Here is a 144,179-nt window from a genome sequence, read left to right as displayed (position 1 = left end):
CTCAGAGGAGGGATGGGTGAGGGAGGGCTATTTATTCCAGGGATGTAAGGATGGTTTAATGTCTAGAAATCAATTATCATGATATACCACATTAACAAAAGGAAAAAATAAAAATCACATGATCATCTCAATAAGTGAGAAAAACAGTTGATAAATTTCAATATCCATTCATGATTAAAAAGTCTCATCAAAGAGGAGACAGAGAGAATATATCTCAACATAATAAAACATATATGTCAACACGTATGACCAACCCACAGCTAATGTCATATACCATGGTGAAAAGCTGAAGGATTTTCTGCTAAAATCAGGAACGTGACAAGAATGTCTATCTTGGGAAGTACCTGCTGTGGTGCAGCAGAAACGACTCCAACTAGGAACCATGAGGTTGTGGGTTTGATCCCTCGCCTCACTCAGTGGGTTAAGGATCTGGTGATGCTGTGAACTGTGGTATATTTCAGCAGCATAGCTCTGATGGGACCCCTAGCCTGGGAACCTCCATATGCCGTGAGTGCAAAAAAAAAAAAAAAAAAAAAAAGCACGTCTATCTCTACTTCTATTTAACATACTATTGGAATATATTCTCTAGCAGCATGAATATCTCTGCCCTCACTTTTTTCATTTATCCAAAATCTATAATCACAAGACACATTTTTGTACTATTGTTACAGGTAAACTATCCTGTTAGATGAATTAAGAATAATAAAAATTATTTTAATCCATCTTCCATTATTTCCTCTGTAATGCTCTTTCTTTTTTTATATGAATTAGAGTTTATTACTTGTATTATTTTTCATCTCCCTGAAGAAAACTTAATTTGATATTTCTGCCAGTCAAGTATTGGAAACAAATCCTCTCAATTTGGTTTGTCTGAGAGTCCTTCTTTCTTGTTTTTTTCTTTCTGTCATTTTTAGAGCCGCATCTGCGGCATATGGAGGTTGCCAGGCTAGGTGTGGAATCCAAGCTGTAGCTGCCAGCTGCTGGGTGCCACAAAGTGGCAAAGAAGAATAATCCTGTGTGAAGCCTATCTGTAAGCAAAGCTACAGCAGAGGCTGAAGAAACTGAAGCTTCAAAGCAGTTTCGAAGAATCCCCCAGCTGATCCTACTTAGTAAAAATTTCTGAAATATGATTTCCTCTTCTATTCTTGCGCTTCTTTTCTGTCTGACGCTTATGTGTGTTATGAGTCATTCTTGGCTCATAATATTGGGAACTTTCTCAAATTCCTGAGCTTCCACCCAAGTATGGGCCATTACCTACTTATAAACCTAAGCCCTTGTCAAATAGGTTGAAAACAATTGAACCATACATAAAGAACTTTCCTAAGAATGGGAAGTTTCCCTTCAGAGGAGTAATAGTAAATATTATTCAGAACTGCCATGTAGGCCTGGAGATCTTTGTTGGACTCTGGTCCGTCCCCATGGAGACAGATTAGGGGGTGGTTTGGGTGTTGCCCATGGCCCAACAATTGTGGATATTATAAGACAAGACATATTTTTTTTTTATAATAAACACTACCTGTTGGGACCCAGTAGGTGGAAATTATTATTATAATTGGCAAGATTTTTTTGATATATATAAATTTTATAATTAGTAAAGCTTTTTATAATAGATAAGGTTTATTTAAGACAGTTTATGTTCGCACAACCTGCTATTGGTTTGAGGTCAGCCTGACCTCGAAAGCAAGCCACGTGTGAATACCCCACTCCCCGTCAATGGCTATTCATGCCTGCTAGAGGAGCACAATAGATAGCTTAGGCAAGAATATTTATCACCTTATGCCAAATCATTGTTAGAGTAAAAATTAGATACCTATTATTCTGCTTGCTATTTACTTAGTTTTTAAGAATAAAAGTACAGTTTGTAAGTAATCTTCATTTAAAATCTAAAACTAAAAGAATAGTTTGGAATAATAAATTAACATATATTGTTGTTTGTATGATCATGCATAAAAGTAAAATGTATAAGAGCTGATGCTCTCCTTTCAATAAACGGGTCATCTGCAGCACTTGCTGAGGGAGTTGGCTCCAATTCTTTCCGTGCCTGTTTGTAGCCTCTCCTCCTGTTCTGCGTCTCCTGGATGCTGGGGCTGGACCCCGGCAGTCAGCCTACACCACAGCCACAGCAATGCTAGATCTGAGCCTCGTCTGCAACCTATACCACAGCTCAGGGTAATGCTGGATATTGAACCCAGTGAGTGCGACCAGGGATTGAACCTGCATCCTCATGGATACTAGTCAGATTCATTTCCACTGAGCCACAATGGGAACTCCAAGAGTCCTTATTGCTCTTCACTTTTGTAGCCACTCCCATGGCCTGAAGAAGTTCCCAGGCCAGGGATCGAACCCAAGCCACAACTGTGACAAGGCTGAGTCTTTAATAACTGCTAGCTCAGCAGGGAACTCCTCTCCTTCACTTTTTTCTTTTTCTGCTTTTTAGGGCCTCACAGGCATAAAGAAATTCCCAGGCTAGGGGTCAAATTGGAACTGCAGCTGCTGGCCTACATCACAGCCAGAGCAACTCGGGATTCAAGCCACATCTGCGACCTACACCACAGCTGTAGCAAGGCCACATCTTTAACCCACTGAGCGAGGCCTGGGATGGAACCCGCATCCTCATGGATACTAGTTGGGTCCATCACTGCTAAGCCATGATGGGAACTCCCTCTCCTTCATCATTACAGATAATTTCACTGGATACATAAATAAAAGTGGGTGGGAGCTTTTTCCTTTAGATACTTCAAATATTTTACTCCACTCTCTTTCTGCTTGCATTTTGAGATAATTCCAATGTAATTTTTATTCTGTTCCCCTGTAGGTAAGATGTTCTCTTCCTCTGGCTGCTTTCACTTCCTTTGTCTGTGTATTCTGCATTTGACTATGATGTGCCTACATGTAGACTTTGGGATATTTTTCCTACTTGATGTTCTCTGAGTTTCCTGAATCTGTGGCATAGTGTCTGACATTAATTGTGGGAAACTCTCTGAAATTACTGCTCAAATATTTCTTCTGGAGATTTCTCTGTCTTTAAATAAGCTTCTCCATTGAAGCATTATACACAGAGAGAACAATACACATGTTCTAAATGTGCAGGTTAATGCACTAACACCAAGGGAATATATCTGTATAACCAAGATACAGGTCATGAAAAAGAATTCCATGATTTTTTTTCATTGTACTGTTGTGGACATTTCATTTTCTTCCTGTGTGGTGATCATTTGATTGGTCTGTTACATACCTTCCGATACATGTTTTCTTCATATCCCAATGTATTGCATTTTTGTTAAGTACATACTTAGAAGTAGAACTGCTGGACACACATGCATTTACTTCCAGTAAAGAATGCCAAAGAATTGTCCAAATGGTAGAACCCATTTACAGTTTTACTCAAGAAGGCCAGGTGCTTTGCTTTCTTGCCTACATTTTGTATAATTTTTTTTTCATTTTAACCATTCTGATGGCTCATAAGAATATCTCATTAAAATTTTAACTTGCATTTCCATGACGCTTAATGTTGCTGAGCACTTCTCAGATGTCCACTGGCAATACTGAGTCTTCATATGGGAACAACTAACTTATTTTGGATATGAGCCAATAGTTAACCGTTTTTAAACAAATATAAGCGTCACAAAGAAAACTTGGTAGTATGTAGAAAGAATTACTTTACTCTGAACCATTTGAAGGTAAATTGCTGACCTGATACCAAAGACCTGAATTATTTTAGTAGATGTTTTCTTAAAAGAAGGAAAATCTCCTATATAACTGTAATAAAACCTTCCAAATCAAGAAAATAACACCCACACAATAGGAATTTCTAATTCTCATTTCTATTGGTGTTTCAGGGATAAATCCCAAACATACCCTTTATCTCCCAGTTCTCTACACTTCAGAGATGTCATGAGACTAAAGCCTTCAGGATCCCAAAATATCATAACTGCCAACACACCGATGTTAAGAAGAAAGCAAGGTGATGGGATGTAGAAAGAAAAATAGAATCTGCTAACATCTTCCCAGGATTTGGTTCTTGTTTAGAGAGAAAAGAATGACACTTAGAACACATGATTGTAAGTACGAAAGTACATATTAAGATTTGCCTGTAAGCTTGAAATAGAAAGTAATGAGAATATTTCATGTCTTCAGTGTTGACAGAAACCAGAAGAATGAATTCTAATTCTTTCTCTTCATTCCTTCCTAATGCTGATCCTCTCACTATTTCTTTACAGGTTAGGACCATTCTTAGACACATTTTCTCTCATTTTCCAAGCCAAACCTCAAGTAACTCTAGATGACACTCAGCAAAAAGAGTTTTTCCGCCCTCTTCCCCTTGCTCCTTCTCTGTTCTTATCACTATGAAGACAAGAAAGGCCTCTTCCGACTCTATTTTCTTTCATTTCTTACCTGCATTACATACAAAAGAAGGAAAGTCTGAGACTGGCTCAGCAAAGTGTGATGCTTTTTATTTAGAAATGCAGAGGACAAACAGCTACATACCAGCTTACCTTAATCTCTCTACCATTTCACAGTGATAACACAGTACTAACTCAGAGTTAGGTAATGTTTAACACATGTGATAATCTGAGTGTTACAGAGTATAAAGATAGCACATACATTTGTGCAGTAAAACTTGGGAACCTTTTGATAGAGGTTGGATATTTGCTGGATATTGAGAGAATGTGGAGATACAAGGTGATGGGAGGTCAGAGAGAGCACCCCTGGTAATGAGAAAGAGGGGAATGAAACCCAGAAGAGGACGAGTTACAGAGAACAGCATTTCAGCAACCGCAGGGTCTGCTCTTCATTATACAGGAATGAAGCGGAGCTGGTATGAGGGTGGCACGTGGCTGAACCCACTTAAAATGGGGGTGGTGTCGATGTCCTTTAGGTCAACCACAGGTTCCAGGGTAAATTTCTGTAAAATGCTAGTCAGGAATAAAAATAGCTCCATGCGGGCCAGGCCTTCTCCCACACAAATTCGTTTTCCTGAAAATAACACACATAGGCAATTTGATCCCAGAATATTGTTTACAACTCTCACAGAAAATATGCGATAACTATTTGACAAATAACTGAATAGGAGGAGGGTTGGAAGGAGGGTTGGAAGGATGGTTAGAGAGACAGAGGTTGGATATACTCTTGATCCACCAAATAGCTTAATGGGAACCTTCCATTCAACAAATATTTATTGCATTCAGCTCTATGTCAACCACTTCATTATATATTCCCACATTATAATTGCTCATTTCCATTTCCAGTTTCTATCCGACTTTGCAGAAACACCTCCACTCTGCTTGTGCAGGCGGGTGAGAGGAAAAGTACTGAAAGGAGGGACCTCATGTATCTGTACTTTCCTTTCCACATCTGGCACCAAATTCAGCCAAAGATTTTTCCTTCATGTACTTTCAAAAGCACATGGCTAAATGTGTGACACTCCCACTGTAAAATAGTCAATGTCTCTCTCCCACCTGTTTCATGAGATGAGGTCCAGATGGGTTGAACTGGCCCTCCATACTTTGTTCCCAGTCTAATGTTCCATATCATTCCTTCCATTCTTCAGTGCTATGCTGTTGTACGACCTACTCCCAGGGCTAGCCATATCCAGACATTTAAAAAATTAAGGTACATTTGATTTACAATGTGGTGTTAATACCTTGTATACAGAAAAGCGATTCAGTTTTATATTGATCTATATACATATATACATATATATATACATATATATCTATATACATATTGATCTATATACATATCAATATAAAACTGAATATGTCTAAAATATATATTCTTTTTCAAAGTCCTTTCCATTATGGTTATTATAGGATAGCGAATATAGTTCCCTGTGCTATACAGTAGGACTTCACTATTTATCTATTTTGCAGAGTCATTTGTATCTGCGAATGCCAAACCTCTCACTTATCCCTCCCTCACCCCCTTTTCTCTTTGGTGACCATATGTTTGTATTCTATGTTTATGAGTCTATTTCTGTTTTACAAATAAGGCCATTTGTATCATATTATAGACTACACATTTAAGTGCTATTACGTGGTATCTGTCTTGCTCTTTCTAGCTTACTCACTTAGGATGATAAGTTCTAGGTCCATCCATATTGCTACAAATGGCATGATTTCATTCTGTTTTTATAGCAGGGTAATATTCCTTTGGGTATATATGCTGCCACACCTTCTTTAATCATTGTTAATGGACATTTAGGTTGCTTCCATGTCTTGGCTACTGCAAATTGTCCTGCTATGAACACTGGAGTGCATTTATGTTTTTGAATTAGAGATTTGTCCAGCTACATGCCCAGGAGTGGGACTTCTAGATCAGATGGCAGCTCTGTTTTTAGTTTGTTAAGGAACCTCCATACTGGGGGTAGTGGCTGCTGTTGTTGTCATTACTGAGAAAAGCAAGAAGGCCAAAATGTACTCTGGAAATTTTAACATATTCAAGGAACTTACAGATCAAGCCAGCAGAGATTAACCCCAAAAACATGTGCACAGGAAAAAGATAATGTGCATTCGTTGGAATGTTCACACTGAATATTCGTAAAAATCATCATTCTCTAAATGCTGGCACAGCTCAGGGTCATCTCCAACCCAGCGCCTCCTTTTTGAAAAAATTTCACTGGAGTATAATTGACTCACATGTTGTGTTAGTTTCAGGTGGTATATTGGGTTTCTCTTAAGAGAAGTTCATTTTCTCACAGTTCTGGAGGATAGACATCCACGATGAAGGTGTTGGCTGTTATGATTTCTTCAAAGGCCTCGCTCCTCAACTGGCAGATGGCTATCTTCTCTCCATGCCCTCATGGTGTCCTTCCTCTGTACACTCACCTAGCCATATACACCTTTCATCAATCTCCAGTGCACCATGAGGTTTCTAGCTTTGACTCATGCTTTTCCATTTGGTTAAGGTGCTCATCTCCTAAACTTCCTTCAGGACCCATGTCCCATGTCACTTTCTCTTTATGATCTTTGCAGGCAGTAGAATCTTGCCCTCTCTGGCTTCCTCGAATGATCTTCATGCTTTAGCTGAAGCATGGATCACCCTGAATCATAATTCTCCATTTAATTGTTTTTATGCTCTGCTAAAATGTGCACTTTTGAAGGGAAGGCTCAGTCCTTGACATCTTGGTACATACTGAGCAAGACCCAAAGCAGGCATCAAAAGCCATCAATCCCATGAAGGTTACTCTATTGCCAGAGACACACTGTAGCTGTGGAGAACCAGTTTCCAAGGCCAAGGATCACAAGTGGAGGAAGATCATGGTGCTCTGGGAGCACTGCAGAACATCCGGCCACACTCCCAAGGAATCCTGATACTACAGTTGTGTGGCAAGTCCTGACCCTTTCAATCTAGAGGAAAGGTCTTGCTCCTATAAAAATCACCCTGCCCTGTTTTGTTACTCAGCTCTTGTGAGGCAGCTCAAATTCCCTTTCTGTGATTAGAATGTTACTTATTCTATGTTATGCCTCACTGTAGGGTATGAGTGACCAGAAAGCAGGCAGTTTCCCCTCTGGTCTCATGAGCAGCCTGTGCTTTTCTCTCCCACCACACTACTCTTCCTGGATTATAGTGATATGTTTACTAATCTGCTTCCCTAACTAGGATGTGAGCCGGTTTGTTGCCCCTTCAGTGCTTGTGAAGAGCTGTAACCCCAGAGCTCCGCCTGGGGACTGAGAGACATTACAGCAAATACTCAAAAGTTGTGGACTTTTATGCCTTTCTTATGTCAGGCAAGGAAAACCTAAATGAGCTTTGCTTGCTAAGAGGAGCTCTTGGGCAGCTCAGGGATCTATCAAAGAGGTAGGATTCAATCCGTCTGTTTTCTAGCCTTTTCATTTTGGCAGAACTGGGTCACTTTCCCAGACTTCCGATGCTGGGAGTGTATGATGATGGGGTGGAAAGTGCATGGCGTTGGGACTGGTGCTCAGGATCATGGACAAAAAGCAATTCCACCAGCTCCAGAGTGAGCACCATTGAGTTCCAACCATTCCCTGAAAGATATTGTGTCCCCTAAAGTCCCTAAGGCAATTAATGTTCATTACCTGTTGAGAAAGGCATGAAGCAGTCACTCTTCTTAAAGTTTCCACTCTCATCCAGGAAGTGGCCAGGGTCAAACACCTCTGGGTTGGGGAATTCTTGGTCATCACGTAGCACAGACGTCAGTGATGTTAATACAGTTGTGCCCTGGGATGAAAATAAAGATAAACTTTGTTATAAGGAAGTCATGGAGCTGGAAGAAATGTTGCAAATCATTTAGTCCAATCTTTTGATCTATAGTTGAGGGGTCCCAGGTCTACATAAGGGCAATGGCAATCCCAGGCAGACAAGCCAAGTGCAAAAGAGGGATGAGCTTAACATCAGTGGCAATGAGGTTACTCAAGTGGCCTCCAAAAGCATTCGAAAGACTGAGTATGCAGTCACTTGTGTGCTAGACATCTGAATCCCCTTTATTTATCACAATGTTTGGACACCGTTCTCTGTCCCACCCTTTGCTCTATTTCAGTACTTCAGTTTTACTCACATCTCATGTGCAGATTATGGTTTAAAATGGAAGCCTCTGCTGGCTCTTGAAAAGTCAGATGTGTTTGGAAACTGTTTACAGGGCTTTTGAAAGGAGAGGTCTGATCTGATTAAAAATAACAAAGGGCAAATCCATAGGCACAGAAACAGATCAGAGGTTGTCAGAGGATGGAGGGACGGAGGACTGGGCAATGAGTGCTTACTGCGTGAGGCATTTCCTTTTGGAGGGATGAAAATGCTCTGGTATTAGAGAGTAGCTACGGAGGCACAACATTGTGAAGGCACTATGTTGCAGTGAATTGTCCACTTTAAGACAGCTAAAATGGAGATTTTCATGTTATGTGTATTTTACCACAATAAAAAAGAAAATTTGCCCAAGAGGAAAAATAACTTTGTAGATAATACTATAAATACACTATCAACTACTGAGTATTTATCTTGGGATGGAAATTTGTTTCTCTCCATTTAAAAATGTGGGGGAACACTTCATTAAGGATGAATTCTAGGTTTAAAAATGTGAGATGATCAAATTGGAAAAATTATCATTTATCAACAGTTCAGGTAAAGATCATCAATTAATGCTACACTTGTTGGATGAATGATGTAGGAAACAGTGTACTCACAAGGTCTTTAAAGTACTATGCCATAGATATTTGTTTATTAATTACCTGTGATAACTAGAACCTCAACAAAGGAGCCATATGCACACACATCCTTAATAACATATTACCTTAGCATCACCAATAACGGGATAAATTGTCATTACATGTCTTCAGCCAAACTGTGATGCAGCAGGACATACCCAAAATCACATATGTAATTTTCTTGTGCAATACACAGAACCGGAATCTAATCTCAAGGAAACAATCACACATGGCCAGACTGAGGAACTTTAAACATAATAATTGTCCCAGTTTTTCAAAGCAGTCAATGTACTAAAATGAAATAAAGGAAAAAGAACTCTTCTTAACAACAAGGGACTAAAAGGCACAGACAATCAAATTAAATACCTGTGCCTTGATTGGATACTAGATGTCCCCCCAAAAACAAAAAACAAAAAAAACAAAAAACAAAGAAACAAAAGCTTTACAATATATTTTAGAATAACTAAGAATATTTAATTTTAGCATATATATTAGATAAAATTATCGTATAGATGATAATTCCTTTAATGTGAAGGCTTTATTGCTATGTAGATAAAGTCCTTGTTCAGATACATACTGAAGTACTTAGGTGTTAAGTATAATAGAAGACTCATGGATATGCAGTTAAAGTGTAGATACACATACAAATTTCATTTATATTATATACATCCATTTTATGTATTTAAACATAAATACATAGTTTAAATAGTATTTAAACTATTTGAATTTTAAAATATTTTAAATTCAAAATTGGGGCTAATTCCACCCTTTATCATATTAAAGGTCTATAATTTTATTTTTAAAATTATTGCCTGGTATATTTTAAAACAAATAATACAGACAGTATCCACCAGGGTGCAGTGGGTTAAGAATTCAATTGCAGCAGCTCAGGTGACCATGGAGGTGCAGGTTCAACCCCTGGCCTGGCACAGTGCGTGAAAGGATCTGGCATTGTTGCAGTTGCTGTGTAGGTCTCAGCTGAGGCTTATATTCAGCCCTTTGGCTGGGAAATGCCATATCCCACAGGTGCAGCCATTAAAAAAATACAAATAAAAATTAGGAGGTCCCACCATAGCTCAGCAGTTAACAAACATGATCAGTCCATGAGGATGCAGGTTCAATCACTGGCCTTGCTCAGGGGTTAAGATTGTCAGCTGTGGTGTAGGTAGCAGAGACGGCTTGGATCTGGTGTTTCTGTGCCTGTGGCATAGGCCAGCAGCTATGGTTCCAATTAGACCCCTAGCCTGGGAACTTCCATATGCCACAGGTGTGGCCCTAAAAAGACCAAAAAATTTTAAAAATAAAAATTAAAAAAATAAAACAAATAGGAGTTCCCACCGTGGTTTGGTGGTAATGAACCTGACTAGCATCCATGAGGATGCGGGCTCGATCACTGGCCTTGCTCAGTGGGTTAAGGATCCAGTGTTGCCATGAGCTGTGGTGTAGGTCACAGATGCAGCTCAGGTCCTGCACTGCTGTGGCTGTTGGCAAAGTCCAGCAGCTGTAGGTCTAATTCGACCCCTAGCCTGGCCACTTCCATATGATGTGGGTAAGCCTTTCAAAAAGACAGGAAATACAATACAATAAAAGAATAATAGTAATTACAGGAAACTGTTACTGTAAGATTTTAAAGCTTAGGTTGGCACAAAAACCTGTATGCAATTATTTGTAGCATCTGTATTCAAAGAGCCCAAAACTGGAAATAATCCAAACATTAATCAATTAGTAATTGAATAAACAATTTGCTTTACTCCATATGATGGATTGCCCATCAATAAAAAGGAATAAACTAATGACACATGCAATAACAAAGATAAATCTCAAACATAGTCTGCCACATAAAAAAGAGATAAAGGCATGAGTTAATGACAGGTTATTTCATTTGTGTCACATTCTATTATATTGCACTCGTGAAAAGGCAAAACTGAGGACCAAAAACAGATCAGTGGTTACCACCAGCTAGAATTAGGGGAAATGCATCAGCTGCAAAAGAAGAATAAGAGAACTTTTGGAGGTGAGGACAATGTTTTGTCTTAGTTGTGATGATAGTTCACATACTATTCAAAACTCTTTAGACTCTACACTTAAAAAGGTGAATTTTCTTTGACATAGCTTATATCTCAAGTAAAAAAAATTGAGGAATATATTAAGTCACAAAAAGTATATATGGTGAAAAGGAAATCAAATCTAACTATACAAACCCATTTAGACTTTCCAAACATAACCATTTCCACGAACTAGTTATATGTCCTTCTAGAGATATTAAGCATATCAGGCAGATAATCCTACATACATTTATGCCACTTAGCACTTTCTTCTCTTTTTTAACCCAATGACAAGCATCTACTAGATCATGATTTTTTATTCAATAAAATAATTTGCATATTGTCCCATATCAACAAACATACATCTGCCTTTTTCAAGTGACATAATGTAAATGCACCATTACACTACTGATGAACATTTAGATAAGTCAAGATTTTTTTTTTTTTTTGGTCTGTTGTGTTTTTAGGGCCACATGCATAGATTACGGAGATTCCCAGGCTAGGGGTCCAATCAGAGCTGCAGCTGCTGGCCTATGCCACAGCCATAGCAATGCCAGATCTGAGCCTTGTCTGCCATCTACAGCACAGCTCACCACAGTGCCAGATCCTCAAACCACCGGGCGAGGCCAGGGATCGAATCCACAACCTCATGGTTCCTAGTCGGATTCGTTTCTGCTGCACCACAACAGGATCTCCATCAAGATGTTTTTTTATCACAAGTAATAATGCAAGGATGATTTTTTTGGACATTCCTTCATTAGCATTTGCGGTAGATACTAAGAATTTTAATTATTGCATTACAATATACCATATCTTATTTTGAATAGATACGGCTGAATTATCCTCCAAAAAAGATGTACTTATTTATAATCCTGCCAGTGGCACTTGAAAGTTCTCACATACAAATAGCCTCAACAATACAATGTTTTCTTAGAGTCTGACTTCATCTCTCCGGTAGATGAAAAGAGTATCTTATACTTTTTGCCTTGTATTTTGCATATGTTACCTGATTTAACTCTTGCCATATTTTATTTAAGTAAATAAGGTTAGCATTAAGAAAAGTTCACAAATGTCTTTACCAGGACATGAATATTTGCACAAAGCAGTATCAATAAGGAATTTAAATAGTTCAGGTGAGGTTTTGACCATCAAATGAAACTGCACCAAACTTATATTGCTTTTAGTTTTCTAAGTTTTTTATTTAAATTTTTTTTTTTATTTTTTGTCTTTTGTCCTTTTAGGGCCGCACCCGTGACATATAGAGAATCCTAGGCTAGCGGTCTAATAGGAGCTGTGGTGGCCAGCCTACATCTCAGCCACAGCAATGCCAGATCCGAGCCATGTCTATGACCTACACCACAGCTCATGGCAACACCAGAGCCTTAACCCAATGTGCAAAGCCAGGGATCAAACCTGCAACCTCATGTTTCCTCACTGGATTCATTTCCACTGTGCCAAGATGGGAACAGCAGTTTTCCAAGTTTTTAGTGCTGCATAATTAAGGATGAGGGATTTCTAAACTCATATTATAGGGGAAATAAGTAAAAACCAAAAAACCCTTAGATCAGCTCTAACACAGTAGCCTTGAGTGATCCATGGCTACTTATATTTAAATTAAAGCTAAATATCCTGCTGTATAGCACTGGGAAATAACTCTAGTCACTTGTGATGGAGCATGATGGAGGATAAGAAAAAGAATATATGTATGTGTATATGTGTGTGTTTGTGTGTGTATGACTGGCTCACTTTGCTGTACAGTAGCTAATTAACAGAACACTGTAAACCAACCTCAATGGGAAACATTAAAATCATTTAAAAAGATAAATTACAGCTACATAAAAGGAAATAGCATTTAAAATTCAGTTCCTCAATGCACTAATCACATTTTAAGAACTCACTAGGCAATGTGGTTCGTGGCTATGACATGGGACAACAGAGATACTCAGAATTCCCTCTTCCCAGAAGATAACAGTAGTAGTTTCAATCTTAATAAACTCACAACTCCTTTCCCTTCAAAGTAGGATGTCTATTTATCTTATTTTTATACATAATAAGATAATATATGCAGGCTTCAAATGGGAGTAGCTTGTAGGATACCAACTAGAAAGGCTGAATAAAAACAGAAATCATGCGTTAGAAAGCAGAGGAAAGCTGCTGACAAAAATTAGGTTCAAGACTCCAGACCTGGAATAAACCTGGAAAGGTAAACTGGCATCTATAATCAACGTTTGACTGTGTTAATATCTAGTTCAGAAACAGGAGGTGTTATGTAATTCTGTCTGCCTAGTGGAGGGAGGAAGAACACTTTTGGGAAGAAGACAAACTTCATCTGAGAAAGCATTTTTTTTTCTTATGTAATATCTGAGCTTAGGCAAACTAATTAGGCATGGGAAAGATTGCTAAGTGAACACACAAAAAAAGGGAGAAGGGGGTAATTATATACATATAATTATATATATATATATAGAAAATTACCCACCTAATTTTTGAGGCCAACAGTACCTTGATAGCCAAAGTCTGAGAAAAAATGCAGACCCGTCTCCTCTGACATAAATACAACATTTCTGAATAAAACGTAGCAAACCAAATCCAGCTAGGTGTATGTGACAGAGACAGACAGACAGAGAGAGCAAAGACAAAATATATGTCATATAAAGAGATGCAGAGAATCCATCTGATGAAACTGATACACATTTATGAAAAAATTATAGATTGCCAAGATCAGGGGAGAGGGAGAAATGATGAGTTGCTAACCGGTGGGTTCAAACAAACACCTAGCAATACAAGACGAGTAAGTTCTCGAGATCTGCTATACAACGTTGTGCCTATGTTTAACAACAGTATATTGTACATTTAAAATTTGCTAAGATTTTAGTAAATTTGAGGAAATTTTACATGTAATTTAAAATAATAAAATCTGTATTCTTAAAACAAGAAAACTACATTTTGTTGTTTTTTTTTTTAATTAGGAAAGTACCAAATCACTACAATCTCTGTCAGAAGGGAGAAGTAGGAGTAGTTCCTCACTCATTCGACAAGACCATCATTACCCTAATCCAAAAACCAGACAAAGATGTTGAAAGGAAGGAAGGACCAGGACAATGGCTCTCAGGAACACACATGTAAAAGTCCTCAACAAATAGTAGCCAATCCAATCCAGTAATGTATAAAAAGAACTATATACCACAAGCCAGTGATACTTATCCCATGTATGCAAGGCTAGTTGTACACCTGAAAAGCAATTAATGTAATTCATCACATCAACAAGACACAGAAGAAAAATCAGAAAAGAAGAAGGAAGAAGAAGAAAAATCAAAGATGAAAAATCAGCCCACATGCTGAATATCAACAGAGGCAGAAAAAAGCCTTTAACAAAATATAACACCCATTCATGATAAAAACTCTCAGTGAACTAGGAATAAAGGGCAACTGCCACAACTTGATAAAGAATATGCAAAAAATCCACCTAGAGCTAACATCCAATTTAGCGAGAAACCCAAAGCTTTCCCACTAAGAACAGGAATGAGACAAGAAGGTCCCATCTCACCTGTTTTTCCATGTCATATTAGAAGTCTTAGCTAAAGCAGTAAGACAATAAAAGGAATTAAAAGGTATAGAGACTGGGGAAAATTAATGAAACTGTCTTAGTTTGCAGGTGACATGATCATCTATGCAGAAAATCCAAAAGAAATGAAAACCTTTTTCTGAAACTGATAAGGGAGTATACCATGATTGCAAAATACAAAGTTAATTCATGAAAATCAATTGTTTTCATATATACCATCAATGAACAACTGGGAATTAAAATTCAAAGCATAATGGAACTTACTTACATCAGCAGTGAAAAAATGAAAATAGTTGTAAATCTCACAAAATGAGTATAAGATCTATATGAGGAAGATCACAAAATGCTGACAAATAAAACAAAAGGATCGAATATATGGAAACTTTCCATGTTCATGGACAGAAAGACTTCAGGATGTCAAAATGTTAGCTCTTCTCCACTTATTCTGGGAGTTGCTATTGTGGCTCAGTGGTTATCAAATCCAACTAGGAACCATGAGGTTGTGGGTTCGATCCCTGTCCTGGCTCAGTGGGTCAAGGATCCGGCATTGTTGAGAGCTGTGGTGTAGGTCGCAGACATGGCTTGGATCCCACGTTGCTATGGCTGTGGTGTAGACTGGCAGCTGCAGCTCTGATTAGACTCCTAGCCTGGGAAACTCCATGTGCCATGGGTGTGGCCCTTGAAAAGAAAAAAAAAAAAAGACAAAATGTTAGCTTTTCTCAACTTATTCTCTCAGTTAAATGCAATCTTGACCAAAATCTCAGAAAATTATTATGATGATAATGACAACCTGATCCTAAAGTCTATATGGAGAGGCAGAAGATTCAGAATAACCAATTCAATATTAAAGAACAAAGTTAGAGGACTTACACTACCCAAATTCAAGAGTTAATTTAAAGCTACACCAATCAAGACAAGTGTAGTATTGATAAAAGAATTAACAAGAAGATCAATGGCACAGGATATAGAGTTCAGAAACACACCAACATAAATATAACTGACTGATCTTTAACACAAAGGAGCAGACGGCAATGTAATGTAGTAAGACAGTTTTTCAAAAGTGTTGCTAGAACATCTTAACGCCCACAAGCCAAAAAAAAAAAAAAAGGATATTATACCCTTCACAAAATTAACTAAAAATGAATCACAGATCTACATATAAAATGCAAAATCATATAACTCCCAGAAGAAACACATGAGAAAATCTCAGTGACTTCAGGTTTGGCAGTGACTTTTCAGATGCGACATCAGAGGCACAATTTATGAAAGACGGAATTGATAAACTAGCTTTCATTAAATCAAAATTTTCTGCTCTGTAAAAGACATTTTAAAGAGAATGAAGGACTTCCTGGTGTGGAACCACGAGGTTAGGGTTTGATCCCTGGCCTCATTCAGTGGGTTAAGGATCTGGTGTTGCCATGAGCAGTGGTGTAGGTCACAGATGAGGCTTGGATCTGACATTGCTGAGGCTGTGCCATAGGCTGGCAGCTGTGGCTCCAATTGGACCCCTCGCCTGGGAACCTCCATTTGCTTGGGTGTGGCTCTTTTGAGACAAAAAAAATTAACAGATTAAAAAAAAAAAAACAAAGGCCATAAAGAAAGTCAAAGAAGGACAGTATTTAATGATAAAAGGATCAAGAAGAGGATATTACACTTGTCAATATATATGGCCCTGACATAGGAGCACCCAAATACATATAACAAATACTAACAGACATAAAAGGAGAATCCATGGGAATATAACAATACTAGGAGACTTTAACACTCCATTCACATCAATGGGCGATTGCTCCAGACAGAAAATCAATAAGGCAACAGAGATCCTAAATGACACAATTAATTGATACTTTGGGGACATGATATCCAAAAAACTCAGAATACACATTCTTCTCAAGGGCACATGGAATATTCTCAAGGACAGACTACATGCTGGGGCATGAAACTAACCTCAACAAATTTAAGAGTGTAGAACTTATTTCAACTATCTTCTCTGACCACAATGGCATGAAGCTTCAAGTCAACCATCAGGAAAAGAAGTGAGAAAGACTGACTACATGGACATGAAACAACAGTCTTCTGAAAAACCAATGAGTCTCAGAGAAAATCAGAAGGATCATTTCAAAATGCTCCAAGACAAACGACAAAGAAAACATGACCATTCAAAAATCTATGGATGTCTCTAGACCAAACACTCTCTGACAGAAACCACAGCAATATCATCTCAGATCCACCTCCTAGGGTAATGACAACAAAAACAAAAATCAACACATGGGACTTCCTTAAACTTAAAAGTTTCTGCACAGCAAAGGAAACCCTAAATGAAACAAAAAGGCAACCCACAGAATGGGAGAAAATCTTTGCAAATGAAGCAACTGCCAAGGGATTCATCCCCCAAATTAGAAACACCTCTTGCAGCTCAACACCAAAGAAACAAACAACGCCATCAAAAAATGAGCAGAAGATATACACAGACAATTCTCCAAAGAAGACACGTGGATGGCCAAAAAGACGCATGAAAAGATGTTCAACATCACTCATTATTAGAGAAATGCAAATCAAAACTGCTATGAGGTGCACCTTACACGGGCCAGAATGGCCATCATCAAAAAGTCTGCATACAATAAGTGCTGGAGAGGGTGTGGAGAAAAAGGAACCCTATCACATTGTTGGTGGGAATGTAAATTAGTGCAATCACTGTGGAAACCAGTATGGAGATTCCTCAGAAAACTCAAAATAGAATCACCATTTGATACAGTGATCCCACACCTGGCTATCTATCCAGAGAAAACCATGACTCAAAAAGATACATGTACTCCAATGTTCATTGCAGCACTATTTGCAATAGCCAAGACATGGGAACAACCTAAATGTCCATTGACAGAGGAGTGGCTAAGAAGACTGGATACACATACACAATGGAATATCACACGTGCATTAAAAGGAATGAAATAACGGCATTTGTAGCAACATGGATGCACCTGGAAATCACCATGCTGAGTGAAGCTAGTCAGTAAGACACCAACATCATATGCTATCACTTACATGTGGAATCTAAAAAAGGACACAATGAACTTCTTTGCAGAACAGATACTGGCTCACACACTTTGAAACACTTATGGTTTCAAAAGGAGACAGGTTGGGGGTGGTGGGATGGGCTGGGGGTTTGGGATAGAAATGCTATAAAATCGGGTTGTGATGATTGTTGTACAACTATAAATGTAATACAATCCACAGAGTAATTAAAAAAACAAAAACTATGGATGCCTCAAAAGCAGTTCTTAGAGGGAAGTTCATAGTGATACAGGCCTTCCTCAAAATACCTAAAGTTAGCAGAAGGAAAGAAACCATAAAGACCAAAGAGGAAATCATTGAAAGGGAGATTCAGAAAAGAGAAAAAAAATCAATAAAACCAAGAGCTGGTTCTTTGAAAGGGTAAGCAAAATTGACCAACCTCTGGACAGACTCACCAAGAAGAGGAGAGAAAGATTTCAAACAAACAACATGAGAAATGAAAAAGGAGAAATGTCAACAGTTATGCAGAAATACAAAAAAAAAAAAAAAAATAAGAGAATGAAAAGCCCACAAATTTGACAACCTAGAAGATATGGAAAACTTTCCAGAGACAATAATGAATCAAGGAAGAATAGATCAATTGATCAGATCACCACTAGAAATTAAACTGAATATGTACTAAACATACGCCCTACAAACAAATGTCCAAATGTCCAGATGGCTTCACAGGCGAATTCTTTTTTTTTTTTGTTTGTCATTTTGTTTTTCCTAGGGCCACACCCATGTCACATGGAGGTTCCCGGGCTAGGGGTCTAATCAGAGCTACAGCTGCTAGCCTACACCACAGCCACAACAATGACAGATTCAAACCTTCACAGGCAAATTCTACCAAACGTACAAAAGAGAACTTATACCCTTCCTTCTTAAACTTTGCTGAAAGACTGAAGAAGATGGAACACTCCCAAAGACATCCTATGAAGCCACCATCACCCTAATACCAAAACCAGACAAAGGTACTCCCAAACAAAGAAAGTTATAGGCCAATATCTTTCATGAATATAGATGCAAAACTTCTGAACAAAATTTTAACTAACCAAATCCAAAAATACATAAGAAAGATCACACATCACGACCAAGTGGGATTCATCCCAAGTCCACAAGGATGTTTCAACATATACAAACAATCAATGTCTACACCACAGTAAGAAAACTCAAAAACTGCATGACCATCTTCATAGATGCAGAAAAAGCTTTTGACAAAATCCATCATCCACTCATGATTAAAAACTCTTACCAAAATGGGTATAGAGGGAACATATCTTAACATAATAAAGGCCGCTTGTGACAAACACACTGCCAATATAACCCTCAATGGAGAAAAGCTGAAAGCCTTCCCACTAAAACTGGGAATACGACAAGGATGCCCACTCTCACCACTTTTATTCCACATGGTATTGGAAGTCCTAGCCATAGTAATCAGACAAACAAAATGAATAAAATCTTTCCAAAGTGGAAGAGAACAGGTAAAACTGTCACTCTATGCAGATGATATGATACTATACATTGAAAGGACTCCACACATACACTACTTGAACCGATCAATGATTTCAGTAAGTAGCAGGATATAATATTAAAATTCAGAAATCAGTTGCATTTCTGTATACTAACAGTGAAATAAATACTAGGAAAGGAATATAAAAATACAATACCTCTTAAAAATCGCCACCCAAACAATTAAATGCCTAGGAATATACCTGACCAAGGAAGTGAAAGACTTATGTGCTGATAAGTATAAATCACTACTGAAGGTAATTAAAGAGGATTCATGGAAATGGAAAGATATTCTATGGTCCTGGACTGGAGGAATTAATACTGTTAAAATGGTCATACTACCCAAAGAAATCTACAGATTTAATGCAATCCCTATCAAATTACCCATGACATTTTTCACAGAACTAGAACAAATAATCCAAAAATGTATATGGAACCATAAAAGATCCAGAATTGCCAAAGCAATCCTGAGGAAAAAAGAAACCAAGAAGGACTCTCCCAGACTTCACACAAAATTACAAAGCTACAGTAATCAAGACTGTGTGGTACTGGTACAAAACAGGCATACAGATCAATGGAACAGAAGAGAGAACCTAGAGATAAACCTAGACACCTAGGGTCAACGAATATTTGATAAAGGAGGCAAGAATATAAAACAGGAAAAAAACAGTCTCTTCAGTCAGCGGTGCTGGAAAAACTGGACAGCTGCATGTGAATCAACTGAAACTAGAACACACCCTCACACCATGCACAGAAACAAACTCAGAATGGCTTAAAGACTTAAACATGGAGTTATCATTGTGGCTCGGAAGCAACAAACATGACTAGTATCTATGAGGGTTCAATCCCTGGCTCCTCTCAGTGGGTTAAGGATTTGGCGTTGCCATGAGCTGCAATGTTGGTTGCAGATGTGGCTCAGATCAGGCTTTGCTATGGCTGTGGTGTAGGCTGGTGGCTGCAGCTTCAACTCATCCTGTAGCCTGGGAACTTCCATATGCCACTGGAGTGGCCCTAGAAAGACAACAACAACAAAACAGACAGGCACATAAGACAAAACAGCATAAAATTCCATACAACACCATAAAACTCCCAGAAGAGCCATGAGCTGTGGTGTGCATCGCAAACATGGCTCAGATCCGGCCTGACTATGGCCCTGGTGTAGGCCAGCAACAGTAGCTCCAATTCAACCCCTATCCTGGGAATCTCTATATGTCCCCTATAAAGCAAACAAAACAAAATGTACAAACAAAAACTCTTAGAAGAGAATATAGGGAAAACTTTCTCTGACATCAACTGTACAAATGTTTTCATAGGTCTGTCTCCCAAACAAAGCATTGGAAATAAAAACAAAATAAACCAATAGGACCTAATCAAACTTACAAGCTTTTGAACAGCAAAGTATAGAATTAAAAAAAAAAAACCCAAAAGAAAACCTAAGGAATGGGAGAAAATATCTGCAAATGATGTACCCTACAAAGGCTTAATCTCCAAAACATACAAACAACTCACACAATCAACAGCAAAAAAACCAAACCAAATTGAAAAAGGAGCAGAGGACCTAAACAGACAATTTTCCCAATATGTACAGGAAAAAATGCTCAACATCATTAATTATCAATGAAATGCAAATCAAAACTACAAGGACATACTACCTTACACCATTCAGAATGGCTATCATGAATAAGACTACAAATAAATGCTGAAGAGGCTGTGAAGGAAAGGGAACCCTCTTACATTGTTGGCGGGAGTGTAAATTGGTCCAACCACTATGGAAAACAGTATGGAGGTCCCTCAGAAAACAAAATATAGAACTACCACATAATCCAGCAATCCCACTCTTGGGCATGTATCCCAAAAAAACTTTCCTTGCAAAAGACACATGCACCCATATATTCACTGTAGTACTATTCACAATAGCCAAGACACGGAAACAACCCAAATGTTCATTGGCAGATGAAGGGATCAAGAAGATGTGGTACAGATACACAATGGAATACTACTCAGCCATTAAAAAGAACAAAATAATGCCATTTGCAGCATCATGGATGGAACTCGAGGCTCTCCTACTAAGTGAAGAAAGTCAGAGGGAGAAAGACAATACCATATGATATACTTTAAAAAATGGCACAAATGAACCCATTTACAAAATAGAAACAGACTCATGGACATGGAAAGCATATTTGTGGCTGCCAAGGGAGAGGGTGAAGGAGCAGGACAGACCTGGAGTTTGGGATTATTAGGTGCAAAGTACAATATCTAGATTGGATAAGCATGGGGTCCTGCTGTACAGCACAGGGAACTATATCTAATCACTTCTGATAGGACATGATGGAGGATAATATGAGAAAAGAATGTATGTATGTTATGGCTGGGTCACTTTGCTATACAGCAGAAATTGACAGAATATTGTAAACCAACTATAATAATAAAAAATAAAATTTTAAAAAGAATAAAAAGTAAAAACTCATAGTCACAAATGACAAATACCACAGAACCCATCAACCCACCACACGTATTCTCTCATCTATTGAATTGAAACCATACTGTGAACATGGGAACTTTTAGAGCACTGAGCTCACTGGAACAAATCTTACCTTGGGGATGAGGTAGTTTCTGAATTTAATGTCCCTGGTCACTGCGTGAGGCAGGCTGATGGGGATCAAGTCAATGTATCTCTGGATCTCATGCACCACGGCATCTGTGTAGGGCATGCGGCTTCTGTCCTGCATGCAAGGACTTCGGTGTCTCTCAATCACAGAGTCAATCTCTTTCTGCACTTTGGCTGGTAAGACACAAGTAAGACTGATGGAAAAAGAGCTATATCATATTTGCATACCAATTCAAGGAAACATGGAGCTCTACCAAGGTGTCCCAACATCATTACAAACATCACTCACATGCTCACAAGTACATCTAGACACAGAGACTGAGTTGTCTAATTATAGATACAAATGACTTTCACATAAGGCGGGCTTTGAGATCAATCTATACACACCTACATATCAGCATAAGGATTAATACAAATAGAAATAATAAAATGCTTCAAAGATAAATAGGTATTTGCATTCCCGTGTTCACTGCAACACTACTCACAACAACCAAGATACAGAAACAACCTAAGTGTCTGTCAATGGATAAAGAGATAAGGAAAAGATAATGCATATAGAGCATATTATGCAGCCAATAAAGATGAAAATTCTGCTTTTTGGAACAACACGAATGAACCTGGATGAGATTATGCTAAGCAAAGTAAGCCAGACTCAAACAGACAAAAACTGCATGATCTAACTTATATGTGGAATCTAAATAAGTCAAACTCAGAGTTCCCATCATGACTCAGCAGAAACGAAGCTGCCTAGTACACAAGAGCATGCAGGTTCAATCCTTGGCCTCGCTCAGTGGGTTAAGGATCCGGCGTTGTAGTGAGCTGTGGTTTGGTTGCAGACATGGCTCAGACCTGGCATTGCTGTGGCTGTGGTGTAGGCCCGCAGCTGCTGCTCCGATTCAACTCCTAGCCTGGGAACCTCCATATGCCATGGGTGTGGCCCTAAAAAGACAAAAATAAAATAAAGTCAAACTCATAGAAACAAAGAGGGAAGGGGGCGGTTGTCAGAGGCTGGGGGTGGAGAACATGAGAAAATGTTAGTCAAAGGGTACAAACTTTCAGTTATAAGATGAACAAGTTCTGGGGATGTAATTACGACATGGTGACTATAGTTAACAATACTCTATTACGTCCTTGAAGTTTGCTTAGAGTCATTAATAAGCTTGATTGTGGAAATCATTTCATAATTTGTCCATATATGAAATCATCACTTTGTACACCTTAAATATATAAATTTGTATTTGTTAATTATATTTCAGTAAAACTGGAAAAAAATAAAGTTGCTTAAAAAGGGATAGAACTCCTTTAGTCATATCTTTTGTCTAAATAGTATGTATTTTTTTCTAATTCTAATCTTTTAAAATACCTCCCTGATTTTGGGAATTTTCTCAGTCTTTCTCACCAAATTTCCTGAATTTTTGCTGTACTTCAACAAATATAGTTCTCTACCCTATAGTTTTCTACCCTAGCATTAGAATGCTGCATATTCAGAATATGGAAAGATTTCTGGGAGTTCCCGTTGTGGCTCAGTGGTTAAGGAATCCGACTAGGAACCATGAGGTTATACATTCCATCCCTGGCCTTGCTCAGTGAGTTAAGGATCTGGCATTGCCGTGAGCTGTGATGTAGGTCACAGACACAGCTCGGATCCTGCATTGCTGTGGCTCTGGCATAGGCCAGTAGCTATAGCTCTGATTAGACCCCTAGCCTGGGAGCCTCTGTATGCCACAGGTGTGGACCTAAAAAGACCAAAAAAAAAAAAAAAAAAAAAAAAAAAGACAAGGACAAACAAAGTGGACTCTTCTCAAGAAAACTAATATTCAATCCTAGGCCAATATGCTGACCATGCCTGCTGCAAATCCCTTCTCATGAAGTCCAGACATTTATCCAGAATTTTTTATTTATGAAATCCATACATTTAGAGCCTTTGCTATTGCTCACGCTGAATTCCCTGTTTTCAGTCATCCTCCCCTGTTGCCCAAACTTGTCTCCTTTTTATCCTTTTCTTAATATTTGGACAACTTGTAGTTGGTGGCACAGAAATTTCAAAAATAAAGCATCTCTAATGAAATAATATGGAGGCCTCTCTCCATGTCTTCCCAACCTCTCCTCTGAAATCACCCTGCCCACCCTGTTGGTCATACCTGTGACATCTGGGTGCTTCAGCAGCAGGAGGAGCCCATATCTCAGGGTGGTGCTTGTTGTCTCTGTCCCAGCTCCAAACAAGTCAGATATAGTGGCTATCAAGTTTTCAAAAGTAAATGCCACCTGGTGATTGTGTTTTTCCTAGGAATGATTTCATGTGATTATCTGATACATTGCCAGCATGTCTACTTGCAACCAATCCGAAATAATGCATTGTTATAAAGTTAAGTAAACCTGGACCCTGGAGAGTAGAGTACTAACACAACCACTATGGAGTTTCCCAGTGGATCAGCATGTTAAGGGTCCACTCTTTCCATGGCTGTGGCTCAGGTCACTGCTGTGCTGCTGATTCGATCCCTGGCCTGGGAACTTCTGCAGGCTGTTCGCATGGCCAAGAAATTGAAAAATAAAAATCAGTAAAATAAAAAAAACAAAAAAAGATGACTGTATGGTAGGACAAAGTGTGAGGAGTGACTGATGCAATCCTCATTTCCTATTCCTTATAACTTGCTTGCCTGGAAATACCATTCCAAGCCTCTTTTGCAGCTACAATGGACAAGAAACATACTTCCTACCAAAGGCCTACTGAGGCCAGGTTCTCCCTTCCTGTCTTCTTACTCAAAACACAGATATGAAGGTGCATGTGGTGTGGACATTATCTTGGAACACGAGTCTCTGAGCATGAAGGTGAAGCCTGTATACTTAAGTATGCCAAAGATGAATGGAAAGCACTTGGGTCCAGGATACTTCCAAGCTAGCCCTAGACTGCCCAACATGAGACTCTCTGTATGTGAGATTAGAAAAAGCCCTATTTCCTTAAACCTTTGTCATTTTTCTTATTGGTGGGCAAATACAATCTTAACTGACAGAAATGAGCAAACTAGAGCCATATCTTGAAAAATATTACAAGCCCAACTCAAGAGTTTGCAATTCTCTTCTCCCAACAAACTCTGTGTCTGTCCAAATTTCTTTCTGGTTACATCCAGATAAGGCTTCTCTCCCACCCATCTACTCTCCTTACCACAACACATCTCTGAACCTCTCATTGCACCATTCTACGAAACCAAAATTCCCTCCCCTATGACTTATTGCAAATATTTGAAGCTCTACATCAAACTTCAGGACAGACAGGAAGCCCACCCAGGGTTAACTCTTCCTTCTCATTCTCCCACATGCCCTGTGAAGTGATCACATCCACCTTCCTTTTATGGCTCAACACTCTGTATTTCTCACTTGTTTGTATTTCCATCTCACCTGAGATGTACATCCTCTTTCTCCTCAGGCGGCCTATTAGTATCTAACAAATAGGGTTCAGGTATCCTAGTTATTTAAACGTTCAAATATATTTAAATCTTTTTTGGCCATGCCCATGGCATGCAGAAGTTCCCAGGCCAGAGACTGAAGCCATTCCACAATAGGGACCAGAGTCACCACAGTGACAACATGACCTTAACACTAGACCACCAGGAAACACAAACATGTCAATTTTAAGCCTCCCATGGTGCTCAGTTCAGATCCATGTATGCATAAGCATCTGAAGTGCTGGTCAAATGATGGAAGATAATACAAGGAAAAGAATGCATATGTGTATATGTGTGTGTGTTTCTGTACAGCAGAAATTGGCAAAATAGTGTAATTCAACAATACATTAATTAAAAAAATAAATTTAAAAAACCCCATAAAGTGCCAGTTAAGAATTTCTTGCCTCACCATTTAAACTTTCCTAATAAATACAGAACTAGTCCATGTACCAAAAAATTTAGCCAAGCAGATAATCAATCTGTCATTAACATTTTACCTGTTCCATCTTGATCAGGAAACAATCAATGAAGTCCCGAGGGTCATTAACGTCCAGGGATGCTTGATGTTCTTTTACTTTCTCCAAAATATAGCTTTTTACATAAGCAGAATTTTTAAGCACTTTGTTATGACTCCCTGGGAGATAGTCAATCAGAGCAGGGAAATTATTGCAGACCTTAAAGATTAAAAAATACATTTAGTAATCTAAAAATATATCTTGGAGACATATATACCATAGGCCAAGCCTGTTTAAAAACTGAGATGAACACAAAATGCTCTCTATCTTCAGGGGGAACCTTTTACATTGTACCCATAAAGTAATTACTGAGAGTTCCCATTGTGGCTCAGCAGGGTAAGAACAAACTGGCATCCATGAGTGTGGGGGCTTGATCCCTGGCCTCACTCGGTGAGTTAAAGATCCCACTTTGCCGCAAAGCTCTGGTGTAGGTTGTAGAGGTGGCTCAGTTCCAGTGCTGCTCTGGCTGTGGCATAGGCCAACAGCTGTAGATCTGATTCAACACCTAACTCGCGACCTTCCATATGCTGCAGGTGTGGTGCTAAAAAACTGTTTTTTAAAGTGATTCTCTATGCTGATAGAGATATTTCAGGGGGACACTCTGACTAGATGATGAAAGTTGATAAGTCATTTCCTATACTCATATATCAAACATATGATATTAAAACATCTGCATGTCAATTCTCTCAGTTTTTACATTAACTCTTCCCTACAACCTTGAAATACAGAATGAGATGAATGACTATGATTCACATTTTACACATAAGGAAACAGGTTAGGAAAGTTGGGTAACCTGATATAGAACACAAAGCCACTCCCTGCTATTTTTATATTATCAAGCAGCCTCAGAAACAGAATTACTATTTTGATAACTCAGGGGAATGCAAATATGACATGAAACCCAACTCAGCATTTTATCGATAAACGACCTGTTCAGCAGAGCAGGTAAATTACTTTTCCAAGATCACATGACTTTATTTCGGTAGAGTACATTGGCTCAGCACAGGGCAAAACTGTGGTGTCTAGTTGAGGCTCATACACCCTAAAACCAGTCTGTCATCCCAGGCCGAATTACCTTGTCAGCCACATTCCCAGCTAGCTACACCCCTGCCCTAGTCAGTGTTCCCTGGTAGCATCTGTGTCCACAAACAGTCTCTTCCTTGAAAGACCGATTCTCCTTCCTAAATTAGGATACTTATGCGAAGGAATGTGACGAAGAAATCACTAAGGGTCATTGGAGGACAAGCCTTGTGGGCAATGGAAGCCTTTCAGGAAGGGTCTGGCTGACCACTGAGGGCTATGGCCATGCTTTTGGGCCTTCATCAGAGTAGATTATGGAAACTGGCCTTGGAGGAGTAGTGGAAAAACCACAGCCAGAGAGTGACTAGGCTTGAATTCCAGCTCTATATTCAGGCATTTCTTTTCTTGTCTGTAAAACAAATTCTCTGTCATCGTTCTCAAATATGCACTCCATGACACTATACTATGAATGAGGCTAAGGCATGACTGCGATGTTCAAACATTCACTGCACAGAAAAACATCAGCAAGAATGGTGTAGTAGACAGCTCTCAAGGTCAATCCCCCCCTAAAACATGTCAGAAAATCAAGCAAACACTGTCACAATCAACTTGTCAGAACTTGTCAGAAACACAAAGGTTTACAGCTATAACAGGAATGCTCAAGTGAGAAACAGACAACTTTAAAATGGCAAGAAAGATTTATGGCTTTTTCCCCCCGCTTGTCCCACCTCCCTCCTCAGCTTGGCAGTGGTCCCAACAAAGGTGGCTTGCGGGATGGGAGCTTGGTTCCTGGTTCCAGAGAAACCAAAACAGTCCTCACTCACAAAGAATTGTGTGTCTGTGTTCTGACCTCTCCGAGGCCACCTGCAAGGCTGATACAGGTACTTGTTTGTTTCCACTAACTTAAAACTCAGGGTTGGAAATGCAGCAGGGATGTTGCACAAACCTAGCAAGATGAATGAATAACAACCTGCAACCACCGGGGGCGAACAATTACACTTAAGGCATAGGAGAGAGCATCCAACCCAGCCCTTGCAAAGGGAGGGCCTTGGGAAATTGGGACATTCAAAAGCACCCACCTGAACTGAGGAATTTAGAAAGCTATGCGCATGCCCAGGGCCGGACATGGGCTAAGAAAAGTCCTGAGAAGACACAATGCTTTCACCTCTGCTTGATCTCTAGGTTCAGTACAAGCACTAGGGGAAGACCAAGACAGAGTCCAAAATGGCCTGGCTGAGGCCACAATAAGTGCCCCAGCACAGAGCTCATCTGGAAGAGTTATTTCCTCCCTCCTTCCCTCCTTCCTGTCTCTTCCTTCCTTCCTTTCTCTTGCTTTTCCTTCTTCCCTTTATTCCTTTCATTTTCCTTTTTTGTTTGGCTTTTTTTTGGGGTTTGTTTGTTTTTAAGGGTCACACCTGTGGCATATGGAAGCTCCCTGGCCAAGGGTAGAATCTGAGCTGCAGCCACTGGCCACAGCCACGCGAGATCTGAGCTGCAACTAAGACTTTCCAGCACAGCTCCAGGCAATACCAGAACCTTAACTCACTGAGTGAGACCAGGGATGGAATCCACATCCTCATGGATAGCAATTGGTTTCCTTATCACTAAGCCACAAAGAGAACTTCCGTTCTTCCTCTCTTCCTTTATCTTTTTCCTTCTGTCCTTCCTCCTTTCTCTCTCTCTCGCCACTCTCTCCATTTCCATCTCTCTCTCTTCATCTGCTTTTTGTTTTTTTTGTTTTTTTTTTTTTTTTTTGTTTTGCTCCTCACATTTAGTGCTGTTTCTATCCAGATGCTAGCTGAACATAAGCTAAAGGAACAGTGATTTCAGAGACCACACACAACAAAAAGAAAAAAAAAGAGAGAGAGAGAGAGAAAGAGACTTTGCCAAAATAGTTTATAACAGTCAGCCAATAAACAGGAAGTTCTCTGGTAGCCCAGCAGTTAAGGATTTGGTGCTGTTACTGCTGTGGCTGGGGTTTGATCCTTGGCCCTGTAACTTTTGTATGCTGCAGACACAGTCAAAAAAATAGAAGTTATAGCCTACATAAAGCAGCAAGAAAAAGGAAAACCTATAGCAAGTCAAAACACACACAGAAAGGGGAGAATTTGATTCCCAGAGTTACCACATTGTATTACACAAAATAACTCATTTCCAAACGTTCACTTCCAAACATGGTCCAGATGGAATTTTGGACTTGTCAAAGAGAAGAGCACAAACAATTCGGGAAAAGAGAATGTTGACTTCACCTGCATCCACGGGGAGCTCAGAATCCTGAAGTTTTCATTTAATTTTTCCAACAAGGTAAGAAAATTTGGATCTGTATAATCAAAACGATTGTGGAAAATGATGGAGCAGATCACATTGCAGGGAGCACAGCCCAGGAGGAAAGTGGGATCACAGGGTGAAGCTAGAGATTTAAAAAGATTTTAAACACCATTAAAAATATATATATATATATATATATATAAACTTCTTTGTGGATAATAGGTATCTCTAAAGTAATCTCTAAAGTAATGTCTACCTAGAAATTCCCTCATCAGCAAAAATTTCAGCATCCTTAAAATCAATGCATCACTTTTCCCTTAAACATGAATTGACCATCCCATCCTAGTTTGTTTAATAATTATCCTCCAGATACTCTGTGTACATCACTGCCTTGACCCAAGGAGCTGGCTCTTTTGAAGAGAAAAAAAAAGTAAGATTCAGTTTTTAGGACAATAATTCAGGTTATCTATCAGTGGAGAATCATATCTGTTTGGTAAGCACATAGAAAATTAAGCATTGATATAGGAAGGAAGAAATAATTAGGATCTGGAAACCTTTTATATGTAATGAATAGTTGAAGGAACATCTGATAGAGTCAAGAAAAGAAAAGATTAAAGAGAGAAAGCTTCAAGTACCTGAAAGAACAATGAAAACAAGAAAAAGCCACCTATGTTGTTATGAGAAGAAAAACTAACACAAATGCAAATTTTAAGATTTGTTTGCTGAAGTTCCCCTCGTGGCACAGTGGAAATGAATCCGACTAGGAACCATGAGGTTGTAGGTTCAATCCCTGCCCTGCTCAGTGGATTAAGGATGCAGTATTCCTGTGAACTGTGGTATTGCCATGAGCTGTGGTGTAGGTCGCAGACATGGCTTGGATCTGGTGTTGCTGTGGCTGTGGTAGAGGCCAGCAGCTAGGAACTTCCATATGCCACAAGTGTGGCCCTAAAAAAAAAAAAATGGATTACAAAGATTTGTCTGTTTGCCTAAAACAAAAGTAAATAAGAAGTCTTCACTTCAGACTTAAGTCACAGGGCAAACAGGGAAGGTTAAATTGATAACTGGAGTCCTTTTGTTTCTTTATTGCAATATGGGGTGGGGTGGGAAAGCAATGTCCTGCTTTAAGAAACAGGGATCCTCACCACCAACCAGGCCTCACATTTCACTTATTTGGACAGATTCTTCCCTCTGATGGAATTCTAGGATATTGTTAGATATAGCCACCAACAGAACACCTTACCTTAACTTTTGTTTTTGTTTTTTGTTTTTTTTTTTGGGGGGGGGAGAAAAGCATTTTATTTGATGATATGTGGACTATAAGCAAATTCACAGACTTTTAATGTATAAGGAGTGGATCTAGTAGAAGACCCATTATCAATGTTAATGATATTATCAATTTTCATTATCAATGAAAATGATAGCACATATGTACTTTTTTTTCTGAATATCTTCCGTAATACATTTTATTTGTAACATCATAATTACTTAATATACACCAAGCTACAGAACATTGCCCCCAGATTCCCTATGGTTTATTCCAATATATCTTACAGATATTACCTTTTTTTTATTTGCTATAAACGAAACAGTACTAAGAATCTCAGTTTTACAACACCTTAACTTTTGAATATAGATCAATTCTACCACTTTACAGAGAAAAAAATTAAAGCAGAGGAAAAGTAGCTTTCTTTTTTATTGGCCAATACTTAAATGAAACTGCTATAGTCAAATAAATGATCAATTCTCTTTTAATGGCCACACTGGCAGCATATGGAAGTTCATGGGCTGGGAACAAACCAGCACCTCCACAGCAACCCAAGCCACTCAAGTTGGATTTTTAATCCACTCCACCAGATCGGGAACTCCTTATAAATTTTATATGCAAAAAAATCACATCATAATGCAATTAAGCATGACTTGTATCAAAGTGCTGAGAAGAAATGATAGTGATTTTAACAATAGGAACCCTACTTAGTTAACTGGTCCATGCCAAGCTCCTTTTCAGCTGAAACATGTCAAGTCACTAAGCTTCCAGAAAAACTTCTTTTAGAAGGTAGGAGATAATTTGGGAAGGCTGTGAGATTTCTTTCAGTGTGTGGGACAGCTAAAATGTGATGTTTATCTTTCCTTTCGTTCATTGGAGAGAGAGGATTAAGAAGCAGGTAATTTAGAATCTAGACTGAAAATCAGATTCATCATGACAAGCACTTCATAGGTCAGTACAGCTGCCACTAGGGGGTGAAAAAATTGCCATGAACATTCTAACCCCAAATCCAATTGTGTTAAAATGTCCTTGGGGGGTTATTTTTGTTCAGATGTGAAGCCAACATCAGGAAATGACTGCCAATGAAAAGTATGTTACCCATACTTCCCAAGAGGAGGGGGCACATCACACAGGGTCACAGGTGGAAGCACCAAGGTTGACCAGGAGGCAGAAGAAACAAGCAGAGAGCACAGGCCAGAGCCTTTACTGGGGTTTTCATGGACTACATGAACTAAGAGTAGGTTGGCTGGCTAAGTTTAGAATTGGTAGTTTGGTTAATTTCACAGGGCTCTAGGATATAGGACCCTGGTGGTCCCTGGGTTGATGTAGGGCAGGCAGAATATTGGTTTGGTGTGTAATGGTTTCACAAAGAAGGTGGGAGGAGGGGAGGAAGGGGGGGTTATTGGCTTTGGATGGGTTGATTGAAAAATCAAAGCCATGGTATAGACAAGATGTTTAGCTCTATGTCAGAATTAACTAACCCTGGGAGAGAGAGTTGCTCCCTGGTTCTGCAAGGCCCCAAAGATGTTAGAAGACCATAAAACAGAGACAATAAAAACCATTATCATTAGGAGATCCCTTTGTGGCTCAGCAGGTAATGAACCTGACTAATATCCATGAGGATGTGGGTTCAATTCCTGGCCTTGGTCAGTGGGTTGAGGATCTGGCATTGCCATGAGCTGTGGTGTAGGTCAAAGATGTGGCTCAGATCTGGCATTGCTGTGGCTGTGGTGTAGGCTGGCATCTATAATTCTGATTCGACCCCCATCCTGTGAACCTCCATATCCAGCATGTGTGGCCCTAAAAAGTAAAAAGAAAAAAAGTTATTAATATACCAATCGAGGGGTAGATAAAGAATGCTGAAAACAGTGAGTTCCCATTGTGGTTCAGCAGAAAATGAACGCAACTAGTATCCATGAGGATGTGGGTTCAATCTTTGGCCCACTTACTGGGTGAAGGATCCAGCATTGCCATGAGCTGCAGTAGTTTGCAGACATGGCTCAGATCTGGCATTGCTGTGGCTGTGGTGAAGGCCCACAGCTGTAGCTCCAATTTGACCCCTGGCCTGGGAACTTCCAGATGCTGCACTGTGGCCCTAAACACACACACACACACATACACACACACACCCACACATGCACATGCACACATATACACAAACACTGGGAAAAGAAACAACTAATAGGGAAGGCAGGGTCATGAATTACTAATATTAGTTGAAATCTAGTTCAATTATTATATAACCTGGTATTTGTGTAATGTTCAGGATTATGCTATTGCATCCATGTCTTAAAAATAAATAAGACAATGCTGTACATAGGGAGCAACATTAAATAACTCAAGCTGATAATTTAAAAATAGCTGTTTACATGGAAATCACAACTGATGAGATCTGCCCTAATGGATGCCTAAGCAATTAAAACCACATAAAATAATCGTTACTAGCCAGAACAGCAGGCAATGGGTCTCAGAAGAAAGCCTCAGACACATAAGTTAGTCTGACCAAACAAATAGAGGCCAATTAAGTTAAAGCACATGTCATTTGTTTCACGCTCCATAAGGGCATGACAAGGGCATTCCCACCCTGTCCACTTGACAAGTATTCCCTGGTGACATGTTCTGGAATAGATAACCCACATTTACACTATGGGAAAAACACTGTCCTCTAATACTAAAACAAACAAACAAAAAAACCAACCAACCAACCAATCAAAAAACCACTTAAAACCTTCTTCCTTCATGATATAATGATTGAAAACAAAGAGCTCAAAACAGAATAGGATTAAATGACCTTTTAATCCACACTGTGTGCACCATCATAAGGATACAAACACAAGAAGCACAGATACACAAAAGCTCCCTTGGCTCTGTTTCACACACCCCCTCCTCCACACCAGGGCCAAAAACCACAGCCCATAAGGAAGATGTGGCTGCCCAGAAAAGTCTCCAAGGACATCCCAGGAGGGAGAGAGCAGTCTGTTAAGGTCAGACTTACAGATCACAGCCTCACCCACCATTGGTTTTTCTCAACTCCTCCACAAGGCAGCGGGCTTCCTCTTGAACGCGTTCCTCAATGCTTCTCTTCCCCATCCCAAAATTCCGCAGGGTCATGAGGGAGAAGCGCCGGGTCTCCTTCCATCTCTTTCCATTGCTGAAGATGATTCCTACCAGGAGGAGAAGCAGAAACTAGGAGGGAGGTCCCAGGCAGGGAGGACAGAGCTGACACTTGGCCTCCTCACAGATGGACCAAGCTCTTCTGGGGGACTCTTCAAAATTTTTCAACCTCCCCACCCCCATTACTAATGCTGAACATGCACACCTACCATGCCCTTTATTAACTCTCTCAGCCATTGGGAAATGGCCCCTTCCAGAAAATTCCTCTCCCCCATCAATTAGGGCTTCTTTCATTGCTTCATAGCCATGCAACACAACAGCAGGCTTCAAGCCAAAATACAGGGTGAATACAGGGCCATAGACTTTTGAGAGCTGGGAAATGGAAAGAAAATGCAAATATTAGCAAAAGAAGTCACAATGTCATCTATTTTAATCAAGTTTAAGATTGTGATCAACATTGTATTGTTGAAGTTTTTATTCTGCCATAGATAACTTCAAGCATTTCTCAATCTTATATATAAGTACTAATCATCATATCACTACTTTGAGCTAAGTTTCTTTACTCTGGCTTATGGGTAAAGAGATTGAGGTTCAAAGAATTTCCTATTTATTTCCACTGTCTCACAGGTAATACATAGAAGAACCAAGTTTCAACACTGTGTCGCTGACCTCTGATGCTTGAGCAATTTATCTGTTCCCATGACTACCTTGGATCCTGACTGTTTCAGGACCACTCGAAAGCTCATCCCACAGGGATTCTGACTCAGTAATGATAAGAGCTAGAAATCTGTATTTTTAAAAACCACCCCAGTTGATTCACATGCCCTGCCCAGTTTGAGATCCGCTGGTCTTACTAAAACATAATGCAAGCATCACAGAGGCAGTGCCTGGTCATGCAGCATCTCATGGAAGAACAATTTCTTGCATTCTTGGCCACACACAGTAGCTTTGTGCAGAATCCAAAAGGATTTTGTTACCATCCAGCTAGCCCTGGCTGATTACTTTTTTCTTTCATTCACTTGTACTTGTCCTGATCCCATGCTCTTTCCTTAACATCAGGCAAAAAATGCCTCCTCACAGAAGTCCAATTTTCATGTCTGTTTGGAACAAAACACACAGTTTATAGGGTAGATGACTTTTTGAATGAAATCTCTAATCACAAAACACTTCCCTTGCCATTTACCTTCAGCCAATGGTGATGAAAGAAAGAAGGGAAGGAACACCTGTCTTTTATCACATTATAATTTTGATTCTACCATACAAAGACCTGGAGTTCCCATTGTGGCTCAGCAGGTTACAAAGCCAACTAGTGTCCATAAGAATGCTGGTTCAATCCCTGGCCTTGCTCAGTGGGTTTAGGATCAGGTGTTTCTGTGAGCTATTGAGGATTTTGCAGACCTGGCTCAGATCCCACATTGCTGTGGCAGTGGTGTAGGCCAGCAGCTGCAGTTCCTATTCGACCTCTAGCATGGGAACTTCCATATCATATGCCACAGGTCCAGCCCCAAAATGAAAAAAAAAAAAAAAAAAAAGAGGGAAGAAACATTCGTCTTTTCTCATGTTATTTATTATTTTGATTCTCCCATGTTATTCCACTATTCTTGATAATAGCAGACCAAAATTAGTTCTGCCACAGGAGTAATGCTTTAAAATGACACATTTTGGGAGTTCCCATCATGGCACCATGGAAATATATCCAACTACAAACCATGGGGTTTCAGGTTCGATCCCTGGCCTTGTTCAGTGTGTTAAGGATCCTGCATTGCTGTGAGCTGTGTTGTAGGTCATGGATGTAGCTCAGATAGGTTGCTGCTGTGGCTGTGGTGTAGGCCTGTGGCTACAACTCTGATTAGACCCCTAGCCTGGGAACCTCCATGTGCCACTGGTGCAGCCCTAAAAATACAAAAACAAACAAAAAAAAAGACTTATTTTAATGTAACTTATGTTAATAAATGTATTTTATTTAAAAGTAGTTGTTGACTTACCTTTTGCAATCCAAAGGGATGTAAAACATACTTACGTTGCTTAAGGATTTGCTGATGTCCTTAACATCTAACTGTAGGATATTTCCAAGAATTGGGAGAGGAGTCGGGCCAGGCGGGAGCTTCCCCTTCCCAGAGTTCTGTTTCCAGAGTGAGAGGAGAAGCAGACAGGAGAGACAGAGCACCAGGACCACAGCCCCATCCATGATGCCCTCTCTTCTTACTTAGACAACTGGGAGCCTGAAATCTAAAGCTTTTTTATAACAGTCCCTGCTAATAACTTGGACTCTCTGACTCATAAAGTGAACAGTCAGCTCGGTCTACTTTAATCTCTTTTGAAGGGACCTTGGCCCTGTGATGAAGGTTAAACTGTAGTGTTCTTTGCTCTTGCCCTTGTTCCAGTGCCCTATCAGAAACATTCTGTTTTAACAGGTCTGGGGTAGAGCCCAGGTACACACCCAAGGTGATTGAAAACAAGTGAAATAAATTGCTCAACATTCTGGATTCTCGGATTAACAACCAGTGTGAATTTATGACTTTGATGGCAATCCTTCTATATTAATAAATGCTTAATGTTCCATTAATGCTTTATCAAACACTAGTATACTTTGTCCTTGAAAATAAAAGCCTCTTAAAATATTTTAGTATACTATACTATTATAGCTTCCTAAACATAAACTAGGTAATACAATTCATACATCTTGAAAGTTCAAACATGTATCAAGTAATGAACTAAATTGATACACGGTTTTAAACATTAAACTCTCCTCCTCCCCTCAAGACAAAAGATGGAAGAAATGTTTAATTTTTACCTTCCATATAGGGAAATTCAGAAAGAACAGGAGATGCATCCAGTGTCATATAGCTCAGAAGTGACAAAACAGGGATTTGAACTAATATCTTCTAAGGTCCATTGTGGTCCACCATGGCTTGCACCACTGCTGTCTCAAGATCAATTTTAGGAAAACAAAACCACCTCCCCCAAATATTAGCTTCTCTGAATACACGCCCTACTGAATGTCCTCAGACTAACAAGGTTCACATTAAATAGATGCTCCTTACTTGACTCCAAGGCTGAAAGAGTCATGGATTCTCAGGAGAAGACATAAAAGAGGTGAAACTTGCTCAGGTAACAATGTGAAGAGCCCATCTCAGAGAATGTAGGGGGAAGGGCTTGAGAACCCATCACTTCCCCCAGGTCCCGGCTACTTCCAGATCCTGCTGTTTCTGTTGCTTTCTTTGACCTGTCATCATCAGAAATAATGGAATGAAGGAGGCCCAGGAAGAGGGCCAGACAGAACAGCAAGTGTGGATTCAGTGGAGCATGGGAGGCAGGGACTTCATTCAACAGACTCATAGACTAGAACCATCACAACCTGGAAACCTGAACAGAAAACAACATTTAGGAGTTCCCTGGTGGTCTAGGGGTTGAGGATCTGGCATTGTCACTTCTCCCGTGTGGGTCATTGCTATGGTGCGGGTTTGATCCCTGGGCCAAGAACTTCCACATGCTGTGGGCATGATGATTAAAAAGAAAGGAAACAACATTTAGTGTCATGAGGGTCTAAATGTCACTGGAATGTCACTGATACATTACTAGATCACTAATAGTAATCTTATACAAAGACATCTTCTGTAAAGATATTATCATATTTGGTTTTTCTGTTGATGAACAGTGTTATATAAGTTCCAAATGTACATTATGGTGCTTCACAATTTTTAAAGGTTATACACCATTTATAGTTATTATAAAATATTGGTTATATTGCCTATGTTATACAGTATATCCTTGTAGCTTATTCTCCACATAATAGTTTATACCTATTAAACTATTAATAGTTTTAATCTATTAATCTCCTACTATAGGTTTGTTCTGTATATCTGTGAGTCTGGTTCCCTTTTGTTATGGTAACTAGTACAGGAGCATGTAATTTTCCAGGAAGGTTTTGTTGTTGTTGTTGTTTTCTTTTTATATAATGAGTTTTTTTGAATTATAGCCAGGTTACACTATTCTCTCTATTTTCTTCTCTATCCCATGGTGACCTAGTAACACATAAGCATAGATCCTTTTTTCTCACATTAACATGCTCCATCATAAGTGACTAGACAGAGTTCCCAGTGCTACACAGCAGGACCTCATTGCTTATCCATTCCAAAGGCAATAGTCTGCACCTATTAACCCCAAGTTCCCAATCCATCCCATCCCCTCCCTCTTGGCAACCACAAGTCTACTCTCCAAGTCTATGAATTTCTTTTGTGTGGAAAGGTTCATTTGTGCCATATACTAGATTCTGGATATATGTGATATCATATGGCATTTGTCTTTCTCTTTCTGACTTACTTCACTTACTATGAGAATCTCTTGTTCCATCCATGTTGCTGCAAATGGCATTATTTTATTCTATTTTATGGCAGAGTAGTATTCCATTGTGTATATATACACCACGTCTTCCTAATCCAATCATCTGTCAATGGGCATTTGAGTTGATTCCATGTCTTGGCTATTGTGAATAGAGCTGCAATGAATATGCAGGTGCATGTGTCTTTTTCAAGGAAAGTTTTGTCCAGAATTATATGCCCAAGAGTGGGATTGCTGGGTTGTATGGTAGATCTACATATAGTTTTCTAAGGTACCTCCATACTGGTTTCCACAGCGTTTGTACCAGCTTGCATTCCCACCAAGAGTGCAGGAGGGTTCCCTTCTCTCCACACCCCACCTAGCATTTGGTATTTGTGGACTTATTAATGTTGGCCAATCTGACTGGTGTGAGGTGGTACCTCATGGTAGTTTTGACTTGCATTTCTCTAATAATCAGTGATGTGGAGCATTTTTTCCTGGGCTTGTTGGTCATCTGTATATCTTCTTTGGAGCAATGGCTGTTCAGGTCTTTTGCCCATTTTTCAGTTGCACTAAGGTTTTAAGCTGTACTTGAGGGAAGCTTCCTCAGCGTCCACTAGACATCCTCAGGGAGAAGAAAAATAGCCACTCTATAAGCAGTTCTTATATTTTTCATATCAAGCATTCTGATTTTTAGCACTCTAAAACACTTTATGCTAAATCTTCTCATTTTTATTGCTTAGCCTTATTTGTACTTCCTTTTCAATTTTAACTTTTTTTTTTTTGTCTTATTAGGGATACACCCATGGCATATGGAGGTTCTCAGGCTAGGGGTTCTAATCAGAGCTACAGCCACCGGCCTCCACCACAGCCACAGCAATGCCAGATCTGAGCCACCTCTGAGACCTACACCACAGCTCACGTCCACTCTGCATCTTTGACCTGCTGAGTGAGGCCAGCGATTGGTTCCTAGTCAGATTTGTTTCTGCTGTGCCATGATGGGAACTCCTCAATTGTAACTTTTTAAGGTGTATTATTAAAGTTTGATTCATTTTCACATGCTTTTCCTCAGTGTTCTTAAGTATTAAATGGTATGAATTTTCTTCATCAAACAATAATACATCTCTTCTATGTAATTTTGCGATATCCATTTTTAGTATTTGAAAAGTGTTGTGCAATTATTTTTTGGTCTTTTTTTTTTTCCTCATCTGAGGCATGTGGAAGTTCCCAGGCTAGAGATCCGACTCCAGCCACAGCTGTAACGAGAGCCACAGTGGTGACAATATCAGATCCTTAACCCACTAAGCCACAAGGGAACTCTGTAGTATTCTTTATTTGAAAGATTCTAAAAGATTATTTTGAGAGTTCCGAAACTTCCAAGCAGTTGTTTTATTTACTTCACACTGTTTTTAATTATCCTGAAATGGGATTACAGGAAATAATCTCCATTACACTATTTAATTTTTGTGAAGTTTGAGGAATTTTTTTTCTTGGTCGTTTTGTCTTTTTTTCTTTAGGGCCACACTTGTTTTTTTGAAAGGTTAAGGATCTTTTATAGTCCAAAATGGTGAATTAATGTCACATTGTCATCTGTTATTAACATTTGTTCAACATTTCGAATTGTATCAGCCAGAGTTTTAACTGCCTGATGAGTTAGAACATGAGGTGTGAATCTCCAGGGATGGCAAATGTTCACTTTCCCCTTCCTTCCTTCATTCAAATGCTCATTCATTTATTCCTCTCACAAACATGGGTGGAGCACTAGGCCCGCTGATCCCATTCGGGCCCTGCCCTGGGCACTGATGTAGGGGCAAGTGCCTATAGTAGTGAAAGGAAGGGGCATGACCCCACATGGGCAGTTGAGGGGAAGACCTTTCCTGGCTGAGAGTACAGAATGCCTAGAGGATTGGATGGGCTGTCTGGGGCCACAGAGAGAGGAGTTGAAGTAGAGGAAAGAAAATGCCAACTCATCGTGTGTGAGTTTTTTCTCCCTTTGGTGTTACTCACTCAACTCTCTGCATGCATGATCTGCCCCAGTTATCTGTCACAGGAGTGATGCTGGGCAGAACCTAGCTCAATTTCCCCACAGTGTGGTGTGGTATAGTTGGTCAAGGCAAGAGGCCCCTGTCCATCCTCTGTATCAAAAGCCACTCTAGAGGACCTATGTCATGGCAAGGAGGTGTACTGGTAGCACCTGCTCCAGATTCTGAAGACTTTCCTGGCAGAATCCACTGACAGTGAGATATCTGGTCTAGCTATCCCTATATATCAATGGGAGTCGGTAGAGTGCATTGTGATTGTTCAGATGTTCATAGCTCACTTAATTTTAGGCAGAATTTTTCAGGCAGTCAAAGAGAGACTTTCTCTACAGGGAGACAAGGACTCTGCCAGTAACAGTTTAACACGAGCTGTAGCAAAACGTAGCCCTCTTGTCCAGTTTTGTCCTGTGAGGGAAGAAGATACAAACGCAGAAGAGTCCAGGTGTCCTGGATATGATCAACCATGTGGTAAGGAACATCATAAGCACCGTGGTAAAACATGGGGGAAAGAAACCCCTCAGTATTCAGACCAGGAGCAGTTCATCACTGTTCCTTAAAAAAAAAAAAAAATCCAGCCTTTTGGTGATGAAACCATCCTATTGAAAATGTGAAAGAAACTAAAGCCCAGTTGAAACTACTGTGGGTGATTGAAAACAGGCTTAGGGCATTCTCTGTGAGCTCTAGGGCACAAGTGTAGAGTGTAGTCATGTCTCTGCAGGATGCTGGAGGAAGTGGACACAGGTGATACCCTGGAATCAGAGGATGGAGAGAATGTTGACCATCCAGCAGAAGGATCCAGGAGGACCTCCAGGATGCTTCAACAAACACTCAGAGTAGCAATAACAAATCATCCTACACAAACACAGCTAAAGGAGAGATGAAAAAGCCCACCAGACAGGTCATCAGGAAGATGTCCAGACTGAATAAGTCTTAATCAAATGGTCATATTGACATCCTGAGATGGGAAGAAATGAAATGACTGAGTTGTTGAGCTTTAGCAACAGAAACAAGAATGTCTCAGAATTATCTGCCATGGAGGATCATGACTTGGCAGCAAGAGATGAGAAGTTCTGAAGCTTATGACCTGAGAACCATGAAAGTAATGAGCTCAGGACTTACTGAAAACAATTCAAACATCTCCAAGCAAGAACACTCTCTTCTTCCCAGAGGCAGAATATATATATCCCTGGAACGGAAATTTCCTGAGAGTTTGGGAGGGGACTGAATGAAAGTTCATCTTATACAGAGAAGAGGATGTGGATCTGAGACAAAGAGAAACCCTGTGATTAAACTTGAGCTTCTAGAAGTGGTTCCTCAGACATCTGATGATCCCCAAGGAACATTCAGCAGTGACCATTTGCTCCCCAGTCCCTGGGCATGGGCTTCTCTCTCCTCAGCCCCTTGAGTGCCAGGCAGACCTCCCTCTGTGTCTCCATTCCCCTACCCATGTTCCTGGGAGTCTAAGGGGATGGCTCCTGGCAGGAGGATATTCCCCACAACTCCTGGAAGCCTGAGTACACCCGTCTGAATCAGATTCCACCAAAGGGTTTGGTCCATCATTTTGTCCATCATGGCTGGCTTATTTCCCTAGACACTTCCATTCTGAAAATTGAAGTGTGTTACTTCTGATACTAGCTGTAAAATCCCTAATACATTGGGAACATTTTTTGCCACTGAGTTTCTTGGTTCCTCAAAATACTGTGGAACTATATGTGTATTTCTTTTAGAATACAAAGCTCATCTTTGGCAAAGTGTTTTACTTTCTTTCATCATGACACTAATATTTCAGAATTGATTCCATTTAAGTAATTCCACTTACATTCTATGTCTAGATATTAGAAGCAGAAGATATTTCTTTGATGAGACATTTCATTTTCCTTTAAACAATACAATACTGTGAGGAGTGTGAGCCACCAAAATGATTGAAAGTAAAAAATACTTTTCTCTGTCAATGTTTTATCCATCGGTGTTATGAGAGTTGGAAATTATCTCATGGTCTCAGTAAATTAGAGTTGAATTTTTTTATGCGTGTTCATTTGAAATTTGCTGTTGGCTTCAATAGAGATGAGTGTTTTTTCTTTGTTGTTGTTGTTGTTTTGGGGAGTTTTTTCAGCTGTACTCGCAGCATGTGGAAGGTCCTGGGCCAGGGATCCAACAGGCACCACAGCAGTGACTTGAGCCACTGCAGTAACAATGCCAGATCCTTAACCCCTGCACCCTAAAGGAACACCTAGAGTTGAATTTTTTTAATGGCTAATGTGTGATGATTGAGTGGAGAGGGCCATCTATGAAGGGGGAGTTGAGTGAGACTTGGCCCATTGTGTCTAGTGCCTTCTGGCTGTGTGGAGCTCTGGAAGGGGCTCTACTAATTATAGATGCTCAGTGTAATTGTAATGCTCAGTGTAAGTGTTGATGCTTAAAGAAGAGGGAGGCAGCCTCAGGCTATTGCTTCTTGCCTCTGCCCTAACTCACCAGGAGACCTGGTGGCCACTGGGACCCTGCAACTCTTTATCAGAAAGATGGACCTATCCCAGTGTCACTCCCTCTTCAAACTGGTGTCTATAGGCTTCATATGCTCATGTCCTCAATGGTATCTTGCCCCAAGAGCTTGATATGGGACCTTGGGACTGGAGGACAAGGACTGGAGGCAGCTCTGTTCAGTAGCAAGGCGGACACAGAGTCAGGCATATCCCCAGGACTGGCATGTGGAAGGGTTTGGGAGCAGAGAGCACAACTGCAGTCTCAAGTATTTAGGCAAAGTGTCTCAAGTCTGAGGCCCAGGCTGGTCCCACACTACAAGCAATCGTGCACACTGTGCTGATGCTGAGTCCTGTCCCGAAACACAAACATGCAGGGCAAAGCAGCTTCCAGAGTCATCAAGGGAGCTGTGTTACAGATCCTTAGTGTCAGCCAAGAGAAACTGCACATGGTCTGACTACCACCAAGTCTCAGGTTCCCAACTGCTACCTGGGTCCACCATTAGGAACTTCCCACCAGTCATCCTGGGAAGCTTCCAATATGAGTAGTGTCTTCAAATCAGGATAAAACTATTGCCCAAACCTGTTCCCCTTACTCATCCATTTCAGTTCAGTGATGTGATGGGAGAGTTTCACCTTCTACTAATGGTGGACTAGCTAATCTCATCTCACCTTCTCACAGAGAACAACTTTCAAATCTGAGAAATTTTTTCATAAGAAAACAATTCACAGAACACATTGGCGATCCCCCAAACCAAATCCAATAGATCCTAGAAGAGCTTACTTGAGAAAAAGCACCTGGAAAGGGGAGGTTGCTAAGAGAACAGCTTTTCTTCTGAGGACAGGCCACAAAATGCAACAACTGTCAAACTTCACACAAATGACAGAGGATCAAACAGAAAATCTGAGAAGTCATGTTGGTCAAATAAATTGGTTTGATAATCGGAATTAACCACACAAAGTCAACTTTGAGTTCAGATGGCTTTCCTCATAACTTCTCTCAAATTGAAGGAACCAACACCAAACTCGTTCAGAAAGGTAGAGGAAGAAAGAACCCTTCCTGATGTCCTGCAGAAACCAATTATTATCCTGAAACCAAATGTGGGAAAGACATCACTCGGAAATAGAATTATGCCACAATATGGTCATGATCATGCTCACATTGTCTTAAAATATATTGATCCAGCACCAAGCGTAATATCATGACCTAGTGGCCTTTATGAACAGGAATGCAAGTTAACCCTTAAAAATACAAATTTTAAGTCCACTGTTTTTAACTAAGAAAAAAAAAAAAGACAAAGTCATCTCAGTAGATTTGGTGAAATTTGGAAGAAAATCATTGCCCATTGATTATGTAAAAACCTCACAGAAAAATTAGAATAGAGGGAACATTTCCTCCATCGATAAAGTGCATTGGTGAAGAGTCCAGAGCTAGTACCATCTTCATTGGTGAAACATTGAAACATTCCCCCACACTAGGGAGAACAAGGCAAGCTCTCAGCACTTGTACTCAACATTAGGTAACAGATTTAGTAAGTGAAATATGTCAGAGAGAGAGAGAGACAGAGAAAACAGACAAGAATATTGAAAAGGAGGAGGTAAGAATTTCCCTGTTCACAACAGAGATGAATTTACATGTAGAAAAATCTGCATTTGGTTGTAAAATCTACTTACATCATCCAGACATAAAAGCAATAAGGAAATACAGGCCCTGAATGATGCAGTAAACCAGGTGGACTTCATAGATATTTATAGGATAGTCCATCTAAAAGCAACAGAATACACATTCTTCTCAAGTGCACATGGAACATTCTCTAAGAAGGATCACATCCTGGGCTACAAAGCAAGCCTCAGTAACTTTAAGAAAACTGAAATCATATCAAGCATTTATTCCAACCACAACACTATATGGCTGGAAAGCAAAGACATGAAAACAACTGCAAAAAACACAAACGCATGGAGACTATAAACAACATGCTACCAAACAACCAATGGATCACTGAAGAAATCAAAGAGGAAATTAAAAAATACCTAGAAGCCAAGGACAACAAAGATACAATACTCCAAAACCTATGGGATGCAGCAAAAACCATTCTGAGAGGAAAGTTTATAGCAAGGCAACCCACCTCAGGAAACAAGAAAATCTCAAATAAACAAGCCAACTTGACAGCTAAAGTAGCGAGAGAGAGAACAGACAAGACCTCAAGTGAGTAGAAGGAAAGAAATCATAAAGATCAGAGCAGAAATCAATGAAATAGAAATGTAGAAAATCATAGAAAAGATCAATGAAATGAAAAGCTGGTTCTTTGAAAAGATTGATAAACCCTTAGCCAGACTTATCAAGCAAAAAAGAGAGAGGACTCAAATCAATACAATCAGAAATGAAAAAGGAAAAGAAAAAACGGACATCACAGAAAGCCTAAACAAAACAAAAAGACAACCCACGGAATGGGAGAAAATCTTTGCAAATGAATCAACTGACAAGGGATTCATCTCCAAAATTTAGAAACACCTCCTACCGCTCAATACCAGAAACACAAACAACCCCATCAATAAATGGGCAGAAGATATAAACAGACAATTCTCCAAGGAAGACATATGGAATGCCAAAAAACACATGAAAAGATGTTCAACACCACTCATTGTTAGGGAAATGCAAATCAAAACCACAATGAGGTGCCACCTTACACCGGCCAGAATTGCCATCCCCAAAAAGCCTGCAAACAATAAGTGCTGGAGAGGGTGTGGAGAAAAAGAAACTCTATTACACTGTTGGTGGGAATGTAAATTGGTGAAACCACTATGGAAAACAGTGTGGAGATTGCTCAGAAAACTCAAAAAAGAACTACCATTTGATCCAGCAATCCCACTCCTGGGCATCTGTCCAGAGAAAACCATGACTCCCAAAGACACATGTACTCCAGTGCTCATTGCAGCACTATTTGCAATAGCCAAGACATGGACACAACCTAAATGTGCATCAACAGAGGCGTGGATCAAGAAGAGGTGGTACACATACACAATGGAATATCACTCAGCCATTAAAAGGAGTAAAATAATGGCATTTTTAGCAAGATGGATGGACCTAGAAATTATCATGCTAAGTGAAGTCAGCCATTCAATGAGACACCAACATCAAATGCTTTCACCGACATGTGGAATCTGAAAAAAGGACAGACGGAACTTCTTTGCAGAACAGATGCTGACTCACAGACATTGAAAAACTTATGGTTTCCAGAGGAGACAGTTTGGGGGGTGGGGGGATGTCCTGAGGGTTTGGGATGGACATGCTGTATGGTTTGGTTGTGATGCTTGTTGTATGCTTCTAAATGTAATAAAATTCATTAAGTAAACAAAAAAAAATGCTTGAGAAGTTTATCAGTCCCCAGGACTACCTTTGGACCAATACACAGCTAATTGCTTCAGGGTCACCTGTATAGAGTTCCCATGGTGATTCTGATTCAGTATTCCTGTGATGAATATTATATATGTATCATGTATATACAGTTTATATACATATATATACACTTTAAAATTATCCCAAGTGATTCTAATGCCCAACCTATTCTGAGATTAACTACATTTATGGACACTGAAAGAGTGTGCGCACCACAGAGGTAGTGCCAGGACATGCAGCATGTGATGAAAGAATAATTTCTTCCATTGGGGCTCTGATACACTACTTCTCTCTTTGATTCATTCATACTCATCCTGAAACAAGAGCTACTTTGTTGACATCATGCCTAACTTGTTTCTGTGGAGAAGTTCCATTTTCATTGGCCATCATGAACAAAATGACTTCTTTGTTTCTTTCCAGGGCTGCACCCACATCATTTGGAAGTTCCCAGGCTAGGGGCTGAATTGGAGCTGCAGCTGCTGCCCTATACCACACCCACAATGATGCCAGATCCAAGACTCATCTGCAAACTACATGACAGCTTGGGGCAACACAGGATTATTGACACACTGAGCCAGGCGGGGAATCGAACCTGCATTCTTATGGTTACTATTCAGGTTCTTAACCCACCGAGCCTACATGGGAACACATGACTTCTTGAATGAAATACCATATGCATACAAACCATTTTCCTCAACATTTCCCTTCAGCCAAAAATCGAGAAAATGGCTATGAAACAAAGAAAAAAAGCAACGACCTACTTCCGCCACTTTATTATTTGAATTCTACCACAAAAAGACCTAAATGTTTTCTTTTTCTTTCTTCTTTTTTTTTTGTCTTTTTGCCATTTCTTGGGCCGCTCCCGTGGCATATGGAGGTTCCCAGCCTAGGGAGTCTAATCAGAACTGTAGCTGCCAGCCTATGCCAGAGCCACAGCAACGCGGGATCCCAGCCGTGTCTGCGACTACACCACAGCAACTGCGGATCGTTAAAGCACTGAGCAAGGACAGAGATCGAACCCGCAACCTCGTGGTTCCTAGTCGCATTCATTAACCAGATTTCTAAGAACATGTGCAAGTTTTTATAGGGACATACGTTTCCTTCATTCCTTCCTTTCTTTCTTTTCTTTTTTTGTTTGGTGCCTTAAGAGCCGCACCCAAGGTCTATGGAGGTTCCCAGGTTAGGGGTCAAACTGGAGCTGTAACTGCCAGCCTACAGCACAGCCACAGCAACATGGGATCCAAGCCACATCTGTGACCTACACCACACCTCGTGGCAATGCCAGATCCTTAATCCACTGAGCGAGGCCAGGGATTGAACCTGGGTCCTCCAAGAATATATTTTATCTTTTCCATCCAGATCAATTTATGTCCCCTTTCCAGGATGCTAGTGGGCCACAGAGCAGACTTACCTTGCTTAAAGATTGAGCGGTGTCATTAGCACCCAACTGTAGGCTATACAAAATATTTTATTCCTCATGTGTTTAGGGAGATTGACAATTTAGATGATTTCCATGCCACCATTTCCCTTTGGATTTTCTCCATTAAATCTGCCTCATGTACATTATTCCCACTTGAGGGAGGAAGAAGCAGGCTCTCTGAGAGTCAGTAGTCAAGGTGAGGACACACAGACTCCAGGAATTAGGGCTCACGTGGGAACCCTTATGCCTGGACTTGGACTCTTCCTTCCAGCAAGATGTTCAGTTCAAATGAGTTCACTGACAGTTTACTGAGGATGTGCGGTTGTTCAATAGGTCAGGAATGACCCTCATCACTGAATTTCAAAATAAATACGAATGTAGTTAATAATTACAGCAGCTGTGTCTTTAAACGAGGGTTAGACAAGTTCGGTTTTGTTTATTTAAATGAGGGTTAGACAAGTTCGGCTTTGTAAACTTTAGAGCTGAGTGAACCTAGGTCTCTGTGAACACTTTAACGTGGACAAACTGAAGCACTAATTTGCTTCCTAACTCACATGACCTAAGAGAACCATTCCAGTTTTTTTTTTTCCCATTTTAGGTTATACCAAATGCTGAATATAGTTCCCTGAGATATACAGTACGTCCTTGTTGGTTAACTGTTTTATATTTAGTGGCGTGTGGCTGTTAATCTCAAACTCCCAATTTCTCTCTCCCTTTCCTTTCTCCTTTGGTAACCGTAAGTTTAATTTCTATACATGTAAGTAGGTTTCTTTTTTTTATATAAGTTCATTTGTATCATTTTTTAAGATGCCACATACAAGTGACCTCATACGATATTTGTATTTCTCTGTCTGGCTTACTTCAGTTAGCTTGATAATCTCTAGGTTCATCAATGTTGCTACAAATGGCATTATTTCATTCTTTTTTTCCTGCTAATATTCCATTGTATATATATCTACACACACACACACACACACAATCTTCTTTATCCATTCATCTGTTTGTAGAGGTTTAGATTGCTTCTATGTCTGGCTATTGTAAATAGTGCTACAGTGAACAGGGAGGTGCATTTATCTTTCCAAATATGTTTTTCTCCGGATATATGTCCAGCAGTGAAAGTGAAGGATCATACGGTGGCCCTATTTTTGGTTTTTTAAGGACCCTCCATGCTGTCTTCCATGGTGGCTGTACCAATTTACATCCCCACCAACGGTGTACTAGGGTTCCTTTTTCTCCACACCCTCCAGCCTTATGGTTTGTAGGCTTGTCGATGATGGCCATTCGGACTTGTGTGAGACGATACCTCATTGCAGTTCTGATGTGCGTTTCTCTAATAATTAGCAATATTGAGCATCTTTTCATGTGCCTTCTGGCCGTCCATATGTTTTCTTTGGAGAAAGGTCTGTGTAGACCTTCCGTTCATTTTTTAATGTGTTTTGGGTTTTGTGTTTTTTGGGTTTTGTTTTGTTTTGTTTGTTTGTTTCTGGTAAGCTACAGGAGCTGTTTGTACGTTTTGTATATTAATCACTTGTGGGTCACATCATTCGCAACTAGTTTCTCCCATTCTGTAGGTGCTTTTCATTTCGTTTATGGCTTCCTTTGCTGTGCAAACCTTCTAAGTTTATTTAACCTTCTTTTTTCTTTTTGCTTTTGTCTTTTTTTTTAAGGGCCACACCTGTGGCAAAGGCAAGTTCCCAGGCTAGGGTTTGAATCAGAGCTCAAGCTGCCAGCCTACACCCTGGCCACAGCATCGTGTGATCCTTAACCCACTGAGCAAGGCCAGGGAGCACACCCTCATGGATACTAGTCAGGTTTGTTACCACTGAGCCACAATGGAAACTCCTTATTTTTGTTTTTATTTCCATTCCTCTAAGAGAAGGATCCCAAAAGATGTTGTTGCACTTTATGTTAGAGCGTTCTGCCTCTGTTTCCTTCTAGGAGAGTTTCTTTTTTTTTTTGGCCCCTTAAGAGCCGCACCCAAGGCCTTAAGGGACGTTCCCAGGTTAGGGGTCAAACTGGAGCTGTAACTGCCAGCCTTCACCACAGCCACAGCAACATGGGATCCAAGCCACAAGTGTGACATACACCACAGCTCGTGGCAATGCCAGATCCTAAATCCACTGAGTGCGACCTGGGATTGAACCTGTGTCCTCAGGCATGCTGCTCAGATTTATTTCTCCTGAGGCACCACAGGAAGTCCATAAGTTTTCAACTCATTGTATAAATACCAACAAGTATGATTGCTGGATCTTATTATAGGCATACTTTAGTTTTATAAGAAACTGCCAACTGTCTTCCAAAGTAGCTGTATCATTTCACATTTCCACCAGCAATAACCACTATTCCTTGTTGTTTCCATGTCCTTGCCAATATTTGATTTTATTAATGAACTGGATTTTAACCATGTTACAGGTGTAGTGTTAATTCATTGCTGTTTTTGTTTCCAAGTACCTAATGATATATGATGATGAGCATTTTAATATGCCAGATGTATATCTACTTTGGTGTGGTGCCTGCTCAAAACTTTTGTGCCTTTTTTTTGTTGTTGTTGGTCTTTTCAGGGCTGGACCCATGGCATATGGAAGTTCCCAGTCTACAGGTTGAAGAGGAGCTGCAGCTGCTGGCCTATGCCACAGCCACAACAACGTGAGATCTGAGCCGTGTCTGCAACATACACCACAGCTCAAAGCAATGCCGGATCCTTAACCCATTGAGGAGGGCCAGGGATTGAACCCGCATCTTCATGGATACACGTCAGGTTAGTGACTGCTGCTGTCACCACAACAGGAACTCCCTAAATCAGGTTATTACATTTTCTTTTTTGTTTCATTTAAATAATTTTTTTGGTTGTAATCAATTTTTATTTCCCCAATACATTTCCTTTCTATTGAGTAGCATGGTGTCCCAGTTACACATACCTGTATAGATTCTTTTTTCTCACATTATCATTGTCCGTCATAAATGACTAGACATAGTTCCCAGTGTTACCCAGCAGGATGTCATTGCTAATCCATTTCAAAGGCAATACTCTGCATCTCTTAACCCCAAACTCCCAATCCATCCCACTGCCCCCCCTCCCTTGGCAACCACAAGTCTCTTTTCCAAGTCTATGATTTTCTTTTCTGTCGAAAGGGTCATTTGTGCCATATGTTAGATCCCAGATATAAGTGACATCACATGGCTTTTGTCTTTCTCTTTCTGACTTCTCTCAGGATGAGAGGCTCTAGTTCCATCCATGTTGCAGCAAATGACATTATATTTTGTTCTTTTTTATGGCTGAGTAGTATTCCATTGTGTATATATACCACATCTTCCTCATCCAATCCTCTGTTGATCTGGACATTTGGGTTGTTATATTTTTGGTTTTAAGAGTTTTAAGAGTTTCTTAGTACATTTAAGAGTTCTGATCATGTACTACTCAGTTCTGTCAGAGTTTATTTATGTATTTTGGTATCGTGTACATATATATTTACAATTGCTCTACATTCATGGTGGATTGCACCTTTTATGACTATAAAATATCCTCCCTGTCTCTACTAACAATTTTTGACATAAAGTATCTTTTGTCTAAGTAAAGGAATACTTGCTATCTCTTGGCTACCATTGCATGGAATATCTCTTTCCATCCATTTACTTTCAGCCTGCGTATAACTTTTAATTTAAAGTGAGACTCTGGTAGACAGCACATACTTGGATCTTTGCTTTTTTTTTTTTTTTTTTGTCTTTTGTCCTTTTACGGCCACACCCATGGCATACGGAGGTTCCCAGGATAGGGGTCAAACTGGAGCTGTAACTGCCGGCCTATACCACATCCACAGCAACACGGGATCCAAGCCACATCTGTGACCTACACCACAGCCCATGGCAATGCCAGATCCTTAACCCACTGAGTGAGGCTGGGAATCGAACCCACAACCTCATGGTTCCTAGTGGGATTCTTTTTGTTTCCGCTGTGCCACAGGAGCCCGGAACTCCATGGCTCTCATTTTTTTAATCCATCCAGCCACTCTGTATTTGATTGGAGCACTTAATCCATTTCCATTTAAAGGAATTATTGACAGGGAATGACTTCTTATTGTCATATTGTTGTTTTCTTTTTATTGGAGTTCTTTGTTTCTGTTTTCTATCCAATTGTCTTTGTATTTCATTCTTTTTCTTTATTGCTAACTCTACTTACTTTCTCATTGTCTTTGGTGGAACACTTATAGGTTTTCTTTGTGTTTACTATACAGCTTGTGTAAAATATCTTAGCCTATTTTAAGCTCCTAACAACTTACTTCAATCATATACAAACCTCTAAACTATTAATCCCGCCCCAGTTTGCTATCATTGTCTCAATTTACATATGTTTATACTGTGTATCCGTTAACAAATTTTAACTTTTTTTTAGAGTGGATTTACAATGGTCTTCAATTTCTGTTGCACAACAAGGTGTCCCAGTCATACTTATGCATACATTCCTTTTCTATACCATCTTCTATCATATATTTTAACACGTTGTTGTTTAACTTTCAAAGTAGAAAAAAGTCATTTTTGTACCACCATCACATAGCATTCTTATTTTTCTGTTTATTTACCTTTACAAAGGAGTTTTAAAATTCTTCCTTATAGTGCCATGGTGCTGCTGCTGCTGCTTTCATTTCAAGCTGAAGAACTCCCTTAGCATATTTTGTAGGGCAGTTCAAGTGGTGAGCAATGTTGCAGTTTTGTTTGTTTGGGAATGGTTTTTTTAATGAAATGATTTTTATTTTTTCCATTATAGTTGATTTACCATGTTCTGAATTTGGGTATGTTTTATCTCCATTTTTCAAAGAAGTATTGATGGTATAGGTTCTTGGTGGGTGGGTTTTTTCTCTCAGAACTTGGAGTATATTTTCTCATTCCCTTCTCTTCTGCAAGGCTTATGCTTTACAATCTGCTGATGGCATTGAAGGAGCGCTCTTGTGACTAATGGCTTTCTCTGGCTGTTTTGAAAATTCTCTCATTGTCACTGACTATTGACAATTTGATTCTCCGGTGTCTCAGTGTAGATTTAATTTTTTTTCAGAGTTGAAGATGTTTATAGATCTAGGATTTTTGGGTCCATTTCCTTTCCCAGATTTGGGAAGTTTTCTGGCATCATTACTTGCATACGCTTTCTAGTCCTTTTTCTTTCTCCTTTCTCCTCGTAGGTCTTCTATAGTGCATGTATTAGTCCACTTAATTTTGTTCCATACATATCTTAACCTATTTTTTGTTTTCCTTCTTTGTTTTTTCCTCCCCAAACTCAATAATTTTCAGTAATTTCTATCTTTTAAGTACCAAGCCTTTCTTCTGCTCAGTCTACTCTGCTGTTGATTGAACTCTCAGTTCAGTTATTGTGTTCTTTAGCTCTAGTTCTATTTGGGATCTTTGTTTTGTTGGAACTCCTGCATTGCTTTTTTATTGTTCACCTGACACCATGACCACCATTATAACTGTTATTTTGGATCATCTTTCAGTTAACTCATATATCCCTCATTTTTCATTTTTCTTGACACTCTGCATTGCTGTCATCACTTCTCTCAGTCCTCACGGACTAGTCTTGCAGGAGAAGAACCTCACCAATCAATTAGCTAAAGATTGGAACAGTCTCTGAAACCTGCATGCTAGACCAGTCTGTTTTTTTTTTTTTTTTTTTTTTTTTTTTTTCTGTTCCAGCAGTTTCCAGGTGTTTAGAGTGTGCTGAGTCCTATCAGTGTTCCAAAACAAGCAGGACAGAAGTCAGTTCCTCATGCAACCCCTGCCCCCCCCCCACAAAAAAGGCTGTGAATTTTTGGAATGTCAGAGGTGCTTGCCAACAGCTTTTGTTCTCAGGGAGAAGCTGGGAACTTGGGAGTTCCTGCCCAATTACATAGCTCTTTGCGGCATTGGCAGTTATGGTGAGAGTGTATCTCTGCCTTTCTTTCTGGCATGGATGTAGCTGGATGCATGTTCACTAGGAGTGCAGAAGTCTTTCAACTAGTTTCTGGATTTTTTTTAACACAGAGAATTGATCCACATGTTGTGCTGAACCAAGGTGTCCGCTTCGGGGAAGGAGAGATCAGAGCTTCTTATAATGCCATGTTAGGGATGTTACTCCTCCTTGCATGAGTTTTGGCAAACTGTACTTAAAGAACGGATCCATCTCAATTAAGTCATCAACTTGGTGAACAGAGCGTTACTCATAATACTCCTTTATTATACTTTTAATGTTCATGGCATCAAGAGATGGCCCCTCTTTGAATTGCAATTTTTGAGATCTGTGTCTTGTTGATTTGGGGGGAGGGGGAGCCTGGCTATAAGTCTGTCAATTCTGTCGAACTTTTCAGAGAACCAGCTTTGGTGTCATTGATTCTTTCTAGTGAGTTCCTGTATGTACATTTCACTTATTTCTGTTCTGGTTTTCATTGGTAGTTTTCTGCAGCTTACTATGAATTTAATTCTCCACCATCACTGATATCAATATTTCCCTAAGGGTGAAGCTGCTCCTGAAAACAATTTATCTCACTTTCAAATCCAACACTCAAATAACTAGGTGACATAGAGCCAAGGGAGCTATTCTCATTCCCTTTGTCCTTCTCTGGGAATCTCATTCTGAGGACCAACACAACCACTTTGCATTTTTTCTTTCCTTTTTTACCTGCCACATGCACATAAGTAGGGAAAGTCTGAGAAGTGGCTCATCGAAATCTGCTTTTTACTAGGAATATACACAGGAGCAATGGCTTGGCATTGGCAGACGCTAATCACCTTGTTTTATTTTGTATGGTGTACCTAATACTAAGTACATAGTACTGCATAATATTAGACAAGTATTAGCAAAGCATCCAATACAGGTGAAGAATAGCAGATACATTTCTGGAGTGAAATTCCACAAGGAAGAGAGGTGGTCAATGAAGGCATTCTCAGGAAAGATGGATGGCAAACAGGTGAACGATGCCCCAGATGAGAGGGAGTTGAAAACCAGATCAACAAAGAACCCAAAGGATCTAACATTCCTTACAAAGGAATGAAGCAGAGCTGGTAAGAAGGTGGCATGGAAGTTAAAACACCAAAAATAGTGCTGGTGTCAATGTCCTTGGGGTCAACCACAGATTGCAAGGTAAATTTTTGTAAAATTGTGGTCAGGAATAAAAACAGCTCCATGCAGGTCAGGCCTTCTCCTACACAACCCGTTTTCCTGAAAATAACAAACACAGACAGCACATACTCCTTGAACACTATGTTCCTTTCCTTCAGAAAGAGACTCTGTGGTAGGTCCTCTGTCATTTCCAACTGATCCCTAATAGGTATCTTGGCCTCTGAAGTCATGAAGAAATTAAATGCTGTTACCTGCCCAGAAAGCCATGAAGTAGTCACTTTTCCCAAAGTTGCCACCCTCATCCAGGAAGTGGCCAGGGTCCAACACTTCTGGGTTGGGGAATTCTTTGCCATCATGTAGCACAGAAGTCAGTAACATTAAAGCAGTTGTGCCCTGAAAGAAGAACTGAAGATAAACTGAAGCGTGAAGAAGACATGGAGCTGGAACAAATCTTGCCAATTATTTATTCCAATCCATTGACCTAGAGATGAATAAGCTTAGCTCAAAATAAGGGCAGCAGCACTTTGATTCAGAGAGAACAAATAATAACCAATGGTAAGTTGGAAGACCGGTGGAAGTGATGCTGCTAAAGGGGACTCCATTCGTGTTTGAAATAATGAATACAGAGGTCCTAGGGTGCCAGATCTTATTAATCCATTCCGCTTATCACCACATTTGGATACCGGTGTATGTTCCCACCAACTACTTTATTTTATCACTGTGATTTTTCAATCATTTTATATATAGTTTATGATTTAAAACAGAAGTCATTACGGGGTTCCCATCGTGGGTCAGTGGTTAACAAACCCGTCTAGTATCCCTGAGGATGCAGGTTCGATCCCTGGCCTCGCTTAGTGGGTTGAGGATCCGGTGTAGCCTTGAGCTGAGTTGTAGGTTGCAGATGTGACTCAGATCACATGTTGCTGTGGCTGTGGTGTAGGCTGGTGGCTAGAGCTCTGAATCAACTCCTACCTGGGGAACTTGCATATGCTGTGGGTGTGGCCCTAAAAAGACAAAAGACAAAAAATTAAAAAATGGAAATAAAGAAAACAGAAGTCATTGTTGGAGTTTGAATATCTGGAGTTATCTGTTCATAGTGCTTTTTTTTTTTTGTCTTTTGTCTTTTTTTTGTTGTTGTTGTTGTTGTTATTGTTGCTATTTCTTGGGCCGCTCCCGCGGCATATGGAGGTTCCCAGGCTAGGGGTTGAATGGGAGCTGTAGCCACCGGCCTACGCCAGAGCCACAGCAACGCGGGATCCGAGCCACGTCTGCAACCTACACCACAGCTCACGGCAACGCCGGATCGTTAACCCACTGAGCAAGGGCAGGGATTGAACCCGCAACCTCATGGTTCCTAGTCGGATTCGTTAACCACTGCGCCACGACGGGAACTCCCATAGTGCTTTTTTAAAGAGACATTTGACTGAATTAAAAATAAACTTTCTGTGGTAAGAACAATGAGCCAGTAACAAATATTAACATTTATCATTGTCATGAAGATTTTTGTCTTAGTTTTAAACAACAGGGTAGACTTCTTTACATAATAATCCTAGATTTGAAACACAGAAAACATGATAAGATTAGAAAAATTGTTGTATAACAACTCAGTTTAGTACCATTAATTTAAGCAAGTTTTACCAGCAATCCTAAAACTGCTAGATAAATGATTGAGAAGCACCATACCCACAAAGCCCTAAAGGGCCACCAACAGAGTCTTTTTAATTTTCAAAATTTTTTTCTCCTTAGGGCCACGCCAGAGGCATATGGAAATTTCCAGACTTGAAATCACAGCTGCAGCTGCCAACCTAAGCCACAGTCACAGCAACACCAGATCTGAGCTGCATCTGTGGCCTATGCCACAGCTGGCACCAACACCAGATCCTTAACCCAGTGAGTGAGCCCAGGGATCAATTCCACATCCTCACAGACACTACATCAGGTTAACCTGTTGAGCGACAATGGAAATACCTAGATTTTTATGAATTAAATGTCAAAAAGGACTTCTGTCATGCAGAAATCTGAACAACACTGCATAAATAATTATGGGATAAGTGACATGATGTGCCCTACTCCCCATTGGATTTCAGTGGGACATACGAGGTGCTCGTGTGGTTCTGCTGCCAAATCACCTGGAATCTATCTTTTGAAAGCAACAAAGCTCAAAACAAGCCTGGGGCATATTTTACATGACTACTAACCTGAACATTTCACAAAGGTAAATGTCCTGAAGGAAAACAAACAGGGCAAAGAGAACTGATAACAGGAGGTTATGAAGAAAAGATAACCAACTCATATGCTTGTTCCTTGTCTGGATATTGAGTTGCAAAGGAAAAAAAAAAGCTATAAAGGTTAATCCAGGAACATCAGGAAAAATTTAAATATAGGCTGTACATTGGATAATATTATTATATTAATAATGTCTGAGTGTACATGCTATTATTGCTCTGAGTACCAAAACTGAAATAGGAAGAGGCTGATGGATAGATGGATAGATAGATAAACGGACAATAATGAAAAAGTTTTCACATATTGAGGTATGGGGAAGTTATTCTGGCTTATACACGATGTAATTTGAATATTATGATAACTAAAACAGCCTATTTGTATCCTTTCAAACATACATTGCACACCTGTTTAATCATTAATGAAAAAGGTGCACTGATCAGAAATAAAGGATGTCCACATTAGGAGTGCCCATCGTGGCTCAGCGGAAACAAATCTGACTAGTGTCCATGAGGACACAGGTTGGATCCCTGGCCTCGCTCAGTGGATTAAGGATCTGGCATTGCCTTGATCTGTGGTGTGGGTCACAGATGCGGCTTGGATGTGGTGTTGCTGTGGCTGTGGCATAGGTCAGTGGCTACAGCTCTGTTTTGACCCCTAGCCTGGGAACATCATATGCCGTGGGTGCGGCTCTAGAAAGACAAAAAATATTTTTTTTTAAGAGAATGTGATATAATGTAATATAATCTTTATTTTTTAAAATAAAGATTATATGTTGTGAGCCACAGAGGAGGTCCAAGTAGAAAAAATATATGTATGAGGGAAAAAACAAGTAAAAAAAATAAGTGCCCATTAAAAATAAATAAATAAATAAATAAATAAATAAAGCACTCTGACATCTTTACAAAAAAAAAAAAAAAAAAAAAAAAAAAAGAGAATTATATGCTTCCTTTCCTGGGATGCCAGTGCTGGATCTCCTTCAAGAATAATACTCCCTTCCAGGTACCCAGGCCATACTGACTTACTGTGTAAATGCTGATCTGATTTTCTGAAATCTGGAAGGAATATATCCCCGATTTTTGTTTGATTTTTTTTTTTTTGACAAGACATGAAACTGTGCTAAAAATTATGCTTGCCCAGAGCAGTTTCTCAGAGTTATCTGAAATGCTGTGTCCTGGGATACAGTTCTCAGTTTGGCAAATAAAACTCTTTTTTACTTCTTTTATAGATTATTGAAAATTTCCACTGATATTGCAAACATAGATATAAAAAGAAAATCATATATTCCCTATGCATGCATATGTTTTCAGTTGGTTTTAGGTTAAAAATATGTAATGCACGCTTGGGGAAAACTTGCATCCCCTAAGTGCATCATTCAGAAGGTATATAACTCTACTTTTGAAATTATTCCTTTGTATATTTTTATACAAGTAGTATATGAAAATCTTTCTTTAAGATACCAAAAAAGAAAAGTCAATATACCTTCAACAAATATTGCTCTAATAATTGGAGGTTTATAAAGTAAAAAGGAAACATAACTATTATTTCTCATTGTAAGTAAAAATTATCTGAGTGGATCAATGATCTAAATGTAACAATTAAAACCATAATGTTTTAGAAATCAGTAAGGGCAATCTTTGGAATCCTATGCTGGAAAAGGGTCTTTAGCTTAAAAAAAAATCCAACAAATCAATCTCACAGCATTGCAAAGTGTTCCATTAGACAGACTGTCCTAGATATTGACAAATAACCCATGTGCAAATACAGCCTACCACCTGTCTTTGTACAAAGAATGAGCTAAGCATTTTAAATTGGAAAAAAGCAATGAAGAAGAACATTTTGAGACACATGGACATTACATGAAATCTCTTCAGCCTCCACAAAGACTGGGATACAGCCATTCACTTTTGTATCAAACATGTCTGATGACTACTTCCATGTTTCAACAGCAGAAGTGAATACTAGCATCAGACACTCCAGTGCTTCAAATTCTGAAATATTTACACTTTGGCCTATTACAGAAAAAGGTTACCAACTCCTGTCTGAGACCATTATTTCTAGCTATCTCAGTAGCTCCAGCCTCAGAGAAATCATTTATCTGATAGGTAAAAAGGTGGACTTGGCCTCCCAGTAGTCATGTTTCTCACTGGGATTCTCATGCAGAAGGGAACAGTCATTTCTGATACATACTTGGGAATATATACATGACAGTATGAAGGTCATTTCTTGATACAGTGGACGTGAGAGGTACAGTCCCATTGTGAATTCCATTGCAGTTTCCTGTTTACTTAGAAATGAGAGGCGAAACGAGTTGGAGTAACTATGACCTTACACCTCAATATTTTTAAAAGTCTTTTTCTCATCGTGTCCTTTGGTGAAAAAAATAGAAGACCTGAAGTTCTAACCCTTGTGTGAAATTACCGATCACTGAGACAAGTCCCATAATCCCTAAGAAAATCCTCTCTTCTCCAAAGAATGGCCTTGGTACTTGCAGCCTTACCAATCCCATTACTTTCTTTCCCCAACAAAATACACATTTTAGTTATATTATTTTTTAACTTTAAGAGTGATATGTTTTGGCTTCAAGTGGAAGAGAGCAGGTTGCAGCACACCAACTAGAAAGTCTGAATATATACATAGAAATTGTGTGGTAGAAAGCATCAGAAATATGCCAAGACAAAATCTGTCTCAACATTCTCTAGTTGGGAGACCTTCAGAGAGGCAAGCTGACACCCGACATTAATTTTAGTCTTTGTCAATGCCCAAATTTTACTCAAAACACTCAATATGTGATGTTACATCACTCTGTCTGCCTAGTAGGAGAGGGATGGACCCTCTCTGGAGTAAGGTAAACATCGTTTGAAATGCGGCATTTTTTCATTTTTCATTTGACCAGAATTAATTAGGCATTTCAGAGACACAATTCAGTGATCACATGGAGAAGAGAGGAAGGCAATACAAATATACCCACATTAGGGAATAATCTTCACCTAATTTTATGATACCAGCATTAATTTTTTTTTTTTAATTTTATTTTCCCACTGTACAGCAAGGGGGTCAGGTTATCCTTACATGTATACATTACAATTACAGTTTTTCCCCCACCATTTCTTCTGTTGCAACATGAGGATCTAGACATAGTTCTCAATGCTATTCAGCGGGATCTCCTTGTAAATCTATTCTACCTTGTGACTGATAAGCCCAAGCTCCCGATCCCTCCCACTCCCTCCCCCTCCCATCAGGCAACCACAAGTCTCTTCTCCAATTCCATGCATTTGATAACGGCAATAGGATGACAACATTTTGAGGATGAAAAATTGTAGATCAAAAATCTCAAAACTAAAAATCATTAAAAACTCTTATGACTGTAAACAGAGAAGTCCTGAACCAAATGTTGCAAATCAAGTCCAACTGTGTATATACTTGTATAATATGCATATTTAGTGGGATAAGTGAGGCCAATAAATACAATCATATCAATAGATGGAGTTATCCAATAAAAAGTTGTTTGTGATTAAAAATATCATTAAAAATGAAAGGATACTTTGGAGATATCTTAGAAATCTATGCATAGAACTTCCATATGACCCCGCAATCCCACTCTTGGGCATCTATCCAGACAAAACTCTACTTAAAAGAGACACATGCACCCGCATGTTCATTGCAGCTCTATTCACAATAGCCAGGATATAGAAACAACCCAAATGTCCATCAACAGATGATTGGATTTGGAAGATGTGGTATATATACACAATGGAATACTACTCAGCCATAAAAAAGGATGACATCATGCCATTTGCAGCAACATGGATGGAACTAGAGAATCTCATACTGAGTGAAATGAGCCAGAAAGACAAAGACAAATATCATATGATATCACTTATAACTGGAATCTAATATCCAGCACAAATGAACATCTCCTCAGAAAAGAAAATCATGGACTTGGAAAATAGACTTGTGGCTGCCAGGATGGGAGAGGGACTGAGTGGGACGGATCGGGAGCTTGGGGTTATCAGACACAGCTTAGAATAGATTTACAAGGAGATCCTACTGAGTAGCATTGTGAACTATGTTTTAGATACTCATATTGCAACAGAACAAAGGGTAGGGGAAAAATGTATACATGTAAGGATAACTTGATCCCCTAGCTGTACAGTGGGAAAAAATAAATAAAAAAAAACAGAAATGAAAGGATAAGCTTCCCTAATCTGATTTTAAAAATCTAAAGAAAAATATATACAAATGATTCTCCATAGTGAGATGTTAATCTCCCCTCTCCTGCAGATGAGAAATGAAACAAGGACAAAACAAAGGTATTAATCCACCTAGCAGCACAATGTATACAGAAATTGCAATTAACCTAGAGACAGACTTTTGACAACGATTTTAAATTTAGCAACTTTGCTGCATGTAATGTCATCAAAATGAAAAATCAAATAGATGAGTTCCTGTTGTAGTGCAGCGGAAACAAAACCCACTGGTATCCACGAGGATGAGGGTTCCATCCCTGGCCTCACTCAGTGTGTTAAGGCCCTGATGTTGCCATGAGCTGTGGTATACAGGTGGCAGATATGGCTCAGATCCCGAGTTGCTGTGCCTGTGGTGTAGGCCCACAGCTATAGTTGCTATTCACCCCCCAGCCTGATTTAATGTCACCCTGGTAAAAATCCCAGCAAAGTGTTTGGTAAATTGACAAACCAATACTAACATTCATTTGGAAAAGTAAACAGCTAGGCCAAACAAGATGAAAGAAGCAGGATAAATTTGGAATCTTTACACTGACATCTGTCAAAAATCTTTTAGAAGCTTCAAAGACATACCTGGAAATAAGACATAACCCAAAAAGCCACCAAAAATATGGTTTTGTTTGTTTTTTACTTCTCTCACCTTGTGTTCACAGTGTATTGCATCCATACTCCAGAAAGAGGAACTTCTGGATCACTGAGGTTCGTATAAGCGAAATCAATCCTGCCTTGGGGATGAGGTAGTTTCTGAGTTTAATGTCACAAGTGACTGCATGAGGCAGGTTGATGGGGACCAGGTCAATGCATCTCTGGATCTCGTGCACCACAGCATCCGTGTAGGGCATGTGGCTCTTGTCCTGCATGCAGGGGCTCTGGTGTCTGCCAATCACACGGTCAATCTCTTCCTGGATCTTAGCTGGCAAGAGACAAGTAAAATTGATGGAGAGAGGGAAAAATGCATACCACATTTGCATACCAATTCAGGGATCCATGAGACATGATGCAGGTGTACCATCATCATCATAAACGTCAGCTATACACCTAGAAATGCACCTAGCCGTAGAGAGGCAATGCCCATAATATATATGTCAGTCTCCTACTAGCGAGGCTAAAGAACAGCTAAAGAAGCATCTGTATTAGCAAACATGATAACACAAACAGAAATGATGAAATGTTTCAAAATATAAATAGAACATATGGCAAAAAACTACAGTTCCTGCAGAAAGGAAAAAAAGGGAAACCCAATATTAAAAATAATATATGGGTAATTTTAGAATAGGAATAACAGACTGAAGTAGTAACAAAATTATTTCATTATAATTGCTGTAATAGTACTTTTTTAGAATTTTATTTTAAAGCAAGATCATTAGGCATTTTAATAATGATGGTATAATATATGTTTGACAATTCCTTGTGAGATTTGCTGGGAAAATTGTCAGTTAGTAAAAAAGAATAATATACACATGAAAAACTTATTTGCCTAAAGGAATTTAGATACTTTTCTGGATAGGAAACTAATGTACTACTGAAATAAAAGTATGTGCTGTAATAAAAATAAAAAACAAGTCTTTTTTCCAAGTCCATGAACAAAGGGTGGAGGAAAAATGTAATTGTAATGTATACATGTAAGGATAACTTGATCCCCTTGCTGTACAGTGAGAAAATAAAAAAAAAAAGAAGGCAAGCCCAACCAGACCTATATCTTGAAGCAAAGCCACACAGCTAAACTCAGTCTAGATTAATTATTAGATTATTTGGGAAATACCTTTTATTTTTGTAAGAATTACTAATAATATTTATTCCTTAAATACATCACCCATGCCATACACATTTCTCGTTTAATGTCTCAAAAGATAGTATCTTGTAATTGCTACTCAATATGCTTAATCAAGAAAAACATATGGTGATATTAACAAAACAAACCCCCAAACCTCTATAAACTAGATAAACAAATAAAAAAACAAAACAAAAAAAAACACGTTTTGAAAGGTTGTACTATACGGGTTTCACCGTATTTGTGTAGTGTGTGTGCAATTTGCAACACTGCTCTCTTTGGCATCCAATTGCCAAATGCCATCACTTTGAACATTCTAGCAGTTTCTTCTGAAATTCATTTTGTAGTTTGAAATAATGACTCTGTTTCTATTTCTTATGGATTTTTAAGCAATATTTGATATTAGAGTTGAGACTTCCCATGGCCACCCCCACCTCATACAAAATATACCCAGATACACACAGACACACACACACACAAACACAAATTCCCTTAGTTTATTTTCACAGTTTACATCACAATTTCTGGCTATGAAAATACTCATTTTAGGGAGTTCCTGTTGCAGCTCAGTGGGTTAAGAACTACATAGTGTCCCTGAGCATGCAGGTTTGATGCCTGGACTCAGTCAGTGGGTTAAGGATCCCGTGTTATTGCAAGCTGCAGCATAGGTCACAGATGCAGCTTGGATCCAGCATTGCTGTGATGGCTGCAGCTGTGGCATAGGCTGACAGCTGCAACTCTGGTTCGACCCCTAACAGGGGAACTTTCATATGATACAGGTGAGGTCCTAAAAAGAAAAAAAAACTAATTTAAATATCATTTTGACTATATAAACAATGCTCCCCCATAAGACAACTTAGGATTATGCTTCATTTTTGATACTTTCTTGAACTTAAACACGTCTCTTTAATTCAATTCACAAAATCCCATATCTTCACTTAGAATTATTTCCAAATATTGACATAGACATTTAAAGCTCTTAATAATAATTTCCCTACCATTAGGAAATTGCAGATAATCAATCACCTATCTTTTGTTCTTGGCCTATTCCTTCACACCTGCTTTAGCCACAAAACCATTTCAAGGTTGATTTTTTTTTTCTGGCTTGTTTGGATTTTTGGCTGTGCCAATGGCATGCAGAAGTTCCTGGGACTGAACCTGCACAACAGCAGTGAAAACACCAGATTGGCAACACCAGATCCTTAACCACTAGGCCACCAGGGAACTCCATATACACCTAACCGTTTTGAAATGGATATTTTCCAGGCCCAATTTCTAACAACAGGTTTGACTTTTTTCTCTTTTAAAAAAATCTTTTTAGGGCTGCGCCCGTTGCATATGGAGGTTCCCAGGCTAGGGCTGAATCGGAGCTGTAGCCACTGGCCTACACCAAAACACAGCAATGCTGGATCAGAGCTGCCCTCTGCGACCTACACCACAGCTCACAGCAGTGCCAGATCTTTAACCCACTGAGCAAGGCCAGGGATTGACCTGCATCCTCATGGATACTAGTCAGATTTGTTTCTGTTGAGACACGATGGGACCTCCCCAGTTCTGACTCTTACTCTATCCCTCATGACTTTTCCAAATTCCTGGAGCCCAGGGCTTTCTCTGATATGACTTCAGGCATATGGCTGAGAAAGGGATGAGTGGGAGAAAATTTTTGCCACACATACAGGTCTGAAAAGACCCTCTTTTTAATAATATAGAATTTGACAGTTTTTCTTGAGATACCCAGTGCTGTTTTTCAAACATAATCCTTTATACATGATCAATATATATCTCCGAAATTTTTTGTGATTTTCTCTGGTGTTCTGAAATTTATGAACATGTGTCTTGGGGTGGATGTTTTTATTTGATTTGCTGTGCAAGACATGTTGAGAGAGTCTTCTACCTACATGGGAACTTTTGGAGGTCTTTTCTCCAGAGTTTTCACTTTCTGGAGTTTGTCTGAGGCTACTGAATTTCAGGAAGCAGGATGGAGAAAGGAGCTAAATGTCTCTGAATTCAAAAAATGAATTCTTATCTAACCTTTCCTCTCAGCTGTACACCTCACTTTTTCCCCTGATCTCTGCCCATATGGGCCTCTCATTTCTCTAGAGAGTAAGCACCTCTCATTGTCTTGTGCAAACACAGTTACCTGACAAAAGAAGTTGTCAAAAAGACACGGCAGGGAGAGGTACTTTTGTCAGCCTGTTGTTTCTTCCTCTCCCCTCACTGAAACCCGGTACTTCCAAATACTGAATCTTATGGGAGTGTAAAGACACAAATGACTTTTCATTATACAACTTCCTCTTCTCACAATTAGGCTATAACTTCATCCTCTCTGCTAATGTCATTTCAAAAATTTGTTGAAGAGGAGTTGGCTGCTTCCTGACCTCTTCTCCATCTTTAAAAGGCTAATTCTGGTTTCAAGAGGCTATACTCATTCCAGTGGGATCCTAACACAAAGCAAGATAATGTCTATTTCTAAAGTGCTATGATAACTGTAACTCTTTAAAGGTTAATTTCTAACAAAAAGTCCTTTGTAAAACTAAAACTACGGAACCTCTACATTCCCCAATTCTTATTCTGGCAATAACCATGATTCTGGAAACAAACTTCTCAATGAATAAAATTCCTGGATACACACATCTCAGGCCAATTCCTTGTGATTCTAACTTTTTAAAGCACTTACAATACTGTGAAAATTATCTCAGGCAGCTTCACTAAATTCCCAGGATTTTCACTAATGCTTCCATAAGGAGCGTTTCCATTTTCCCCACCATGGCTTTATAACGCTGAGTTTTCAGAGTGAGGAGCATCAAAATGGCCTTTCCATAATAAAACCAACATGCAGTCTCAGGCCAGTTCATGCCCCTGTGCCTGCTACAAATAACCTCCCATGAAGTCCTGATGCTCTTTTGTTGATTCTGCTACTGCCCACAGTGTCTTCACTCCTCCCAGTCCTCCTTCCACATCATGTAAAGATGTCCCATTATTGTCCTTGCATAAATTTGAGAAAAATACAACAGAGATTTAAGCAGTTCTCTAAGAGAGACAAGGTCAAATGCACTCACAGTCTCTTTCCAACATCTCCTCTGAAGCCACCCTGCCCACCATGGTGCTCATCATACCTGTGACATCTGGGTGCTTGAGCAGCAGGAGGAGCCCATGTCTCAGAGTGGTGCTCACTGTCTCTGTCCCAGCTGCAAACGAGTCAGCAATAGTGACGGTCAAGTTTTCCAGTGTATATTCTGATTGGTGATTGTGGTTTTCATAGGAATGATTCAATTTTTAAAAATTACAAAGCATAGAAAAAAGCAGGTAAACAGGGACCCTGAATAGCTAAAAAATAAGCTGACACAAATCATCCCTGAGGAAGCCCAGACACTGGAATGACTAGATAAAAACTTGGAGATACATGTCTTAAATATGCTCGGGGAGCAGAAGAAAACCACGAGTAAGAACTAAAGAGTATCAGAAAAGTGTATGAACAAGTGCAGAATGAGAAAAGTCTTATAAAAGGAACCAAAGAAAAGTCACCAAAGAAGATATGAAAATGAGTAACAGCACATGAAAACATGGTCACTATCAGTGTTCATACAGGAAATGCAAATTAAGCTACAAGGACATACCTCTTCATCTTAACTAAGCAAGCTTTAATAATGACAGGAAATTAGAAAGTAACTATGGGGAATTATGTGGGAAAATAGGAAAGCTTTAGATGGCTGGTGGGATTATAGATGCCGCAGTCACTGGAGAAAAGTCTGGCTGTTTCTCAAAACGTTAGGTATAAAATGACCATAATCTCACCAATTCCACTCCCAGGAATATACCCAACATAAAGGAAAACATACCCATGAGGAAACTTGCATGCAAGTTTGTAGCATCATCTCTCATATGACCCAAAGGAATGATGTTGGTAGTAATATCATTCATAAGGCCCAAAGGAAAAAACAGCACAAATGTACACCAATACAGAGAAGGCACACTAAATTATGGTATGAACATAAAATTGAATACTATTCAGCCATAAAGGAGAAAAATAAAGTACTACTACAACTTAGATAAGCCTCCAAAACATGACACTAGGTGAAAGAAGCCCAGAAATAAGAGGGGCAATGCTAGAGTTCCTTTATATGATAATAGCCATAACAAGGAAATCCATAGAGATATAAAGCAGGTTACAGGTTAACATATGATGGAGTGGAGTGAGAGAGGAGTGATCGTTTGATGCATATGGTATGCTTTTGCAAAGTGATGGGAAAGTTTTGAAATAAATGAACTAGTTGTCACACAACATTGCGAATGCACTAAATACCACTGCAAGTACACACTTTAAAATGGTTAACTATATGGGTATGTGAATTTCAACTCAGTTTTGTTTTGTTGTTTTCTGATTGCGGCTGCACCTGCAGCATATGTAAGTTCCTGGTTTAGGGGTCACATTGGAGCTGCAACTGCGGCCTATACCACAGCCATGGGAAAACCAGATCAGAGCTACATCCATGACCAATGCCACAGCCTGCAGTAATGCCAAATACTTACCCCCCTGAGCAAGGCCAGGGATTGAACTCACATCTTCATGGACACTATGCTGGGCTCCTAACCTACCAAACCACAAAGGGAACACCTTCACCTCAATTTTTAAATGCCATTACTCCATAAATTGATTCAGATTTCTACAATCTCTATCAAAATCACTACTGATTCCTTTGCATACATTCACAAGTTTACCTAAAATTCATCTGGAAGTTCAAGGAACTCAGACTAGACAAAACAATCTGGAAAAATAACAACAAAATTAGAGGACTCACACTTCTCAATTTCCAAGTAAACTAGATGAGATCCTGCTGTGCAGCATGGGGAACTATGTCTAGTCACTTATGATGGAGCATGATAACATGAGAAAAAAGAATGTATACATGTATGTGTAACTGGGTCACCATGCTGTACAGTAGAAAAAAATAATGTAGTGGGGAAATCAAAGAAAATAAATAAAAATTTTTAAAAAACTGCAAAGCTAGTAATTAACACTACAAGATATGCCATTGCTATAGCTATTGACATTCTATAATGATTTTAATTTTTTCTATTATAGTTGGTTTACGGGATTCTATCAATTTCTACTGTACAGCTGAATGACCCAGTCACACATATCATATACTTTTCTCACATGATCCTTCATTATGTTCCCTGCTCTCAGACATGTATCTTCAACTCCCTATCTATGCCAATTCACTTTATGCTCAATTAAGGCTCCTCTCTTCCATCCACCTCCTCTTCTCCATCATATGCCCATGTATACAGCATTATACATACAGCCTTCACCCATCTGAAATTCCCTCCCTTGTCTTGCAATGCAAATATATTAATATTTATTTCCAACCACTGGCCATGCAGGAAGCCTAGCTACATTAAGTCATCTTTGCATTTTTTCTCTTTCCTCACCCTTTCTTTTTTTTTCTTTTCTTTTCTCTTTTGCTTTCTAGAGACACACCTGTGGCATATGTAAGTCCTCAGGCTTAGGTCGAATCAGAGCTGAAGCTGCCAGCCTACCCCACAGCCACAGCCACAGCAGATCCAAACAGCGTCTGCAACCTACACCATGGCTCAGGGCAACACTGGATCCTTCACCCACTGAGCAAGGCCAGGGGTTGAACCTGTATCCTCATGGATTCCAGCTGGGCTTGTAACCTGCTGAGCCACAGGAGACCTCCTCCGTGTCTCTTACAGTGTGTGCAATGATCATACCCATCTTCATACTACAGCATAACTTTGCATTTTCTCACTGGTTTCTAATTGTTTACATACTACCTGGCATTTGCCTAAGTTCTCTTCATGTCATTCTGTCTCTCCTTAGGTAGATTATGAGTGTCGAAAGAGTAGAATCAATATCTTCAACTGATTTAATCATTAAATATTATCTCTTTCATAATGCTTCCTGTAGATCCATGCACACAACAGTACGCATTCATGCATACTTAAGATGCTTGTCAGCATCAAAAGCTAGCCCAGTGAAACATCCCTGATAAATACTAAACTATGCAATGAACCATAAAATGCACAAAATCAAGTAACTGAGCTGTCATTAACATGGTACCTGCTCCATCTTGATCAGGAAAAAATCAATCAAGTCCTGAGGGTTGTTAATGCCCAGGGATGCTTGGTGTTCTCTGGTTTTCTCCAAAGTGTAACTTCTCATTTGAGCAAAAGTTTTAAGGAATGTGTTATAACTTCCTGGGAAATAATCAAGGAGAACAGGGAATATGTTGCAGACCTGGAAGAGAAAACAAGAGTCTATTAAATAAAGAACACTTCAGGAAGACTTAAACACTATATGCTCAGCCTGGTGAATAACTCTGTTAAAGTATCAATATAACATGGTCTTTGTAGTGAGGGGAATATTTATTTCACAATACACAATTTTCTATGCTGACGGATGTATTTAAGGGAGAAAATGAGGACAAGGGATCAAAGATAATTATCATTTCCTATACTCATACTTAATGTTTATAGTATAAGAGCATTTAGATATGAATCTTTTCATGATTTGTACAACAATTTCCCCCTACAGTCATGACACGTGGGATGGCATGAAATACAATAATTCCCATTTGTAGATGACAGTAGACTTTAAAGGAGTTTAGGCAAATTGATGTAGAGCACAGAGCTGGTCCCTGATGTTTAGTACCTTCCAGAATAATATCAGTATTTTACAACTGAGAGGGTCCAAAAGATACCATGAAACACAACTCAAAATTTTATGTATTAAGTAGCCATACACCAGAGCAATGAAGTGATGTCTCTTAAGATCACACCATCATCCTTTAGGCAGAATGCAAAACATGTCAGCTTAGTCCAGGGTACAATTGAGAAGTTTGTTTATAGCTCCTCCACCCCCCCCCCAAATTTATTCTCTCATCCTCAATGCAATTACCTCATCAGTTAGGATGCCAACCGAAGCCTTAAACTCTCCTGATTTAGTCAGGGCGCCCTGGCAGCACTCTCCCTCTGGAAGGAGACAGTCTCTTCCTTCCTAAATGCAGATGTTTCTACCAAGGAATGTGCTGAAGAAGGCATTAAATGGTGATTGGTGACAAGACGTGTGGGTAATGGAAGGCTTTACAGAAGGACCAAGAATTCCTTCTATTGCTGTGGTCATGCTGAGGGGAAGTTGCCAGAGTACTTTATGGAAACTGGGCTTTGGAATTTAGTGGAAAAACCACTGGACCAGAGAAAATAGGACAGAAATGCAGTGCTGTACTCTGGGCATGTATTTTCCTGTCTATCATGAGAGGGCTCAGCCAAATGTGTTCTCCATGGTGCTGAGCTCTGGGCAGGATGGTGATCACACACTCACTTCACAGCTTGGTGCATAGAGAGATTTGGACTTCGTGGAGAAAAGAGCATAAATGGCTCTTTGAGAAGCAAGGATCTTGGCCTCCCCTGCCTCCACGGAGAGTTCAGAATCCTGAGGTTTTCCTTCACTTTTTCCGTTAGGTTTAGAAAAGTCTGCTCTTTATAATCAAAGCAGTTCTGGTAAATAATGGAACTGATCACATTGCAGGGAGCACAGCTCAGGATAAAAGTGGGATCACAGGGTGAAGCTGAAGAATCAGAAACAATTGAAACACACCATTAAAACATACACATGAAACACACTGTCTTTGAGATAACAAGTAATGATGATGTTAGAAAAAAGTTCAATCAATCTCTTTCCTACAAATTCCCTTCAAAACAAATATTCCACATGCCCCGAATCAACACCTTGCTTTTATCTTCATCTGAAAAGACCCTTTTAACCTGGCTAGGTATACCATGTTTTTTAGAAAAATATTCAATTCACAACCACTGCCTCTACTTGTACTCTTTTCACACTGGGTACCTGTGAATTTGAAAATATAAAGAAGAAAACATTTTCAAATGCCATTTTCATATCGTTTAATAACTAAAATTGTAAGTGCTGAATAGCATCTGTCTGCAAAGCTGTATAAAATTAAGCAGTGATACATAAATAAAGAGAATAGTTAGAGACAGCAAAATCAAGACTTGTGTTGAACCAGCAGAGGAAAAATGAAGGAGAGAGAGATGGTACATGAATTCATGTATTTGGAAAGAATAAAGGGAAGTATCCATGCTGTTTGAGAAGAAAGACTAATACACACAACACTTACCATAAATTGGATTTTTGTGTAAAGTCAAAAGAATGTAACATTTTTATTTCAAATGTAAACTCCAGGTAAGTGAAACAAAAAAGGTAAAGTGATGAACATGGCTCTTTTATGTTTTCATTTCAATGTTTAAAAATATTTCCTTTCCTAAGAAGTAAATGTCCATCATTTCCAATAACCACAGAAATACATTTATTTGATTTATTGGGCAAAGCTGCCTTATGTGAACTTCTGGGTACTGTTATGCATAACCATCAAGAGCATACTATGGTTTAATACATTTGAATTTTTGCATCCTTTAGATCAACTTTTTCATATTTCCAGCAAAGAAATTACAGTAGAGGAAAACTTGTCCCTTTTTTGCAGGGGGGGTCTATGAAATAAAATTGTTGCAATCAAATCATCAATGAAAATTATATTGAGATCCAATTATTATATTGAGATCCAATATTCACATCTATAGACGTAATTAAGGATTACTTAAATCAACCACACAGTGGCAACGTCACCTTAGAGAGATGGTGGTTAGGCCGTCCCAGCCCTCATTCTCCCATAGAAGCACTGGTTTAGCAATGATATTTGGGCTAAAAATTTCTCTATGAGATTTCCAGAATCCTTTAAGAAGTCATTGTAATATAGGCAAGCTCAAAGCTGAAAAAAAATGATAAAGTTGATAAGACAGCAATTTCCCTTTAGACGCATCACCACCTCCCTCAATCTGGAAAAACTCCATGCTGGAAGAGTGCCCATTCTTACCACTCCTATTCAACACAGTACTATAAGTCCTAGCCTGAGTGATCACACAAAGAAAATAAAAAGTATCCAAAGGAAAATGTTTTTAAAAAAATCTATTTGCAGTTGCAATGATCTTATATATAAAAGCCCCTAAAGATGCCCCCCAAATTTAAAACTAATCAATGAAAACAACAAAGTTGCATGATATAAAATCAACATACAGGAGTTCCCGTTATGGCCCGGAGGGAACCAACCCGACTAGTATCCATAAGGACACTGGTTCAGTTGCTGCTCCTACTCAGTGAGTTATGAATCATGCCTTGCTGCAAGCTGTGGTGTAGGTCGCAGATGAGGCTCAGATCTGGCATTGCTGTGGCCACAGCATAAACTGGAAGCTGCAGCTCCAATTCGACCCCTAGCCTGGGAACGTCCATATGCCATGGGTACGACTCTAAAAAGGAAAAAGAAAAAAAAAAAAAACACATACAAAAATCATCTGTGTTTCTATATTACCAAGAAACTCCATGAAAAAAATCCCATTTTAAAAAGCAACAAAAACAACACTTAGGAATAAATTTAACCAAGGAAGTAAAAGCTCTGAACGTTTTTCTCTCATAAGATCTTAATGAAATAAAGAAGACACAAACAAATGGAAAGATATACAGTCCTCACAGACCAGCATTAGTACGCTTAATAGGTCCTTATTACTAAAAGCCATCTATAGAGTCAATATCATTTCATTCAAAATTCTAATAGTTTTTAAAAATAGAAATATGAAAACAAACCTAAAATACATATGGAACCAAAAAAGGCCCCAGATACCCAAAGAAGTCCTGAACATGAAGAAAAAAGCTGGAAGAGGACAAGATGGCTGAGGAGTAGGAGGACACGCTCGCCCTCTCCCACAAACACAACAAAAAAAGCACATCTACAGAATAAATGACTCGCACAGAACAGCAACCAATCGCTGGCAGAGGAACCTAAATTCCAATAACGGCAAGAAATTCGTGACATTATTGGGCAGAACGGGAGAAAAGAGGAGAGTGAGAGAAGGTGAATCCGAGCGGGACGGGCGCTCCCGAAAGGGAACTGCGGAGGAGAAAGGGATCCCGCACCCTGGAAAGTCACCTACCAGGCGAAAGATCAAACGAACCGGAGGAATCTCCAGATGCAGAGAAGAGTGTAGCAGTAAGTTGGAGTACGGAAAAGCCGATCAAAAACCCAACGGACCATCTGAACTATGGGCACAGTCACCAAAAATTGAGATGCCTGGGTGGGGGCTGGGCACCGAATCCTCGGCTCCAGAGGTTAGTCCCCGGGAAAGGTCCGGGGGACGACTGGGTGGGGGCTGGGCACCGAGACCTCGCTTCTGAAGGTTAGTCCCTAAGAGGGGGACGGGGGACGCCTAGGTTGGGGGGCTAGGCACCGAGACCTCGCCGCCGAAGGTTAGTCCCTGAGAAAGGGACCGGGGGCGCCGCCTGGGTGGGGGCTGGGCACCGAGACCTTGGTTCCAGAGATTAGTCCCCGGGCTATGGGGGCGGGGCAGAGCGGAAACTGCTTGGGAGGTCTAGAAACCATTTGACGGGGCAGAGACTGCCTGGGAGACTAAAAAACAAAGCTGTCGCAGAGGAAGGGAGCAATACTCCAGGGGCGGGGAAGTGGAAAGCCACATCAGAGGGAACCTGGGAGAAGAGCCTGGTCTGTGCCCGTGCTGGGGAGGGGAGAAAAGAAGGGGTGGGTCCCCATAGAATACCCCCCACGCCACAGCAAGCTTACAGGCCCGCTAGCTAGCTGAAAACTGTGTTTCCCAGTGCATCCCCTCCCCCCACCCCCGCCACGCCCTTTGCGCTCAGGGACCTGGGGCTGCCTGCCATCCAGGAGGGCTGGCCTCAACAATTGCCTGAAGCCTACCACCGCAGGGGCTGTCCCTGCACAGGCCTGCTTGCCCTTTGGTGGGGCTACACTTCCGCAGAGCAGCACCAAACACCACCAGCCCCCGAGAAAAGGCCTGCAGCCCAGAAAAGCTAGAACAAGCTTAGCCAGGCTGTGAATAGATCGGCCTAATTCTCTGACGGTTTTTCTGAGTCGGGTTGCTCCGGGGAGGAGCCTCTTCAGTTTCCAACGGCCCTGCTACCCGCCCAAGCCCCCAGGGGGTGCCCCACTCCCGTGAAATAACTGCTCAGCACCACCAGCCCCCTGGAAGAGCCCCTGCAGCCCAGAAAAGCTGCAACAAGCTCGGCCAGACTGTGAAAAGATCCGCCTACATTCTCAGGCTGTCCTTCTGAGTTGGGCTGCCCTAGGGAAGAGCCTCTTAGGTTCTCAGTGACCCAGATAGCTGCTCCAGCCCCCAGGGGGTGATGCACCCCTAAAGAGCAGCTGTCCAACACCGCCAACCCCCTGCAAGAGCCCCACAGCCTAAAAACACCAGAGCAAGCTCTGCATGACCAAGTGAAATCTGCTACCATCGTGGTGTGGACCTCCCAGTCCTGTCTGCCCTCAGGAAGCCCTCCTTTGCTTCAAAGAGACCCTGTTAGCCCCATCAACACTCCAGAAAAGCCACACTGCCTCAAAAAAGATTGACCAACAACGCCAGCCCTCAGGAAATATTCCACGGCAGTGACAAGGCAAACACTGTCCCATCACGGGCAGTACAACTCCCTCAGGAGAAAGAAAACAACAAGCAAGATGAAGAAGCTGAGAAACCACTCCCAGTCAAACCAACAGGAGAACTCACCTCAAACAGTCAACAATGAAACAGATCTCTGCAGTCAGACTGACCTGGAGTTCAAAAGAGAAATACTGAAAATACTGAAGGAATTAAGAGAAGATATGAACAGTAATGCAGATACCCTCAGAAAGGAACTAGAAAATATAAGGAGGAGCCAAGAAAAACTAGAACATTCATTTGCAGAGATGCAAACTGAACTAGGGGCAGTAAAAACCAGAATGAATAATGCAGAAGAACGAATCAGTGATATGGAAGATAGAATAATGGAAATCACTCAATCCGGTCAACAGACAGAAAACCGAATCAAAAAACTGGAAAGCAATATAAGAGACCTATGGGATAATATAAAGCGGGCCAATCTACGCATAATAGGAATTCCAGAAGGAGTAGAAAAAGATAAGGGAATGGAAAATATATTTGAAGAAATTATTGCTGGAAACTTCCCAAATCTAAAGGATACTGGATTCAAGATACAAGAAGCACAGAGGGCCCCAAACAAACTGAACCCAAACAGACCCACACCAAGACATATCATAATAAAAATGGCAAAAGTTAGTGATAAAGAGAGGATCCTAAAGGCAGCAAGAGAAAACCAGAATGTTACCTACAAGGGAACCCCCATAAGAATATCAGCTGATTTCTCTACAGAAACACTACAGGCCAGGAGGGAATGGCAAGAGATATTTAAAGTGCTCAAAGGAACAAATATGCAACCTAGAATACTCTATCCAGCAAGAATATCATTTAAAATAGAAGGGGAAATAAAAATTTTTCCCAACAAACAAAAACTAAAGAATACAGCAACACAAAACCCAGGTTAAAGGAAATGTTGAAAGGTCTTCTCTAAACCAAAAAGAAAGGAAGGAAAGGGAAGAAAAAAGAAAAGAAAAAAAAAAGAAGAAGAAGAGGAAGAACTAGGACTGAGGAAACTGCAATCAGAGAGCAGTCACTCAAATAAGCCAGCATATAGATTTAATCATGAACATGCTTCAAACAAAATAAAATTAAAAAGAAAAAAATAAAAAAGAGTCATCAAAAACATAAAATGTGGGCAAGGGATGTCAGGAGGTAAATAACCCTTTTTGTTTATATGTATGTCTCTCTTCTTAATTTTAATATAGTAATGAAGTGTTTGAACTTACAGGACCATCAGGGTAAAACACACATTTATGGGAAGGGGTTAGCATACTTAAAAGACAGGGCAACCACAAGCCAAAACCAAATATTGCATCTGCAAAAAATGAAAAAAAATTACACTCAAGCAGATAATAACAGGAGACCATCCAACCAAAAAAAAAAAAAAGAAAGGAAGAATGGAGAACCATAGAATCAACTGGAACATGAGGTTCAAATGGCAATAAATAATCATCTATCAATTATCACCTTAAATGTCAATGGACTGAATGCTCCAATCAAAAGACACAGAGTGGCTGAGTGGATAAAAAGGCAAAAACCTTCAATATGCTGCCTACAAGAAACTCACCTTAGGACAAAAGATACATATACATTGAAAGTGAAAGGGTGGGGAAAAATATTTCACGCCAATACACATGACAGGAAAGCAGGAGTCGCAATGCTCATATCAGACAAAATAGACTTTAAAACAAAAGACATAAAGAAAGACAAAGAAGGACACTATTTAATGATTAAGGGATCCATCCAAGGAGAGGATGTTACTATCATCAACATATATGCCCCAAATATAGGAGCACCCAGATACATACAACAAATATTAACAGACATAAAGGGAGATATTGATGAGAATACAATCATAGGAGGAGACCTAAATACCCCCCTCACATCAATGGACAGATCCTCTAGACAGAAAACCAATAAAGCAAGAGAGACCCTAAACCAAACAATAGAAAAGTTAGACTTCATTGATATCTTCAGGACACTACATCCAAAAAAAGCAGAATACACATTCTTCTCAAATGCTCATGGAACATTCTCAAGAATCGACCACATATTGGGACACAAAGCGAATCTCAATAAATTTAGGAGCGTAGAAATTATCTCAAGTATCTTCTCTGACCACAATGCCATGAAATTAGAAATCAACCATGGGAAAAGGAAAGAGAAAAAACCTACTCCATGGAGACTCAACAACATGCTATTAAAAAACCAATGGGTCAATGAGGAAATCAAAAAGGAAATTAAAAACTACCTGGAAACAAATGATAATGAAGACACAACCTCTCAAAATCTATGGGATGCTGCGAAAGCAGTGCTCAGAGGGAAATTTATAGCAATCCAGACCTTTCTCAAAAAAGAAGAAAGATCCCAAATGGACAACTTAACCCTCCACCTAAACGAATTAGAAAAAGAAGAACAAAGAAGTCCTAAAGTCCTCAGAAGGAAGGAAATTATAAAGATCAAAGAAGAAATCAATAAAATAGAGACTCAAAAAACAATAGAGAAAATTAATAAAACCAAGAGCTGGTTCTTTGAAAAGGTGAACAAAATTGACAAACCCCTGGCCAGACTCACTCAAAAGAGGAGAGAAAGAACCCAAATCACCAAAATTAGAAATGAAAAAGGAGAAATCACAACGGATACAGCAGAAATAAAAAAACCATAAGAGAATACTATGAACAACTGTATGGCAACAAGTTTGACAATCTGGAAGAAATGGACAATTTTCTAGACTCTTACAGCCTGCCAAAACTGAATCAAGCAGAAACAGACCAACTGAACAGACCGATCACTAGAAATGAAATTGAAGAGGTCATAAAATCACTCCCTACAAATAAAAGTCCAGGACCAGATGGCTTCACAGGTGAATTCTATCAAACATATAAAGAGGAATTGGTGCCCATCCTCCTTAAACTCTTTCAAAAGGTTGAAGAAGAAGGAATACTCCCAAAGACATTCTATGAGGCCACCATCACCCTCATTCCAAAACCAGACAGAGATACCACCAAAAAAGAAAACTATCGCCCAATATCATTGATGAATATAGATGCAAAAATTCTCAACAAAATCTTAGCCAACCGAATCCAACAACATATCAAAAAAATGATACACCATGACCAGGTTGGGTTCATCCCAGGTTCACAAGGATGGTTCTACATACGCAAATCAATCAGCATCATACACCACATTAACAAAAAAAAAAGGTCAAAAATCATATGATCATCTCAATAGACGCAGAAAAAGCATTTGACAAAGTCCAACATCCATTCATGATCAAGACCCTCGCCAAAGTGGGTATAGAGGGAACATTCCTGAACATAAACAAAGCCATTTATGATAAACCCAGAGCAAATATAATCCTCAATGGGGAAAAACTGAAAGCCTTTTCACTCAAATCTGGAACAAGACAGGGATGCCCACTCACACCACTGCTCTTCAACATTGTTTTGGAAGTCCTGGCCACAGCAATTAGACAAACAAAAGAAATAGGAGATCCCGTCATGGCACAGTCGTTAACGAATCCGACTAGGAACCATGAGGTTGCAGGTTCGGTCCCTGCCCTTGCTCAGTGGGTTAACGTTCCGGCGTTGCCGTGAGCTGTGGTGTAGGTTGCAGACGCGGCTCGGATCCCGCGTTGCTGTGGCTCTGGCGTAGGCTGGTGGCTACAGCTCCGATACAACCCCTGGCCTGGGAACCTCCATATGCTGTGGGAGCTGCCCAAGAAATAGTAAAAACAACTACAACAAAAGACAAAAAGACAACAACAAAAAAAAAGAAATAAAAGGCATCCATATAGAAAGAGAAGAGATCAAACTGTCACTGTATGCAGATGACATGATACTATACCTAGAAAACCCTAAGGACTCAACCCCAAAACTCCTTGAACTGATTCATAAATTCAGCAAAGTAGCAGGATATAAGATTAACATTCAGAAGTCAGTTGCATTTCTGTATACCAGCAATGAAACATTAGAAAAGGAATACAAAAAAATGATACCTTTTAAAATTGTACCTCACAAAATCAAATACCTCGGAATACACCTGACCAAAGAGGTAAAGGACCTATATGCCGAGAACTATAAAACTTTAACCAAAGAAATCAAAGAAGATGTAAAGAAATAGAAAGATATTCCATGTTCCTGGACTGGAAAAACCAATATTGTAAAAATGGCCATACTCCCCAAAGCAATCTACAGATTCAATGCAATCCCTATCAAATGACCCATGACATTTTTCACAGAACTAGAACAAACAATCCAAGCATTTATATGGCACCACAAAAGACCCAGAATCACCAAAGCAATCCTGAGAAACAAAAACCAAGCAGGAGGCATCACTCTCCCAGACGTCAAGAAATACTACAAAGCCACAGTCATCAAAACAGTGTGGTACTGGTACCAAAACAGACAGACAGACAGATCAATGGAACAGAATAGAGAACCCAGAAATAAACCCTGACACCTATGGTCAATTAATCTTTGACAAGGGAGGCAAGAACATCAAATGGGAAAAGGAAAGTCTATTCAGCAAGCATTGCTGGGAAACCTGGACAGCTGCATGCAAAGCAATGAAACTAGAACACACCCTCACACCATGCACAAAAATAAACTCCAAATGGCTGAAAGACTTAAATATATGACAGGACACCATCAAACTCCTAGAAGAAAACATAGGCAAAACACTCTCTGACATCAACATCATGAATATTTTCTCAGGGCAGTCTCCCAAAGCAATAGAAATTAGAGCAAAAATAAACCCATGGGACCTCATCAAACTGAAAAGCTTTTGCACAGCAAAGGAAACCCAAAAGAAAACAAAAAGAGAACTTACAGAATGGGAGAAAATAGTTTCAAATGATGCAACTGACAAGGGCTTAATCTCTAGAATATATAAGCAACTTATACAACTCAACAGCAAAAAAACCAATCAATCAATGGAAAAATGGGCAAAAGACCTGAATAGACATTTCTCCAAAGAAGATATACAGATGGCCAACAAACACATGAAAAAATGCTCAACATCGCTGATTATAAGAGAAATACAAATCAAAACTACCATGAGATACCACCTCACACCAGTCAGAATGGCCCTCAAATAATAAATCCACAAATAACAAGTGCTGGAGGGGCTGTGGAGAAAAGGGAACCCTCCTGCACTGCTGGTGGGAATGTAAACTGGTACAGCCACTATGGAGAACAGTTTGGAGATACATTAGAAATCTATACATAGAACTTCCATATGACCCTGCAATCCCACTCTTGGGCATCTATCCGGAGAAAGCTCTACTTAAAAGAGACACATGCACCCACATGTTCATTGCAGCACTATTCACAATAGCCAGGACGTGGAAACAACCCAAATGTGCACTGATAGATGACTGGATCAGGAAGAAGTGGTATATATACACAATGGAATACTACTCAGCCATAAAAAAGGATGACATCATGCCATTTGCAGCAACATGGATGGAACTAGAGAATCTCATCCTGAGTGAAATGAGCCAGAAAGACAAAGACAAATACCATATGATATCACTTATAACTGGAATCGAATATCCAGCACAAATGAACATCTCCTCAGAAAAGAAAATCATGGACTTGGAGAAGAGACTTGTGGCCTGATGGGAGGGGGAGGGAGTGGGAGGGATCGGGAGCTTGGGCTTCTCAGACACAACCTAGAATAGATTTACAAGGAGATCCTGCTGAATAGCATTGAGAACTATGTCTAGATACTCATGTTGCAACAGAAGAAAGGGTAGGGGAAAAAACTGTAACTGCAATGTATACATCAAAGGATAACCTGACCCCCTTGTTGTACACTGGGAAAATTAAAAAAAAAATAAATAAAACCACCTGTACGGTTAAAAAAAAAAAAAAGAAAAAAGTTGAATGCATTAAACTTTCTGGTTTCAAATAAAATTCCAGAGCTAAAAAATCAAAACAGCAGTGTAGAGACCAAGTAGAAGTAGACATAGAGACCAAGAAACAGAATTGAGAGCCCAGAAATAAACTTGCATATGAGGTATCAACTAATACTTGAGAAGGGAGTCAAGAATACTCACTGGCAAAAGGATAATCTTGCCAAGAAGTGTTATCCTGTCTAGAGCAGCCTGCTTTGTGGCCTTAAACAAGCATTGTACCCCTGTTTAATCACTAAGGAAGAGAATGTATTTTAAAATTAAAATGAGTGGGAGGGACTGGGAGTTTGGGGTGAGTAGGTGCAAACTATTGCATTCGGAATGAATAAGCAATGAGGTCCTGCTGTACAGCACAGGGAACTCTATCTAAGCACTTGTGATGGAACATGATGGAGGACAATGTGAAAACAAGAATGTATATATGTATATAAATGTATAACCAGGTCACTTTGCTGTATAGCAGGAATTGACAGAAACCTGTCAATCAACTGTAATAAAAGCTTTTTAAAAATTAAATTGAAATGGAGTAATTGGGTTTTATGATTTTTAAATGGGGCTGATGGCCCTTGTGGAGCTGGTTTCAGACACATTTCCACATTACTAAGAACCTGCATTTTCTAAAGTTACTCAGTCTCAAGTTTCTCAGACCACTGGGCCTTCTTGACACAATATCTACTAGCAGCTACTGCCTGCAACTATGGGCTCAAGGTCTCCCCTTACAACTATGCAATCATTTCAGACTCAAAACCAATCCTTCCTTAACAAATATCCTTACTTCATGCATCTTCAGTTGTAATTCTTGACAAACAACTTACACGTTTTTGTGGGTTTTGTTTTACAACCCTTCCCTATTTTGTAATCTGGCAGAACACAATTCAAATGCTTCTTAAATCTGTCTGCCTCAGATAATAGTCCTCAGCTTGGCCCTAATAAGACTGTTTTCTATTCCAGTTTTAATTACCTCCATTCATGAATAGATTCCAGATACATATGACATTTTAAATACAGCTGACCCTTGAAAATATGGGGGTTAGGGGCACCAATTTCCTGCACAGTCAAACTCCATGCACAACTTTAGAGTCAGTCCTCCAAAACCACAATTTCAATCAACCAGAGGTCATACACGACTGCATCTAAGTGATCCCACAGTTCAAACCCACATTACTCAAGTGTTAAACAGATATACTACACACAATGGAATGTTCTTCAGCTATGACAAAGAAGGAAATCCTTACATTTATAACAACATGGATGGATCTTGAGCATATTATGCTAAGTGAAATAAGCCAAAGGGAAAAAGGCAAACAGTGTGTAATCTCACTTACATGTGGAATCTAAAAAAGCCATAGCTGGAGTTCCCATGTGGCTTAGTGGGTTAAGGATCCAGTGTTATCATTGCTGCAGCTTGGGTTGCTGTTGTGGTGTGGCTTTGATTCCATGGCCTGGGTACTTCCACATGCTGCAGGCAAACAAACAAACAAACAAACAAACAAACAAAAAAAAGCGCCAAACTCCTAGAAACGGAGAGTAGAAGGTTGGTTACCAGGGGCTAGGGAATATGGGAAATGGAGAGATATTGGTCAAACAACACAAACTTTCAGTTAGGAGTGAAAAAGGTCTAGGGGGCTAATGCACAGAGTTCTCTTTAAAGTTAACATTACTGTTAATCATATACCTGAAAGGTGCTAAGGGAATCAATTTTAAATGTTCCCCAAAGAAATATTACTTATATGACCTGAAGGGGTGTTAGACAATGCTATTGTGGTAATCATATTGCAATATTAAGTGTATCAAATCAACATATTTTATATCTTAAACCTACACAATGTTATATATCCATTATAGCTCAGTAAAGCTGAGGGGAAAATCCTGAGTGTAGATTACCTACTTTCAAGAAAGGTGATGGGTTAATTTCTACCTGGACATGCAGGTATAATTCCAGCCACAATGTAGGGAAAATGGGTGTGCCTGCAGAAAACTGCATCTATAGTTCACCCTTGTCCTTTATCTGACTGTGATTTTATTGGAGCTGTATGAAAGAATATATCAATTATCAATAACCGATAGCAATGCAAAATCATTCTTGTCTATAAACAGGGAGTAGAAGCTCTCTATTCTTTTTTATAATGATTTTTATTTTTTTCTATTCTAGTTGGTTTACCGTGTTCTGCTAATGTTCTACTGTACAGCAAAGTGACCCAGTCACACATGTATACATGTATATACATTTTTCTTTTTCTCACATTATCCTCCATCATGCTCCGTCATGAGTGACTAGATAATAGTTCCCAGTGCTATACAGCAGGATCTCATTGCCCGTCCATTCCAAAGCAATACTTTGCATCTGTTAACCCCAGACTCCCAGTCCATCCCACTCCCTTCCCCTCTCCCCTGTTAACCACAAGTCTATTCTCCACGTGCATGAGTTTCCCTTCTGGGGAAAGGAAAGGGCCATATACTAGATTCCAGATAGAAGTGACGCCATATGGCATTTGTCTTTCTCCCTTTGACTTATACCTCGCTTAGTATGAGAGTCTCTAGTTCTATCCATGTTGATGCAAGTGGCATTATTTTGCTCTTTTTCGTGGCTGAGTGGTATTCCATTGTGTATAGATACCACATCTTCTTAATGCAGTCATCTGTCGATGGCAAGGTCTCTGTTCTGTCCAGTAGATGTTCACATGACTGTCCCAGCTAGTTTTTCTTTGTTTGAACACTCATGTCAGTCATCCTGTACATAAGTTTACACCTTTTTACCTTTCTTCTCCTTTGAACTGATAGTAACACCTTATTACAAATAGTTGTAAATGACTTCCTCATTAATGAATTAAAAAATATCTTTAGCTTTGTTCATTTTTTATAAAGTACAAGAAGAAATCCAAATGGGCAACAAGTATATGAAAAGATGCTCAACATCACTAATCATATTTTGTGCTGGCCTCAGTCTAGCAACAAGCATTGCTATGTTTGGACCCCAGCCTTTGTGATTCTTAAAATGACTCCAAGAAGCCCTTCAGCAATAATCATCTGGAAACTTTGAAAAATAGGTGTTTATTATCTATAAGAGCTGGAAATGGGCAACACACCTGGGGACACTCTGTAAGATTGTTAAGCGGAGAGAAATGGCTCCCAATTGGGCCTGGGCTTCTGCTCTCAATGGGGTAAAGTGTCAAGGCCCAGGGTTTTGAGGGTCCATTGCTGGTGAATTTAAAACATATGAGCAGGAAATTAAAGCTCTAGAAGAGAGAAAAAAGAAAACCCAAAAAAACAAGCAGTGCAAACCGTCAGTAACTGAAATCACCAAGAACAAAGGCGCCTCAGCTGGGGGAGCTATTTATCTAGTCCTGTGGCTCCCATGTGCTTGTTTGAAATTGCTATTTTTGGAAGAGATGCTGCTTTGAAATTGTTGCCTTGGCAATAAAAGATTACATCAGGCACTTGCATTACAAAAAAGAAAAATGAATATGACTGGGTTTACACTTCACATTAGAAAATGCAGATCAGGAGTTCCTATCGTGGCTCAGGGGTTAACGAATCTGACTAGGAACCATGAGGTTGCGGGTTCAATCCCTGGCCATGCTCAGTGGGCTAAGGATCTGGCGTTGCCGTGAGCTGTGGTGTAGGTTGCAGATGTGGCTCGGATCCTGCATTGCTGTGCTTCTAGCGTAGGCCGGCGGCTACAGCTCCAATTAGACCCCTAGCCTGGGAACCTCCATATGCTGTGAGAGTGGCCCAAGAAAATGGCAAAAAAAAGACAAAAATAGATAAATAAAAAAATTTTAAAAAAAGATCTTCAAAAAAAAAAAAAAAAGAAAAGAAAATGCAGATCAAAAGCAATGAGAATTTGAGTTCCCTGGTGGCCTAGTGGTTAAGATTCTGGCATTGTCACTCCTGTGCCTCAGGGTCAATCCCTGGCCCAGGAACATATGCATGCCACAGGCATGGCCAAAAGAAAATTAATTAGGTATCACTTCACATGTGTTAGGATGGCCATTATCAAGAAGAAAGAGAGAAGGAAAGTGAGAGTGAACAGGATGAAGGGAGGAAGAAAGAACAAAAGCAAGGAAGAAAATAACAAGTTTTGGAGAGGGAGAGGACAAACTTAACTCTTGCATACAGCTGGTAGAATGTCAAATGGTTCGCTATGAAAAGCAATACAGTGGTTCCTCAAAAAATTAAAAGAAAATTACCATATTGCCAAGAAATCACACTTCTGAGGGATTTTTGTGATTTTTGCTGTTTTTTCTTTTATGTCTTTTTAAGGCCACATCCATGGCATATGGAAGTTCCCAGGCTAGGGGCTGAATTGGAGCAATAGCAACTCCAGGATCAAGATGCATCTGTGACCTATGCCACAGTTTGCGGCAATGCCAGATCCTTATCCCATTGAGTGAGGCCAGGGATGGAACTCACATCTGGTTCTTAACCCACTGAAACACAACAGGAACTCCCATACTTCTGAGTTTTTACCCAAAGAGCTGAATGAGGACCTCAAAGAGATATTTGCACTCCTGTGCTGACAACGGCCAAGAGATGGAAACAACCTAAATGTCCATCAGTGATTAATAATTAAGGAAAATGTGGAAGAGATCGGCCAACAGGGTAGAGCAGAGGAGCCTAAGCTCACCTGTGCTAATGGACAAACCAAAAATTACAATTATTAGTGAACAACCATCTGTGAAAAAGACCAGAGCCTACCAGAAAACATCTTCTACAACTAAAGATATAAACACGGACCCACAAAGAGATGGGTCCATGAGGCAGAACCTTCAGGTAACATTTACTGTTTACTACAACCCTGGTATAGTGAAATTCCATACATGCATGTGGATGACCCTTAAAGAGCAGAATCATTACAATTTCAGCAGTTCTCCCCAAGGAGTGACATATCTGAGCCCCACATCAGGCTTGCCAGCCCAGTGGCTCTGAGGCATGAATACAAGCCCCTAGAATGTTTGGATTTGAAGGCCAGGGAGGCTTACTTTCAGTAGACCCAGAGGGTGGAAGGAAATAAAAACTCCACTCTTAAAAGGACACACATAAATCATCACATGCTCTCTGGGATGCAGGGCACAGGAAGTAATTTGAAAGGAGCCTGGGTCAGACCTACTCACTGATATTGGAGAGACTCTTGAAAAGGCAGGAGGTATCTGGAGATCACCCTGGAAACAAAAAGTCACCAGCCACAGCCATTTCTCAGAATTCCTTCTCCACATAGATACTGGTGCTGTCAAGTACCACGTTGGAATCCTCCTTCTAGCTTATTAGGATCAGGGCCTAGCCCTGCCCTTCTCAACAGCCCATAGGCACCAGCACTGGGATGCCTCAGGCCAAGCAATTCACTGAGTGAGGACACAGGCCCACCCATCAGCATAGAGGCTGCCTGAAGCCTTTCTAAACCCCACAGCAACCCATGGACACAGTCCTCCACCTAGACAGCCTAGAACCCGGCCCCACACATACTTGCACAGGCACTAGGATAGGACCCTGAAGGCCCAGTTGCCAGAACCCAAGGACACAGCTCAGTACCCCAGTGGCTAGGCAGTGGTCCCAGAAACTGTGGCCCTGCCCACCAGCAAGACTGCTCTAGTCTCTCAAGCCTCAGGACCAACCTTATCCACCAGCATGTAGACACCAGCTCAAGGACCTTGACAGACCCACAGCTTGCACAACAGAAATCTGGCATCTGTGCTAGGATGAGCTGAGCAACAGCCCCACCAAACAGTGAGCCTGTGTTAGCTTGGGACCAGCCTCATGCACCATAAGCAGACACCAGTCATAGGACAACCATAGCCCCACAGCCTACAGAGACACACACGCAAACTGAGAATGACAGGATGGAACATGGTCATCAATGGAAAGGGAAATCAAAAGGAAACTGGTGTATCAATACTAATATCAAACAAAATTAGTGTTTACAACAAAGAAGTGATAGGAGAAAAAGGACATTACATAATCATCAAAGGATGAATTCAAGGAGAAAACAGATAGCTGTAAATATATATGTGCTCAACATAGGATAGCCTAAATCCATAAGGAAGACATGAACAGACATCAATGGGGAAAATGACAATAACACACTAAGAGTAAAGGACTTTAGTACCTCCTCTACATCAATGGATGTGTCGTCCAGACAGCATATGAAAAAGAAAACACTAGCTTTAAATGATGCATGATACCAGATGGGTGTAATAGATATACACAGAACATTCCATGCAAAAGGAGCAGAATACACATTCTTTTCAAGTGTACCCAGACCATTCTTCAGGATAGATCACATGCTAGGCCACAAAACAAGTATCAGAATTTAAGAAAATCAAAATAATATCAAGCATCTTTTCCTACCATAGCATTATGAGAGTAGATCAACTATAGGAAAAAACTGCAAAAAACCCCACATGAATACATGGATGCTAAACGATATGCTACTAAACAACAAATGGATCACTGAGGAAATCAAAGAGGATATCGAAAAATACTTGAAGAAATGTGGGAAAAAAAAAAAAAGACAATGACCTAAAATCTATGGGATATAGAAAGAGCAGTTCTAGGGGACAAGTTTATAGCAACACATGTTTATCTCAGGAAACAAAAATAATCTCACATAAACAACCTAAGCTTACCCTTAAAGAACTCATAAAAGTAGAGCAAACAAAACCCAACATTAGTAGAAGAAAAGAAGTCAGAGATCAGAGAAGAATTACAGAGAAAGAGACTAAAAAATAGTAGAAGAATCAAGGAAGTTACAAGCTAATTCTTCGAAAAGATAAACAAAATAGGTAAATATTTAGCCAGATGTATAAAGAAAAAAGGTAGATGTCCCAAATCAGTAAAATCAAAAATAAAAAGGAGAAATTACAATCAACACCATAGAAATACAAAGGATTGTAGGAGGTTATTATGAATAATTACATTGCCAAAAAGAAAAAAGGACAACCAAGAAGAAATGGGTGAATCCTTAGAAACTGACCAATGCCCAAGATTGTACCAGGAAGGAACTGAAAATATGGGCTTGGATTTACTATATGATATGCATGTGTTTGGTGGGTCATTATGTATTGTCATGTAGGTATAGACTTACCTGTAGTGTGAATACGTAGGCTTGATTAGAGCTACTGCGAATTGGGAATAGATCAATTACCAGTGATGACCTTGAATCAATAATAAGAGAAATTTCCAAAACCATAAGAGTCCATGATCAGACAGCTTCATAGGTGAATTCTACCCAACGTCTAGAGAAGAATTAATACCTGTCCTCAAATTATTCCAGAAACTGCAGAGGAACAAATGCTCCTCTCCTCATTCTAAGGCAAACATCACACTAATACCACATCACACAAAGATAGCACAAAAAAAAGAAACGTACAGGCCAATGTCACTGATGAATACAGATGTAAAAAGCCTCCACAAAATATTAGCAAACTGAATCCAACCATACATTGAAAGGATCACATACGGTATAATCCAGTGGTGTTTATCTCAGGGACACAGGACAGGTTCCATATCTGCAAATCAGTCAATGTGATATACCACATCAACACACTGAAGAATTAAGACCATAAGATTATCTCAAGAGATGTAGAAAAAGCTTTTGACAAAATTCAACATAGATTCATTGATAAAAACTCTCCACAAAGTGGGTACAGAGAGAACATCACTCAGCACAATAAAGTCCAGAGCTAACATCATAGTCAATGGTGAGGAGTTCCTGCTGTGGCACAGTGGGTTAAGACTTCGACTCAACAGCAGGAGTAGCTACAGAGGAATGGGTGAGATCTATAGCCCAGTGCAGAGGGTGAAAGGATCCAGCGTGCCAAAGCTGTGACATAGGTCACAGCTGCAGCTCACATTCAATCTCTGGCCCAGGCATTTCCATATGCCATGAGTGCAGCCATAAAAAAAATAATGGTGCAAAGTTGAAAGTGGTTCCCCTAAGATCAGGTTCAAAACAAGTAAGCCCACTCTATCAACAGAGTATTGGCAGTCCTGACCATAGAAATCAGACAAGAAAAAAACCAAGGGAACCCAAATTTGAAAGGAAGAAGTAAAACACTTTGAACTGTTTGAAGTTCACATGATCCTATAGCCAGAAAAGCCTAAAGATGTTACCAAAACCTATCAGAAATCATCAATGAATCCAGTAAAGGTGCAGGATACAAAATTAATAAACATATTTCACATGCATTTCTCTTCTTTAAAAACAAACTATCAGAAAGAGAGTAAAAAAATAATCATCCCACTTTGAATCCCATCAAAAAGAAGAAAATATCTAGAAATAAAATTATCTAAGGAGGTAAAAGATGTGTAATTGGACAGTTTCCATTGTGGCTCAGTGGTAACAAAGCCAACTGGTATCCATGAGGACCCAGTTTCGATCCCTGGCCCCACTTGTCAGGCTCAGGATCTGGCATTGCCATGAGCTGTGGTATAGGTTTCAGATGAGGCTCAGACCCTACGTTGCTGTGGCTGTGGTGTAGGCCAGCAGTTGCAGCTCCCACTCAACCCCGAGCATGGGAACTTCCATATGCTGTGGGTGTGGACCTAAAGAAACAAACCGAAACAACAACAACAACAACAAAAGACATATACTTGGAAAACTATAAGACACTGATGAAAGAAACTGAAGATGACACAAACAGATGGAATGATATACTGTGTTCATGGACTGTTAAAATAACCATAAAACCAATGCAATCTACCAATTCAGTGTAATCCCTACCAAAATACCAATGGCGTTTTTCACACAACGAGAACTAATAATTGTAACAATTCGTGTGGAAACACAAAAGATACCAGAAAGCCAAAACAATCTTGAGAAAGAAGGACAGAGCTGGAGGTATCATGCTCCTTGACTTCACACTATATAATAACAAGCCACAGCAATCAAAACAGTATGGAACAGACACAAAAACAGACACATGGATCCATGGAACAGAATGGAGAGCACAGAAATAAATCCACACAACTATAGTCAATTAATCTATGACAAAGGAAGCCAGAATATACAGTACTGAAAAAACAGTCTCTTCAATAAGTGGTGCTGGGAAAACAAAACAGCTCTATGCAAAACAATAAAATTGGAACATTTCCTCAGAGTGCATTCAAACAAACTCAAAATGAATTAAAGACCTAAATATGAGGCTGCAAACCAAGACACTCCTAGAAGAAAATGTAAGTATAATACTGTTTGACAAATCACATTGACATATTTGGGGGGATCTGTTTCCTAGGCAAAGGAAACAAAAGCAAAACTAAACAAATGGGACATAAAATGGGACCTTAAAAGCTTTGCACAGCAAAGGGAGTCATCGACAAAAAGAAAAGACAACCTTCAGAACAGGAGAAAATATTCGCAAATAATGTGGACGAGAAAGGGTTACTTTCAAAAATATGTTACCTACAAAGATATATTTATTATATAGACATATAATATCCAAAATATATAAACAACTTATATAACTCAATAACAAAAAACAAACCCAATTCAATTAAAAAACAGGCAGAAGTCCTGAATAGACAGTTTTCCAAAGAAGACACGCAAATGGCTACTAGGCACATGAAAAGATTCTCAATGTTGATAATCATCAGAGAAATGCAAATCCAAACCTCAATGAGATATCACCTCACACCTGTCAAAATGGCTGTCATGAAAAGACCACAGATACCAAATGTTGGAGAGGCTGTCAAGAAAAGAGAATCCTCACACACTGTTGGTGGGAATGTACAGTGGTACAGCTACTGTGGAAAACAGGATGGAGTTTCCCCCCAAAAGGAAAAACAGTTCTATAATCCAGCGATTCCACTGCTGGGTATATACCTAAAGAAAAGGAAAACACTAATCTGAAGAGATATATGCACCCCATTTTACATAGTATCATTTACAATAGTCAAGATACGGAAGCAACACAAGTTGGGCTCAACAACAAGACTGGAACCTGAGCACTCAAGCCAAAACTTGTCCAGAAGTTACCTTTGCTTCATTTTCATGCTAAAATTCCCTCCGTAAGAAAAGGGAACCCTCCTGCACTGGTGGTGGGAATGTAAGCTCTTACAACCACTGTGGAGACCAGTATGGAGGTACCTTAGAAATCTATACATAGAACTACCATATGACCCAGTAATCCCACTCTTGGGCATATATCCAGACAAAACTTTCCTGAAAAAAGACACATGCACCCGCATGTTCATTGCAGCTCTATTCACAATGGCCAAGAGCTGGTAACAACCCAAGTGTCCATTGACAGATGGTTGGAATACTACTCAACCATAAAAAAGAATGAAATAATGCCATCTGCAGCATCATGGATGGAACCAGAGACTCTCATCCTGAGTGAAGTCAGTCAGAAAGAGAAAGACAAATACCGTATGATATCACTTTTTTCTGGAATCTAACATAAGGCACTAATGAACCTTTCCACGGAAAAGAAAATCATGGACTTGCAGAATAGACTTGTGGTTGCCAAGGGGGAGGGGGAGGGAGTGGGGTGGTTGAGGAACTTGGGGTTAACAGACACAAGCTATTGCCTTTGGAATGGATTAGCAATGAGATCCTGCTGTGTAGCACTGGGAACCCTGTCTAGTCACTTATAATGGAGCATGATGTGTGAAAATAGAATGTGTACATGTATGTGTAACAGGGTCACCATGCTGTAGAGTAGAAACAAATTGTATTGTGGAAATAACTATTAAGAATATTAATTAATAAAACATTTTAATTAAAAAATAAAAAAGAAATAAAATCCCCTCCCTAGTCAGAACTTAAGACCCATTCACATAACACGCAATATATGATGAAGCATGTTCCCAAACTGTGCTTGTGTGAGATTTTGCCCCCTCTTTACATATAATGACAACACCTTCCTGCTGGAAGATCCATCCCCTGCCCTAATAAAACAACTAATCTTTCCTTGCTCAGGCTGCCACAGTGTTGAGAAATGACTCCCTGTGGTCTCCTTACTTGCTGCAAATAAAACCTTTGCCTTGTGCAACAACTAATCTTGGTGTCATCTCTGATTAAAAACTCACCAAAAAGTGAACTCCATCTGGTTTGGTAACAGAGTCACAGTTCAGTGGGTACCGAGTGCACCATGAAAGACGAAACGTTCTAGAGATCTGTTATACAACAGTGTGATTATAGTTAATACTCAACACAGTAGTGTTCGCTTAAGAGTTTGTGTAGATGGCAGATCTCATGTTATATGTTTTTTACTATAAGTTTTCTGAAAGTGTTGGGAACAAATGGTAGGTCAGAGAATAAAAGAAACATGTAGAGTTTGTGGCTTCTATGCCATGCTCTTTTAAGCATTCCTGGGCTCAAAGTCTTTTTTTTAATTTTATTTTTATTTACTTATTTTTTAATCTTTTTAGGGCTGCACCTGCCGAATATGGAGGTTCCCAGGCTAGGGGTCAAATCAGAGCTGTAGCCTCTGGCCTACACCACAGCCACAGCAACACAGGATCCGAGCCACGTCTGCAAACTACACAAAGCTGACAGCAACACCGGATCCTTAACCCACTGAGTTGGGCCAGGGATCAAGCCTGTGTCCTTGTGGATGCTAGTCTGATTTGTTTCTGCCGAGCCATGATAGGAACTCCCTCAAAGTCTTAAAACAACTTTTATTTTAGATGGATGGGTAGAGGGTAATCTGGAAAGCCTTGGACACTTTTTTGTCTCTATGAGATTCACAGGTAAAATCTGATTTTCCGTCTTTCATTTCACTTAATGTAGAAGAAAGAATTTTAACCCAGTACAATTTGTAATAAGAGCTGAAAATCAGAGTCATTGCAACACTAGGTAATGGGAGGTAAATAATTACCGTACATTTGTTACAAAAATCCAAAAGGATGGGGCAAAGTTTGCAAATGGTAAGGAGAGTCAAAGTCCACTTGGAGAAAACAGGAGAAGCAAGTGTTGATAATGCTGAAATCTAGTGAAATAAAACATTTTATAACTTGGTATTTTGCAGAGTTATAATGTAGCAAATATTTATTCAAAGTTTATGTCAATATAGAGAGTAGTGCTTAACAAGAAATAACGAATGCTGATATTTTTAAATAGTGCTGCCTTTGTAGAGAAATCATAATTTATGAGAATTTCAGTAAGATATCCCTAAATGATCAAAACAGAGATGGGGTTACTCTTGACCAGAACTGTATGCCTAGCCTCATGTAAGTAACTCTCTGACATGTCTGTGAGGCTGAACATGTATATACAGTCCAATGAAGTAAACCCAAGTCACTTGTTTCCTGCTCTGTAAGGATGTGATGAGGTCATTCCCACCCTGTCTGCTTAACCAGTATTCCCTGGGGAAATGTTCTGGAATAGATCATCACATTTACATTATAGGAAAAACATTGTTCTCTAACTCTTTCAGGAAATGTCTCAAACTATAATTTGTGAATCCTGGATTGAAAACACACAAAGGTCAGGGTAAAGTACGATTAAGTGACCCTTGTACCCACACGGTGCGCACTATCAGGGGTGGACACACACAAGAAGCACAGATACTCAAAAGCCCCCTTGGCTCTGCTTCACACCCTCCCTCCTCCACACGAGGGCTGACAACCACAGCCTATATGGAAGACGTGGCTGCCCCTGAAATGTTTCCAAAGACGTCACAGGAGAGAGCGCGCATCTGTTAAGGTCACAGTTACAGAGCACAGACTCACCCACCATTGGTTCTTCTCAACTCCTCCACAAGGCAGAGGGCTTCCTCTTGAACTCTGTCCTCAATGCTCCTCTTCCCCATCCCCAAGTTCTGCAGCATCATGAGGGAGAAGCGCCAGATCTGCTTCCATCTCTTTCCATTGCTGAACATGATTCCTACCGGGAGGGGAACCAAACAGGGAAGGCCTAGGCCATGAGGAGTGAGCTGACACTTGGAAGCCTCGCAGAAGGACTGAGCTCTGCTGGGAGGCTCTTCACATACCTCTCTTTCACCCACTCCAATCTTATTACCAATGCCAAACACGTGCACATGCACACTCACCAAGGCCTCTCCTAGATTTTTCATTCATTGGGTAACTGGATCTTCCAGAAAACTCCTCTCCAAGATGAATCAGGGCTTCTTTCACTCCTTCATATCCACAGAACACCACCACTGGCTTCATGCCAAAATACAGAGTGTATGCGGGGCCATAGGCTTTTGAGAGCTGGGAATGGAGATGCACGTAAGAGCAAAAGAAGTCAATATCTGATCATATATTGGGCCTGATGCAGAATGTATTATCATCCTACCATTGTGTCTTCATTCTTCCACATATATCCCAAACTATTTCTGAATTTAATACATAAATATGATGATGATGATGATATCTCCCCTGTGATGTGCCAGGCAATGGTCCAGGCAATTGGTACAAACTGCCATTAATCCCCATATGAGCACCTTCAGCAAGTTCCTTTTCCCCACATAAATTAGGGGCAATTCCTTGGTCAAGGAATTTCAACTAATATCCAACATCCCATGGATACTATATAGAGGATTCAAATCTCAAACCCTTATTCAACCTCTGATCCTTGAACAACATATCAATCCTTAAAGCCTGTCTTTGAAGAAACACTGGGCTGACCACCTCAGAGTCACCTATGGAGCACTCTCCACGAGAATTCCTATGAGGAATATCACAATTATGTTTTTATTGAAGTACAGTTGACTTACAATATCGTGTTAGTTTAAGGTGTACAACAAACTGATCGAGTTATATATAATTTCTTCAGATTCTTTTCTATTACAGGTTACCGCAAGTAAGATATTGACTATATTACAATTCTTTATTCAAAAAAAGAAATTCAGGCAATTCTAATTCCCAGCTTAGTTTTAGATCTGATGGTATTACTAACACAGAAAGAGAGCAAGCATCATATAGGCAGGTCCTGGACATGCAGCATCCTCATGAAAGAACAATATCTTTCATCCTGCAACCTTCACGGGCTACAGATGGCAGCCTCCGACAGAATCCAAATGAATGCTGTTATCATGAATTAACACCAGGCATGATTTGCTTTTTCAGAAAAGTTCTATTTTCATGGCCATCTGAACAAAACACACAGCTTATGTAAGTTACAGAGTACATAACATCTACAAGTAAATGTCGTATCACAGACTATGTCACCAACCATTTACCTCCAGCCCCAAATCACAGCAACTTGCTGTGAAACAAAGGGAAGCAATACTCCCACCTTTTCCAACTTTATCATTTGGATTCTACCATACAGACCTAAGCATCTCTCTACTCACAAAACACACTGTTTTGCTTCTCCATTTATGACAATGACAGAGCTAAAAATCAAGAGAAATATCAAAATCTACAGAGATAATTTGACCTATTTTAACATATAGGTAAATGGAAACATATATTATTTTTAAAATTGGCCTTAATTTATTTACCCTTTGTAAGAGGCTCAAGGAGCATTAAAAACTACTTACATTGCTTAGGTATTTGCTGATGGCCTTAACATCTAACTGTAGGATATTTCCAAGAATTGGGAGAGAAGTGAGGCCAGGTGGGAGCTTCCCTTTCCCAGAGCTCTGATTCCAGAGTGGCAGAAGAAGCAGACAGAAAAGACCAAGCACCAGGGCCACAGCCAGATCCATGATGCCCTCTCTTCCTACTTAGACCACTGTGAGCCTGAAATCTAAAGCTTTTATACCAATTGCTGTTAATTCAACTCATGTCTCTCTGAAGTATTAAAGACACCAATCAGTTACATCCACTTTGCACACTGTTCTGAGGCCACTCTGTCTACTGATAAAAAATAACCTGTCATTTAGCCTTGTTTTCTCTGTGGCCAATGTTGATTCTGGTTTAATCTTAGTCAGGATACAAATATTCATTTTTTAAAAAGTGCTTTCACTGTGCAGCCAGGATTGAGAACCATGGAAGCGAATAATTTGATGCCACAAAAGGATCATAACTGTAGATTCAAATCAACAACCAGTTGGGAATGCATCATATTGAGGACAACCAATGTACACCATACCTTTTTTATTTTTAAACATGTTTTTCTTGTAATGCTATATGTAACACTAGGATACTTTCGCCTTGCAAATGAAAGATTTTAAACTATTTTCATGTACTGTGCTAACATTACCATCACCTATACATAAAAAAGTTAATGACATCATATTTAAGATCTTTTACAAATCAAAAAGGAGTAAGCATCATGGTTCAGGTATCCAAAGTGAAGCCAGGTGGTCATTGTGGATGTGGCTTCAGACATGTCCTGCATCACTGAGAACTTAAATTCTGACCTGTGTCAAACGTAAAGATTCCACCAGGCATTTTCAAAGCAATATATGTGAGTAGCTTCTAGTTGCAATCTTGTATTTTCAAAGTTCCCTGCCCCCTTTGCAAATACACAATCATTTCAAACCCAACCAATCCTTGCTTAACAAGCACATTTACATCTTTCCACCTCTAATCCTAATTCTTGTGGGGGTGGGGGGAAGTGCTTACAAAACACTAACTTATGATCTTATGATTCTGGAGGTCAGGAGTCTTTTCTTTCCCTTTCTTGGCCTCACCTATGGCATATGGACATTTCTGGGCCAGGCATCGAATCCAAGCCACAGCTGTGGCGACACTGGATCCTTGATCTGCTCTGCCACAGTGGGAACTACTAGAGGTCAGAAGTTTTAAATCAAGGTGTCAACCAGAATGCGTTTCTCCTGGGGGCTCTAGGGGATAATCCTTTTCCTTGTCTTATCCAGTTTCTAGAGGCCACCCGAATTCCTTCGTTCATGACCACTTCCTCCACCTTCATGGACAGCAGCACAGCCTCTTCCAATCTCTGATCCTGTTGAATTTCTCTTACAAGGACACTTGTGATTCCAATGGGCCTACCAGACAACCCAGGGTGGTTTTCTATTCTCAAGATCCTTAAGTTTTTTAAACTATCATACAATTTTGAATGGTTGCTTTCCATTTAGGTATTAGGAAAATCTCCAATCCTAATTACTGACAAAAATGTATGTACCCTTGCAGTTGTTGCCTTTACAAAGGCCCCCATTTTGTAGTCCAGAAGAACACAAGTGCTTCTTGGATATATACTCCTGCGCTGCTGTCCTAACAAACCTCAAAGAAACACCTGTTGAGTTCAACCAGCTCTCCATTCTTGGAATTTCTGGTTAAGAGTAACACAATTCAAACATCTTGAGTGATCAAAGACATATAAAGTTGTTATCTAAATAAACTGACATGAATTTACCTTGAAAGCTCCTCTCTCCCCACCAAAACAAACATTGAAAGGTAGAGATTTTGATTTTGTGTTTTTCAGATGAGGAAAGGGTGAACAGGAGAGCTGACCAGTGTCACATGGCTCGTAAATACCACAACTCAGATTTACAAGGACATCTTCTGATGGCCACTGTGATACACTCTCTTACACCACAAAATATACGCTGCCTCAAAAACAATTTTAGAAAAACAAAACCAAACACTCCAAAACGTTACTCTGCGTATAACCCAAATGCCTGTTCTCAAAATAACAGGCTTCCCAGAAAACAGAAATCCCTGGACTTAAAGGAAAAAGAAGTCAAGATTCTCAAGAGAAGAAATCAAAAATAGGGATTCTCCCTTCTCCATCACCAAAGAGCAAAAACTTGCTCACATATGAGGGAAGAGGAAATCACAAAAATTTAATGAGCAGGGCTTGAGAAGCTATGACTCGAGTCTCCCTTTGGCCTACAGACACAATTGCTTCTGTTGCCTTTTGGAGTCTGTCTTTGTCAGAAATCATGGAACACAGTACTCACAGTGTTAAGCAAAATTTTAGAAAATGGGGACCTGATTGAGATGAAAAGCTATTTATTGGGAGCTCGTTAGGATGCCTAGCACTCATTTAGTTCTCTCACTAGATCATCTGGAATCTCTCTCGTGCCAACAATGGCACAAAGCCAGCCTGAGAAATATTTTATGTGTTAAACGGAACTCTTCACAAAGGTAAATGTACTGAAGAAAACAGAGCAGAGAGACCTGAAAACAGGAGACTAAAGGTAAAAGTGACCTTGTTACAGACTTGTTCCTAGGCTGGATTTTGATTTGCAAAGAAAAAAAAGCTATGAAGGTTATGCCGGGAAAATTGGGGAATTTCATATAGGTTGTACACTAGATATGCTATTCTATCAATGATAACTCCTGAGAATAAGTGCTGTTGCGCTCTGTATACAAAATTATTGTTTTTGAGATATCCATGCTGAAGTAGGCAGGTGCTGATGACTAGATAGACAGACTGATCATGGGATATTAATGGAAGAAATATTCACATACTGAGGTATGGGGAAGTCATTCTGGCTTCTGTATCAATTTAAGCTGAATTTTACATGAACTAAAACAGCTTCTTTGTGGCCCATCATACATACACAGCACATTGGTTTATTCATTAAATAAAAAGGTACACTGGCCAGAAATAAAGAATGTCCATGTTAAAAAGAAGGATTAATCGTAAACAAATGCCTCCCTTCCTGGGGTGCTAATGCCAGGTGCCAAAGCCATACTGACTCGCTGTGTACGTGCTGATCTGTTTTTTTTGAAACCTTGAAGAATTGTATCCCTGACTTGATGGTCTTTGTTCTGACAAGGTATAAAACATATGGAAAACCCAGCTTCTTCCAGTTCCTCAGAGTTTTCTGAGAGGCTGTGCCCTGGGCCACAGCCCTCAGTTTGGTTCAAATAAAACACCCCGCTATTCATATTTTAGACTGTTTACTGATTATTTCCATCAACATGGCAAAATAGATACATACATACAAATTCATATCTTATATATAGATGAGCATGTTTTTAGGCTTAAAATATTTAGTGCAAAATTGGTGAAAACTTTCATCCCTGAGATTTACCATTTAAAAGATCTATGACTCTATTTTTAGAATTGAACCCTTGTATATTATTATACAAGTAAGATATGAAAGCCTTCCTGTAAGATACAAAAATGATACAAAAATCAATACATTTTCATCAAATGTTGTTTGTTCAATTGGATATGACACAATCAAGTGGTCACAGGTAGAAGAAGACAATATAAATACACCCACATTAGGGACCATTTCTCACCTCATTTTATGTTGCCAGCACTGCTTTGATGCTGAGAAAATTCTGAGGAAGAACAAATATAGACCAAAAATCTCTTATGACTGGGAACAGAGAAGTCCTAAACAAAATGTCGCAAGTCAGGAGTTCCCATCGTGGTTCAGCGAAAAGGAATCTGGCTAGCATCCATGAGGATGCAGGTTTGATCCCTGGCCTCACTCAGTGGGTTAAAAATCTGGCATTACTGTCAGCTATGGTGTAAATCGCAGAGGCAGCTCAGATCCCACATTGCTGTGGCTGTGACTTAGGGTGGCGGCTATAGCTCCAGTTAGACTCCTAGCCTGGGAACCTCTATGTGCCACAAGTGTGGCCTTAAAAAGACAAAAACAGAAAACAAACAAAAAAATGTAGCAAATCAATGTGTGTGTATATTTGTTATATGTATACTTTGTGGGGAAAGTGAGGCAAATATCTATAATCATTTCAGTAGATGGATTTATCAAATGCTACTTACATGTTCATGATAAAAACAATCATTAAAATGAGAGGGCAAGATTCCTTAATCTGAATTTTAAAATCCAACAAACTTTATATAAAAATCATTCTCAATAATGAGATGTTAACTTCCACTGTCCTGCTGATCAGAAACAAATCAAGGATAAAACATAGATATTAACCCAGGTAGCCATGAAGACAAAGTACAGAGAAACTGCGATTAATCTAGAGATAAGCTTTTAGCAATAATCTTAAATTTAGTAAGGTTGCTACATATAAGGTCACCAAAATGATAAAAATGAATTCTATTTTCAAAAGTTCACATGTGACTCAGCAGGTTAAGGATCCAGCATGGTTGCTGCTGTGGCTCAGGCTGCTGCTGTGGCATGGGCTCAGTTCCTGGCCCAGGAAGTTCTGCTTGCTGTGGATGCAGCCAAAAAATTATACTTTCATATTCCAGATGAAAGAATGGAACAGGCATTTAAAAAAAATCTATAAAGACATGGAGTTCTCACTGTGGCACAGCAGAAACGAATCCGACTAGGAACCATGAGGTGGCAGCTTCGATCCCTGGCCTTGCTCAGTGGGTTAAGGATCCGGCGTTTCCATGAGCTGTGGTGTAGATTGCAGATGCAGCTTGGATCTGGCATTGCTGTGGCTGTGGTGTAGGCTGGTGGCTACAGCTGTGATTAGACCCCTAGCCTGGGAACCTCCACATGCCATGGGTACGGCCCAAAAAAGACAAAAAGACAAAAAACAATCTATGAAGACAACAATAAACATAGGGACAACTAAGTGAAAGATATGCAAGCCAATGCACCTTAAAAAAAACCCCATAATTGAGAAAATTAAAGAAAGGCCTTCAAAATTGGGAGGATATATCATATTCATTAATTGAGTGATTCAACACGTCATGAAGTTAACGTCTTTTCAAACTGATCTAAAGCCACCCTGATAAAAATCTCAGCAAGTTTTGGAAAACTGACAAACTGATAGATTGATCTAGAGATGCAAACTGTTAAGATTAGCCAAACAATATAAAAGAACCAGAACACATTTGGAAATCTTGTACTGCTAGTTGTCAAAATCTGTTATAAAGCTCCATAGACTATACTAGAAGAAACACAGTCTGTCAACCCCCGTACATATGATATTTGTGTTTTTCTCACATTGTATTTACAGTGTATTACACCCATACTGTTTAAAGGGGAACTTCAGACCACTGAGGTCAGTATAAGGGAAATCAATCCTACCTTGGGAATGAGGTAAGCTTCTGAATTTAACATCACAAGTCACTGCATGGGGCAGGTTGGTGGGGGCCAGATCATATATCTCTGGATGTCGTGCACCATAGCATCCACATGATGTGGCTCCTGTCCTGGATGTGGGGGCTCTGGTGCCTGCCAATCACACAGTCCCTCTCTTTCTGGATCTTATCTAATAAGAGACAAGTCAGACTGACGGAAAAGAGAAAAAAGGCATATCACATGTGCATCTCAATTTAGGATTACATGAGACATTATGAAGGTGTCTTAACATCATTATAAACATCTATTTTTTGCCCAGAAATGCATCTAGACATACAGAGATAATTGATCTATCTATAATGTAGATACCTGTAAGTTTACTACAAACTAGGCATAGGATACAGCTACAGAGACCTCTATGTTAGCATCCATGAAAAAACAATAAAAAAATGATGAAATGTTTCACAATATAAATAGAACATAAACACAAGAAGCTAAAGTTTTTGGAGAGAGGAAACCAGAAATCTAATTAATTTTGTATCAAAGTCATATAGGGATTGAAAAGTTATATTCATTTCACTGTATTTGTGCATTGTGTGTGTGCAATCTGCAACGCCATTCTCTTCATCCTTCAATTGCCAAATGCTATCACTGTCAACATTCTAGCAGTTTCCTCTGAAATTCATGATCTATTCTAAATATTAACTCTGTTCCTACTTCTGACTTATAGGTTTTTATCCAATATCTAATGTCCTGGAATGAGAGTTGAGAATTTACTTCTCCATCCTCACCACATAAAAAATATACTCACACATGCACACACACAAACCCCTTCATCCATTTCCCCAATTATATTTACAAGAAAAGTTTTGGCTCTTAGAATGTTCATTTTAGGCATTCCCACTGTGGCTCAGTGGGTTAAGAACCCATCACAGTGTCCGTGAGGATGCGGATTTGATCCCTGGCCTCGCTCAGTGGGTTAAGGCTCCAGTGCTGCTGCACCTGCAGCATAGGTAGCAGAGGTGGCTCGGATCTGATGTTGCTGTGGCTGTGGCACAGGCCAGCAGCTACAGATCCAACTCAATCCGTGGCCCAGGAACTTCCATGTACCACAGGAGCAGCTAAAAAAAGAATAAGAAAAAAAGGAGAAAAAAAGGATATTCATTTTTTCACATCATTCTGACTAATAAACAATGTTCCCTGTTAAGGCACCTATAATTTTGCTTTTTTTAGGTTACTTTCTTGCACTTAAGCACATCTCTTTAGTTCAATTCATGAAATTCTATATCTTGATTTAGAATTATTTCCAAATACTGAGGTAGCTTTTCAAACTCCTAATAATAATTATTCCATTATTTGAAAACCAGAGATAACCTATCACCTCTTTTGTTCTTAGGGTGTCCCCTTACATTTGATGCATCCATCTAGTCTATTCTGAAATGCATATTTTCCTGTCCTGATAGCTAGAAACAGCCCTGACACTTTCATTCTTCTTCATGAGTTCTCAAGATTCCTGGAGTCCATGATATCCTCCCATAAGACTTCAGGCACTCAGATGAGAAAGGGAAAAGAGAGTGAGTAAAAATAAGTATCAAACATACAAGTATGAAAATATCTTTTTAAAAATTAATGCACAATTGGATAATTGCTCTTGAGTTCTTTTTTTTTCTGTCTTTTGTCTTTTTAGGGCCTCACCAATGGCATATAGAGATTCCCAGGCTAGGAGTCGAATTGGAGCCATAGCTGCTGGCCACGGCCCCAGCCACAGAAACACGAGATCTGGCCACGTCTGCAACCTACACCACAGCTCAAGGCAATGCCAGATCCTTAACCCACTGAGCAAGTCCAGGGATTGAACTTGCATCCTCATGGATAATAGTCAGATTCGTTAACCACTGAGCCACAAAGGGAACTCTTCTCTTGAATTCTGATGAAGCTCTGATTCCTCATCCTTTATATAGGACCAACGTATATCTCTGAAAGTTTTTGTGATTTTTCTATGGTGTTCTGAGATTTCATGAACCTGTGTCTTTGGGGTGGGTGTGTTTATTTCATTCACTCTGCTAGATATGTGAGAGAGTTTTCTACCTACATAGCAAAAGTGGGGCGTCTTTTCTCTGAAGTGTTCACTTTCTGGTGTTTTTCTCTGACTGCTGAATTTCAGGAAGTGGATGAAGAAAAGAGCTAAGAATCTCTGAACTCAGGAAATGGATTCTTATCTAACCTTTCCTCTCAGCTGTTCACCTCACTCTTTTCCGCTGTCTCTGCTCAGTGCCTCTAGGTGTAGGGCGTCTTAGGTTGATTTCTCAGAGAGTAAACCTTTCTCATTCTACTGGGCAAAGAGAGTTACTTGATAACAGGAGTTGTCAAAGGGACAACTTTGACATGCCAGGGAGCGTGACCTTTATCAGCCTATTTCTCTCTTTACCCTCACTGAAACCTGGTACTTCCAAATCCTGCAACTTACAGGATTGTAAGGACACAGATTACTTCCTATTATTTAACTTCTTCCTCTGACATTTAAGCTACAATTTCTTCTTCTCTACTGACTTCATTATCATCATCTCTTAATATGCTCTGTGTTTCATAATCTTGTTGAATATTAGTTGCCTGTTTCTTGACCTCTTCTTCTCCAGCTTCAAAGGGCTCATTCTGGTCGTAATAGGCTACAGTTATTTCAGTGTGATCCTAACACAAGATAAGATAATGTGTATTTTAAACTGCTGTGCATGACTGTAACTCCTTATAGGTTAATTTCTCTAATAATTAGTATTTCTCTAATAACTAGTGATACTGAGCTTCTTTTCATGTGTTTTGTTATTGTTGGTGGTGGTGTTCTTGGCCACCTGTATGTCTTCTTTGGAGAAATGCTTATTTAGATCTTCTGGCCATTTTCTGATTGGATTGTTTGTTTTTTGATAGTGAGGTGTATGGGCCTTTTGTATATTTTGGAGCTTAATCCCTTGTCAGTCTCTTCATCTGCAAAGATTGTCTCCCATTCTGTGGGTTGTCTTTTCATTTTAAGGTTTCCTTTGCTGTGCAAAAACTTTTAATTTTAATCAGGTCCTGATGATTTATTTTTGTTTTCATTTTCATTGCTCTAGGAGATGGCTCTGAGAAGATATCACTGTGGTTTCTGTCAGAGAGTGTTCAGTCTATGCTTTCCTCTAAGAGTTTTACAGCATCTGGTCTTACATCTGGGTCATTAACCCATTTTGAGTTTATTTTTGTGTATGGTGTTAGGAAGTGTTCTAATTTCATTCTTGTACATGTAGCTGTCCAATATTCCCAGCACCACGTGTTAAAGAGACAGTCCTTTCTCCATTGTATATGTTCTTGCTTCCTCTGTTGTGGATAAGTTGACCAAAGGTGTGTGGGCTTATTACTGGGCTTTCTATCCTGTTCCCTTGATCTATATTTCTGTTTTTGTGCCAGTACCATACTGTTTTGATGAATGTAGCTTTGTTGTGTAATCGGTAGCCAGGAACCTGCTTCCTCCAGCTGCAGTTTTCTTTCTCAAGATTGCTTTGGCTTTGTGTCTTTTGTGTTTCCATACCAATTTTATTTATTTTTTTGTTCTAGTTCTGTGAGAATGCCATTGATAATTTGATAGGGACGGCATTATGTCTGTAAATTGCCTTGGGTAGTTTAGTCATTTTGACAATATTGATCTCCCAATCCAAAACCATGGCATGTCTTTCCCTCTTTTTGTGTCATCTTTGATCCCTTCTATAAGTGTCTTATAGTTTTGGGAGTCTAAGCTTTTTGTCTATTTAGGTAGGTTTCTTCTTAAGTATTTAATTAGAGAAATGCAAAACAAAATATTAAGGAGGTACCACCTTACACTGCTCGGAATGGCCATCGTCAAAAATTCTACAAACAATAAATGCCAGAAAAGGTGCGGAGAAAAGGAATCTTCTTACACTGTTGGTGGGAATGTAAATTGGTGCAGCCCGATGGAAAACTGTATGGAGGTTCTTCAAAAAACTACAAATAGAACTACCATATAATCCAGCCACCCCATTCCTGGTCATCTATCCAGAGAAAACCATAATTTGAAACATGCACCCAAAGTTCACTGTACCATCATTTACAACAGCCAAGACATGGAACCGACCTCAATGTCCATGCACAGAGGAATGTATAAAGAAGCTCTGGTACATATATACAGTGGAATATGACTCATCCATAAAAAGAATGGAAATAATGCCATTTGCAATAACATAGATATACCTAGAGATCATCATACTAAGTGAAGTTAGTCAGACAGAGAAAGACAAACATCATATGATATCACTTATATAGGGCATCAAAAAGAGGGCACAAATGAACCTATCTGCAGAACAGAAACAGACTCACAGACATTGAAAAAAAACATATGGCTACCAAAAGAGAAAGGTGGAGGGGATGGACCAGGAGTTTGGCATGGCATATGAACACTGAGGTATGTGAACTGACTGGCCAGTGGGGACCTGCTGTATAGCACAGAGAACTCAATGCAATAGTCTGTGATAATCTATATGGGAAAAGAATGTGAAGGAGAATGGATGTGTGTACCTGTAGAACTGAATCACTTTATTGTACAGCAGAAATGACCACATTATAAATCAACTACACTTCAATAAAACTTTTTTTTTTGTCTTTTTGCCATTTTTGGGGCCACTCCCGCGGCATATGGAGGTTCCCAGGCGAGGGGTCTAATCGGAGCTGTAGCCACCGGCCTATGCCAGAGCCACAGCAACACAGGATCTGAGCCTCATCTGCAACCTACACCACAGCTCATGGAAACGCCGGATCATTAATCCACTGAGCAAGGGCAGGGATTGAACCTGCAACCTCAAGGTTCCTAGTCGGATTCGTTAACCACTGTGCCATGACGGGAACTCCTCAATACAACTTTTTAAAAAGGAAAAGAAGGTTAACTTCTAACAAAAAGTTCTTTGTAAAAGCTAAAACTATTAATTCCTCCTCCCCATCAAAAATTGTTACTTTGGCACTAACCACTTTTCTGGACTAATAAAATTCCTTTATACATAAATCTTAAGACAATTTCTTGTGAATCAAACCTTTTAAAGCACTTACAATGTTTTAAAAATTATCTCAGGCAGTCTCACTAAATTTCCAGGATTTTCACTTATGCTTCAATAAAGGGAGTTTCCATTTTCCCTACCCTGGCTCTGGAACACTAATTTTTCAGAATGAGGAGCATTAAAATGGCCTTTCCATAAGAAAACTAATATTCAGGCCAACTCATGCTACGTCCCTGCTATAAGTAACCTCCCAGGAAATCCAGAGGCTGCTTTGTTGATTTTGCTACTGTCCACAGGGTCTTCACTCCTCTCAGTCATCCTTCCATATTATGTGAAAATGCCCCAATACTATTCCTGTATTCAACTGGAAAAAAATAAGCTGTTCAAACAGAGACTTAAATAATTCTCTAGGAGAAACAAGGTGGAAAGAACATGTAACCTCTTTCCAACATCTCCTCTGAAATCACCCTGCCCACCATGGTGGTCATACCTATGACGTCCAGGTGCTTCAGCAGGAGGAGGAGTCCATATCTCAGAGTGGTTCTCATCACCTTGGTCCCAGTTCCAAACAAGTCAGATACAGTGTTATCAGGTTTTCAAATGCATATTCTGATTGTTGATTGGGCTTCTCCTGGGAATGATTTGGTTATAAAATATTACAAAGCATACAAAAAAGCAGGTAAGCATGGGGCCCTTAACAGCTAATACATAAGTCGACAAAAATCATTTCTCAGGAAGCCCAGACACTGGAATTACTAGATGAAAAACTTTGAGATATATGACTTAAATACGCTGAGGAGCTGAAGAAAACCCTGGAAAAGAACTGAAGCAAAACAAGGAGGGTATATGAACAAGAGAGAAGTACCTCATTGTGTACAAAGGATCCAAAATAGGATAAAAGCTCATTTCTCTATAGAAACTGTGGAGGCCAGAAATCAGTGGAAAGGTACATGTAAAGTCCTGGATGTAAAAATGTCAACCAAGAACTCTGTACCTGGCATAACTACCCTCCCATAAAGTAAGAGATATCAAGACATTCCCCAAATAAAATCTGAGGGGTTCTTGGCTAATAGAGCAGACTTACAAGAAATGTTAAAGGGAATCTTCTTCCTGGTGAAAACCAAAAGGGACTAGATGATAATGCAAAGCCAGACTGACAAAGATTTTTGTTAAAAATAACTATACATAAGTAAATACTAAAGCTAATATTGTTCTATTCTAGTATAAAAGCCTCTTTTAATTTTTCTATACCATTTACAAGAAAAATGCCAAAAAACAACCATTAGAAATACATGTTTCTAGGAGTTCTCATTGTGGCTCGGGGGTTAAGAACCTGACTGGTATCCAAGAGGATGTGGATTTGATCCCTGGCCTCATTCAGTGTGTTAAGGATCTGGCATGGCCATTAGTTGAAGATGTGGCTCGGATCTTGCATTGCTGTGGCTGTGGCCAGGAGCTGTGACTCCAATTCGACCCCTAGCCTGGGAACCTCCATAATGCCACAGGTGGCCCTAAATAAGTAAATAAATACATGTTCCTAGGCACAAAACATATAAAGATGTAATTTGTGACACCAAGAAAATTTAGAGTAATCAAGTTGGATGGGAGCAGAGCTAACGTATGCAGTTTGAAGCTACTGTGGAATCAATTCATACTGGACTGTAATATATTTAGGATGTGAAACAATAATCTCCATTATTGGCACTAAAAATTAACTTAAAAATAAGTAAAAATTTGAAGAAGGAATTAAAAGGATTCCCCCTAAAAAAAGATCAAATAAAAATTAGGTCTATACTTGAGGAATTAAGAAAAAATCATAAAATGCATTATAGGAAAAAAATAACAGCAGATATAAATCCTTCAATATAAGTTATCACTTTACTTGACTGAAATTCACAACTTAAAACAGATCATGTAATAACTTTTTTTTTTTTTTTTGCTTTTCAGGGCCCTACCTGTGGCATATGGAAGTTCCCAGGCTAGGGGTCAAATCAGAGCTATAGCTGCTGATCTACACCACAGCTACAGCAACACAGGATCTCAGCCACATCTGCGACCTAGACCACAACTCACAGCAACACTGGATCCTTAACCCACTGAGTGAGGCCAAGGATCAAACCCACATTTTCATGGATACTAATCAGATTCGTTTCTTTTGTGCCACAATGGGAACACCTGAAAGAACAAAAATTTAAACTAGGATTTAAATATTTTATTACTTATCTATAATATATCTATACATGTGTAGAGTATCATTCAGCCTTACCAAAGAAGGAGATCTGGACTCTTGTAATAACACGAATGGACCTTGAAGTAATTACTCTTGGAACAGATCAGACACAGGAAGACAAGCACCATATGATCAATTTTATATGTGAGATGTTTAAAAAATCTGATCTTGGAGTTTCTGCTCTGGCTCAGTGTGTTACATACCCAAGTAGTATCCATGGGGATGCAAATTCGATCCCCAGCCTCGCTCAGTGGGTTAAGGATCTGGCGTTGCCGTGAGCTGTGGTGTAGGTTGCAGACATGGCTCAGATCCCATGTGTCTGTGTCTGTGGCTGTGGCATAGGCTCACAGCTACAGCTCCAATTCAAATCCTAGGCTGAAACTTCCATATGACACAGGTGGGTCCTAAAAAGAAAAATGAAAATCTGATCTCACAAATACAGAGAACACACTGCTGGCTGCCACAGGTGAACGGTGGTCAAAATGAATGAAGGAAAGTGAAAGGTACAAACTTCCAGTTATGAAATAATTAAGTCCTGGGGATGTAGTCTATAGAATAATCACTAGACTTAAAAAAATTGTATTTTATACTTGAAAGTTTCTAAGAGAGTAAATCCTAAAAGTTCCCATTACAAGAAAACCAATAAGGATGTGTTATAATGCATGTTAACCACACTTACTGTGGTACTCATTATTGTGGCATATACTGAATCATTATGTTGTACATCCATAATTAGTATTTTTTTTTCATTTTATGGCCACACCTCCACACATGGAAGTTCCAGGGCCAGGGGTCAAATCGGAGACCTGGCTGCAAGCCTATACCACAGCCATGGCAACACTGGATGTGAGCCATATCCACACTGCAGCAATGCGGGAGCCTCAACCCACTGAGCAAGGCCAGGGATCATACCCACACCCTCACAGAGACAATGCTGGATCCTCAGTTTCCTGAGCCATGACAAAAACTCCTGTACTTAATACATGTTATGTCCATTATTTTCAATTTAAAAAAACTGTATGTTGTCTACAAGAGACCCACTTAAGACTGAAAGATACAAATATGTTAATGAGAAAGAAATACAGAGATTTTGCAGGAAATGAGTAGTCAAATAAAGTAGGAATGATTATACTAATGTTAGAAAAAAATGTGAGATTTTAATCAAAAATAGTTTAAAAGGAACAAATAAGCATGGGATGTTTTATATTGGTTTTACAAAGGTGAGTCCTTTAAGATGCTGTAACTATATATATATATATATATATATATATATATATATATATATATGCACCAAGCAACACAGCTTCTTATGAAGAAAACACCGAAAGAAATGCAAGGATAAATGGAGAGTTCTACAATAATAGTGGGACATGGATTTATTATTACATTGGACTCAGGTGAAGAAAGACTCTGAAGTTTGAGGCTGTCGCAGTAGAAACCTCCAAACAAACAGAAGAAAGGTTTGTAAAATGAGATAGAAAAAGGCATATTCAAGGCCTAGGGGACAAGTTCAAAATGTTTAACATTCTCATAGTGGGACTACCAAAAGGAGAAAAACAGAGAGCAAGAAATATAAGAAATATGTGAAACAATAATGACTGGGAATTACCCCCAAATTAATATCATATGCCACACCACAGATCAAAGAAATTCAAAGAACACTCATCTAAATAAATGCCAAAAAACAAAAACAAAGAAACCCTACTCTAGGCATACATTTTTAAACTACCAAAAAATCAAAGGTAAATTAGAAATTCTGGAGAAGTCAAAGGTAAAAAGCAACTTCCTTATCAAGGAACAAAGATAAGAATTATTCTGCCTTCCCCTCACATACCTTGCAAGCAAAAAGTGAGTGGAATGAAATATTTAAAGTGTTGAGAGGGAAAAAAAAAAAACTAAACACCAACCAAGATTGTACATCCTGCAAAATGAAGCTTCAAAATAAGAGTAATGAAGACTTTCTCAGAAAAAAACAAAAACAAAAACTGAGGATATCAGTTACCAGTAGGACTGCCCTGCAAGAAGTCTCAAAAGAAAGTCTTTCAAGAGAAAGAAAATCATGCAGTTGAGAAACACATTTATATAAAGTAATGAAGAGTTACAAAGAAAGAGTGAGTGAAAGTTAATTTAGAGTTTTTATTTTCCTTACTCGTCATTAATTTAACAGCTAAAATTTGTTCATATGAATAACAATGTATTTAATTAGGTAATGCTTATGAACATATCATACATAAATATACATTTTTGGAGTTCCTGTCATGGCGTGGTGGAAATGAATCCAACTAGGAACCATGAGGTTGTAGATTTGATCTCTGCCCTAGCTCGGTGGGTTAAGGATCTGGCATTGCCATGAGCCGTGGTGTAGATTGTAGATGTGGCTCAGATCTGGTGTTGCTGTGGCTGTGGCTGTGGCTGTGGCTGCGGCATAGGCCAGCAGCTGTAGCTCTGATTAGACTCCTCGCCTGGGAACATCCATATGCCATGGGTGAGGTCCTAAAAAGCAAAATGGCAAAAAAGAAACTCAGAATTGGCAACAGATTCTTATATTCAACAGCAAAGTAACATACACACACACACACACACACACACACACACACACATTTATATTTCTCTTTGAGATTTCATAAAAATGAAAATGTTTGTAAAACAAATGACAATCAAAGGTATGAAGTGACAACCAAAGTGTTTGGAAAGAAATATTTGCATTCCATACATATATAAGGGGATGATGCCATAAAAATCAACTTTCACAGCTCAACAACAAAGACAAGGAGCCCAGTTTTAAAAGGGCAAAGGAAGTGAGTAACATTTCTGCAAAGAAGATATAAAAATGGGTACCAGCACATGAAAATACATTCATCGTTGTTCATTACGATAACAAAATTATAACCACAATGAGATACCACTTCACATTCCCTATGCAAGCCTTAGTCATTACAAGAATTAGAAATGAAACAGTGGCAATTATGTGGGAAATTGACATTGCTCATGTGAAAATAAATGCTGCAGTCACTGTGGAAATGTTTGGTTGTTCCACAAAATGTTAGACATAAAATTATCATATGTCTCATAAATTCCACTCTGAGGAATATACTCAACATTAATGAAAACATGTCCATGAAGAAACATGTTCACAAATATTGCTAGCAACATCATTCTTAAGACCCAAAGAGAAACAGCACAAATGTCCGCCAGCACATGAAGGCTTAAAAAAAAAAATTTTTGGTATGGGAGGAGGACAAGATGGTGGAGGAGTAGGAGGACACACTCCGCCCTCTCCCACAAACACAACAAAAAAAGCACATCTACAGAATAAATGACTCGCACAGAACAGCAACCAATCGCTGGCAGAGGAACCTAAATTCCAATAACGGCAAGAAATTCGTGACATTATTGGGCAGAACGGGAGAAAAGAGGAGAGTGAGAGAAGGTGAATCCGAGCGGGACGGGCGCTCCCGAAAGGGAACTGCGGAGGAGAAAGGGATCCCGCACCCTGGAAAGTCACCTACCGGGCAAAAGATCAAACGAACCGGAGGAATCTCCAGATGCAGAGAAGAGTGTAGCAGTAAGTTGGAGTACGGAAAAGCCGATCAAAAACCCAATGGACCATCTGAACTATGGGCACAGTCACCAAAAATTGAGACGCCTGGGTGGGGGCTGGGCACCGAATCCTCGGCTCCAGAGGTTAGTCCCTGGAAAGGGCCGGGGGGGGGGGGCGCCGCCTGGGTGGGGGCTGGGCACCGAGACCTCGGCTCCAGAGATTAGTTCCCGGGCTAGGGGGGCGGGGCAGAGCGGAAACTGCTTGGGAGGTCTAGAAACCATTTGACGGGGCAGAGACTGCCTGGGAGACTAAAAAACAAAGCTGTCGCAGAGGAAGGGAGCAATACTCCAGGGGCGGGGAAGTGGAAAGCCACATCAGAGGGAACCTGGGAGAAGAGCCTGGTCTGTGCCCGTGCTGGGGAGGGGAGAAAAGAAGGGGTGGGTCCCCATAGAATACCCCCCATGCCACAGCAAGCTTACAGGCCCGCTAGCTAGCTGAAAACTGTGCTTCCCAGTGCATCCCCTCCCCCCACCCCCGCCACGCCCTACGCTCTCAGGGACCTGGACCTGGGGCTGCCTGCCATCCAGGAGGGCTGGCCTCAACAATTGCCTGAAGCCTACCACCGCAGGGGCTGTCCCTGCACAGGCCTGCTTGCCCTTTGGTGGGGCTACACTTCCGCAGAGCAGCACCAAACACCACCAGCCCCCGAGAAAAGGCCTGCAGCCCAGAAAAGCTAGAACAAGCTTAGCCAGGCTGTGAATAGATCGGCCTAATTCTCTGACGGTTTTTCTGAGTCGGGTTGCCCCGGGGAGGAGCCTCTTCAGTTTCCAACGGCCCTGCTACCCGCCCAAGCCCCCAGGGGGTGCCCCACTCCCGTGAAATAACTGCTCAGCACCACCAGCCCCCGGAAGAGCCCCTGCAGCCCAGAAAAGCTGCAACAAGCTCGGCCAGACTGTGAAAAGATCCGCCTACATTCTCAGGCTGTCCTTCTGAGTTGGGCTGCCCTAGGGAAGAGCCTCTTAGGTTCTCAGTGACCCAGATAGCTGCTCCAGCCCCCAGGGGGTGATGCACCCCTGAAGAGCAGCTGCCCAACACTGCCAACCCCCTGCAAGAGCCCCACAGCCTAAAAACACCAGAGCAAGCTCTGCATGACCAAGTGAAATCTGCTACCATCGTGGTGTGGACCTCCCAGTCCTGTCTGCCCTCAGGAAGTCCTCCTTTGCTTCAAAGAGACCCTGTTAGCCCCATCAACACTCCAGAAAAGCCACACTGCCTCAAAAAAGATTGACCAACAACGCCAGCCCTCAGGAAATATTCCACGGCAGTGACAAGGCAAACACTGCCCGATCACGGGCAGTACAACTCCCTCAGGAGAAAGAAAACAACAAGCAAGATGAAGAAGCTGAGAAACCACTCCCAGTCAAACCAACAGGAGAACTCACCTCAAACAGTCAACAATGAAACAGATCTCGGCAGTCTGACAGACCTGGAGTTCAAAAGAGAAATACTGAAAATACTGAAGGAATTAAGAGAAGATATGAACAGTAATGCAGATACCCTCAGAAAGGAACTAGAAAATATAAGGAGGAGCCAAGAAAAACTAGAACATTCATTTGCAGAGATGCAAACTGAACTAGGGGCAGTAAAAACCAGAATGAATAATGCAGAAGAACGAATCAGTGATATGGAAGATAGAATAATGGAAATCACTCAATCTGGTCAACAGACAGAAAACCGAATCAAAAAACTGGAAAGCAATATAAGAGACCTATGGGATAATATAAAGTGGGCCAATCTACACATAATAGGAATTCCAGAAGGAGTAGAAAAAGATAAGGGAATGGAAAATATATTTGAAGAAATTATTGCTGGAAACTTCCCAAATCTAAAGGATACTGGATTCAAGATACAAGAAGCACAGAGGGCCCCAAACAAACTGAACCCAAACAGACCCACACCAAGACATATCATAATAAAAATGGCAAAAGTTAGTGATAAAGAGAGGATCCTAAAGGCAGCAAGAGAAAACCAGAATGTTACCTACAAGGGAACCCCCATAAGAATATCAGCTGACTTCTCTACAGAAACACTACAGGCCAGGAGGGAATGGCAAGAGATATTTAAAGTGCTCAAAGGAACAAATATGCAACCTAGAATACTCTATCCAGCAAGAATATCATTTAAAATAGAAGGGGAAATAAAAATTTTTCCCAACAAACAAAAACTTAAAGAATACAGCAACACAAAACCCAGGTTAAAGGAAATGTTGAAAGGACTTCTCTAAACCAAAAAGAAAGGAAGGAAAGGGAAGAAAAAAGAAAAGAAAAACAAAAAAAAAGAAGAAGAAGAGGAAGAACTAGGACTGAGGAAACTGCAATCAGAGAGCAGTCACTCAAATAAGCCAGCATATAGATTTAATCATGAACATGCTTCAAACAAAATAAAATTAAAAAGAAAAAAATAAAAAAGAGTCATCAAAACCATAAAATGTGGGCAAGGGATGTCAGGAGGTAAATAACCCTTTTTGTTTATAAGTATGTCTCTCTTCTTAATTTTAATATAGTAATGAAGTGTTTGAACTTACAGGACCATCAGGGTAAAACACACATTTATGGGAAGGGGTTAGCATACTTAAAAAACACGGCAACCACAAGCCAAAACCAAATATTGCATCTGAAAAATATGAAAAAAAAAATACACTCAAGCAGATAATAACAGGAGACCATCCAACCAAAAAAAAAAAAGAAAAGAAAGGAAGAATGGAGAACCATAGAATCAACTGGAACACGAGGTTCAAATGGCAATAAATAATCATCTATCAATTATCACCTTAAATGTCAATGGACTGAATGCTCCAATCAAAAGACACAGGGTGGCTGAGTGGATAAAAAGGCAAAAACCTTCAATATGCTGCCTACAAGAAACTCACCTTAGGACAAAAGATACATAGAGATTGAAAGTGAAAGGGTGGGGAAAAATATTTCACGCCAATACACATGACAGGAAAGCCGGAGTCGCAATGCTCATATCAGACAAAATAGACTTTAAAACAAAAGACATAAAGAAAGACAAAGAAGGACACTATTTAATGATTAAGGGACCCATCCAAGGAGAGGATGTTACTATCATCAACATATATGCCCCAAATATAGGAGCACCCAGATACATACAACAAATATTAACAGACATAAAGGGAGATATTGATGAGAATACAATCATAGGAGGAGACCTAAATACCCCCCTCACATCAATGGACAGATCCTCTAGACAGAAAACCAATAAAGCAAGAGAGACCCTAAAGGAAACAATAGAAAAGTTAGACTTCATTGATATCTTCAGGACACTACATCCAAAAAAATCAGAATACACATTCTTCTCAAATGCTCATGGAACATTCTCAAGAATCGACCACATATTGGGACACAAAGCGAATCTCAATAAATTTAGGAGCGTAGAAATTATCTCAAGTATCTTCTCTGACCACAATGCCATGAAATTAGAAATCAACCATGGGAAAAGGAAAGAGAAAAAACCTACTCCATGGAGACTCAACAACATGCTATTAAAAAACCAATGGGTCAATGAGGAAATCAAGAAGGAAATTAAAAACTACCTTGAAACAAATGATAATGAAGACACAACCTCTCAAAATCTATGGGATGCTGCGAAAGCAGTGCTCAGAGGGAAATTTATAGCAATCCAGACCTTTCTCAAAAAAGAAGAAAGATCCCAAATGGACAACTTAACCCTCCACCTAAACGAATTAGAAAAAGAAGAACAAAGAAGTCCTAAAGTCCTCAGAAGGAAGGAAATTATAAAGATCAAAGAAGAAATCAATAAAATAGAGACTCAAAAAACAATAGAGAAAATTAATAAAACCAAGAGCTGGTTCTTTGAAAAGGTGAACAAAATTGACAAACCCCTGGCCAGACTCACTCAAAAGAGGAGAGAAAGAACCCAAATCACCAAAATTAGAAATGAAAAAGGAGAAATCACAACGGATACAGCAGAAATAAAAAAACCATAAGAGAATACTATGAACAACTGTATGGCAACAAGTTTGACAATCTGGAAGAAATGGACAATTTTCTAGACTCTTACAGCCTGCCAAAACTGAATCAAGCAGAAACAGACCAACTGAACAGACCGATCACTAGAAATGAAATTGAAGAGGTCATAAAATCACTCCCTACAAATAAAAGTCCAGGACCAGATGGCTTCACAGGTGAATTCTATCAAACATATAAAGAGGAATTGGTGCCCATCCTCCTTAAACTCTTTCAAAAGGTTGAAGAAGAAGGAATACTCCCAAAGACATTCTATGAGGCCACCATCACCCTCATTCCAAAACCAGACAGAGATACCACCAAAAAAGAAAACTATCGCCCAATATCACTGATGAATATAGATGCAAAAATTCTCAACAAAATCTTAGCCAACCGAATCCAACAACATATCAAAAAAATGATACACCATGACCAGGTTGGGTTCATCCCAGGTTCACAAGGATGGTTCAACATACGCAAATCAATCAGCATCATACACCACATTAACAAAAAAAAAGTCAAAAATCATATGATCATCTCAATAGACGCAGAAAAAGCATTTGACAAAATTCAACATCCATTCATGATCAAGACCCTCGCCAAAGTGGGTATAGAGGGAACATTCCTGAACATAATCAAAGCCATTTATGATAAACCCACAGCAAATATAATCCTCAATGGGGAAAAACTGAAAGCCTTCTCACTCAAATCTGGAACAAGACAGGGATGCCCACTCTCACCACTGCTCTTCAACATCGTTTTGGAAGTCCTAGCCACAGCAATTAGACAAACCAAAGAAATAAAAGGCATCCATATAGGAAGAGAAGAGATCAAACTGTCACTGTATGCAGATGACATGATACTATACCTAGAAAACCCTAAGGACTCAACCCCAAAACTCCTTGAACTGATTCATAAATTCAGCAAAGTGGCAGGATATAAGATTAACATTCAGAAGTCAGTTGCATTTCTGTATACCAGCAATGAAACATTAGAAAAGGAATGCAAAAATACGATACCTTTTAAAATTGTACCTCACAAAATCAAATACCTCGGAATACACCTGACCAAAGAGGTAAAGGACCTATATGCCGAGAACTATAAAACTTTAATCAAAGAAATCAAAGAAGATGTAAAGAAATGGAAAGATATTCCATGTTCCTGGACTGGGAAAATCAATATTGTAAAAATGGCCATACTACCCAAAGCAATCTACAGATTCAATGCAATCCCTATCAAATGACCCATGACATTTTTCACAGAACTAGAACAAACAATCCAAACATTTATGTGGCACCACAAAAGACCCAGAATCGCCAAAGCAATCCTGAGAAACAAAAACCAAGCAGGAGGCATCACTCTCCCAGACGTCAAGAAATACTACAAAGCCACAGTCATCAAAACAGTGTGGTACTGGTACCAAAACAGACAGACAGACCAATGGAACAGAATAGAGAATCCAGAAATAAACCCTGACACCTATGGTCAATTAATCTTTGACAAGGGAGGCAAGAACATCAAATGGGAAAAGGAAAGTCTATTCAGCAAGCATTGCTGGGAAACCTGGACAGCTGCATGCAAAGCAATGAAACTAGAACACACCCTCACACCATGCACAAAAATAAACTCCAAATGGCTGAAAGACTTAAATATACGACAGGACACCATCAAACTCCTAGAAGAAAACATAGGCAAAACACTCTCTGACATCAACATCATGAATATTTTCTCAGGTCAGTCTCCCAAAGCAATAGAAATTAGAGCAAAAATAAACCCATGGGACCTCATCAAACGGAAAAGCTTTTGCACAGCAAAGGAAACCCAAAAGAAAACAAAAAGAGAACTTACAGAATGGGAGAAAATAGTTTCAAATGATGCAACTGACAAGGGCTTAATCTCTAGAATATATAAGCAACTTATACAACTCAACAGCAAAAAAAACAATCAATCAATGAAAAAATGGGCAAAAGACCTGAATAGACTTTTCTCCAAAGATATACAGATGGCCAACAAACACATGAAAAGATGCTCAACATCGCTGATTATAAGAGAAATACAAATCAAAACTACCATGAGATACCACCTCACACCAGTCAGAATGGCCCTCATTAATAAATCCACAAATGACAAGTGTTGGAGGGGCTGTGGAGAAAAGGGAACCCTCCTGCACTCCTGGTGGGAATGTAAACTGGTACAGCCACTATGGAGAACAGTTTGGAGATCCCTTAGAAATCTATACATAGAACTTCCATATGACCCCGCAATCCCACTCTTGGGCATCTATCCGGACAAAGCTCTACTTAAAAGAGACACATGTACCCGCATGTTCATTGCAGCACTATTCACAATAGCCAGGACGTGGAAACAACCCAAATGTCCATCGACAGATGACTGGATTCGGAAGATGTGGTACATATACACAATGGAATACTACTCAGCCATAAAAAAGGATGACATCATGCCATTTGCAGCAACATGGATGGAACTAGAGAATCTCATCCTGAGTGAAATGAGCCAGAAAGACAAAGGCAAATACCATATGATATCACTTATAACTGAAATCTAATATCCAGCACAAATGAACATCTCCTCAGAAAAGAAAATCATGGACTTGGAGAAGAGACTTGTGGTTGCCTGATGGGAGGGGGAGGGAGTGGGAGGGATCGGGAGCTTGGGCTTCTCAGACACAACCTAGAATAGATTTACAAGGAGATCCTGCTGAATAGCATTGAGAACTATGTCTAGATACTCATGTCGCAACAGAAGAAAGGGTGTGGGAAAAACTGTAACTGCAATGTATACATCAAAGGATAACCTGACCCCCTTGCTGTACAGTGGGAAAATAAAAAAAAAATGGTCTATTCAGATGAAGGTAAAAGTAGTGTGTTGATTTTATGTGCAATATTTTATTGCTAAGGAATTTTGTGGAGAGAGATTTATTTAATGTTTCTGACATCATCTTTACCTGTTATCTCAAAGATGGTGTGTTTTATATGTATATTGTAATGGTGCATTTAAATTGTTTGTTGTTCTTTTGTGTGTGTGTGTCTTTGACTTTTTAGGGCCACACCCACAGTATATGGAGGTTGCCAGGCTAGGGGTCTAATTGGAGCTGTTGCTACCAGCCTATGCCCGAGCCACAGCAATGCCAGATCCGAGCCACGTCTGTGACCTACACCGCAGGTCATGGCAACGCTGGATCCTTAACCCACTGAGCGAGGCCAGGGATCTGAACCTGCAACCTCATGGTTCCTAGCTGGATTCATTTCCACTGTGCCACATGGTGGGAACTCCCGATTGTTGAGTATAAAGTAAATGAACTGGCATAGCTACAGAATTGGAGTTACATGTCTGTGAGCGTGAACCCTGCACCATTTGCTGAAAACAGTTTTATTCCCACATGAATCATCTTGGCACCTTTGTAAAAATTCAGTTGACTCATAATGTGAGGATTTATTTGTGTGATCTCAAATCTATTCCAATAATCTGTACCTCAGTCCTTATCCCAGTAGCACATCATCTGATAGTCTTAATTTCTAGCTTCATATTTAGTCTTAAAATGGAGAAGCTTGAGTCCTCTAATTTTTTTGTCATTTTTTAAAGATTGTTTTGAGTTTTCTGTATCCCTGAATTTCCAGATAAATTTGAGGATAAACTCATCAATTTCGGCAAAGAAATCATTGGTGAGTTTGATGGGGATCACATGAAATTTGTAGATCAGTTTATGAAGTAATGTTTGTAAAATTGAGATTAAATTCACATAATATGCAGTTAACCTTAAAAGGGTACACTGTACAATAGTGTTCACTTAGTGGTAGTTAGTGCAGACACATGGTTGTGTGAACTCCAACTTACTTATTTCAAAGTTTTCCCATCACTTTGCAGTAAGGTGCCATAGCCATTAAATGATCACACTCCATTCCCTCTATCCCATCATGTGTTAACCTGTAAACTATTTTATGTCTATGGATTTACTTGTTATGGGTATATCATATAAAAGGACTCATAGATTTGTGCCTTTTGTTTCTGGCTTTTTTTCACCCCATATAATGTTTTGTAGGATTGTCTAAGCTTTAGTATATATCAGTACTATGTTTTTTCTGTTATAGCTGAATAATATTCAATTTTACATCCATACCAAAATTTTTTTTTTCCTCTTTCACCAATTTGTTTTTTTTTTTCCCACTGTACAGCAAGGGGGTCAGGTTATCCTTTGATGTATACATTGCAGTTACAGTTTTTCCCACACCCTTTCTTCTGTTGCGACATGAGTATCTAGACATAGTTCTCAATGCTATTCAGCAGGATCTCCTTGTAAATCTATTCTAGGTTGTGTCTGAGAAGCCCAAGCTCCTGATCCCTCCCACTCCCTCCCCCTCCCATCAGGCAACCACAAGTCTCTTCTCCAAGTCCATGATTTTCTTTTCTGAGGAGATGTTCATTTGTGCTGGATATTAGATTTCAGTTATAAGTGATATCATATGGTATTTGCCTTTGTCTTTCTGGCTCATTTCACTCAGGATGAGATTCTCTAGTTCCATCCATGTTGCTGCAAATGGCATGATGTCATCCTTTTTTATGGCTGAGTAGTATTCCATTGTGTATATGTACCACATCTTCCGAATCCAGTCATCTGTCGATGGACATTTGGGTTGTTTCCACGTCCTGGCTATTGTGAATAGTGCTGCAATGAACATGCGGGTACATGTGTCTCTTTTAAGTAGAGCTTTGTCCGGATAGATGCCCAAGAGTGGGATTGCGGGGTCATATGGAAGTTCTATGTATAGATTTCTAAGGGATCTCCAAACTGTTCTCCATAGTGGCTGTACCAGTTTACATTCCCACCAGCAGTGCAGGAGGGTTCCCTTTTCTCCACAGCCCCTCCAGCACTTGTTATTTGTGGATTTATTAATGAGGGCCATTCTGACTGGTGTGAGGTGGTATCTCATGGTAGTTTTGATTTGTATTTCTCTTATAATCAGCGATGTTGAGCATCTTTTCATGTGTTTGTTGGCCATCTGTATATCTTTGGAGAAAAGTCTATTCAGGTCTTTTGCCCATTTTTCCATTGATTGATTGTTTTTTTTGCTGTTGAGTTGTATAAGTTGCTTATATATTCTAGAGATTAAGCCCTTGTCAGTTGCATCATTTGAAACTATTTTCTCCCATTCTGTAAGTTCTCTTTTTGTTTTCTTTTGGGTTTCCTTTGCTGTGCAAAAGCTTTTCCGTTTGATGAGGTCCCATGGGTTTATTTTTGCTCTAATTTCTATTGCTTTGGGAGACTGACCTGAGAAAATATTCATGATGTTGATGTCAGAGAGTGTTTTGCCTATGTTTTCTTCTAGGAGTTTGATGGTGTCCTGTCGTATATTTAAGTCTTTCAGCCATTTGGAGTTTATTTTTGTGCATGGTGTGAGGGTGTGTTCTAGTTTCATTGCTTTGCATGCAGCTGTCCAGGTTTCCCAGCAATGCTTGCTGAATAGACTTTCCTTTTCCCATTTGATGTTCTTGCCTCCCTTGTCAAAGATTAATTGACCATAGGTGTCAGGGTTTATTTCTGGATTCTCTATTCTGTTCCATTGGTCTGTCTGTCTGTTTTGGTACCAGTACCACACTGTTTTGATGACTGTGGCTTTGTAGTATTTCTTGACGTCTGGGAGAGTGATGCCTCCTGCTTGGTTTTTGTTTCTCAGGATTGCTTTGGCGATTCTGGGTCTTTTGTGGTGCCACATAAATGTTTGGATTGTTTGTTCTAGTTCTGTGAAAAATGTCATGGGTCATTTGATAGGGATTGCATTGAATCTGTAGATTGCTTTGGGTAGTATGGCCATTTTTACAATATTGATTTTCCCAGTCCAGGAACATGGAATATCTTTCCATTTCTTTACATCTTCTTTGATTTCTTTGATTAAAGTTTTATAGTTCTCGGCATATAGGTCCTTTACCTCTTTGGTCAGGTGTATTCCGAGGTATTTGATTTTGTGAGGTACAATTTTAAAAGGTATCGTATTTTTGCATTCCTTTTCTAATGTTTCATTGCTGGTATACAGAAATGCAACTGACTTCTGAATGTTAATCTTATATCCTGCCACTTTGCTGAATTTATGAATCAGTTCAAGGAGTTTTGGGGTTGAGTCCTTAGGGTTTTCTAGGTATAGTATCATGTCATCTGCATACAGTGACAGTTTGATCTCTTCTCTTCCTATATGGATGCCTTTTATTTCTTTGGTTTGTCTAATTGCTGTGGCTAGGACTTCCAAAACGATGTTGAAGAGCAGTGGTGAGAGTGGGCATCCCTGTCTTGTTCCAGATTTGAGTGAGAAGGCTTTCAGTTTTTCCCCATTGAGGATTATATTTGCTGTGGGTTTATCATAAATGGCTTTGATTATGTTCAGGAATGTTCCCTCTATACCCACTTTGGCGAGGGTCTTGATCATGAATGGATGTTTAACTTTGTCAAATGTGAATAGACCATTTTAACCTAGCTAGTTAAATTGTTTTCTTTTTGAATATTCAACTCATACCCACTGCCTTATCTTGTGCTCTTTCCAACCAAGGCACCTGCTGATTTGAAGGCTGAATGATGAATACGTTTATGAGGCTACTGTCATATCATTTAATTACTAATATTTTCAATGCTGAATATCACCTGTCTACAAAGCCTGAAGAAAATTAAGCATGGATACAGAAAGAAAGAGAATACAGCAATATGGATGCAAGTAGACAGTCTCATACTAAGTGAAGTAAGTCAGAAAGAGAAAGACAAATACCACATGATGTCACTCATGTATGGAATCTAAAATATGGCCTATCTACAAAACATAAAGAGATTCACAGACATAGAGAACAGACTTGTGGTTGCCAAGGGGGAGTGAGGATGGAGTGGGATGGACTGGGAGGTTGGGTTTAGCAGATGCAAACTATGGCATTTAGAATGGATAAAACAATGGTCCTACTGTATATATAGCACAAGGAACTATATTCAATCTCTCTGGAAAGAACATGATGGAAAATAATTGAGAAAAAAAAATATATAGATAGATAGATAGATGAATAGTTGAGTCGCTTTGTTATACAGCAGAATATGACACCACAGTATAAATCAACTCTACTTTAATAAAAAATTAAAAATGAGAAAGAAAGAGTAAGAATACAAAGGACCAGAAGAAGAAAAAAATGGTAACCAACAACCAAAATCAATGAAGAAAAAGGAGGCTCAGTCGGGGGAAGTCTCTCTAGTCCTGTGGCTGTCTTGTGTTCATTTGTTAGCCATATCTGAAGGGGATGCATTTTGAATTTGAAATCAATGCCTTAGCAATCATAGCCTAAATCAGGTGCTTACAGTACCAAAAACAAACCTAAAATACAAACATCTGGGTTTATCCTACACATGAAAAAATGCAAATCAAAAGCAAAGAGGTATCACCTCACATCTACTAGGATGGTCATTATCAAAATGAGAGAAGGAAGGAAGGAGAGAAGAAAGGAAGGAAAGATAGAAGGAAGGAAGGAGGGAGAGAGAGAGAGAGGAAGGAAGAAAATAACACCTACTGCTGAGGGAGTTGAAAATTGAGTTCCCGTACATAGTTTACTATGACAAGTAATTGTCAGACGATTTACTATCCGACGATTTACTATGACAAGCAATGCGGATGTTCCTCAAACAATAAAGACAGAATTAACATATTACCCAGCAATCCTACTTCTGGATTTTGATCCAAAAGAGCTGAATCAGGATCCAAAGAGATATCGCCATTCCCACATTAACAATAACCAAGAGGTGGAAACAACCTAAGTGTCTATCAACAATCAAGGATAAAGAAATGTGGGAGGAGACTGGCAAAGACAGCAAAGCCGGAAGACCTGAGCTTATCGCCTCTCACGGGCACACCAAAATTACAATTATTTACAGAACAACTATTGATGAAAAAGACCAGAACCTACCAGAAAAGATCTCTAACAACCAAAGACATAAAGAAAGAACAACAAAGAGACTGTGAGGAGCAGAGGTGTGGTAGAGTGAAGTCAAGCACACCCCCAGGTAGACAACCCACAAGGAGGAGAATAATTTCAACTGCAGAGGTTGTCCCCAAGGAGTGAGATGTCTGAAACCCCTATGGGGCTCCGCAGCATGACGGTCCTGCAACAGGAGGACGTGCCTCCAGAATGTTTGGCTTTGAAGGTCAGGATGGCATATTTTCAGTACTTTCAGAGGATTGAGGGAAATAGAGACTCCATCCATGAAGGACACAGGCAGAATCTCACATTTTCTGGGATGCAGTGCAGAAGCAATAATTTGAAAGGAGCCTGGGTCAGACAGACCTGCTAATACTGAAGAGTCTCCCCAAGAGGCAGGAGGCAACTGGAGCTCACCTTGGAGGCATAAACTCTGGCGGCAGCCATTTGGGGAGTTCATGGGCATGCTGGTGCTGCCAAGTCCCTCTGTGATTAACATCAGCACCCAGCCCCCTCCATCCACCCAACAACCAGTACTCAGATACCTGAAGCAAAGCAACTAACCAAGTGGGGACAGAGCCCTATCCACCAGCAAAGAGGCTGCCTTAAGAGCCTCTGACCTCACAGGCACTCCTGTATACAGCCCTGCCACCAGAGGGCCCAGGACCCAGTTCCAAACAGCAGTGCAAGGCACTAGATGCAGGACCCTCAGGGCCCTGCAGCCAAGGAACTAAGGGCTCAGCTCAACACACCCCTCCAAGAATCCCCAGCCCTGCCCACCAGCAACCCTGCTCTAGTCTCAGGACAAGCCTCACCCACCAGCAAGTGGATAAGAGCTACAGAACAATGACAGCCTACACAGACACACTCCATATATCAGAAGACTGTTAAGCCTACCCTAGACTTGGGGTCAGCCTGTGTAACATCAGTGGACCCCAGTCATAGAATAACCAGACGCCCACAGCCCTGAGATGCAGCCCATCCATCAGCAGGCCAGCACCAATCCTGAGACCCACTAAGCCTCAGCCTTTTCCACCCATTGGCCTGCTCTAGGCTCAGGATCAGCCTCATCCACCAGTGGGCAGACACCAGCCCCAAGACTATGACAGCCTTGCAGACTACACACCCAACCCATCTATCTGAAGGCCAGCAGGTAGACACAAGGGATTGGTGAGCCCAGCCCCACATGCAAGCAGGTCAACACAAGCTTCAGGACACCAAGAACCCAGAGCCTCTGGTGTCAGGAACCAGCCCCACATACAAGCAATCCCATATGTCCCTCTGTGATTAACATCTGGGATCCCTGGGTCCTATAGACCGACCCCAGGACTTGCCTCTGCCTCCCAGTGGAACAGAACTTGCCCTAGAACCTGGCTTTGCATTCTTGGATCAGTCCTGGAATCTTGATCAGTCCTGGGATCTCTTAAAGCCTGACTCTGTCCACCAGTGAACCAGTATCCCTGAAATGCCTCAGCATTCCACAATCAACCACTTCATGACTCAGCCTGGCCAACCAGTGACTGGCAGCCTCTGCACAGGGTGGCTACAGGCAACCAACCTGACCAACCTGACCAGGGCCAACCAAGACTACCCAGTTGCCCACACCAGTCAGCCCACCACAACAACAGGAACAACACAGCCCACATAGGGGTAACTCCTGAGGCATACATCTCTAGTGATGAGAAGGCAGTGTGTTGCTGGGATACACTGGATGTCTCCTACAAAAGGCCATTTCTCCAAAGTCAAGAAATACATAAAATCTACCAGATAAATAGTCATAGAAGCAACAGGGTAGGAAAAATAAGGCCAGAGAAGACCATGCTCTAAATGATGGAAAAAGATAAAACCACAGAGGAATAACTAAGTGAAGTAGAGATAAGTCATCTAACCAAGAATGAGTTTAGGGTAATGATCATAAAGATGATGAAAGAACTTGGGCAAAGAATGGATACATGGAGCAAGAAGTTAGTGGTTTTTAACAAAGAGTTAGAAAATATAAAGAAGAAGAAAACAGGATATGAAGGCTATAATAACTGACATGAAAAAAAAAACTAGATGGAAGCATTAGTAGACTAAATGAAAGAGAGGAACACGTCAGTGAGCTGGAAGACAAAGTAGCAGACATTACTGACAACAAAGAGAAAAAAGAAGGAAAAGAAATTAGGATAGTTTAAGAGACCTCTGACACCAACAATCATACTAACATTCATATTACAGTGTTCCCAGAAGGAGAAGAGAGAGGTAAAGGAGCAGAATACATATTTGAAGACACAGGAGCTGAAAAGTTCCCTCTTCTGGGATCAGTAGCAGACATTCAAGTGCAGGAAGCATAGGTAGCCCCAAACTTGTCAAACTAAAGAGGAACAAACTAAGATACATTGTCATTAAAATGTCAGAAAAAGATAAAGAGGGAAAATTAAGTGCAGCAAGGGAAGAGTAACAAATTACACACAAAGGAACTCCCCTAAGGCTACCGGCTGACTTTTCAACAGAAACCCCTCAGGGCACAGGAGAGTGGCATGATATTTTTAAAGGGATGGAAAGGCAGATCCAACAATCAATAATTCTCTGCCCAGTGAGGCTCTCATTCAGAACTGAGGGAGAGAGCAACAATTTTACAGACAAGCAGAGAGAGAAGGATATAGCACCATCAAACTGGCTTCAGAAGAAATGTTAAAGAGACTTCTCTAAGGCAAAAGGAGAGGCCAAAACTGAAACAGGAAAATTACAATGGAAAAAGTTCAACAGTCAAGGCAAATACACAATAAAGATATTTTTTAAATAGTGCTGCCTTTAAAGAGAAATCATAATTTATGGGAATTGAAATGAGATATCACTAAATGGTTAAAACCATGGGCATCATTATGATCTGCCAGGACTGTAGGCATGGGCCCTGGAAGCAACTCTCAGACATGTCTGTGAGACCGAATATGCAAATACATTTCACTTAAGTGAACACACATGTCATTTGTTTCATGCCCCACAAGGTTCATTCCCACTCTGTCCAAGTAACAAGTATTCCCTGGTGAACTGCTCTGGAATAGACAGCATGCATTTATGCTATAGGAAAAACATCATGCTCCAACTCTTTCAGGAAATGACTCAAAACTATTCTTCATGTTTTTGACTTGAACGCAAACAAGGTTCAGCATAGAGAATGATTAAATGGCATTTATACTCACACTGTGTGCACCATCTTGGGTGTAAACACTCAAAAGGCACAGAACACAAAAGCTCCCTTGGATCTCTTTTCTTCCTCCTTTTTAAGGCTGAAAACCATAACTGACCTGAAAGATGTGGCTGACCTGGAAATGTTTCTAAGGACATCATTGGAGAGAGAGCAATGCGTTAAGGTCAGAGTTAGAGAACAGAGTCACCCACCATTGATTTTTCTCAACTCCTCCACATGGCAGCAGGCTTCCTCCTGAACTCGGTCCTCAATGTTCCTCTTCCCCATATCCAAATGCCTCAGCATCATGAGGGAGAAGCATCAGCTTTCCTTCCATGTCTTTGCATTGCTAAATACGAGTCTTAACAAGAGAGGATACAGAGACTAGGAGGGAGGTCCTAGGGAAGAAGTGAGCCAGCTGACACTTGTCAGCCTTGCAGGTGGACCAAGCTCTGTTGGGGCGTGGGAGAGGGAAACACTTCAAAGTCCCATATTTCATCCCCCCTACCCTATTTCCAGTGCTGAACATGCACACAGGCACACCCACCACATCCTTTAGCAGCTCTTGCAAGAACTGGGAGACTGCCTCTTTGGGAAAACCCCTCTCCCAGATCAATCAGAGCTTCCTTCACTGCTTCATATCCACGCAACACCATGGTAGGCTTCATGCCAAAATATAGAGTGTACACAGACCACAGTTTTTTTTATTAAAAAATTATTAATAAATTTTTTATTCTAGTTGATTTATAGTGTTCTGTCAATTTCTGCTGTACAGAAGTGACCCATTCATATATCATATATATACACACACACAATATTTTTCACACATTATCCTCCATCATGTTCCATCACAAGGGATTAGATATAGTTGCCTGGAAAGGACCTCATTGCCTATCCATTCCAAATGCAAGAGTTTACATCTACTAATACCAAACTCCCAGTCTATCCTGGTCCTTATCCCCTCCTCCTTGGAAGCCACTCGTCTGTTCTCCAAGTCCATGAGTTTGTTTCTTTTCTGTAGATAGGTTCATTTATGCCATATGTTAGATTCAGATATCGGGGATATCATATGGCATTTGCATTTCTCTTTCTCATTACTTCACTCTGTATGAGAGTCTCTAGTTCCTTCTGTGTTGCTGCATTGTTCTTTTCATGGCCGAGTAGTATCCCAGTGTGTATATATACCACACTGTCTTAACCCATTCATCTGTGGTTGGACATTTAGATTGTTTCCATGTGTTGGCTATTGTGAATAGTGCTGCTATGAAGATAGGGTTGCATGTATCTTTGGGAATGAAAGTTTTGTCTGGATATAAGCTCAGGAGTGGGGCAGCTGGATCATATCGTAGTCCTATATTTAGTTTTTTGAAGCACCTCCATACTGTTTTCCATAGTGGTTGTACCAATTTACATTCCTACTAACAGTGTAGGAGCGTTCCCTTTTCTGTACACCCGCACCAACATTTGTTAGTTATAGACTTACCAGTGATTGCCACTCTGACTGGTGTGAAGTGGTACCTCACTGTAGTTTTGAATCGCGTCTCTGTAACGATTAGTGATGGTGAGCATTTTTTCATGTGCCTGTTGGCCATCCATATATGTTCTTTGGAGAAAAGTCTATTTGGGTTTTCTGCCCATTTTTCAATTGGGTTTTTGGTTCTTTTTGCTGTTGAGTCATAGGAGCTGTTGGCACATTTTGGAGACTAAGCCCTTGTCAGTTGCATTGATTGAAAGTGTTTTCTCCCATTCCATAGGTTGTCTTTTTTTTTATGCTTTCCTTTGTTTTGCAAAAGCTTGTCCATTTGATCAGGTCCCATTGGTTTATTTTTGTGTTTATTTCTCTTGCCCTGGGAGACTGACCTAAGAAAAAATTTGTAAGGTTGATGTCAGAGAATGTTTTGCCTATGTTCTCTTCTAGGTGTTTGATGGTGTCTTGCCTTATGTTTAAGTCGTTAAGCTACTTTGAGTTTATTTTTGTGTATGGTGTGAGGGTGTGTTCTAGTTTTGCTGACTTACATGCAGCTGTCCAGTTTTCCCAGCACCACTGGCTGAAGAGACTCTCTTTTTCCAATTTTATATTCTTCCCTCCTTGGTCAAAGCTTCATTGACCATAGGTGTCTGGGTTTACTTCTGGGTTCTCTAATTCTCTTCCATTTATCTGTATGTCTGTTTTTGGACCAATACCACACAGTCTTGATTACTATAGCTTTGTAATATTGTCTGAAGCCTGGGAAAGTTATGCCTCCTGCTTGTTTTTTTTCCCCTCAGGATTGCTTTGGCAATTCTGGGTCTTTTATGGTTCCATAAAATTTTTAGTTTGTTCTAGTTCTGTGAAAATGGCATGGCTAATTTCGTAGGGGTTGCATATCGAATTTCTAGATTACTTTGGTTAGTATGGCCACTTTAATGATATGAATTCTTCCAATCCAGGAGCATGGAATATCTTTCCATTTTGATGAATCCTCTTTAATTTCCTTGATTCATGTTTCATACTTCTCAGCATGTACGTCTTTCACCTCCTTAGTCAGGTTTATTCCTAGGCATTTAATTTTGGGGGTGTGGCTTTAAAAAGTATTGCATTTTTATATTCCTTTCCTAATATTTCATTGTCAGTAAACAGAAATGCAACCGATTTCTGAGTGGTAATCTTGTACCCTGCTACTCTGTTGAATTCATTGATCAGTTCAGGTAGTTTTTGTGTGTACTTAGTGTTTTCTATAGATAGTTATTATATCATCTGCATAGAGTGACAGTTTTACCTCTTCTCTTCCAATCTGAATACATTTTATTTCTCTCGTTGGTCTGATTGCTGTGGCTAGGACTTCCAATCCTATGCTGAATAAAAGTGGTGTGAGTGGGCATCCCTGTCTTGTTACAGATTCAAGCAGGAAGGCTTTCTGCTTTTCTCTATTTATACCCACTTTGGTAAGAGTTTTTCTCATGAATGGATGTTGGATTTTGTCAAGTGCTTTTTCTTCACCTCTTGGGATGATCATGTGGTTTCTTTTGTTAATGTGGTGTATGACATTAAATGATATGCATATGTTGAATCATCCCTATGAACTTGAGGTGAACCCCATTTGGTCATGGTGTATGATCTTTTTTATATGTTGTTGGATTCAGTGGGTTAAAATTGTGTTGAGAATATTTGCATCTATATTCATCAAAGATATTGGCCTATGGTTTTCTTGTTTGGCAGTATCTTTGTCCAGTTTTGGTATCAGGGTGATGGTGGCTTTATAGAATGCCTCTGGGAGGGTTCCATGTTCTTCAACCTTTTGGAAAAGTTTTTTTAAAAAATGGGTATAAGTTCTTCTTTGTATGTTTGGTAGAATTCGCCTGTGAAGCCGTCTGGTCCTGGACTTTTGTTTGTAGGGAGTGTTTTTATGATATACGCCATTTAATTTCTAGTGATCAGTCTGTTCAATTGATCTATTCCTTCCTGATTCAGTTTTGGCAGCCTGCATGTCTTTAGAATGTTGTCCATTTCTTCCTGGTTGTCAAATTTGTTGGCATATAATTGTTCATAGTGTTCTCTTATGGTTTTTTGTATTTCTGCAGTATCCATTGAGATGTCTCCTTCTTTAATGCTTCTTTTGTTTGAATTGTTTCTCTTCTATTCTTAGGAAGTCTGGCCAGAGGTTTGTCAAATTTGTTTACCCTTTCAAAGAACCAGATCTTGGTTGTATTTATCTTTTTCTATCATTTTTTGAATCTCTCTTTTATCAATTTACTCTGATCTTCTTGATTTCATTCCTCTGCCAACTTGAGGTTTTGTTTATTTTTTTTTCTAATTCTTTTAGGTGGTAGGTTAAGTTGTTGATTTAAGATTTTTCTTCTCTTTGAGGAAGACCTGTACTGCTATGAACTTCCCTCTCAGAACTCTTTTTGAGGCATCCATGGATTTGGAATGGTTGTGTTTTTGTTACCATTCCTCTCAAGATATTTTTTTAATTTCCCTTTTGATTTCCTTGTTATCCCATTGGTTTTTTAGTAGCTTGTTGGTTGGTCCTCATGTGGGTGGTTTTTCTCATTTCTTTTTCCTGTGGTTGACTTCTAGTTTCACACCATTGTGGTCAGAGAAGTTACTTGAAATAATTTCTATACTCTTAAATTTATCAAGGTTAGTTTTGTGCCCCAGTCTGTGGTCAGTCCTTGAGAATGTTCCATGTGCCCTTGAAAAGAATGGACATTCTGATTTTCTTCAATGTAATGTCCTGAAAGGATCAATTATGCCTACACTTTCTATTGTGTCATTTAGGATCTCTGTTGCCTTGTTGATTTTCTGTCTGGAGGATTTGTCCATTGATGTGAGTGGGGTGTTATAGTCTCCTAGTATTATTATATTCCCATCAAGTTCTCCTTTTCCATCTGTTAGTATTTGTTGTGCGTATTTGAGTGCTCCTGTATTAGGGGCACATATATTGACGAATATAGTAGTGTCTTCTTGAATGGATCCTTTGAAGGACATTAAATATTGTCCTTCTTTGTATTTCTGTATGGCCTTTGTTTTAAAGTATATATTGTCTGATATGAGTATTGCAGCTCCTGCTTTCTTCTCTTTTCCATTTGCAGGTAAAATCTTTTCCCATCCCTTCACTTTCAATTGATGTGTGTCCTTTGCTCTAAGGTGAGTAGGCAGCATATTGCAGGCTCTTGTGCTTTCACCCAGTCTGACACTCTATGTCTTTTGACTGGAGCATTCAGTCCATTGACATTAAGGTAATTCTTGATAAATATGTATTTATTGCCATTTTAAACCTTGTTTTCCAGTTGATTCTATGTTACTCCTTTGTTCCTTTCTATTTTTGGTTGTACGATTTCCTTTTATTTTATGCTTGTGTACTCTCTTTAGTTTTACTGAATGTATTGTTTGGTTTTCATTCCAGGTTTGTTAATTCCTTCCCATATATGTTTGCTTTAGCCTGATGGTCATATAGGGTCAAACAGATTCTTTAAAAAAGCGTTTATATTTTCTTACACTCTTTTCCCATGTTTAATGACTTTGATGTCCTTTGCTAACTTCTTCATGTTTATCCTTTTGCTGTTCCTTGAGTTTATTGTCACTTTTACAGCAGGTTTTTTTTTTTTTTCTTTTAGATCTGTATACTGGCTTATTTAAGTGATTCCTTTCCAATTGTGGTTTCCTCCATCCTATTTCTTCTTAGTTAGTTCTTTTTGTATTTAGAGGAGTCCTTTCAGTATTTCTTTTAGAATAGGTTTAGGATTGTTTTGCTCTATTGGATTTTGTTTGTTGGAGAAATTCCTCTATTTTAAATGATACTCTTTCTGGTAAGAGCATGTTAGGCTGCACATTTTTCCCTTTTTGTGATCTGAATATATCTTGCCACTCTCTCTGGCCTGTAGTGTTTCTAGAGAGAAAACAGCTGATAGCCTTAAGGGGAGGGGGCGTAGTTCCCTTAAAAATAACTCTTTGTTTTTCTCTTGCTGCCTTTAGACTCCTTTCTTTAACTTTTGCCATTTTTATGATAATATGCCTTGGTGTGGGTCTATTTGAGGTCAACTTCTCTGGAGCCCTCTCTTCTTCCTGTATCTTGATATCTGCTTCCTCTAGATTTAGATGGTTTTCAGCCATAATTTCTTCAAATATATTTTCAATCCCCTTTGCTTTCTCTTCTCCTTCTGGAATCCCTATTATGTGTAGATTGGCCAGCTTTATCTTGTCCCATAGACCTCTGTGCTGCTTTCATGTGTTTTCATTTGTTTTTCTGTCTGCTGTCCTGATTGGGTGATTTCCAGGATTCCATCTTCCACGTCTGCATTATTCATTCTGCTCTTCAGGGCCTTTCCCTCAGCTTGTGTCTCTGCAAATGAACTTTCTCATGTTGGCTGGCTCCGCATTGTGTGTTCTAGTTCCTTTCTAAAGTAATCCGCATTACTGTTCATATACACTCTTAATTGCTTTGTATTCATTCTAATTCCTTCAGTATTTTCACTGTCTTCTTTTTGAACTTGGTGTCTGTTAGATTGCAGAGGTCTGTGTCTGTTTCATTGTTTGCTCTGTCAAGGGGGAACTCTTCTGTTCTTTTAACTAGAAATGGTTCCTGAGCTTCTTCACTTTGCTTATATTTTTCTCATTCTGGGAGTTTAGAGAAAACAGCTCCCGTAGGCTTGGAAAGCTTTTTATATGTGAGAGCACCCCTGGGTATTTTGTGAAGGCTTCCTCTTTATTTTTGGCATAAGGAATGCTTCTGGTTTGGATGCTTGCTGTCTCTTTCCTTAGTGTGTGCAGGTGGTTAACCCCTTGATAGGGCGCTGTGTGTGCTTCTAAGGAGATGGAGCCACCAGGCCAGACTAGTAGTAAGCGTCTGGTTGCTGGGCCGTTGATATTGCCAAGAACCCATGGCAGGTGGCACAGGCTGCTCCTAGTTTCAGGGCCCTGGAAAGTGGCAGTTATCCTCAGGCAGGTGTAGAAGGTGCCTGGAGCATTTGGCAGTGTCAGCAGCAGGCCGCGTGCATTCCCAGGGGAGTGAGAGTACTACCAGGTGGTGCTCAGTTGCAGGGTCCTCCTCTGTGGCAACCTCTGGGGTTGTAGCTCATGGCTATTCACAGACTCCTAGCAGTGAGATTGCCCCCACTACCCATAGACCACGCAAGAGGTGTGCCATCACACTTAGCCCATGCAGGAGGCGCTGCCACCCTGAGCCCACCCAAGAGGGCCCATTGCCAATAGCCCATGTAGGAGGCGAATTAGTGCCCATAGCCCTGCCCTCCAAGAATCCACACATGCACACTGAAGGATATTCCTATGGAAAGCTGCCTTTCCTCTTCCAGCCTTCCCAACAATGGCACTTTGCTTCTGATGTGGGCCCAGCCCAACTCCCAGGTTCCCTCAGCTCTGGCACTCCAATCCCCTAGCCCTTGGCACACCACTCCCTAGCCCCACATATTGTCTCCACACAGCCAACCCTAGTCCTGTCCCCAGAACTGACCTCCTCAGCCTGAGTCTCAGCACCCAGGCCCCTGCCACCTGTCTCAAGCTGTGGTGTCCTTGGAGGTGGTACTGACCATCTGTGCAGCTCTCTGTCGGCATTGCCCTCCTCAGTTCAGCTGTTGCACTTTTCTTGGAGGCTTCAAGGTCCCTCCATCTTGGCTGATCTCCCCATTAGTCAGGTGGCTTCCCAGGATGTGGGTTCCTTTCCCCTTTCACAGCTCCCTCTCAAGAGTTTTAGCCCTGTCCTGGTTCCTTTCTCTCCCTCCCTCTCTGTTCTTCATTTGTTCTCCCCAGTTAGGTGGAGTGTTTCTTCCCCTTTCTTTGAGGTTTAAGGTCTTATGCCAGTGTTCAGTAGATGTTCTGTGCAAATCGTTCTACATGTAGATGGTTTTTTTGATGTGTTTGTGAGAGAAGGTGAATATCACATCTTACTCCTCTGCTATCTGGATCCTACAGGGCCACAGATGTTTGAGAGCTGGGAATGGAGATGTGCATAATGGCAAAAAAATAAAAAATAACTATTTGATAATATATTGTACCTGATGCAGAATGTATTATCATGCTACTATTATGTTTTTATTCTGCCACTTACAGCCTCAAATATTTCTCAACTTAATACACAAATATGATATTAATTATTAGAGCTCCCACTTATGGATGTCCTGTGATGTGCCTGGCAATCCCCTGAGTAACTGGCACCCAGATTACAATGAATCCTCTTATCAGCACCTTTAGCTGGTTTATTTTCTCCAATTATAAATAAGGAAACTGAGGTCATGGAATTCTATTTCATTTTTAGCATCCCATGCTTACTATACAGAAGATTCCAAGATGGTACAGCCCTAAAAGAAATAAAAGTAAAAACTCAACAAAAATCAGATAATTCAAATGTGCAGCCTAGTTTGAGATCTGCTAGTATTACCCGGACAAAAAGAGAATAAGTGTCATAGAGGCAGTGCCAGGACATGCAGCATCTCATGCAAGAACAATATTGTCCATTCTGTAGCATTCCTAGGGTCCAGACAGCAGCTTCCTGCAGAATCCAAATGAATGCTCTGACCACCACATCTGGACCCTGACTCATCACATAATTCACCTGAAGAAAACCCACAACTTACATAGGACCTGGCTTCTCTAAGGAAACCTCTGCGCACCAAACATGTCACTTACTTTTTAGCTTCAGTGCAAAGTCATAGCAAATGGCTATGAAACAAAGAAAGGAACCAACAATCCCAACTTCTGTCACTTCAATATCTTGATTCTACCTTATAGAGACCTAAATGTTGCTCTATGCACAAAGCACATTATTTCATTCCTCTATTTATGACAATGACTGGCCTGAAAAGCCAAGAGAAATATCAAATTTTGCAGGGAGTAATTTGCTTCAAAATGACCTATTTCTGACACCTCGCTTCCAGGAATACATATTAGTTTTAGAGTTGGGCTTAATTTAATTACCCTTTGCAACACAACAAAGGAGCACAAAACTTAGTTACATTGGCTAAGGACTTGCCAATGTTCTTAACATCTAACTCTAGACTAGTTCCAAGAATTGGGAGAGGAGTGGGGCCAGGTGGGAGCTTCCCCTTCCCAGAGTTCTGTTTCCAGAGTGGGAGGAGAAGCTGACAGGGGAGACAGAGCACCAGGACCACAACCAGACCCATGATGCCTTCTCTTCTTAAACAGACAACTGTGAGCCTGAAATCTAAAGCTTTTAAATGGTCCCTGCTCTATCACCTTTCATCCCTCTAATACAAACAAACCAATCAATTACATCCACTTTGTACCCTATTCTGAGTCAACTTTGCCCCAGTGATAACAATAAAAATAAACTGTCCTTTAGGCCTGTTTTCTCTGTGTCCAGTTACCACTCTGGAAATTCTGGTCTCATTGTCCTGGGTTTGGTCCAGGTATTGATCATTTTTCTTTTTAAAGGGTAGGGACTCCACTGTGCAGTCAGGATTAAGAACCACTGAGGTAAATACTTAGATGCCAAAAAGGGCTCCTAACACTGGATTCAAATCAATGACCAGCTGGGAAGTTATGACTCTGAGCACTATCGGTGTATTCTATGCCTTTTTTATTTTTGTTTTTAATGTTGATTTTGTAATGCTATATCTAACACCAGGACACTTCGTCCTTGAAAGTGAAAGATTTTAAAAGATTTTAAGGTACTGTACTAGCATGACATGTCTCTCTATATTAAATAGTTAATGACGACCTATTTAATAGAATTTTAAAATAAAAATAAATAACTATGGTTCAGGCATCCAACATGAAGCCAGGTAAGTCACCATAGATATTGTTTGAGACATGTTCCTGCACCATTGAGAACTTGAAATCTGAACGGTGTCAAATTCAAGGACTCCCACTAGCTGCTCTCAAGCCAATATATGCTAGGAGTTCCCACTATGGCACAGCGGGGTCAGCAGTGTTCCTGGAATGCTGAGACGTAGGCTCGATCCCAGCCTGGCACAGTGGGTTAAGGATCTGCTGTTGCTGCAACTGCAGCTTGGATCTGATCCCTGCCCTGGGAACTCCATATGCCCCAGGGCAGCCAAAAGATGAGAAACAGAAGGAATACATGCTAGGAAGGCTAGCTGCAATTTTCTATTTTCAAAGTTCCCTCTACCCTCACAACTATGTAACCATTTCAAACCCCAACCAATCCTTACCTATCAAGAATCCTTCTTGTTATTCCCAATCCTAATCCTTGACAAAACAATTATCTACCCTTGAGGCTAGAAATAAAGAAATTTCCGCATTTTGTACCCCTGAAGAACACAGTCTAATTTCTTGGATATGTGTCTCCTGGCCTGCAGTCCTAACAAACTCCAAATAAACACCCATAAATATCAACCAGATCTCCAATCTCAAAGCTCTTGGTTAACACTAACAGAATTCACACATCTTGAAAGATCAAACACACGTAAAGTAATTACCTAAGTAAATGAACATGGCTTTGACCTTGAAATGCCACATCTATCCCCACCAAAGTAAACACTGGAAGATGGAGAATGTGATTTTGCAGCTTTCAAATGGGGGGAAGAGGACTCTGAGTGAATGGAAGAGCTGTTCATTGTCCCCTGGCTCATAAATAACAAAACTTCAATTTAAACTGAGATCTTCTGATGCTCATTGTAACGCATTCACTGACACCACAGCTGCCCCCAAAACAATTTCAGAAATACAAAACCAAGTCTCTCAAAATATTACTCTGAATAGTACACCTGACTGACTGTTTGCAAGATTATAACAGTAAACAGCGTCCCTGCCTGGACTCAAAGGAACACAGGGTCACAGATTCTCAGGAGAAGAAATGAAAAGTAGTGATTCTCCCCTCTCCATCACCAAACAGGCAAAATTTGTTCAGGTAACTGAGGGAAAAGGAAATCTCAAGCATGGCATGGGCAGGGCTTGAGAAATTATGCCTCAGGCATCCCAACTGCCTCAGGACACAAGGCCTTCTATTGCCTTTTGGCGTCTGTCTTCATCAGAGATGATGAGGTGAAGTACACACCGTGTTGATCAAAATTTTAGAAAATGGAGACCTGATTGAAACTAAGAGGTGTTGACTTGGAGTCAGGACTGTAGCATGCCAGATATAGATTCAAGAAACATTTACCAAACTAACGGCTACCAAAGAGGAAATGTAGGGGCCTCGAGGGAGATAGCAGGAGGTTGGGATTAACATATACACACTACTATATATAAAATAGATAAGTAACAAGGGCCTGCTGTGTAGCACAGGGAAATCTCCTCAATATTCTATAATAACTTGTATGGGAAAAGAATCCAAAAAAGAGCGGATACATGTATAACTGATTCACTTTGCTGTACATCTGAAACTAACACAGATTGTAAGGCAATTATACGCCAAAACAATTTTAAACTTTAAACAACTTAAAAAAGAAAAAAGGAACACTCGTGTTCCACCAGACTATGAAATGGGCGAGGCTTATAAAGGCAAGCCACAAAATTACATACGTTGTTTATCAAGAACACCCTGGATCTGGCAAGTAAGGGTTCCTGTTAAGGAAGTATTGGTTGGGGTCAGAAATTGTTGCATAGCTACAATGGAACCCTAAGACCATAAGATTGCAGCTAGTGGGTGTAGTTGTGAGAAAAGCATGTCCTTTCCTTGGGTCCAGTACATTTCACAGAAAATTCAAGTTCTCAGTGGTGCAGAGATATGTTCAAGACCAGATCCTTGGTGGCTGCCAGGCTCCCTTTTGTACGTCAAACTGTGATTACTCCATGAGATTTCAACTTCTCATCAACAGCAAGGAAGGGAGGTTTTACAGAGAACAAAAGGTGTGGATTCAGTGGAGGTTAGGTGGCAGGGACTTCATTAAACTGACCCATAGCACAGAACCACCACAACAGGCAGACCCAAACAGGAGATGATATTTAGTGGCCATGAGGACCTAAATATCACTGGAATAAGAAAACATTACTAGATTACTGACAGTACTTTACAAACATGTGTGCTAAAAAGACATCGTATTTGTTCTAAATTGATTACAGCAGTTATTTCCAAGTTGTTCTAGTGAGGAAAAAATAGATTTGTCAGGACCTAGTCCCCAAATGTTTTATTCCTGATGTTTATGAGGATTCATGCTTTATTCCTAATGGAAAACAATTTTCACACCATAATAACTCTTTTGATTCTTTCAATTACCTTTGCCTAAGGTAAAATTACTTCCACTTTATGGATGAGGAAATGAGCTTTGGAGAGTCAGTACGTGGGTGAGGGACACAGCATCTTCAAGTAGTACACCTTACAACGGATCTTCCATCTCCTGAATCACACGAGCTTCCTCCACACAAAATTCAGGTCACTAGGGTCACCACTTACTGAATGTTGATTCTCTCTAGTCAATGATGTTACAAGACATGTCAATGTAGTTAATAATTACTCCACCATGTGATTAAAAGGGGGGCCAGAAAAGTTTACTTTTGTAACCTTTAAACTTGAGTGAGTCCAAGATTTGGTGCCACCTTTATGAGAACAAAGAGAAACAATACTTGGCTGCCCAATGTACACAGCTCTAAACTCTAAAACAACTGCACTAGCTTATTTTAGATGAAATAAACACAGTCACTTTCTTCATTTATTCCTACAGAAATGAATGTCCCTTCTCTGCTCCACAGTCCATCTGCTGAAGCCATCTCTCTTTATAAAATGAAAGAGTCAAAGACAACGACCGAGGGTATCTCTGAAATCACTTAGTCTAATTCTTCTTTTTTCCAATGAGCAATTAGTGACAGGGAGACAGAATGCCCTTGCTGCCTTAGTAAAATGCCTTTTAGTGGAATCCCAGTTTATTGACTTCCAGTTCAATGGTGTCTCATAACAAATGGCATTTCTGATGCTGTCTAAATGAACAGGAGAACATAAATATTAAGCCCTCCACTGTCACAGGGTAATGCAAACTTCAGGCTGGCTGGAATTGCAGATTCGGGGTTTTCTAAGTAATAGAATGTATTTTTTAGAGCAGTTTTAGCATCAAGATATATCTATGGAAAAAGTACATAGTTTTCACACACTCCCTCCCCACACACCCAGCCTATCCCAAAATCAGCAACTCTCACCAGTATGGTACATTTCTTATCATCAATGATACAACATTGACATATGACATATGTCAACATTGACATATGACATAACATACGACATAAACCAAAGTCAAAGATTATACTAGGGTTCACTCTGTATATTCTTTGGATTTTGATGAAAGTAGAATGACCTGTATCCACCATTAAAGTATCATACAGGATAGTTTCACTGCCCTAGGACCCTGGGAACCACTGGTCTTACATTATCTCCATAATCTTGCCCTTTCCCGAATGTTATAGACCTAGAATTAGACAATACATAGCATTCAAATTGGTTTCTTTCACTCAGTAATGTGCTTGAGATTCCACTGTGTGTTTTCATGACTTGCTTCCTCACTCCTTTTTAACAAGAAATAATATTCTATTCTATTGATGTATCACAGTTTGTTTATACATTTGCCAATTGATGGACATCTTGGTTGTTCCCAAGTTTGGGCATAAATTTATGAATACAGCAACTATAAACATTAATTGTATCAATAAACATGTTTTACTGTGTGAACATATTTTATGAAACCTGCTTTATGAAATGATGCAACCAACAAGGGCCTAATCTCCAAACAACTCATACAACTCAACACACACACACACACACAAACCACCCCTTTCAAAAATGGGCAGAAGACCTAGACATTTCTCCAAAGAAGACATATGGATGGCCAATAGGTACATGAAAAGATGCTCAAAATCACTAATTATTAGAGAAATGCACATCAAAACTACAAAGAGGTACCACCTCACACTGATCAGAATGGCCATCATTAGCAGGTATACAAATAACAAAGGCTGGAGAGGGTATGGAGAAAAGGGCACCCTCCTATACTGTTGGTAGGAATGTAAATTGGTACAACCACTATGGAAAACAGTATGAACATGCTTCAGAAAACTAAATATAGAACTACCATATGACCCAGAAATCCTACTCCTGGGTATTTATCCAGACAAATCTTTCATTCAAAAACATACCTGCAGGAGTTGCCTTTGTGCCTCAGTGGTTAATGAACCTGAGTAGGATCCATGAAGATGTGGGTTTGATCCATAGCCTCACTAAGTGGTTTAAGGATCCAGCGCTGCTCTGAGCTGTGGTGTAGGTCACAGACACAGCTCAGATCCCATGTTGCTGTGGCTGTGGTGTCAGTTGGCAGCTGTAGTTCCCATGTGGTGCTCAGCCTGGGAACTTCATATGCCTCAGGTATGGTCCTAAAAAGTTAAAAAAAAGGGATGCATGTACCCCTAAATTCACTGCATCACTATTCACAACAGCCAAGACATGGAAACAACCTAAATGTCCATTGACAGATGAATGGATGAAGAAATGTGGTACATATACACAATGGAATACCACTCAGCCATAAAAAACAAAACAAAACAAAACAAAATAATGCCATTTGCAGCAACATGGATGGAACTAGAGACTCTCATGCTGAGTGAAGTCAGTCAGGAAAAGAAAGACAAATACCATACGATATCACATATCTGGAATTGTATATACAGCACAAATGAACCTATCTACAGAAAAGAAACTTACAGATACGGAGAACAGATGTGTGGTGGCCAGGGGGAGGGGGTAAGGAGTGGGATGGAGTGGGAGTTTGGGATTGGTAGACCCAAACTATTGCATTTGGAATGGATAGGCAATGAGGTCCTGCTGTATAGCACAGGGCACTGTATCTAATCACTCATGATGGAACATGTTGCGGGAGAATATGAGAAAAAGAACGTATTCATATGTATAACTGGGTCACTTTGCTATACAGCAGAAATTGACAGAACACTGGAAATTAACTAGAATAAAAAAAATGAAGAAAAAAAGTCTATGGCTCCATGTACACTCTGTATTTTGGCATGAAGCCCACCGTGGTACTGTGTGGATATAATGCCACATGGATGCAACGTGGATGCAACTGGAGATTCTCATACTAAGTGAAGTAAGTCTGAAACAGAGAGACAAATACCACGAGATACCACTTATATGTGTAATCAAAAATATGACATAAATGATCCCATCTACAAAACAGAAACTGACTCACAGACATAAGGAACAAACTTGTGGTTGCCAAGGGGAATGGAGCAAGGAGTGGGATGGACAGGGAGTTTGGGGTTGGCAGATTTCTTATTTTCAATTTCATTGGTGTCTGCTGATTTTTGGGTTTTTTCTTCTGTGGACTCTGTATATAATTTTCCTCCCCTTTCTCTAATTTCCTAAGGTGGATGTTTTACATTATTGATCTTACATCTTCTTTCTTTTCTAATGTATGAATACAATCTCTACATTTCCCTCTAAGCACCCCTTTCATCCTATCTCATAAACTTTGATAAGTTGGATTTTCATTTAATTTAGTTCAAAAATATCTTTTAATTCTCTTGAGATTCCCCTTTGACCGAGGTTGATTGAGAAGTGTGTTGTTTTGTCTCAAATATTTGCGGACTTTTCAGCTAATTTTTTAGAGAATACTACAAGCAGTTAATGCCAACCATCCGGACAACCTAAAAAGAAATGGATCCATTTCTGGAAACATACAATGTTCAGAGACTGAATCAGGAAGAAATGGATAATATGAATGGATGGATCACTAGTAGTGAAACACAATTTGTACTTTTAAAAACTCCCAGAAAACATAAGCTATACAGGGGATTTCTATCAAACATATAAAGACCCAACACCTATCCTTCCCAAACTATTCCAAAAAGTTGAAGAGGATGGAATACTCCTAAATTCATCCCACAAGGCCACTGTTGTGGTGATACTGAAACGAGTCAAAAACACTACCAAAAAGAAACTCGCAGCCCAGTATCTCTGATGAATATTGATGCAAAAATCCTCAACAAGGTACTAGCAAACTGAATTCTACATTACACAGGAAGCAACATATACCATGCTCGGAGGAGGATTGGGTGAGAGAGGGCTATTTGTTCCAGGGATGTAAGGATGGTTTAATATCTAGAAATCAATTATCATGATATACCACATTAACAAAAGGAAAAAATAAAAATCACATGATCATCTCAATAAATGAGAAAAACGGTTGACAAATTTCAATATCCATTCATGATTAAAAAGTCTCATCAAAGAGGGGACAGAGAGAATATATCTCAACATAATAAAACATGTATGTCAACACGTATGACCAACCCACAGCTAATGTCATATACCATGGTGAAAAGCTGAAGGATTTTCTGCTAAAATCAGGAACGTGACAAGAATGTCTATCTTGGGAAGTACCTGCTGCGGTGCAGCAGAAACGATTCCAACTAGGAACCATGAGGTTGTGGGTTCGATCCCTTGCCTTACTCAGTGGGTTAAGGATCTGGTGATGCTGTGAACTGTGATATATTTCAGCAGCATATCTGTTGGGACCCCTAGCCTGGGAACCTCCATATGCTGCGAGTGCAAACAAACAAACAAACAAAACAAAACAAAACAAAAAAAACACATCTATCTCTACTTCTATTTAACATACAATTGGAATATATTCTCTAGCATCATGAATACCTCTACTCTCACTTTTTTCATTTATCCAAAATCTATAATCACCAGACACATTTTTGTACTATTGTTACAGATTAACTATCCTGTTACATGAATTAAGAATAATAAAAATTATTTTAATCATCTTCCATTATTTCCTCTGTAATGCTCTTTCTTTGTTTATATGAATTAGAGTTTATTACTTGTATTATTTTTCATCTCTCTGAAGAAAACTTCTTTTTGATATTTCTGCCGGTCAAGTATTGGAAACAAATCCTCTCAATTTGGTTTGTCTGAGAGTCCTTCTTTCTTGTTTTTTTCTTTCTGTCATTTTTAGAGCCACACCTGCGGCATATGGAGGTTGCCAGGCTAGGGGTGGAATCCAAGCTGTAGCTGCCAGCCTACACCACAGCCACAGAAATGCTAGATGTGAGTCTTATCTGCAACCTACACCACAGCACAGGGTAATGCTGGATATTGAACCCAGTGAGTGCGACCAGGGATTGAACCTGCGTCCTCATGGATACTAGGCAGATTCATTTCCACTGAGCCACAATGGGAACTCCAAGAGTCCTTATTGCTCTTCACTTTTGTAGCCACTCCCATGGCCTGAAGAAGTTCCCAGGCCAGGGATCAAACCCAAGCCACAACTGTGACAAGGCTGAGTCTTTAACTGCCAGGTCAGCGGGGAACTCCTCTCCTTCACTTTTTTCTTTTTCTGCTTTTTAGGGCCTCACAGGCATAAAGAAATTCCCAGGCTAGGGGTCAAATTGGAGCTGCAGCTGCTGGCCTACATCACAGCCAGAGCAACTCGGGATCCAAGCCACATCTACAACCTACACCACAGCTGCAGCAAGGCCACATCTTTAACCCACTGAGCGAGGCCTGGGATGGAACCCACATCCTCATGGATACTAGTTGGGTCCATCACTGCTAAGCCATGATGGGAACTCCCTCTCCTTCATTTTTACAGATAATTTCACTGGATACATAAATAAAAGTGGGTGGGAGCTTTTTCCTTTAAATACCTCAAATATCTCACTCTACTCTCCTTCTGCTTACATTTTGAGATAATTCCAATGTAATTTTTATTCTCTTCCCCTGTAGGTAAGATGTTCTCTTCCTCTGGCTGCTTTCATTTCCTTTGTCTGTATATTCTGCATTTGACTATGATGTGCCTACATGTAGACTTTGGGATATTTTTCCTACTTGATGTTCTCTGAGTTTCCTGAATCTGTGGCATAGTGTGTGACATTAATTGTGGGAAACTCTCTGAAATTACTGCTCAAATATTTCTTCTGGAGATTTCTCTGTCTTTAAATAATCTTTTCCATTGAAGCATTATACACAGAGAGAACAATACACATGTTCTAAATGTGCAGGTCAACGCACTAACACCAAGGGAATATATCTGTATAACCAAGATACAGGTCATGAAAAAGAATTCCATGATTTTTTTTCATTGTACTGTTGTGGACATTTCATTTTCTTCCTGTGTGGTGATCATTTGATTGGTCTGTTACATACCTTCCGATACATGTTTTCTTCATATCCCAATGTATTGCATTTCTCTTAAGTACATACATAGAAGTAGAACTGCTGGACACACATGCATTTACCTTCAGTAAAGAATGCCAAAGAATTGTCCACATGGTTGAACCCATTTACAGTTTTACTCAAAAGGCCAGGTGCTTTGCTTTCTTGCCTACACTTTGTATCATTCTTTTTTTCATTTTAACCATTCTGATGGCTCATAAGAATATCTCATTAAAATTTTAACTTGTATTTCCATGACCTTTAATGTTGCTGAGCACTTCTCAGATGTCCACTGGCAATACTGAGTCTTCATATGGGAACAACTAACTTATTTTGGATATGAGCCAATAGTTAGCTTCACACCGTTTTTAAACAAATATAAGTGTCAGAAAGAAAACTTGGTAGTATGTAGAAAGAATTACTTTACTCTGAACCATTTGAAGGTAAATTGCTGACCTGATACCAAAGACCTGAATTATTTTAGTAGATGTTTTCTTAAAAGAAGGAAAATCTCCTATATAACTGTAATAAAACCTTCCAAATCAATAAAATAACACCCACACAATAGGAATTTCTAACTCTCATTTCTATTGGTGTTTCAGGGATAAATCCCAAACATACCCTTTATCTCCCAGTTCTCTACACTTCAGAGATGTCATGAGACTAAAGCCTTCAGGATCCCAAAGTATCATAACTGCCAACACACCGATGTTAAGAAGAAAGCAAGGTGATGGGATGTAGAAAGAAAAATAGAATCTGCTAACATCTTCCCAGGATGTTGTTCTTGTTTAGAGAGAAAAGAATGACACTTAGAACACATGATTGTAAGTACGAAAGTACATATGAAGATTTGCCTGTAAGCT

General features: G+C 39.8%; 2 protein-coding genes across 9 annotated transcripts; both read right to left on the bottom strand.

Moving 5' to 3' along the window:
* Positions 1–4,433: 4,433 nt before the first annotated feature.
* Positions 4,434–35,785, bottom strand: LOC146396997 (cytochrome P450 2C18-like). Of its 2 annotated transcripts, XM_084994987.1 has the most exons (9): positions 35,590–35,785; positions 33,779–33,941; positions 33,470–33,619; positions 29,173–29,333; positions 25,886–26,062; positions 24,087–24,228; positions 21,932–22,119; positions 8,043–8,184; positions 4,434–4,977 (listed from the first exon to the last, which is right to left on the bottom strand). In XM_084994987.1, exons 1-9 carry the CDS (start codon positions 35,755–35,757, stop codon positions 4,796–4,798), a joined length of 1,473 nt encoding a protein of 490 aa, XP_084851113.1. In that variant the 5' UTR covers positions 35,758–35,785; the 3' UTR covers positions 4,434–4,795. The 2 variants fall into 2 exon arrangements, with proteins under 2 accessions (XP_084851113.1, XP_084851114.1); XM_084994988.1 differs by lacking the exons at positions 29,173–29,333; positions 33,470–33,619; positions 33,779–33,941.
* An 18,436-nt stretch (positions 35,786–54,221) lies between these two features.
* LOC110255181 (cytochrome P450 2C19-like) lies at positions 54,222–134,356 on the bottom strand. 7 transcript variants are annotated; one of them, XM_084994995.1, is made up of 10 exons: positions 94,423–94,590; positions 92,986–93,148; positions 92,670–92,819; positions 69,981–70,136; positions 68,630–68,811; positions 68,370–68,384; positions 65,661–65,787; positions 61,499–61,686; positions 54,545–54,696; positions 54,222–54,393 (listed from the first exon to the last, which is right to left on the bottom strand). In XM_084994995.1, the coding sequence occupies exons 1-10, from the start codon at positions 94,588–94,590 to the stop codon at positions 54,222–54,224; spliced, it is 1,473 nt and encodes a 490-aa protein (XP_084851121.1). The 7 variants fall into 7 exon arrangements, with proteins under 7 accessions (XP_084851121.1, XP_084851122.1, XP_084851118.1 ...); XM_084994996.1 differs by having other exon boundaries at positions 54,222–54,396; positions 54,548–54,696; XM_084994992.1 differs by lacking the exons at positions 68,370–68,384; positions 94,423–94,590 and adding an exon at positions 134,189–134,356 and having other exon boundaries at positions 65,661–65,802.
* Between the last annotated feature and the right edge of the window lie 9,823 nt (positions 134,357–144,179).

The sequence above is a fragment of the Sus scrofa genome, chromosome 14, assembly GCF_054392235.1.
Source record: "Sus scrofa isolate SSC_HxYL_T2T_F1_AM1 chromosome 14, Sscrofa_HxYL_maternal_Yorkshire_Landrace_v2.0, whole genome shotgun sequence".
NCBI lineage: Eukaryota > Metazoa > Chordata > Mammalia > Artiodactyla > Suidae > Sus > Sus scrofa.
The sequence above is the reverse complement of the archived record's forward strand: the minus strand, read 5'-3'. Positions and strand labels throughout refer to the sequence as shown.

Excerpts from the sequence above, each read along its gene's own strand:
- LOC146396997 (XM_084994987.1), bottom strand. The coding sequence starts at position 35,757 with ATGGATGGGGCTGTGGTCCTGGTGCTCTGTCTCTCCTGTCTGCTTCTC. Across the intron at positions 26,063-29,172 it reads TGAGCTCCCCGTGGATGCAG|GTCTGCAATAATTTCCCTGC; the intron begins GTGAAGTCAACA and ends TTAATCTTTAAG. Across the intron at positions 4,978-8,042 it reads CTTCATGCCTTTCTCAACAG|GAAAACGAATTTGTGTGGGA; the intron begins GTAATGAACATT and ends TGTTATTTTCAG.
- LOC110255181 (XM_084994992.1), bottom strand. The coding sequence starts at position 134,356 with ATGGGTCTGGTTGTGGTCCTGGTGCTCTGTCTCCCCTGTCAGCTTCTC. Across the intron at positions 93,149-134,188 it reads TTGGCAAGTCCTTAGCCAAT|CTCTCAAAAGCCTATGGCCC; the intron begins GTAACTAAGTTT and ends CTCCATTCCCAG. Across the intron at positions 92,820-92,985 it reads AAAATCTAGGAGAGGCCTTG|GAATCATGTTCAGCAATGGA; the intron begins GTGAGTGTGCAT and ends CCCTCCCGGTAG.